The sequence below is a fragment of the Danio rerio genome, chromosome 18 (genome assembly GCF_049306965.1).
Source record: "Danio rerio strain Tuebingen ecotype United States chromosome 18, GRCz12tu, whole genome shotgun sequence".
Taxonomy (NCBI): Eukaryota; Metazoa; Chordata; class Actinopteri; order Cypriniformes; family Danionidae; genus Danio; species Danio rerio.
The window spans coordinates 30,388,743-30,532,921 of NC_133193.1; the positions used below are offsets into that span (position 1 = coordinate 30,388,743).

The 144,179-nt window shown below is 38.5% G+C and overlaps 1 protein-coding gene across 1 annotated transcript; it reads left to right on the forward strand.

The window, feature by feature from the left end:
• Positions 1 to 48,004: 48,004 nt before the first annotated feature.
• Positions 48,005 to 118,472, forward strand: syt9a (synaptotagmin IXa). The gene is made up of 7 exons (XM_001336022.10): positions 48,005 to 48,422; positions 65,252 to 65,702; positions 68,210 to 68,762; positions 99,240 to 99,360; positions 104,513 to 104,684; positions 107,986 to 108,115; positions 117,779 to 118,472. The coding sequence occupies exons 1-7, from the start codon at positions 48,275 to 48,277 to the stop codon at positions 117,845 to 117,847; spliced, it is 1,644 nt and encodes a 547-aa protein (XP_001336058.4). The 5' UTR covers positions 48,005 to 48,274; the 3' UTR covers positions 117,848 to 118,472.
• Positions 118,473 to 144,179: the final 25,707 nt, after the last annotated feature.

A 144,179-nucleotide genomic window follows, 5' to 3' on the forward strand; every position in this document is an offset into this window, starting at 1 on the left:
CTTTGAGAGGTTAGCAGAGGCGTGTGGCTGGCCGCGGGCCGAGTGGCCGGTACGAGTCATCCCGCTGCTGTAGGGAGAAGCACAGATCGCCCCACAGCAGCTACCGGCTCAGAATCTCCTGGTGTTCGCTCACCTAAAGCGAGCCATTATCCAGCGGGCCGGCCGCAACCCGGAAGAGCAACGTCAGCGCTTTCGCTCCATGGAGCTGGAGGAAAACGGCCGGCCCTTTGTGTTCACTCAGTAGCTCCGTAACACCTGCCGCAGATGGCTGGTGCAGGATGGCCGAACTACAGCCCAGCTGATGGATGCCGTGGTGCTGGAGCAGTTCATCGGCCGCCTCCCCTCCCGAACATCGAAGTGGGTCCAGTGCCACCGGCCGAACGATCTTGAAACGGCCATCCAGCTGGCGAAGGATCACCTGGTGGCGAGGTCCAGGGTCGGCGAGATAACCTCTCTCTCTTCTCCCCCTCTTTCTCTGTCTCTCTCTCTCTCCCATCCTGTTCCCAGGCCCAGAGTGCGGAGACCGCCCACACCAGCACCCAGACAGCAGTGCACAAAGGCGGATCCGCAGCCGGTCTCGCTGAAGGGGTGCGCCTATCAGGACGGAGGGGTGGAGTTTTGACCTCTGGCTGCTTCTAAAACAGCGTCAGGTCTCTCTCCGATTCAATCGGTTGGTCCTGCTGGCCCCGGGGGTATAGTAGGAGAGTCTGGGCCGATGCATTGGCGCCGCGGGCGCGAGGATAGCGCACTAAAAAGTTGCTCCGCAAAGGAGGTGAGTGCGTTGATCCGCGTACCCGCCGTGCCAGTCATCGCCCCCGGTCGCGACGGGCTATACCGGATACCTGTGGGTATGAAAGGGGGTACATATCAAGCTTTGGTGGATTCGGGGTGTGACCAGACCTCCATCCACCAAAGCCTGCTTCAAGACCTGGCATTGGATACTAGCCGCACGGTAAGGGTAAGGTGTGTGCACGGGGATGTAATTCACTTCCCGCTAACGGCAATAGACATTCAATTCCGGGGGAAAAGGCATAGAGTAGAGGTAGCAGTTAACCCGCACCTCAAACACCCGCTAATTCTGGAAACTAATTGGCCTGGATTTAATAGATTATTGGGAGTTTTATGTGCGGGTGCTTCTTGGAAGAAGAACTCGCTGGATAGGGGGCGTGTCGCTCAGCTGGGGGAATCTCAAGCAGTGACGTCACGCGCTGACTCAGGGGAAGGGCTGGGAATTTCCCGGTGTAAAGACTTTCCCCTGGAGCAGTCGCGTGATGATACACTAAAACATGCACTCAAAAGAGTGCAGGTTATTGATGGGAAAATCCTCCAGCCTGATCGACCCCTCTCCTATCCGTATTTTGCGGTTATTAATGATAGGGTGTATCGAGTGACCCAAGACACTCAGATAAAAGAAAATACAACCCAGTTATTAGTACCAAAGAGCCGCCGGGAAATGCTTTTTCAGGCGGCTCATTCTAATCCTATGGCCGGACATTTAGGTCAAGCGGCCACACTAAATCGCCTTATGACCCAATTCTTTTGGCCGGGCATTCACGGTGACGTCAGCAGATGGTGCGCGGCGTGCAGTGAATGTCAGCTGGTAAATCCACCGGCCACCCCAAAAGCGCCGTTGCGCCCTTTACCAATTATGGAGATCCCCTTCGAGAGAATTGGTATGGATCTCATCGGGCCATTAGAGCGATCCGCACGCGGGCATCGGTTTGCATTAGTTCTGGTGGATTATGCAACCCGCTACCCGGAAGCAGTCGTGCTCCGTAACATCTCAGCAAAGAGCGTTGCGGAGGCGCTGTTTCGCATCATCTCCCGTGTTGGAATCCCCAAGGAGATTCTCACTGATCAAGGCACCGCGTTCATGTCACGCACGATGCGCGAGCTTTACGGATTATTGGGCATTAAATCTATTCGCACCAGCGTCAGCACAGTAAAACACATTTAACATAACACATTTAAAGATACTATGAACAATTTTGAAACCTTGTAAACAGCATTAACTGAACTGTCAGGTGTGGATTATATATGAATCAAAACCGGAACACCTATAGAAGAAACCCACGCCAACATGGGGAGAGCATGCAAAAATATTGCTCATATATGTATATATATATATATATATATATATATATATATATATATATATATATATATATATATATATAAGTCTGTATTACAATGATGATGGATTTACATGCATTTGTGATGATTATCTTATCAATAGTGCAACATGATTATTTAAAAAAAAACAATGTTTTGCTAATGTGAGTATAAAGACATCAGAAATGTACACAAATAAAATAGACTGTAATTTCAAATTATGCCTCTCTTACTTGTACAATCAATGGATGATTTAATAAAAAAATTAAAAAAATAAAAACTTGCAAATTATGGAGAAACTTTGCTTATTACCTAATTCGCGAACTGAATCGCCAAAACCACAGAACAACACTGCCTAGTGCCTAAACATTCATTAATTTTCTTGTCGGCTTAGTCCCTTTATTAATCCGGGGTCGCCACAGCGGAATGAACTGCCAACTTATCCAGCAAGTTTTTACGCAGCGGATGCCCTTCCAGCCGCAACCCATCTCTGGGAAACATCCACACACACATTCACACACACACTCATACCCTACGGACAATTTAGCCTACCCAATTCACCTGTACCGCATGTCTTTGGACTTTGGAGGAAACCGGACCACCCGGAGGAAACCCACGCGAAGTCAGGGAGAACATGCAAACTCCACACAGAAACGCCAACTGAGCCGAGGTTCGGACCAGCGACCCAGCGACCTTCTTGCTGTGAGGCAACAGCACTACCTACTGCGCCACTGCCTCGCCGTGCCTAAATATATTATTAATAAATTAAATATCACACAAATTAAGTTATATGTCTTCTTACCATAATGTGTTTTTTCAGATTATAGACTGAAGTCTTGTAACAGGGTTTCTGCAGATATCATAATAATGTCAAATTTAAGACTTTTTAAGACCTCTTTAAGACCATTAAGATTAAATTTAAGATCTATATTACAATATCAAAAACATACAAGAGAAAATGCAAAATCACAAAATTTTGGGTAAAATAAAATTGTTTCAATTGAACAGTACTAAAAAGAAAGGGAAAAAAAAACAAACAAACAAACAATTAAACATCTTGAAGCTGATTTATACTTTCGCCTGGCTCCTCATTGCACACCTCCTCTGACTGTGCATACCTTACGAAACAGACGAGGCTTTAACACTTGACGCATTCGCCGTTGTGATGTTCTTTAAAACTTCAGGGGTCTGTCAAAAGAAACCCACCGTAAAGTCAGATGGATAAACAGAGATGTAGAAAGTTTCCGGAGCAAATTCATATAATTTATTTTGTTCAAGATTTTAAGACTAATTATTTTGTATTATTTTTATAATATATTATGATTACAAAGTTGGGCGACGGGGTAGCACAGTGGTTAGCGATCTCGACTCAAAGCAAAAAAGTGCTGGTTCGAGCCTCGGCTGGGTCAGTTGTTGTATCTGTGTGGAGTTTGCATGTTCTCCTCGCGTTTGCATGGGTTTGCTCTGGGTGCCCCGGTTTCCCCACAGTCCAAACACATGCGCTTTAGGTGAATTGGGTTGGATAAATTGTCCGTTGTTGTGAATAAGAATTTATGGGTGATTTCCAGTGATGGGCTGCAGCTGGAAATATTTAAATCAAACATTGATTTAACTCTAACACAGCTAAACAAGATCATTGATGGTTCATGTTTGATGTCCTTGCAAAGCTAGTTTGGTGTACTAAACAACTGTTTACATTTAATGTTAATACATGAGCAACATAATAACATTTTAAGAAACTTAAACATTTCTGCATCAGCTTAAACCCAGAATGCATATGCTAATCAATCTGTTTTGTTTCTCGGGGGACACGGCTCGCCCAGGCTCTGGTAAGCGAGGGAGATGGCATCCACTATCCAGTGGGCTAACCTCTGTTTCAATACGGCATAGCATACGAAGCAGACAAAGAGCTGCTCAGATGATCTAAAGCTCTGAGTGCGGTCCAGATAAATACGCAAAGTGCAAACTGGAAAAAAGGGCTTTGTCTGCCTCCTCTGGGGGCAGCGCTTGCAGGCTCACTACCTGGTCTTTAAATGGTGTGGTAGGAACCTTGGGCACATATCCTGGGTGGGGTCTCAGGAACGTAAGAGTAAGCCAGCCCAAATTACAGGCACGAGTCACTGACCGAAAAATGCCTCCAGGTCCCCGACCCTTTAAATCGATATCAAAGCGACCAGCAGAGCTGTCTTCAGGGACAAAAATTTTAAAGATACTGAGTTGAGAATCGAAGGGATCTGACGCAGGCTCGTGAGAACAAGGGCGAGATCCTAAGAGGGCATGAGAGGGGGGCGGGTGGATTAATTCGCCTAGAACCGGATGATGAGGTTATGCCTTCCCACAGTGCTGCCAGCCACCGCCTCATGCGAGCGGAGATGACAGCCACGTAACCTTGAGTGTGGAGGGCGACAACCTGCTCTCCAGCTTCTCTTGGAGTAAAGAAAGCACAACGCTGATCTGGCAATTTTTGGGGGTCTTCTCTGCGAGAGACGCATCATTCAGTGAAAAGACTCCACTTCAGGGCATAGGCGCGCTCGAGGAGGGGGTTCTAGCCCAAGTGACGGTATTAACCACCGCAATTAGTAGGTTACCTAAGTCTTCCTCGCGTCTAAGGACCACACGTGGAGGTTCCAAAGATCGGGGCTAGGGTGCCAGATGATGCCCTGTCCCTGAGAGAGTAGGTGCTCTCTCAAAGGGATCTGCCAGGGAGGGCCATGGCAAGGAGGAAGAGCTCTGACATCCATGTCCGGTTGGGCCAAAGGGGCGCAACCAGCAACCTGTTCCTCATCCTCCCTGACCTTGCACAGTAGCTGCGCGAGCAGGCTCACTGGGGGAAACGCATATTTGCGCATGCCCCGAGGCCAGCTGTGGGCCAGTGCATCCGTGCCAAGAGAGCCCTCGGTCAGGAAAAAAAACAACTGGCAATGAGCGATCTTGGGGGAAGCAAATAGATCGATCTGGGCTTTCACGAATCGCGCCTATATCAGCTGAACAGACTTGGGGTGGAGTCTCCATTCTCCAGGACGTAACGGCTGCCATGAGAGCGCATTGGCTGCACGGTTGAGCTTGTCTGAAATGTGAATGGCGCGCAGCGATTTCAGCCGTGGATGACTCCAGAGGAGCAGATGGCGGGTGAGCTGAGACATGCGGTGAGAGTGAGAGTCACGCCAGCAGCTGCATGCCCGCAGCACACAGCCCCCCCAGCCCGTGCTGGAAGCATCTGTTGAAACAACAACATGACTAGACGCCTGTCCTAGAGGCACTCCAGCCTGTAGGAACGAGGGGTCGTTCCAAGGGCTGAGGGCGCCGTAACACAGCGCAGTAACAGTGACTCGGTGTGTGCTCACGTGCCATGCGAGTCTGGGGACTCGATCTTGAAGCCAGTGCTGGAGTGGTCTCATATGGAGAAATTTGAGCGGCGTGACAGCGGCAGTGGATGCCATATGCCCCAGGAGCCTCTGAAACAATTTCAGTGGGACCACTATTTTGCTGTTGAGCTCTTTCAGACAGTTCAGCATCAGCTGAGGGCGCTCTCCAGAGAGGCGCGCTGCCATGGTGATCGAGTCCAGCTCCATCCCGAGAAAAGAGATCCTCTGCACGGGGGCGAATTGGCTCTTTTCTCGGTTGACCAGAAACCCCAACAGGGGGAGGTGCCGGAGCACCTTGTCTCTGTGCTCAGCTCAGTTGCTACCGAGAGTGGGCTAAAATCAGCCAGTTGTCGAGATAATTGAGTATGCGCATGTTCACGAGCCGAAGGGGCGCTATGGCACCCCCCGCGAGCTTGGTGAAGACACGCAGAGACAGAGAGAGTCCGAAGGGGAGGACTTTGTATTGCCAAGCACAACCTACAAACGCAAACCGCAGAAACTGACGGTGGCGAGGAAGAATGGAGACATAGAAATACGCGTCCTTCAGGTCTATTACTGCAAACCAATCCAGAGGACGAACACAACGGAGGATGCGCTTCTGCATGGTCATTCTGAATGGCAGCTTGTGCAGATAGCTGTTCAAAACGTGCAGATCTAGGATTGGCCGTTACTCACCGCTCCTTTTTTGCACGATGAAGTGCGGGCTGGAAAGAGCAAGTTCCCTTTTCTCCAGATGACCTGTCCCAGGGATGCTTCGTGGTCCGTTTACCGGACTTAGCGGTGCTCTAGGCAGGGGAGGGGGCTGCCTGCTTTCCAGGTGCTCGACGCGCTCGCTTCGGCGGGGGGGGGGGCAGCTCTCGTAGGCGAGGAGCAGCAGATATGGATGGTTCAGCGGGCGAAGGTGACATTACCCATCGTATCAGACTGCTCTCTCACCGCCTTGAATTCCTGGGTGCATTCAAAGACGGTGTCGCCGAACAGGCCAGCTTGGGATTTGGGGGAGTCAAGAAATCGGACTTTGTCGACTTCGCGCATATCAGCCAAGTTTAGCCAGAGGTGGCGGTCCTGGAAATTGTCCTCCCCAAAGCACACGCAGCGGACTTGGTCCGAAGAGCAAAGTCGGATGCGGAGCGAAGCTTACAAGCTGGGGTTGGACCCACCCATGTGCAGCTCGCCCAGCACCTGTGCTTGGTAGTGCTGGTAGGTGGCCATCGTGTTCAAGGCAGAAGCAGCCTGTCCCGCAGCCTTGTAAGCTCTAGCTCCGAGGGAGGCAGATAACTTACAGGCTTTGGACGGGAGACGAGGCGGACCCTGCCAAGAAGAGGCGCCAGGCGGACAAAGATTGACCACAATCGCGCGCTCGACCTGAGGAATCGCCACATACCCCCTGTCCGCTCCACCATCGAGAGTGGTGAGGGCGGAGGGACACGCAGCACGGGCAGAAAAAAGTGCCCTCCAAGAATATGTGAGCCTACTGTGCACCTCCAGGAAGAAGGGGACGAGAGGCTTCGAAGGCTTAGCCCTCTGGTCCTCTACGTAGCACCAATCTAGTCAGCAGCCCGGGAAAGCATGGCTAACATGTCCGTTTCAGGATCCGTTTTGACAGCGCTCACCTGCCTGAGGGGGGCGAGCAGGCCTGGATTCCCGTAGAACAATGAAAGCCCACCCAGCGATGCAGCAGTGGATGTCTGGTCCCCAGTGTCATCGTACATAAGGGCTACCATCTCTTTAGACGGATCGCTTCCTCCGCTCGAAGTTTGGATGGAGTGCTTGGAGGTGCGGGAGGTCCGCGACGGATTATCTCCCACTGGAACCCTCAGATCTACCCGAGTGCCCGCTGCAGTGCAGGGGACAGCTGGGGTGGTTCGCCCTTTTGCAAAGGCTAGCCACAATCTTAACTGCGCAACAGTCATGGCATCGCAATGACGACATAAACTGCCCGCGAGCACCGCATTAACATGCTGGACTCCCAGACATGCAACACAGTGCTCGTGTCCATCATCCGGGGACAGGAAACCACCGCATCCAGAAATGCAGAATCGTGTACACACTCTGGACTGGCAGACTGCTCTCATTCATCGCTGGATTAAAGCAGGAGGAACCCTCATCGACTCTCTCAGAAGGCTGTAATAGTCTCTGAAGCGAAAAGGATGGCGTTTCCTTGCTTTTCCGGTGCTTATGTGCTTATATTGCTAATTGGCAATACGCTTCAGGTGCACAAGCTCATGCTGCCAACTCATTTGGCATTTCATTGGCCCGTTATAAACTCTTTCAGACAATTGGCTTTTTGAAACAAAATCCCCATTCGTAGATTAAAATCCACTTATAGCATTGAAGTTCCCCATCTGAAGGGAAACCATCTTATAAAGCTGGTAGCATAAGTCCACTGCCCACCCTAGAACCTGGACCAGTGTGAACCTCAGAGGACTCCAGGAAGCAGGCTGGCATAGCTCAGACATTCCCATCTCCGATACCTTTCTTTCTTTCTTTTTCATCGAAAGTTTAGTTCAGTTTAGTGTGCTGCAAAACCAGTAGTCAACACGACTAGCTCTTTTGCCACTTCAAAACTTGAAACGAGCGACTCCACCCCACTCCAAGCCTTGAGAGGACAAAGAACTGACCACCAGCTAACCACGTGCTTAACAGGGGGAATTATTCATATCACAAAAAGAATGCAGGTAACACATAAACTGATCTTGTTACCTTGCTTAAACAAATACTTTATTGGTGGAGCTGGTCGATTCATGGTTGTTTTTTTTTTTTTTTTTTTGATAGCAATAGCCATAATTGAAGTCAACTGCCCTTTCGAATGATCACTGGATGTGGCAACATGATACTTATGTTCATTTCTCTGCCACTGTTTTTTTTTTAAGACCAACATTATTTTTTATTTTTATTTTTTTGGTTGTTGTTGTTGTTGTTGTTGGAAAGTAAAAAAACCGTAGTGTAGCCAATGATGTGCTTAAGTTAAATCACATGACCTGCAGTGTTTTTCTGTAGCACAATTTCTGACAGACTGGCGTTTATTGTAATTGCTGAATGCAAATGTAAACGTTAATAAAAACAACGGATCAAATTATGTAACATCCACAAAAAAATCTGAAACATCACCTCCAGTAAGTTATGATGATACATTCACAACTCAATAAAAAAAAAATTAAAAATCAAATTCATTTTTTGCGAATTTTGCCAAATGACAACACTGTGCAATAGTAAAACGTGCATTATTGCAATAGGTTAGCTAGCTAGCAAGGTCAGTTGTGAACTTTTTAAGTTGTAACAATAACAACATGCAAGCTAGGAATATAATGTTGATTAGTCATGTGTTAATGGCATTTGCATTATGATCTAGTTTTATTGGCAATACTACTTTTGAATAGACTTGAATACAGGGAGCAGTGTTTTAGCGAGCACCACCATGTTCATGGTAAGTGAAAGGAGGAAAGGACAGGACTGACTCTTCCAGCAGATGAAAGTGAGGGTGAGACGGATTTTAGTGACCATGAGAATGATGCAGACTGGACATTTGATAGAGACAGTCCAGGTAAGTTAGCTCAGATGCAGATAAGACAGGTGTAGTATAGTAAACATTATAATATATAAATATTTTTGCTAGTAGCTACATTATTCTGATGCATCTGGATATACTAGACATGTTATTTATTTGTTATAATATTTACTGGAGAAAATATTTATATTTATTGTATGTTGTATACATGATAACACAATGTTTGTTTTCAATAATGTTCTGCAAAATGAAAGCTGTTGGAAATGAGTTGTTGGAAAGTATGTATAAGGAGTCATTTGTCATTTTGTCGCTGGTTCGAACCTCGGCTCAGTTGGCGTTTTGTGTGTGGATGTTTCCCAAAGATGGGTTGCGGCTGGAAGGGCATCCGCTGCGTAAAAACTCGCTGGATAAGTTGGCAGTTCATTCCGCTGTGGCGACCCTGGATTAATAAAGGGACTAAGCCGACAAGAAAATGAATGCATAAATGTTTTAAAGCTTATAATAATGCAACACCAGTTAAATAATTTCAAACAACAAAATTATTCATTATAAGGAATATTTTAAATTTGAAATGTCTAAGTTAGATCCACTGTTGGACATTGTTGCCATATGACAACATATCATAAAGTACCTTAAAAAATGACATTTTTCCAATTATTATTTTTTACAGCACTTTAAGTTAAGCTATTTTAAGAAAAAAAAATAAATAAATAACAGTTTTTTCTGACAAATTCAAGAATTTGGCCCCATTTTTGACAGTATGCCATTATAAATTGTGAAAATAACCAATAGAAGGCTTTAATACAAATTTAATTACTATTTATTATTCAAATGGACTAATTCTGACTGAGGAAATGAGCTAGCCATATTGCCTATAGGCCACAGTTTGTAATTTAAAACACGTTTTCATATATTCCTAATTGTTTTTTGTTTTGTTTGTTTTGTGGCATAACCAAGGGATTTAATAATGTGGGACAGCTAACGACTTAAACATTAAAACACCTGAATTTTTGATGCAGAACCTGAGGCGTGACACTAGGGACTAAGGGCGCAACAAGGCCTCCACAGCAGAGACCACCAAGACCTGTGACACACGCACACTCACACAGCGCACACACAGCACACGTGCAGGAAAAACCTCCACTAGATATCCACCCTGCCTTAGGTGCTCGGCTCCTGCAACATAAAATCTAGTTAATAAAAAGGTTTTAATAAAAAGGTCAATTACACCACAAACATAAAAACATCACTTCAGGCACACAATACAATGCTAATTGAAATGCTAACAAATAATAATAAAACACCTTTCAATCAGCACTCCACTGAAGAGAGCAAACACATGAACAATACAAAAAGATCACAAATGAACCAGGTTAGACCATCTCAAGAAAAATATCAACAAAGAAACAGATACAAAATATAAGGGGAGATTACAATTTCAATAAAGCATACAAAAACTCATATAAACAAATATAAAAGAAAAAAAGCTAAACAAAATAGCAGAAAAAAACATTTCAATGATACCTACAAAAGTAAAACGTATCAGAAAAATCTAGCCAAAATTACCAACGAAAGGCTAAAGAAAATATATTTAAAAAAAAAACAAAGGCATTTAAATGCAGCCATCATATGCAGTATTCAAACCAGTCTTCAAAAGTGGCATTAGAAATCTCCCACATAACTATGGGTTTTCAAATGGCACCCACCCGTATCACAATCGTTCTGTAACAAGAGTTTATTCCTATTAACTATTGGTTAACTCTATCAGACCGGTTTCATGAACAAGTTATTTGAAAGGGCTTTAAAAACCTACCACAAGCAGACGCTCAATTTCGCCCATATAAAGGAGCAAAGAAAGGAACTCTAAACACACAGGGGGAAACAGACTCACTCAAATGATAATAATAAACCGTATACAAATCCTTTGGATTAAACAGCCATTTCGTACTGCCAAGTAAATCTTGTACACACTGTTGGCTACAGCGGGAAAAATAAAAGGATCAACACTTTATTACAGTCAACTTTTAACCAAAAAGCGAACCAGCGAGTAACCTGCACTGGGGCAGAAAACACAGGAGTTTCCATAAGAAATAACTAAGCAAAACTTACCAACATGAGCTTAACAAAAGATGAGCCGTAAACAAGCCAGCAGCCATCTACATAACTATGATGTAGCAGGAAGTGACCAGTCAAAAGGGGCCTACTCATGACACACACCAATCTTGATACAGTTTTATAACATCCCACACTGATTGCTAACAGGGTAGAAAATATGCCACCAGCCAATACAACAAAAGGGGCAATGCTAGTCTTGTGATGAATGATAACAAATTAGCATTTAAAAAAACAATAAGTATTTTTTTTCAGATTTCTAAAATTCTAATCATTGCATTATTTATAAAACTGTAATAACTTACACTTTAAATGCACATTTGCAAATAAACACAGTTTTGTAAACATAAAATAGTATGGTAAACACTTCAACTAGTCATCAATAAGTTTGGTAATGACAACCATTTGACAAGCTAATTCAGCAAATATTTGTGCTAAAAATGTCACTAAAATTCAGTAATACAGTAATCTCATTGATAAAAACAATATACCTGTCTTGAAATTGAATAGTGCATGAAATATATATTTACATCAAAGTTAAATGTGGAAAATACTTTGCAGATAGATGATCTTTAAACTGTAACAATCATCTCGCTGAATAATGTATATGTTTTTTTTTGTGTTTTTATCCCACACATTCAGTTTCCAGCTGGTCATTCAGGGATTAAATATTCATGAGATGAAATGAAGGGGAGTTTTACTGTCCTTTATCCGCAATTTCATTCAGTTTTTCTATACAGGCAGTGCACTTAAGCTCCCTCGGGAGCCGACAAGAAGAGGCAGTCAAACAGAGAAACACTCAGTGTGGAAATGATCCATTTACCCAAGTTAATCGCTGCCTTCTGCTGTTCAAGGCCACCTAATGGGTTTACTAGTGCTCACTTGTCAAAACGAACAACGCTTCTCAAGCTCATTCACTCAAATATGGAAGTACATTACATCATATAAGGTCATCTACTGTCACGGTGTATGTAAAATTTTTAATTGCTATAGGAAAGTTTGTACTGATTTCTGCTATTTTAATACATTGTTGTTGTGTTTTTAGCTGCCATTAAGACGCACTATTCTTCATTCATTAATTATTAGGCGAAAATGGATGGCCACTAATATTGGAGTGCAGGAAGACCCCGAGAGTGTTGTCCAAAGAATGAATTATAACCTCTTCCTCAGGGCTTCTGGGGTTTGTACATCCTGAGAGATATCTTATGTATTTACCTTCTTTTGCAGTGAGGAAGTAAGCTATTTTCTGTCAATGTGTTACATTGCCACTATGAGGGAATGACTGAGAACAACTAATAACCGTAAACAGTCAAACAACTTGCACTACAAACCAGTGTGCTTGTAAGAGTGCATTCAAATTAAAATTAAATTACAAGAAAACACCAGTGTGCACTATTGAGCAGCTATTTTATACAGAGAGGATGTCAGTTTCTGGAGCCCTGCAGAGTTTAGTTCCAACCCTGCTTCAACACACTTACAGTTTCTGAAGTGCGCAAATGAAGCTATGAGTTTAACACCTATGTTGTTCAGCTAATAATTAACAGAAGTAAATGATACTGCATGTGTTGGAACATTTAGGTTTCAATGGCAATCCATGCTCTTGAATGAAAAAAAGGGTGGATTGTTCACTTAAGCCCAGTTTACAGTCTGGGATTTTTATTAATCCTATAGGATTGTAGCTTGTCAGACTGCTTGAACATGATTCCCAAGCCACACTGTAAGACCTCAGTTTCATAATGTCCAATTGAATGACAATGAAAATGTGCCAAACAGACACGTGCAAGAGATCTCATTCTGAGTTTGACGTCATCCATCCATGACACACTCAGAAATGTGTTCAGAAGTGATACCTGACAGCAATCTGTACTGTATTTTTTACACCATATTTCTTAAGAGTGCTGTACGTGAGTTTTGAACTGTACTAAAGCATATATCATGTTTGCAGATATTTAAGATACATGCTATGTGAACATACTGTCTTGTAAATTAATGCTAAAGTCAGTTATTCTTCTTTAAAAATGTGTGTTCTATGTCAGAAAATGTTATTTTCAACATCTGAGGTAAAACATCTGTTCCTATTTGAGTATGGCTATAAGTATCATGGTATTTAAAAAAAAAAAGGTATTTAAAAAAGGTATTTAAAGTCAAATTACTAGCATTAAACATTGAATAAAGCACATTATCAGTACCTGAGGAGATCATTGTCTTAGAGTTTATGCTGTTGTTTAGCCACAACATATCCATTTCTAAAATATAAATTTCAGGTGATGGTTAGAACAAAAACTCATTTTAACATGGAAAATATTGATTCTTTATAAACATAAATTCTTTCTTAAATTAAGCAGCCTTTATAAAAATACATTACTGGTTTGTATCCTCTATTCTTTATGTCACTTGAAAAGACATCTCATACATAAAAACAGGGGAAGGCGTTCAGCGCTTTACTTTTTCCACATTTTTTCATGCCACATTATGTCTTATTACAAAATGGATTCATTTATTTCCTTTCTACACAAAATACTCCATAATGACAATGTTTTTTTTTTTTTTATCGTTGCAAATGTATTAAAAATAACATACCAGAAAAAAATAGTATTCACAGCTTTTGCCGTGAAGCTCTAAATTGAGCTCAGGTACATTATGTTTCCACTGATCATTCTTAAAATGTTTCAGCAGCTTAATTGGAGTTCACCCTTGAGTAGATTCAGTTGATTGGACATGATTTGAAAAGGCATACACCTGTCTATATATGGTCCCTGGGTTAACAGTGCATGTCAAAGCTCAAATCAAACATGAAGACAAAGGAATTGTCTGTAGACCTCTCAGACAGGATTGTCTCGAGGCACAAGGCTGGGGAGGGTTACAGAAAAATTTCTCTAGCTCTGAAAGATCCAGTGAGCACAGTGGCCTCCATCGTCCGAAAGTGAAAGATGTTTGGTACCACCAGGACTCTTCCTAAAGCTGGCCTGCCATCTAAGCTGAGTGATCAGGGGAGAAGGACCTTAGTCAGGGAGGTGATCAATAACCTGATGGTCACTCAGTCTGAGCTCCAGCGTTCTTATGTGGAGAGAGGAGAACATTACAGAAGGACAACCATGTGTGCAGCAATCTACCAATCAGGCCTGTACGGTAGAGTAACCAGACGGAAGCCACCCCCCACCTGGAATTTGCCAAAAGGCATCTAAAGGACTCTCAGACCATAAGAAACAAAATTCTCTGGTCTGATGAGGCTAAAATTGAACTCTTTGGAGTGAATGCCAGGCGTTACGTTTGGAGAAAACCAGGCCCCGCTTATCACCAGGCTAATACCATCCTATTAGAGAAGCATATTGGTGGCAACATCTGTGGGGATGTTTTTTTAGCAGCAGGAACTGGAAAACTAGTCAGGATAGAGGGAAAGATGAATGCAGAAATGTACAGTGACATCCTGAATGACAATCTGCTTCAGAGTGCTCTTGACGGTTCATCTTTCAGCAGGACAATGAGTAAAAGTCCCAAAATATCAACGGAGTGGCTTCACAACAACACTGTGGATGTCCTGAGTGGCCCAGCCAGAGCCCAGAACTAAATCCTATTGAACATCTCTGGAGAGCTCTGAAAATGGCTCTACACCGTTGCTTCCCATCCAACCTGATAGAGCTTGAAAAGCACTGCATAAAGGAATGGGCAAAAATTCCCAAAGACAGGCATGTCAACTTATGTACATGTCATTTTTCAGGTTTTTTATTTATTAATAAATTTGCAACAATTTCAAAAAATTTTTTTTTCACATTGTCATTATGGGATATTGAGTGTAGAATTTTGAGGAATTGAATTTAATCCATTTTGGATTAGGCTGTAATATATATATATATATATATATATATATATATATATATATATATATATATATATATATATATATATATATATATATAAATACTATGAATACTTTTCATATACACTGTATCTATGATATACAGTATGAAACATAATAAAAAAAATACAAATACAGTATGAATGGTATTTTAATTAGCAATGCAAAAGGCAAAAGTGTGCACTCAGAAGGCTACTGTGGCTAAATAATCCTTGAAAAGGGGATTAAAGATCAGCCTTATTTAATTTACTGAAGACCACAATATGGTGGCAAAAAATACTGTAAACACTGCTAGAGTTCCTTTCTTGAAACTAAATAAACAAATTAAAAAATAAGTCCAGTTTTGTTTAAGGCTCTTATCTATTGTAATTAATTGCACAGTGTCCTCAAAGTAAACAGTGGTGTCTTCAGAAGTTCCGAATAATTTATAAATAAGTGAGGGATGATTTTTTTTGCAGACATTAAAGACATGTGGAGAGCAGATATGACTGTTATGGTACATTGCTCTGGGGAAAACACAAACTGCTTGACAATAGCTTTAATAATTCAGAATGCTTGCCTGAGAGAACGGTACAAAAACATCACAACCCTGTACCAGACACAGATGATGCACACAGAACAATAGTGGCTTTTTTGTTTAAATTTGGGAATTTGGGGGCATTTCCAGACAATATTTCACTAGGGAACAACAAAAGGTTAAAGCTTTTTTCTTACACTATTTTAGAGATTAAAAATGTATTCTGAGTAAATAATTAAAATGTCTGTTCATACTGATTTAATCATCTGTATGAATTAACTACTGACAGTGTTATGAACAATGGCTATACAGTTGAAGTCTTTAATTATTAGCCCCCCTGAATTTTTAGCCCCCCTGTTTATTTTTTCCCCAATTTCTGTTTAACAGAGAAAATATTTACTCTAACTCTAACGATTTATATATATATATATATATATATATATATATATATATATATATATATATATATATATATATATATATATATATATATATTATTATTATTATTATTATTATTGTTGCCATGATGACAGTAAATAATATTTTACTAGATATTTTTCAAGACACTTCTATACAGCTTATAGTGATATTTAAAGGCTTAATTAGGTTAGCTAGGCATGTTTGGGTAATTAGGGTAATTATTGTATAACAATGGTTTGTTCTGTAGATTATCAAAAAAAATATATATAGCTTAAAAACTGCCTTTATTCTAGCTGAAATTAAACAAATAAGACGTTCTCTAGAAGAAGAAAAAAATATTATCAGACATTCTGTAACAATTTCCTTGCTCTGTTAAACATCATTTGAAAAATATTTTTAAAAGAAAAAAAATTAAAGGGGGGATAATAATTCTGACTTCAACTGTGTGTGTGTGTGTGTGTGTGTGTGGATAGATAGATAGATAGATAGATAGATAGATAGATAGATAGATAGATAGATAGATAGATAGATAGATAGATAGATAGATAGATAGATAGATAGATAGATAGATAGATAGATAGATACTGCCAGCTCTTACACTCTTGCATTCACACAAAAAAAAAAAAAAAAAAACTGAGCACCTGGAAGAAACCCACACCAACATGAGAACATGCTAACTCGACATAGAAATGCCAACCGGTCAAGTCGGGACTCGAACCAGCAGTATTCTTGCAGTGAGGCAACAGTGCTGACCACTGAGCCACCACACCTATAACACAATTAAGTAGTTCCAAGCAGGTATTGACAACATTTCTTTCCTTATCACTAAGCCAGATTATTTCAAATGAATTCACAGCCTTCAAGAACCAAAAATCTAATCAAAATGCAACAAGGATTTGGGAGACAAACCTGAACATATCTTGAAATACAAAATGATGCAAAACCACTTTATTTACTAATGTGTAAATGACTCATTGCCAATTATCTTTCATTCATTCATTTTCCTTTGTCTTAATCACTAATTCAAAGACCACCAAAGTGAAATGAACCACCAACTATTCCAGCATATTCCAGCAGATGCCCTTCCAACTGCAACTCAGTACTGGGAAATACCATTACACACATTGAGCACATGAGTACGGGGAGATTGTGTAAACTCAAGAAGTGATGGCTGGCTTGATAAGGACTAGAACCAGTAACATTATTGCTGTAAGGCAACAGTGCTAACCACTGGGCCACCGTGCCACCCATCTAGGAAAAGAGGAGACGTAGGGGTGGAAAGGGGGGTTCTTCAAATTGAAGATGACTGTTATATGGAACTTATGATATTTATAGTGGCTTAGGAATTGTTTGATTGGTGAATCATAAATTGAATACACAGTGGAATGAACTGCCAACTTATCTAGCTCGCTTTTACACAGTGGATGCCCTTCAAGCCGCAACCCATCTCTGGGAAACATCCATACACACTCATTCACACACTACGGACAATTTAGCCTACACTCTTAAAAGAAATGTTTATATATAGAACCAAAAATGGTTCCATCAAGCGCTTCATATCTGGAACCCCAAAAAGGTTCTAAATAGAATCATTATAAGGGTTCATTAAATAGAACCCCAAATGGTTCTTTGAATTCAAGTTGCATGGTTCTATTTAGAACCATTTGAGGGTTCTTTATTTATTATTAAATTATTGTTATTTATTATTAAATCAAAAATAAAACCAATGCAGAAAATTCTATTGTTTAAATGTATTCAATTTACTTCACAAAATATTTTTTAAATAATACTTAAAATTGCACCTCTGCATACTTTGTATAAGATCTACCTCTAAACATTTTACATTTTTATTATTTAATTAGTAAACATAATTAACAGCTTAATGGCATCCAACAATCTAATTCTAATGATTTCACTTTTTAATAAACATTTGTAAGCTTGTTTACTGATTGAACAAATACAAAACCTAACTTTCAAACATCTCTAAAATGAAGAAAAATGTATTACAATGCAGACAGAAACAATACACAAACATCTATTAAATAACACTACAATTTCAACAAGTTGACGGTACATGTATGTATTGGTATACATAATTTTCAATTAAAGTTATTGAAGAAAGTGCTTAATGGCATACAAAACATCGCAAAATGATTAGACAAAACACTGAGAACAGCCATTCCAAAACCTGTAGCATGTCCATGATTGCCGGCCTCTCATAACGTAAATAGTTCTGTCCATAGGTGGCACAGTGGCTCACTGGTTAGAACTGTCACTTCACAGCAAGAAGGTCACTGGTTCGAGTCCCAACCGGGTCAGTTGGTGTTTCTATGTGAAGTTTGCAAGTTCTCCCAGTATTTGTGTGGGTTTCCTCTGGGTGCTCTGGTTGCCCCCACAGTCCAAAGGCATGCATACAGTATTGGTGAATTGGCCATAGTGAGTGAATGTGTGCAGGTGTATGAGAGAGTATATGGGTGTTTCCCAGTGCTGGGTTGTGGCTGGAAAGTGAAGAGTAATTGCTTATTCATTCTACTGTGGTGCCTCTGAAAAATGAGGGAGCCGAAGGAGTGTTGGCCATCGTAATGCTGACACTTCAAGCCTTGACGGAATCAGGAGAGCTGTCAGGACCTTTGGATTTCTGTAAAACAATATTTTAATGTTACAATGAATTCTATGTAGTGTAGTTACCTTCTGTGGTTTCCTCTGCTGGTCCAATGAGACTGGCATAGAGCACTTTCTTCTTTCCTTCCCTTCTTTTGGGCCATTTCTATTAAAGATGTTTCCGTGTCCACAGGGACTTAGATTGTGTTTAATCTATACATTTATTAATATGTGAGACCTGGAACACATTTGGCATTGCTTTACCAAATGAGCTTTAAAATGTCATATACACAGATTTTTCATATCTATTTGGCACACAATGTAACAGTGTTTGGTTACTCACAAGCTGTGGCTCTCCAAGAAGAAGAAACTGCTCCATTAGTTTTGCAGACCCCTCCATAATCTGAACTCTGGAAAATAGTGTTTCATTTGGTTCTTGACTTATTCGTAAACGGTGTTGCATTCTAGATCCATCACAATCTCAAGTATAGGAAGACAGCATTTGTAAATTGTGTAAATATGAATTTAAATCACAGAATTAATCTTGACATAAAATGTATTGAAATGAACTTGCCTTGTGTTAAGTCCCTCAGAGTCCAGTTCACTTCCTTTTGATCCCATCATTATGAGCTCACCACTGAAATCCAAAAAGGAATCCTGTAGGCAAATTTACACCTTTCAATACATATTTCTTCTCTGCAGTACTTTTTATTAAGCAAACGACCTTAATATTCTCACTGTATTAAAACAGCAGCAATAAGTAATAGAATATTTTTGTGATAAATATATTATTTCAGTACACAACAACCAACGAGTCTCAATGATGCATGTTATAAAATACAATACTTTACCAGGTGTGCTTGAAGATGATGTCAAACAATTATGAATGTAACACGTGTTTTTCTTTAAGCTGGGATCCTTCTTCTTCAAAGCTACTTGTGTCCTGCAGACCAAAGTTGGGAACTTAATATGGGTCCCATGACACTTTTCTGTAATGATAAATACAATCTTAAAGTCTTTTATAATATTCATTTCATTTTACTGACCACAATACCGTTTGTTTGGATTTTAAAACAATGGTACATACCAGGCACAAGTTTTATGATGCAGTTCAGTTTCCAGGCTGTTTGAAGAAAAATAAAATATACATTAAAATATTTATTTTAAACTTATTTAGAACAATATCTATCTATCTATCTATCTATCTATCTATCTATCTATCTATCTATATATATATATATATATATATATATATATATATATATATATATATATATATATATATATTTACCTAAAGGTTTAATATTTCACAATACATTTAGCCTGCATTTTTGTGTCCTTTATAAATAAGACCTGATCTTTCATCTATGGATTGTTAAAATATGTTTGGCTTTTTAAAGGTTTCAATAATATTCAGGGGCAGACTGGCCATAGGGAGAACCTGCCACAGTGACTGGCCTGCCGCGCGTGCACAGACTCGGGTACGAGTCTGCCCGTGCGGGCACGAGCATTGCACTGCTACCTTGCGATTTTATGCAGACTAGCCGGAACATCTCAACACCGGGGGTCATTAATGTCCACTACTTTGCAGAGTTAAGCTCAATCACTGATAAAACACACACAAACCAAGCTAAAAGTGAGCGTTTGTTCAAGGTTGGAGCTAAAAACAACAAGAAAAACACGATGAAATCGGCTCATATCAAGTTACTTTTAAAATAGCGTGCACATGCTTCATTCACGCTCTCTCTTGAAGCTCGCCTTCAAATAACACAGCTGTGTATTGTTATCGGTAATTTAATTAGTACTGACAAACAAGTGTAGCGATATTGTAACTTATTTCGAATAAAAAGCAGAGCAAATTCAACTTACCACAGATTTCTGAACCGAAGGGTGACGAAGAGGTCATCACAAGCACAGTGTTTATACATATTAACGCCCCCCATTCAGTTACCCTCATTCAGTCTGTATCACCATATAACACTGGTGATTTTCTATCTAATAGAAACATTACTTCATAATACAAAATATTTCACTATATATATATATATATATATATATATATATATATATATATATATATATATATATATATATATATATATATATACCTGAATGATGAAGCTGAAATAGTGGCCTTCTCCTTTCAAAAAAATTAACTGTCACTCTCGAGGCTCTTCACCACCAGTCCATGACGATGTCCTTGTCAATGACGTCACCAGAGGGCTTTTTTTTATGATTATTGGTTTAAAATAAATTATTAAACCATAACAACATGTTACTGCACAGTCTAAATGAATTGGTTATTTTATTTATTTCACAAAATAATTTGTCAAAAATGTTAAACATTGAGTATATATAAACTGGGCCTATAAGTTATATACTAATGTACAAACCTGCATGAAGAAAATCCCACCATACTGTACACTAATTAACCTGTTAGCCAGCACTCAATTTTGGGGTTTTACACCTACCTAACTTTAAATAGTAACAGTTCCTGACTCCAGTAAGCTACAAACACTAATTATGTATCACTGGAAAGAAGACACTTTGAGCTTTACTGTGGTAAAAGGAGAAGTTGTATGTTAAAAAATATAAAAAGGTATACATTATGAAGTCATGAGGAATCTTTTTTTTTGTTGTGTTTAATTTTAGTTTTCCATATAGAAACACAGGAAAACATTTATGTAATGTCCTAGAAAATAAATTACTTGACAGCCAACTATTTCATATGTTTACAATTTAAATTTGATGAAGATAGCATGCAAAATGAGATTACTGTAAAAAGTTTTCTGAGGCTATGTCGATGTCCTTCTCTCCCTCACCGTCAGAGGCACTTTCTCAAAAATCATCTTCCCAAGTTAAACATTTACAGTTGCTGAATGATTTGGTCTACATTCAAAGTTTATGTATCTTTGGAAAGAAGACACTCTGGGCTTTGTTATCCATCATCTACAGTTTATAGTGCTCAAAAATGAAAAAAAAGTTATAGATGCTTAAGTAATGTAAAAAAAAAAAATTACCGCACTAAACATTTTATTATTTCATAAATAAATATGTGAAATTTGTTCTGGAGCAACACAGAAAAGCAATAGATCAAAGAGTGGGTCTTCGCGGTGGCAGACGGTCGAGCTGGGTTTCTCCCTTGCCTGCGGTTCTTTGGGTCCGGTCCTCCAGAGCGGTGCGTATTGTTGCAAACTTTCCTAAAAGAGCAACACAGTCGTGCAGCACGTCCTTTTCAGGATGGCGCTCCGACTGTGCGTTTCTGGATGCGGGGGTTTCCTGGCTCCGGATGATGGACACGATCACTGCATTGCATGTTTGGGGGTCCAGCATGTTAATGCGGTGCTTGCGGGCGGTTCATGTTGTCATTGCGATGCCATGACCGTTGCACAGCTAAGATCGCGGCTAACTTTCGCAAGAGAGCGAGCCACCCCAGTTGCCTCCTGTTCTAAAAAAGCAGCGGGCGCTCGGGCAGATCTGACGGTTTCAGCGGAAGATAATCCGCCGCCCACGGGCTCGCGGACCTCTCGCTCCTCACGGCGCTCCATCCAAGCTTCGGGTAGTGGGAGTGATCCGTCTAACCAGATGGTAGCTCTCACACTCGCTGACACCGGAGATCAGATGTCCTCCGCGGCATCGGAGCGTGGGCTTTCACTGTCCGACGAAGATCCGGACCCGCTCGCCCCCTCCTGGCAGGTGAGCGCTGTCAAATCGGATCCTGAAGCGGACATGTTAGCCGTGCTTTCCCGGGCTGCTTTGGCCGTGGGGTTGTAGATGGTTTATCCCCCAGCTCCGCGGCCGGACCGACTAGATGGGTGCTACGTAGAGGACCAGAAGGCGAAGCCTTCGAAGCCTCTCGTCCCCTTCTTCCCGGAAGTGCACAGTAGGCTCACGCAGTCTTGGAGGGCACCTTTCTCTGCCCGTGCTGCGTTTACCTCTGCCCTCACCGCCCTTGACGGCGGAGCTGCCAGGGGGTATGAGGCGATCCCGTCAGTGGAGCGCGCTATCGCGGTCAATCTTTGTCCGCGCGGCGCCTCTACGTGGCGGGGTTTGCCCCGCCTCCCGTCCAAAGCCTGTAGGTTGTCTGCCTCCCTCGGAGCCAGAGCTTATAAGGCTGCGGGCCAGGCTGCTTCTGCTTTGCACGCGATGGCCACCTACCAGCGCTACCAAGCGTAGGCGCTGGCCGAGCTGCACGAGGGCGGGTCCAACCCAAGCTTATTACATGAGCTGCGCACCGCGACCGACTATGCTCTTCGGACTACTAAGTCCGCCGCGTGTGCGCTGGGGAGGAAGATGTCCACACTTGTGGTTCAGGAACGCCACCTCTGGCTAAACCTGGCCGATATGCGCGACGTTGACAAAGTTCGCTTTCTTGACTCACCCATATCCCAGGCTGGCCTGTTCGGCGACACCGTCGGTGAATTCACCCAGGAATTCAAGGCGGTGAAAGAGCAGTCGGATGCGATGGGCAATGTCATCTATCGGCGTGGCCGTAAGCCCGCTCCGCCCGCCGAGCCATCCACTTCCGCTGTTCTCACGAGTCTGCGATCTGATCCCTTTGAGCCACTCGAATCAGTATCTCTAAGATTTCTGTCCCTGAAGACAGCTCTGCTGGTTGCGTTGGCCTCCATCAAGAGGGTCGGGGACCTGGAGGCATTTTCGGTCAGTGACTCGTGCCTGGAATTCGGGCCGGATTACTCTCACGTCATCCTGAGACCCCGCCCCGGTTATGTGCCCAAGGTTCCTACCACCCCCTTTAGAGATCAGGTAGTGAACCTGCAAGCGCTGCCCCCGGAGGAGGCAGACCCAGCCCTTTCTTTACTTTGTCCAGTTCGCGCTCTGCGCATTTATGTGGACCGTACTCAGAATTTTAGATTATCTGAGCAGCTCTTTGTCTGTTATGGCGGTCGGCAGCAGGGAAGTGCCGTATCGAAACAAAGATTATCCCACTGGATTGTGGATGCCATTTCACTCTCTTATTCGAGTCGAGGTCAGCCGTGTCCCCTGGAAGTTCGTGCACACTCCACTCGGAGCGTTGCATCCTTTTGGGCGCGTGCACGCGGCGCCTCTCTAACAGACATCTGTAGAGCTGCGGGCTGGGTGACACCCAACACATTTGCAAGGTTTTACAATCTGCGAGTGAAGCCGGTTTCCTCAAGGGTATTAGGTAACCCTTTGGTGATTGAGGAGACAACTCGGTAGGGTGTTGAAACACGCTTGCTGCGCCATTCTCCCTAACACGGAGGTACGTGCGCCTTTTTTATCTGTCAGTAAAGTTCCCCGTCAGGTGAGCCCTGCAGATTCCTCCGTGGCCCCCAGCACTGACTCAGCGGAGGAGTCACTTGCTGGCCCACTACGTTGTAGGTCTGCCCGCTGGTCAGCCCGCGTTTTGGGTATATGTGCCTGCTATGCGTGATCCCCACTAGGCGATCCCATATGCTTAATCCGCCACGGTTAAGTCCCCCCCTGGGCGGACCCGTGTCTTCCCTCTCCGCTAACCACTCTTTTGCTATGCGTACTCCCCCTTTTTAGGGCTAGTCCATATGTAAATTCTGCCATCTATCCCCCCCTTGGGTAACGGATGGCCTCCGCAGCGTCCTCCCTATCGGGATTGCACGCTTCCCAACGTACTGTCGTATTTCCTAGAATTATCTAGATGCTCACGACTTCCCAAAAAATATATCTAAATCCGTAAAACTTCTGTTGAAGTAGGATAAATTAGGGCCAGGGACACGTTGGAGGACCGCGCCCCCCATGATGTGGGTGCGTCACGCTTGCTTGACTATCTCCTCATCGGGGGTGTTGGTAAGGTGCAGTCATTATGGCGCTTTCAATGGGCTCCCAATGCGTGGATTTTACAAATCAAATCCACTTATAGTGCTGAAGTTCCCCCCGAAGGGGAACGTTCGAGGTTACTAAAGTAACCCTTCGTTCCCCGAGGAGGGGAACGGAAGCACTATACTCCGTCGCCATAATGACTGTCCCTTAGCTGTTTGAAAGTCTCTTCAGCTTAAAAGGATGGCGTCTGCTGGCTTCAGGTGTGCTTATATGCTGAGATAATTGCAGATGTCGCACACCTGCGCAAGCTTACGCTGCCAATTAATTTCATTCATTGGCCCGTTCAATACTCTCCAGACAAGCGGCTTCTGATCCGAATCCTCCCAATGCGTGGATTTTACAAATCAAATCCACTTATAGTGCTTCCGTTCCCCTCCTCGGGGAACGAAGGGTTACTTTAGTAACCTCGAACGTTCTCACTGTTAGAAAAAACAAAACTATCAGCTCTTCTCCTCAGTTTTTGACCACAACATTCATTTTATTAGGTTTTGACTCAAAAAGCTTTGTATCTGTGTTATAGCTTATAATTATTTTATAATCTTTACTACATAATTATGTTATGATTCAAAAATTATAGAACTATTTTAATCAAAAAGGTTCTTTGCACCCAAAGGGTTCAAATAGAACCAATTTTTTGGGGGGTAAAAGGTTCTAATAGCCAAGTATAGAACCCCAAGGTTCTATATAGAACCTCAAGAAACCTTTTTTTTTACAGTGTATCCAATTCACCTGTATTGCATGTCTTTAGACTGTGGGGTAAACCCCCACATGCCACCGACATCTTCATAACATACCTAATCAGAATTATTAGCCCTCCTGTTATATTGCAATTCTTTAAAACTACTTCCTGCTAGTTAACGAAGAAAGTTATTATTATTATTATTTCAAAAACATTTTAAACATATAGTTTTAATAACTATTTTCTAAAAACTAATTTATTTTTGTCTTTGCCCTGATGACAGCAAATAACATTTTACTACTTAATTTGCAATATACTAGTATTCAAACTAAAGTGCAGTTTAAAGGTTTAACTAGATTAATTAGATAACAAGTTAGGATAATTATGCAAGTCATTGGAAAACAGTGGTTTGTTCAGTAGAAAATTGTAAACATTTCATGAGGAGGCTAAAAATGTTGACCTTCAAATTGTAAGAAAATCTGCTTTTATTCCAGCCAGAAGAAGAAAAAAGAAGAATAAACCATGAAAACTTTCTTCCTCTGGCAAAGATCACTTAGGAAATATTTAAAAATAATAACAATTTGACAGGAGGGATAATAATCTTGCCTTAAATCAATAAAAAAAAATAACAATTTTATTTGTTTGTTTGTTTATATACACTTACTGGGCATCTAAATAACTTCGTAAATAAAGCAATTAGCATTTTACTTATTTACATTTTATATATTTATTTAATTACATACATTTTTATAAACTTGCTTACTAGACATCTATATACTTTCAGAATGCTGTGTGCACGAATGCAGTAGAATAGTTTTAAATCTGATATAGCTCTTAGTGAAAAATCTAAAGTCTATTACCATATTTTAATAAACATTTTAATCTTGTGTACACTTTCATTTTCTTCCAATATGCATTTATCTTAGTCTTCTTGTCTTAACGACTCCCTTATGATTCCTCCAGCAGTTCATTTTTACAAACCCCTTCTTTGTGTAACAATAAATGGCGACTGTTTGTTTAATGACCCAATCTTTTGTAGTGAATGGTCTACTTTTGAAAACAGATCACTCCTCATAGCTTATAAGTGTTGAAGAAAGCAGCCAAGGTACAGTGTATATGTGTAAGCCAAAAAGCAAGAATATATTGATAAAGCACTGCAGTTTGTACACCAGCGTATTGCTCTGTTCTTCATCATAACTCAAAGTAATAACAATGACAAATAGTCGTTGTAGGTTGCTTTAGCCGTCATCAGTAAAATAACAGAGACTCAGCACAAGGTTAGGGCTATACTGTGGTATTGTTGTGAAAACTAACCACTGGTTTCTCACAGCCTTAGATTTAGGCAGTAAACAACAACAAAAAAAAAAAAAAAATAGACAGTTGTTTTTTTTCTCACACTGCAAAGGACACCATATGCAGGGTTCTGTTCTTCGTACCTCGCTTAAATGATCTAAGATGAGTTGGCAGATCCTGGATCTTTTAATTTTGATAACTGATCTCTGGCTAATTTGGCTCTTTAAACAAGACAACTATTCAGATAAAAATTTCTGCATGACATTTAGTCATTTAGACGTTCATGACTACAGGACAGATCTATCGATTCTTGAAATAACGATCAGCAAAGCAACAATTGACTGACGGCACAGCAGCGTAATGACATCATCTGATCTGATTCGTAGTAGTAAACAGTTTGTTAAATATGGTACGCAATAACTTTCCAGATTTACTGTGGGCTGCATGCTTTACACTTTCATGTTTCAAGAGTATTTAGCAATTTATTTAGTTTTACATTTACAACGGATTTTCTTTATTATAGTAGCTACAGTTAAGCCTGTTTAATTTTCTTAATCATGTAAGGAACTGTTTAAATTAATTTTGCACCAAAAAGCATTTTGATATCGGTAAAGGTGTTTGCAACTTTTGTGAAGCATCAAATCACTGTCATTTTAGCTGCCAAAACCATAGACTGTAAAAGATATGGACGTAATATCTATGATGTCACACATTTCTAAAGAGTGCAAATTATGTTAAAAGTGGGCATAGCCAGTCTGCGCCATTTTGTTCACACTTCATCGCTTCAACCAAATAAGGGCAAAAAGGCAGAGCGTGAGCGGAGTTACAGACACCTGCTAGCATGTTGCTTAGATGGGCTGTACTTTGGGAGAAATGCCTAATACTTCATTACCTCTGACTCATTTGTGTTCTGACCACATGTGCTTGGTTGTATACTATATCAATAAAGTGTTTAGTCTTTCATAGACACTAAATATTTTTTCTTATGACATTTTTCTAAAGGAGGAAAATGCTAATTACTTCCAAATACTTCAGATGGTGTCTGTGTCAGTAAATGTAAGGCTATTTAAGAAAGCCAGGCATAACACTGTATGACAATGTTGCAGATGACTGTTCTATAGCCTACAGCTAATCAATTTGTCAGATTCTGGAGTGCTTTACAGGTGTAAAGAAAATTTTAAATGCTAAATGATCTTAAACAAAACAAATACATTAAAGGGCACCTATGGTGAAAAATCAACTTTTCAAGCTGTTCGGACAGAGATATGTGTAGGTATGGTGTATAGGCCATCATATTGGGGTGATATTAACACACCCAGTGATTTTTTTTTTTTTTCAATTTAACAACATAAAAATGGTGGACCAATAGGAGCGGTTTTCAGACCGACGGCAACTTGACATAGGAGTGCGGTCCACCTGCCTACCGAACTGATTGACAACTGCGTAACATGTCCCGGTAGTCATGTGTATAATCAGATCAACAAGAGAAGACGAGCACAAAGCAACCGGGAATTAAAGGTCTATTCAGTTCTGTTGGATCATTAATCATCATCAAATGTTATCATGAGTGAGTTTCACAAGTTTAAAATGTTTTAAAGCAGTGTACGTGTGTAATGAATTACAGCGATTTACTTCATCACCACAGCCGAGTGTCAGAACAATTATGAAAGAAGATGCTTTTCAATCCCGTTTTGTGCACGATAAATCAGGTTTATTTTTTATATTAACATAACTGATATTTATACAGCAGTGGAGATTAGCCTGTATCAGGGCCGGAGTGGGACTCCTTTTCTGCCCTGGAGTTTCAAGCATTAGACCGGCCCACCTCAGTTCACGACTGACTATATTAAAATAAGGTAATTTCCAATTCAGTTTCTAATTACACTATCACATCTTTTTTAAGAAAACAGCTGCTTTAGAACTTCAAATATTCATCAACTTTACAGTTTTATGTCTTAACAAAAAAAAGAAGAAGAAAAAAAATAATTACTGAGGTGAGGATCGAACACGAATCAACGACATCGTAACGCAACGTGCTGACCACTGAACCACAATGGCGCTGTTACAATTGTGTGGCCGGAATAATAGTTCATCAACATCATCATTATCCTGCAGGCTGCATTTTGCTCATGGGGCTGTGAGACAATAAATAAGAAGAGCGGAACTGCGGCAAAATAATGAATTAAAAGAGTGAGGCTATGGTCAAATAAATAAATAAATGGAAAAAAAGTGCGATTGCTGAGAGTGCAAGCAGCTAGAAACACCGGCCCTCGCGGCCAAAAAGTGGACCGGCCCACTGGGAACTCTCCCGGTCCTCCCGATTGGCCAATCCGGGCATGGCCTGTATCGTGTCACATTTATGTGCAAACAGAGTGCAAAGCTAAACGCACTTTCTTAATGTATGTTCGTATCGTGTCCGTGCTGGGAACGTGTGTCTGTGTGTGTGCGCGTGAACTTTGTAACGACATTGTGTGTTACTTATCATTGTAACTTAACACAGCAAATGCATCAAATTCTAATTGGTAAAGTTCTTACTGTAGTATTTCTCACAAACGCTACATGAGATCTATTTCTTTATGTCTTTTTGTTGTCTGACGCAGGTGAGGGAGGAGATTGAGGCACGTAGTAAGACACATAGAAACGATGCGCAGGACGACTATCCTTAAAGGCGCATTACAGCAAAACCATCACCCTGTGCAAAAATGTATAAAGCAGAATCTAATAACAGGTATAAAAAAAAAAAAATCTGATGGGTATTTTAAGCTAAAACTTTACAGACACTTTCTGGAGACACACAAATGGTTCATAATAAATCTGAAAATAGGGTAAAATAGGTGCCCTTTAATAGATATGATAGGTAATTATATTATTTTACTCACCCGGCAAATGGAGGCCACTTGAATTGTTTGTGAGCACAATAAAGTGCACACATCATGCCATATTACCCAGTTAGCAAAATTCATGCGGCTCAAATCCGGCCCACATCAGACACTTACATCCAGCCCACATACCGCATGGAATAAAGGCACTTGGGCGGTCCGCTCCTGTTTGCCAGATCTGGGCCAAAATTTAAGCCATAGCAATATCACATATCAGCCTGAATTCAACCAAATAAACCAGAATTGACCCTATTCTGGGCCAAAGTTGGCTTTTATTTTTGCCCAGGTCTACCCCACACCAGACACTTACATCTAGACCACATACTGAATGGAATGATGGCTCTGGGGCAGTCTACTCCTGTTTGTCAGATCTGGGCCACAAATAAGCCAAAGCAATTCCTAGTATTAGCCAGAATTTAACCAAATGAACCAGAACTGACCCTATTCTGGGCCACAATTTGCTTTTATTTTGGACCAGAGCTGGCCTATAACTTCTAATAATGAATTAAACATTGGTAAACATCAATGAATTGTATTATTTCATTACAGATTGTGCCTCACTTCATTTTGTTTGCTGTAATGAACAAACTTTTCAAGCAAAGTTCTTAAAAGTTACAGCAGCCCTAAAGAACATTTATATTAAGAGGTTCAGGGCTACGAGCCCAACTAAAGCAAACACTCTATTCCATGATAGAGACTTTAGTCTATGTGGCCCACATATGTTTAAGATAACTGGGCCACATTTGCAATATGTCCTCTGAGCGGCTTTCGGCTCACAGCCACATTAGCCAGAGCTAACTGTGCCAAATATTTGTCAAAAGTGCCCCAGATTTGTTTTACGATAACTGGGTCACATTTGCCTTATCTTCTCTGGCCCACTATAGGTTCAAATCCTCATAAGCCATAGCTTACTGTGCCGAAAATTTGCCAAAAGTGGCCCACATATGTTTTAAGATAACTGGGCCACATTTTCCATATCTTCTCTGGGCCACTATAGGCTAACGGCTGCATTATCCAGAGTTTACTGTGCCAAATATTTGCCAAAAGTGGCCCACATATGTTCTAAGACAACTGGGCCACATTTGCACTTACATGTGTGAGCCACTTTAGGTGGCTCTTAAATGACTATGCCATTATTTTGCCAACTGTGGCCCACATTTGTCATTTGTCATATGGGCCAAATTTATAATTTTCCACATGGGCCACATTGGGCTCACATTTAGGTTACATTTTGCAAAAAGTGCCAAATCTTGCCTTAAATAGCCCATTTATAAATTTGGATCTTTGGCCACCCTTTGCAATTGTACAGGTGGGTCACTTCAGGCTCAAATTCATGTTGTCTGGGCCGAAGGAATACCACCAGTGCCGCATACCTGCCTAAAGTGGCCCACATTTGTATGCTATCTGGGTATCTGATCCTTTTAAGAAATAATTCTAAAAGGCAATTGACAGTGTAAAGCCACATAAAACAAAATAAAAACATGATTTATCTGCAGAGTTCAGCGGCTAATCATCCAGAATCAGCTGAGATGACATGACGGATTAATTATGCAGACTTAATATAACCTAATATAAACAAAACAAATGAGTCTAACGTCTAACGCCCAAGAGGATGCGACACTCCGAGTGGAGTGCACCCTCACCCCTGGGGGACATGGCTCACCCTGGCTCTGGTAAGCAAGGGAGATGGCATCCACAATCCAGTGGGCCAACTTCTGTTTAGATACAGCACTTCCCTTCTGCTGACCACCATAACAGACAAAGAGCTGGTCAGAAGATCTAAAGCTCTAATTACGGTCCACATAATTCCGCAAAGAACGAACTGGACACAGCAATGAAAGAGCTGGGTCTGCCTCCAACGCAGGCAGCGCTTGCTGGCTCACTACCTGTAACTTAAACAGTGTGGTAGGAACCTTGGGCACATACCCAGGCAGGGGTCTTAGGACAACTTGAGAGTAGGCCAGCCCAAATTCCAGGCACGAGTCACTGACCAAAAATGCCTCCAGGTCCCCAAACCTGTTAATCGATGCCAATGCAACCAGCAGAGCTGTCTTCAGTGACAGAAATCTCAAGGATACAGAATCGAGTGGTTCACTCATAAGCACTACTGCAAAAAAATTTGCCTCGCACCTCTGAGGAACCGGATGAGGAGGTTATGCCTTCCTACGATGCTGCCACCCACCTCATCATGATGAGTGGAAATGGCAGCCACGTAAACCTTCAGTGTGAATGGCGACAGCACTCCATAGCACTCACACTCCCACCTATCCTGAAGGTAAAAAAAGGATAACACTGATCTGGCAGGATCGTCGTGAGGAGGGAGAGTTCTGATATCCAGGTCCAGTTGGGCTAGAGAGGTGCAATTAGCAAGACCTGCTCCTCATCCTCCCTGACCATGCACAGTAACTGCGAAAGAAGGCTCACAGGGCGAAATGCATTTTTGCCCAAGGCCTGAGGCCAGCTGTGGGTCAGTGCATCTGTGCCAAGGGAACCCTCTGTCAGGGGAAAAAAACACTGGCAATGGGCATTCTCGGAGGAAGCAAACAGGTCGACCTGGGCTTCCCCGAAGCCTGCCCATATCAGCTGGACAGACTCAGGGTGGAGTCTCCATTCTCCCACAGCTAGATGCTGCCATGAAAGTCAATCAGCCGCACAATTGAGCTCACCTGGAATATGAACAAGGAGCAGACGGCGAGTGAGCTGAGACATGCGGCATGAGACATAAGCGTATACCCCCCATGTAGTTGATATACACTACCGTTGCCATGCTGTCCGTCCTGATACATGTTGCCTGCTTAGCACCGGTAAAAAGTGGCGCAGAGCGAGAAACACTGCCAACAGCTCTAGGCAATTAATATGCCAATGCAGCTTGGTTCCCTTCCACAGGTCTGCAGCAGCATTCCTGCAACATATGGTGCCCCAGCCCCTACTGGAAGCATCCATCGAGACAACAACATGCCTGGACGCCTGTCCTAGGGGCACTCTGGCCCAAAGGAATGAGGGGTCCTTCAAGGGGGTGAGGGCACGGCAACACAGTGCAGTGACAGTCACTCGGTGTGTGCCCACGTGCCATGCACATCTGGGGACTCGATCATAAATCCAACGCTGCAGTGGTCTCATAAGGAGCAATCCAAGTGGCATGGCTGCGGATGCCATATGCCCCAGGAGCCTCTGAAATGATTTCAGGGGGACAACTTATTTCCTGTCAAACTACGTCAGACAGTTTAGCATCAGCCCGGCGCGCTCTCATAAAAGTCGAACCTTTATAGTAATCAAGTCTAGCTCCAACCCTTGAAAAAAGATGCTCTGCAAGGGGTGAGCTTGCTCTTTTCTTGGTTGACCTGAAACAGGTCGAGATGCCAGAGCACATTGTCTCTGTGCATAGTCAACTGCTCACGCGAGTGGACTAAAATCAGCCAGTCGTCAAGATAATTGAGTATGCGGATCCCCACAAGAAAATGTGGCGCTAGTCACTCTCACCTTGCAGGGTTGGTGAAAACCTGCAGAGACCAAAAGAGCCTGAAGGGGAGGACTTTGTACTGCCATGCTCGACCTTCAAATGCAAACCACAGAAAATTTCGGTAACATGGAAGTTTGGAGACATGGAAGTAAGCGCCTTTCAGGACTATCGCTGCAAATCAATCCCGAGGACGAACACATTGGATGATGTGCTTCTGCGCAAGCATTCTGAACCGCAGCTTGTGAAAGCAGCGGTTCGAAACGTGCAGATCTAGGATTGGCTGTAGCCCACCGCTCTTTTTGGGTACGATAAAGTACAGGCTGTAAGAGACGCTCTACATCTCGGCTGGAGGGAGCGGCTCGATTGCATCCTTCGCCATGAGGACAGCAATCTCCTCTCGCAAGACAGGGGCGGAAGCAGGGCTGACTCTGGCGAAATACACGCCCGTGAACTTGGGAGACCGTTTTGCGAATTGAATCACATCCAACTCTGATCGTGCGGATAAGCCATTGCCCCGGGCTGGTCCATGCTAACCAGGCAGACAGAGCCCCTGCAAGTGGCCTCATATGCACGGTCGCTGACGTACCAGCGGTGGGGCAGCGCGGAGTGAGTGGGCTCAACGGGGAGCTTCACTTTCACCTAGCATCCATACTCCAGTGGAGGGGCTGAGAGTGGGAGAGAAAGGAGACCGTTCTCTCGTGCTCTATGAGCCATTGGCGAAGTGCACCGATCCTGCAAGCTGGAAGGCATAGCATCCCAGACAGGCAGTGTTTGTGCTGTCATATCCAAGGAAGGGGAAAATGCTCTTTCTTTGAAATTTGAGTGGCATTGAATTGATGTTATTTGTAGAACCCCGCCCTCCGCCCGGGAAAGAGCAAGTTCCTTCTTCTCCGGATGGCCAGTCTCATGGACGCTTAGCGGTCCGTTTACCAGATTTAACGGTGACCAGGGGCGGGGGAGCTGGGCACCTGCGGTATGCTTGACTCTGCTGCTTGGACGGAGGCGCAGACGGGAGCGGCGGAGCAGGTCTTGAACCCGAAGGCTGGTGCCCTCAGTGAGCAGCAGTGGTGGTGGATGGCTCAGCGGAGGAAGCGGTCTTACAGTCCCGCCGATAGATGACTTTGCCCATCGCATCTGACTGCTCCTTCACCACCCGTGAACACCTGAGTGAATTTACCAACAGTTTCGCCGACAAGGGCAGACTGGGATATGGGCGAGTTAAGAAAGCGAGCGTTGTCAACATCAAACATATCTACCATGTTTAGCCAGAGTTGGCATTCCTGGACTACTAATGTGGCCATTGTTTTTCCCAGGACACAAGCAGCTGACTTGGTGGCATGCAGAGCATAGTCTGTTGCAGTGCGGAACTCATGGAGCAGGCCCTCGCTCAGCTGGGCCAGCACCTGTGCTTAGCAGCACTGGCAGGTGGCCATAGAGTCCAAGGCAGAAGCAGCCTTGCCCGCGGCTTCGTAGTCTCTGGCCCCGAGAGAGGCAGATAACCTGCATGCCTTGGACGGGAGACGAGGCTGACCCTGGCAGGAAGAGGCGCCATGTGGACAAAAAGTGACTGCAATGGCGTGCTCAATCTGGGGAATCACCTCATACCCCCTAGCTGCTCTACTCTCGAGAGAAGAAGGGGATGGAAGGTTTAAAAGGCTTGGCCTTCTTAGTATCCTCCACATAGCACCCATCTAGTTGGTCTGGCCACAGGATTGGGGGATAAACCATCTCCAGACCCACGGTCAAAGCAGCCTGGGAAAGCAAGGCCAGCATATCCGATTCTGGATTTGGCGCCACGCTCACCACCCCAGAGGGAGGGAGCGGATCTGGATCCTCGTTGTATAATGACAGCCCACCCTCCGATGCAATGATGGACATCTGATGCTCTGTGTCATCCAGCGAAAGGGCGACCATCAGGGAGGACGAATCACTTCTCTCGCTCGAAGCTTGGATGGAGCACACTGAGAAGTGGGTGGTCCGTGACTCCCACTGAAGCCCTCAGATCTGCCAGAGTACTAGCCGCAGAGCGGGGGACTACTGGGGTGGGTCGGCCTTTTGCAAGAGTGGTCTTAGCTGCGCAACAGACATGGCATCACAGTGACGGCATGCACTGCCCGCAAGCACTGCATTAAAATGCCTCACCCCCAGACATGCAACGCAGTGCTCGTGCCCATCATCCGGGGACTAGAAACCACAAACTCCAGAAAATGCACAGTCGAAATGACACCTTGAAAAAGACATGCTGCATGACCGTGTTGCTCTTTTAAGAAACTTGCTTCCTTATACAAACCGCTCTTGGAGGACCAGACCCAAATGACGCCAGGCAAGGGAAAAGAACCCAGCTCGACCATCTGCCACTGTGTATATGGGCTCTGGACCGGGATAAGCTACTTCTCAATCTCTCTCTGTGTAGACAGGTAGGATAAACTCTCAGTGACTCTCTCAGAAGCTTATAAAAAGCTCTTAAATTGAAAAAAGATGTCAAGCATTGCACCAGCTGCGTCTTTACAGCACGTCTGATTGTCATTGACGCCAGCTGTGCACACTGACGCCACCAACTCAATGGCATTTTATTGGCCAGTTTTTATACTCTTTTAGATGATTGGTTTCTGAAAAAATCCCCATAGTGGAAGTTTTCCACATAGCACTGAAGTTTCCCTCTCGAAGAGGAAGAACAAGTTTTCTCAGGTGTGTGCATGCAACCAGTGAGCGCGCAATGTTTTATTTTAGACATTGTGATGAAACGGCTCCACTTTTTTCTTTTTGAGAGTCAATAAATATGTTTAGAACTAGCAAAACATTTTCATTCACTTTCATTCATGCTGTTACACACAGCATGAAAAGTAATTTTCAAAAATCCATAATATGGGCACTTAAAAACAAACAAGCAAATTTGATAATCAGTCAGAAATATCTTTACAAAACATACCGTATTGGAATGTAATTAACGTAATGTATTGCTTTGCACTCAAAAGCAGCTCTTGCCATGTCTCTTTGACTCTCAAAGAGTCAATGATATTTAAATGTTGGATTCATTCATTTACAGCTTTCTGCACCCTTGCATTATAACATAATAAGCAAGGACTGTATTCATCACTGAAAGGTTTTCTGTGCACATACAGTATTTCACACATATTTCTTTGCCCATTTTTCACTTTTCTTTTTCTTTTTTTAGGTGGCTTGCTTTAAAGTTGACTTCCATTCTGCCAAATCTTGGTACAACAATGAGTACAACAAGAGTTTTAAATAAGTGATGAGTTATTTATGAATAATTAATTAATTTGTAAACATGGATTTGGCTTTCATCGTTGAATGCATTTACAGCTAGTTTGAAGCAGGATATCATACAGTTTCTGAATGAATAAATGAATGAATGAATGAATGAATGAATGAATCTGGAATGTTGTTTGTTCTATCACAGTATAGTCCATGTTTACTGTTTCTTTTGCTTGGTTATTTTATTCCATCTGACTAAATCCGCTCCATCTGTCTTTTTGTGTGCTTGTTTAGCAAGTCTTGTTAGTGCTTGATAGAAGTATTATACACACACACACACACACACACACATATATATAAATATATATATATATATATATATATATATATATATATATATATATATATATATATTTTTTTTTTTTTTTTTTTTTCTAGTCTCACTCGTTTTTTTTTCATTTTTTGATTTAGTTTCTTTTTTTGTCTTTCAGCAATTGCTATTATTTTTTTATTTTTATTTTTTTGTAATTCAAGTCTTATTTCAAAATTTCGTTTTGCTCCTCAGTTTCAGTGTAGTAGTCTTTTGTTCGTCCTTTATTTTTGAGTTCATTTTGCTGTTTTGCTTTATTTCTAGCTACAGCTTATTTCTTTTGGCTTTTTGTTTTAAGTTCAAGTAGATTTAGTCCCTTATTTGTTTCATTTTATTTTTCGAGCCCTATTTTTTCCCCTCTCCTAATATTTCCTGTTTTTACTTTGTTCTAGTTTGTTTTTGCTTATATTTTCTTGTCTGCTCAGCTGACTAGTCCTATTGTGTTGCTCGTGTCACTTGCCTCCTAAGTCTCAGCTAGTTGTGGATCCATCTGTTTGCCACTTCTGTCCCAAACCTGAGTTCTGCTAGTTGTTCACTAACTGTTTGGCCTGAAGTTTGGAATTTCCCCTTTTCTAACCAACCTGTTCCACCCTCACAAGACACTTTGACTTTTAGCTAAAATAATAATAATTAAATAAAAATGACTCAAAAACGGAACATTAAAATTTGTGTTCTGCAGTAATCAATATGATCTTTAAGACTTGTCATATGTTCTCATTGACATCACACATTATATTTTTCTCCTGCTAAACACCTTGAACAGAAGCACTTATCATGCATGATCCACCCCTGCAGTCTTCAGCTGAGGTGTCGCTGAGCCTGCGTTAAATCCAGGATGAGCGTTTGGCAACCCAGGCTCATTCTGAAAATGTACCACAATATACATTTTTGGAGAGTACCAAATCCATCACAAGAGGTATGTTTTTGTTTTGTGAATCCACCAGAGGCCACTGAGTATGCTTTTTGAAATCGTAATTTCCGTTGCGAATGCCATTCGGGCCTGCTGTTCTAGAGGAAATCCCCCACAGGCAGTTGTTGACTGACTGACTGACTGAACAACCTGACTAACCCAACCTCCTCCTTCCCTAAATCCAACCAATAGTGTTTTCAAAAACACAGATTGACCCGCTCACCCACTTCCCTATACCCGACTGACAGTTTTAAAAAGCAATAAAAAATCAATTTCTTAAGCAATTTTTACCACATTCTCAACCTGTTATGTACCTGTTTATTTTATTTGTTAGCTTCTGTTTTTTGTCCTACCCACTTTCTGAAACCGTTCTTAGCCATACCCAAACCTTGTTGTCATTGTCAACTCCTCTCTACATCTTAAATCCATCAATGTACTTGATGAGCTACTAGACAAACAGTGGGGAAAGCCATCCACATGGAGGTAAGCAGTCAGCTAGTGAAAAGCGGGAAAAGCAATGGCATCATACTGGCATGTAGCATTGATTTTAAAGAGTAAAGACAAAATGCAGCCATACATATTTCTGGCTGTATTAATCAAAATCTCCAGAAATGTACGTAGGGCTACGTTTTCAGAAGGAGCCAATGTTGACATTTAAACCTGTACTAGATGATCATACACTTACCTCTAAGTTCTAAATTAGGATAAATTAAAATATTTCTTATCAGATGCCATTGCAAAAACTGTATGTCCAATATTTAGAGTTTAGAACTGTCATGTTGTGTTTAAACGATTTGATAGATAAGAGAAATCTTTGATTTTAGTATGGAATAATGTTGTGTGAAAAGAAAATTAAAGCATTTTAAAAACTTTAATTGAAATATACCTGAGATATTATGTGAAAACAAAATATATTGTGTTAATAGTATGGCCACAAGGGCAACACAGTGGCTGAATTAAAGTAACTAATTGGCCGTAGTGTATGTGTGTAAATAAGTGTGTATGGATGTTTCCGAGTACAGGGCTTTAGCTGGAAGGGCAACCGTTGTGTAAAACATATGCTGTTTTACCTTACTTTATATGCTGTTAATTTAAGATTCTAATCCACGATGGAAGTAGTTCTTCAAACTGTTTCTCTTTAATTGCTCATTTGTGCTTTTCAACTGTTGCGGCAAAATTAAATGTGTATCAATGAAAAAGTTGAATTGCAGTCATGTGTATGGCCCAATCCCAATTCTACCCTTTAGCCCTTCCCCTTACCCCTACCCCTCATTTTGCACGTTCACGTGAAGGAGTAGGGGTGTCAGACATCCCACAAATGCATAGAGACTCCTAGACGCAAACAAATGATGATAATCTCCCGGAAATCCCGTCTCCCTCCCGGTCCTCAAATACATTGTGCACCCCTCTCCACCGCATCCCTCCTCGCTCTTCAGAAACGTTGCGCACAATAATCTTTTAACAACATACTTTCACAACTGTCACTCGATGACACTCGAATAACCTGTCAGAAAAGTTTAGCAGCTGAGTATGAGCTTTTTACAATGTTTGACATAATGTTAATGTTGTTTTTTGTGTGTTCACATAGATCCATATGGCCATGGTGTAAATGCACAGTACAGTTACAATCTTAATACCATATTGTATAGTTATGATACCATGATATTGTTGCCTTCAGTGATTTCCTAATGATAAATACAAAAAAAAATAACAATAATAACGCAACTGGAATAACTACAGCAGACATTATCATTGGTCTAATATGAAGTAAGAGCTTGCGATGACATATGATGATGTGTGCAGGTGTTGTAGTGCTGTCCCATTTTCTAGGGGCTAAATGTGAAGCTCTTCCCCTTCACACTCTGTTGCAAGGGCAAAGAGAAAGAGGTAGGAGTAAATAAATAGAATTGGGATTGGACCTATATAGAGCCATATTGCATGACTACTCGTTTGACATTGTTCCCATAATGTCAAATTTCACATGATTTGTTTTGTGACCACTATGATGTCACCAGAAATGCCACAAGATGGGTTTGTCTTTTTGTTCTAACATCCCACAAATCCTGGCACATTCCTTTCCTGCCTAGCTTTACCAGGTCAGTCACTTGACATTTTGTCAATATAACACTGAATAAATAAGACAACAACATGGAAATGGTCAATAAGTTGAGTCAATGACCAATTGAGAACTCAAGCAGTCAACTGAAATCCATTGCAGTTGCTCAGAAGTGGCTGAGAAGAACTCCCTCTGTTTTTCAAGGATCCTGCCAAGACTCTATTTGTTTTGCTGAAAAGCCCCAGACAGATCTTGTTACATTTGAGCATAAGTGCCTTTGTGCAAAAGACAAACTGCAGTTTTGTATATGTTATAATGTGTCATTTTGTGACTCTTAAAAGCTGGCGTCATAAAAGGCAACACTGCACAAACAGTTTGTGTTGTCAGATATGTCTGAAGACTAGGATAGCTGTATAGCATAAAGCCTTCGAAAGCATTCATCAAGGTTGCACTGATTGTTGCTATGAAACAAGATGTCAGAGCCACTGGCATTGTCACATCAAACACACAGGCAGATGTGTGAACACTCTCCCCAAAGAACGAGCAGCAATGTTAACAGGTGCAGTAACCTACAACACTCTGGAGGAACCACCCCACTGACAGGGTTGGCAGCTCTGCTTCCGTCAGCCCTCAGCTGGGAGTCTGCTGTTGACAGGCCTTGGGGAGGCTTACACTGCACCCCGCTGAAAAAAAAGTAGGCATTTTTAAAGGCATAATATGTAAGATTTTTATTTTTTCATTGAAATATCTCAAAACCACTCAAACGTTACTACCTGTAGTTTTTTACAGACTTGTGTAAATACATTATCCCAAATCTTGAAATCCAGTGAGATAATCTATTTTAACTAATCACATGTACTGTGTCTTGTGTCATCATGCCTCTATTTCTAGTTTGGTTTTAAAGAAAACATGAAAAAACCAAAGATGCTTTAATAAGTTGTGTGTTGTTAAAGACTGTAAAGATCAGCTTCATAACTGAACCTTAAAACGATTAAATAGCAGTGCTTCTCTAGCTCATTGTTGAGCTCATTGTTTTATTGACCTTGATTTCCAGAAAAGCCACGTAGAATAGAATGAAGATGACAACTCACATGATTTCACATTGTGTCACCAAACTTTGACGTTGTTTATTGTGAATCCTCTAGTGGTTAAAAATTACATACTGTGCATCAGTGGCGTAAAGTAACAAATTACAAATACTCAAACTCCTGTAATTGAGTAGTTTTTCCTCAGAAATTGTTTAAGTAGTTTTAAAAGTGTTTACTTTTACTGTCAGTACATTTTTAGTGCAGTATCTGTACTTTTACTCTACAACTTTCCATCAACCTGCAGTCACTTCTTTATTTTGTCTTGTCTATGGTGATTAGAAAAATCTGTCCTGTGATTCCTGTCCAATCAAATCACACATAGAAGGCAAACCGTAATCATAATGAACTACACTAATACATGGGTGATTTATAATTACAGCAAACTCTGTGGAAGCATTAAGTGCCTAAGATGTCTAAAAACTTCACACACATTGACCAAAAACTATTTAGATCAGTGGTTCTCAAACGTTTTTCATCAAGTACCACCTCAGAAAAAAAATTGTCTCTCCAAGTACCACCAAAATGAGCAGTATTGAGATACAATAGCGTAGTAGACCCAATAAAGCAGCTCTGCACAGTTAAAAAAACGTGGCAGATTACCTCAGAAATATAGGCTATATGTCATATGACATTATATATATAATATTTGATCAATTTTGAAATGTGTGTAGCATGTACATGACATATTTCATTCCTCCGCGTACCACTAGAAGGAAGCCTGCGTACCACTAGTGGTACACATACCACAGTTTGAGAACCACTGATTTAGATGCATATCCCTGATGAGAAGATGGCGGATGTGTTCTGTATGATGACCAAAAGGGCCTTAAACACCCAGCAGGCACAGGGCATCAACATTACGTCAGATTGCCATTGTACCTCAATGTCATAGGGATGTTGCATTTTGTTTGGAAATGAAAATCGTGTTGACATCAGAACCCAATGTCAGGCCAAAGTCAATGTCCAACGTCCAACCAAAAATCAACCAAATTTCAATGTCTAAGTGCAAGTGATTTACATGTTTAGTCACTGTAGAGACGCGAATAGACATCCTGAGGCATGATATGCGCGAATGAGGCGCCACGAATGTCACGAGTTAAGCTTTTTGCTTGATTGTGGCGCTTAACGCGTTTCGCGAGAATCGCTCAAGTTTAAAAATCTGAACTTCAGCAGACACTCGCTCTATATTAACCCATCAGGAGCTTGCTCGTGTAGGGGCTTGCTTATGATGTAGCGCCGGTTGTTGGTGTACCAAGGGGAAATCCTCCAGCCAACACTGGACAACAGTTGATCAAACTGAGCTCAGCTCAGTCAGAAGCACCGCTGTAATGCCGAGTTCAGACTGCATGATTTTAGCCCCGATTTTGACTTGCCGACAGGTTCTGAGAAATTGCTGACAAATGAAAGTAAAAGCTACTGTCCATCCATCTTATGGTGTAAACAAAGCAGCTACAAAATGCTAGCCCTGATAGTCATGCAGTGTGAAAACATTTGTGACACGACTACTTTGAAAATCATGCAGTCTGAGCTCGGCATAAGCTTTCATCATTCAGGTGAAGTTTCTGGAGGAGTTTAACTCACAAAGCTGGGTGCACCTCTGAAAGGATTGATGATATTTCAGTACTCTTTTCCACTGCTGTGCGTTTAAGGAAGAGTGTCTTTAAAATAATATTGAAATAGTAAAAAATAAATGTGTTTCGTTGTCCAATTTAACAAGGTGTAGTTCACTGTGGAGGGAAAAATCCATAAAGTCATTTAGAAAAATCCATAAATGTATCACAGTAAATGCTTTGGTACAGAATGTTTAGGAGGAGTACATTGTTGTTGTTGTGTGTATTTATTTATTTATTTATTCATTTTTTAATTTTTTTTTTGCAGAAAACAACCTAGTCTGTTATGTTTAATGTTTTGTAAGGTTAAAATGTAAATGGATTTCTGCTGTGGTTTTATTGTGTAAGGTCAAGAAGAGCCCAAAATACTACATGAACTTCATATTAAAAGCTATATTGTCAGTGGAATCAAATCCAACAATATATTATTTTATTTTAAAGCTAAGTATACTACATAGTATACTATACATAGTATACTATATAGTTTGTATACATCACTTTAGACAAACTATACGTTTTGAGAATGAACCGCATCTGCGGCTGGAAAACAATCAATCCGTCTATTGATATATTGATATATATATATATATTTATTTATTTATTTATTTATTTATTTATTTATTTATTTATTTTTTTTTTTTTAATAACTGCCATTTATGAATCTCTCTGACTTTAAACATCACATTTTATGAATGAGACTCGGATCCTACCCTAGGGAAATGCGGACTTTGCTATCTTACATTCATTCTGCGTATGAGTCTCCGTTTTTATTAAACTAAAAATTACAAGCTTCATAGTGAAACTGGAAGAGATAATATTACCATGCCAATTAAGAATAAATTAAACTGTATACATATTCATAAGCTGCTGAGTAACCTGGGATTTATCTGGGAGTGAAATTCCGTAACGCTATATTAAACTGTTATCATACCATCAGAGATTTCTTTATAGCTCCCAGGCATTAACTGACTGCCAAGAATTTATCCATTTGTGAAGTGTATAGTGCAGTGCATAGATACTTTAGATTTAGCATCTAAGAATATATTAGTGTGATTAAGATAATGTTCCTCAGAAGCGCTTTTATTGTACTTTCAAAAAGCTCTTATTATAATTTTCAAAAGTTACCCCTCAATATGTATTAGCACTAGTCAAAGCTCAACAACACAGACGTGTTAGCATCTTCAAAGTAGGGACAATTACTTAACTAATAATTAAAAACTGTTTTTTTTTTTTTTTTTTTTTTTTAACTTTAAATTTTATGTAAGTTTTACATTTTATGTAAGTTTCTGTTACATTTAATAAATACATTTAAAATAAATGAAAATAATATATGTTGAATTACTAGTATGTGTGTATGGTTAAATGTAAATGTTTATAATGAGCCTAATTTGCAAGAATGCAATGAGTTAAATAATTAATAAGCCATTTTATTGATTGATTGATTGATTAATTGATTGATTGATTGTTTGATTGATCATAGAGAAAATGTTTTAAATAATGTGCTGCTGGGATGACATCATAACCCAGAAAACCAGTTTGCCATACTTTCACTCAATATAAGAATTACTTGTTTTTTTTAAATACTTGTCTTTGTGTGTAAAATATAGACAAATGTACGTTACAAGATCCATCATAAATGTCCATATTTTAGCCAAATTTGAGTTCAAATAAGCCAATATATTTTAGGTTTACTTTTTAATGAGCACAATCTTTAAACATTAATATTGTAAACAATATTTAATATTTTGCTTTTTCAACATATTTTAGCTTATACAACCCAAACTGCACACACTTTTGTCTAGTAACAAAACTATGATATACCTTTGCTTAGGTTTTTTTTTTTTTTTTTACTATACTATAGAATGCTTTTGTCTAGTTTCTTAGTAATGGATTAAAAATAATAATAAATAATAATAAATAAACACACCCACATTTTCAACATTCAATTGTAAAAAACAACATTATAAAACCCAACCGCAAAATCTTGACAAAACAAAGGCACATCATCCCATCAAGTCTTCTCTATTTTTGTGAGAGAAAAGGTGATAATTCATATGATTCATTATGATTAGTTCCTCACAAGTTACCTGTAATGAAAGTTTTACAAATTATCCAATAAAGTGAACAATTTTGTAATGTAACAATTAGTTGAACAAACACAAAGGCATGCCTCACATTTACTATAGACATAATAATAATAATAATAATAATAATAATAATAATAATAATAATAATGAATTACTTAATCAATTATTACAATTTTGCTTCAAGACTAATCCCCAGCTTAGAAACAAATTCCCGAGATGTGGTGTGTTTCCTTTTGGTGGCATTCATGTGTTTTCCGACATGAAAAAAAAAATCATATTGCATCATAATGATGCACAAAAAAAAACAGCAGCTAGCTCTCTGAAACTCTCAAATGGTCACACACTGAAACTAAGCAGGGCCGGGTTAGTACCTGGATGGGAGACCAAATGAGAAACCTAGTTTGCTGCCGGAAGTAGTTAGTAAGTGGGTGCTTAACCTGAGGTCTGAGTGGGTCCTAACGCCCCAATATATAGACCAATTACCAACCTACGTCACACATGACGTCATATGGGTCCCCGGTTGCAGAAAACAGACAGGCTACAATGGGAAAGATGTCGTGTTTTGCGGTAGGATGCCAAATTCGAGTCCAAAAATAGAAAACTTAACTTTTACCATACACCACACACTGCTTTAATACCGACTGCAGACGTCTTTGGCTAAAAGGGAGCTGAATGAAGTAAGGAGCTAATTAGAAATGCTGGACTCTGCAGTTCTCATGTCATATCAGGTCAGTTCACGCTATGCTGAATCAGACACATCACTCGTTTTTGATTGCAGAAATGATTTCAGCAAAAACAGTTACATATGGTTAATTAAACTGCGGACACTGAATGCTAAGAATGAAACGTGAAAGTTTATTAAGGTAAACTTAGTTTTATATTATTCACACATTCATTCAGTGACAACTTGTGACAAACTCCCTATATTGTTTACCACGGCACTTTGAATATTCGGTCTGAAATAACCTGCAAGTGTGACTTGAAAACAACATTAACACTTTATGTTGGAATTAATGTTTTTTTGACTGTGAACAATGTTGTACTTTGATAGTCATTGGCTGTTGCTAATATGATTTCGCTATTTACAGTTTGCAAATAATATTTTTATGAAATTATATTATTAAGGAGAAAGTCTGAATGTGCGAATATAAAACCAACTTTACCTTTATGTGTAGGTTCGCATACCCTGCCGTACAGGTGAAGTTCACTGTCAGAATTCAGTCGTTTTGCGTGTTGGTGATTAATTACCCAGGGCTTGTATATCGTTAGCTCCATCTTGTTTCCTTGTGTTTGGCTAGGCGGAATCTCGGTGTTTAGCTCTTGAATCTGGTCATCATGGAGCAATATTTATTGCACATGACCTCAAAGAACAACATTGTTGGCATCCAAAGACTTGTAAACCTTTAACTTCTCTCTTGTAAAATCACTTAGAGCTTTATTGAGATTGTATATTTCGGGCTGAATGCTTGGTCATTTCGTCTAATCCAATATTCATTGGGACGGAGCTATCGCAAATGGAGCTGTCAGATGAACGCCGCTTACTTTAAAGTTAATTTTGCTGAATCACTGTGCTTGTCACAGGGTGACGAGCTGTTATAATATGCTGTAAGCATTATGTAAATAATATATATAATATGTAAGTAATATATCTTATTTCTAAGACAACCACAAACTCTGCAGCGCATCTGATGTCATCCCCTCGCTGTAAATGCTAGGGCTCCCGGTTGCTTTCTGCCACCTCCCTGTGCGCGCATCCTGAATGTTTACAAACATGGTAATTGGTCTATTGATGGGGACTTTATACTGCTCAGTGCCATCTTTCGGATGAGACGTTAAACTGAGGTTGTCAAAAATACCAGGATGTCCTTCGAAAAAAAAGTAGGGGTTTTACCCAGCCCACTGGCCTCTGTCCATCATGGCCTCCTAACCATCCCCATATCATATTTGGCTTCTCCACCAATCAGCTGGTGCTGTCAACTGTCAGACACAATATGCCATTGTGTCGTGCTGCACACTGGTAGTAGATGATGAGTGGATTCCCCCCAAAAAATGTGTAAAGTGCTTTGAGTGTCCAGAAAAATACTATATGAATGTAAAGTATTATTATTATTATTATTATTATTAAACTAGGAAATGAAACAAAGTGAACACAGAAACTATGAACACTACTACTAAAAAGTAACAGACATGCATACATCTTTCTACTTGAGCAGAAACTTAAAGGATTAACAGAGAAGGGTAGATAGGGGCTTAAGATGACCTCAAGGACCTCAGAGGAGAGCAGGAAAGGACGACTAAGACTAAGAATACAGCCTGAAGGGAGCCAGGGAATGAAAAGTCTTGGTGTGGGCATTTCCAGCAAGATCTCCCGAGAAAGCATAAATATTTTACATTTTGACATTTTAGTGGCTAATTACGAATTGCATCATATGGAAATGTATGATTTCAAAAAGGAGGCATGGCACCCAACCCCACCAATCATTGGGTGATGAGCAAATCGTACTAACAGTATGAATTGGATCGTACAAATTCATACAAATTAGCCACTTAACCAAAAAGTTACGAACTGCCATGAGATTGCGTTGGAATTTTTTACTAACAATGAAACAAATTAATTTTAACAATTATTTTTTCAATTATATCACATCAACATTTAAGTCTAAATGTGAGGTAAGAGATATGTTGAAAAAAAAGAACTAGCTGTTTATTTAAAACAGAAGAGTGAAGTTTTAATTTTACAGAATAAAGAGAGACTGATTTAGAGGAAAACAGCTAAAGTTCAGAGTAAAGTTGTTTGAAATTGCTATTTTTGAACATAGTTTGATGGTAATGACAAACAGTTTTGGTCAATTGTGGATGGCCTTCTGCTTAGGGTAATTATGTGGGGAAATGCAAGCACTAAGGTCCATGATAAACTTTTAAATTTGTACTTATCTTTTTTGTTTCCACATTTTGCACTTCTGTCACCTTACCCTATAAGAAAAACCTCATGTTTAAAGATGATTTGTGTGCTGAAAGTTCAGGAAGTGCTCGCCGACGAGGTATTCATTACTTCATTACTGGTGCTTGACTAGGTCTGTGATGTTTTTTACACTAAGCATTTAGCTCTGTTGTCATTGTTAGACAGTCTCACAGACATTACTGACTTTTGATTTGGTTGACTATATGGATGGCTACTCACAAACATCAGATGTCTGGTATTAAGTAAATTGCATTCAGCAACATTATGCTCTTGTACTTCTTGCACATGTACTGTAGCATACAAGAAACTGAACAGGATTTAGTGCTGCATTTAATCAAGCAAAGCTATTTTTCATTCTTTGATCAGAAGTAAAAAAGAGCCGGAAGTGCCTTTGGAGCGCTATAATGATAACAGAATTTAGATGTTGTCTACACTGCTAGTTGAAAGAAAAAGATTCTTGAAAAAAAAAAAAAAAAAAAAAAAAAAAAACATTGTGAGTTCTAGCAAACAATGATAAACTGACCACACTGCAAATGTGTTTTCTGCAATATTTATATTTTAAATAAATCAGTTTTTTCATTGATCTTATATTGTTTCACATCTGTGAGGACCACTCAAATTTCTTATTGAACAAATCTCCTGACCATCCATCAGGTCAGTTTTAGTGTAGCCTAATGCAAAACACATGACACAATCCCACCAAATAAAGACAACAACATGCAGAGAGTGCATAAGCCACACTCACACAAGCACACGCACACCAACACACAAAGTAAAATCACTATGCATGGTCACCCTGGTTTTGCTGCAAGATAACTATATGGGCTACTTACTGGTTTTGTGTATGAAATCTTACCTGCTGCATTATTTGTTGATTTATTTCTTCTTTTCAAAGATATATTGCGTAAAATATGTAAATGCATGTACTATGATATTTTAAAATCATGTGGACAGAGAAACACTTAAAGTCTGCGCTCTGATGAGTAATTATGTGAGGATCAGAATGTGAGCATGCGCACTGTTTTCAGCACCACGGCGAGCGTGTACTGTGAGTGCGAGCTCCTCACTTCAGTTAGCGCGCGCGTGTGTGTGAAGATTCAACCGGTGGCTTTTGATTTCTGACTCCACTCGCGTTGCGACGGGACTTCACATCGCAGACGAACTTCACTGTGTCGAGTAAACCTTAAGGAGGAATTAAAACAGGACTGAGAGAAATTTCCACGTGAAAGAGAGCCGGGTAATCTGTGGGAGTGGGATGCCGTCTGTGAGATGATGTTTCTCTGTGAGGGGATTGCGCTTTAGAAGCTCCACACTCCAGAAGGATGCTGTTGGGAAATGCCTGTCGACAGAGAGGACGAGATTTGTCAAAAAGCGCTAGAACTCTTATCGGATCTTTGTTCTAAGGGAGAGGTTCAGAACGAAAACTGTTTGGATTTCATTTATTATTTCCGAGACCTTGCCAGGCCGAGGTATTCGGACTCAGGTAGGCTCTTGCACGCTACGGTTTCCATGCGGTTATGCACCTAAGAAACATGAACAAGCTAATAGACCGAATACAATCTTTAAGTATATATTCTTAATAATGTGGCATTTTTGTCATTTGAGTTACTCATGACTTGTTTAAATGACACTCAAATGTTTGTCTTAAATGCTGAAGGAATTATATTAAGAATTCAATAAGATTAATGTTAAATAATAATCATGATTAGGATATATATATCCTAATCATGATTATTATTTAACATTAATCTTATTATATTCTTAATATAATTCCTTCAGCATTTAAGACAAACATTTGATATATATATATATATATATATATATATATATATATATATATATATATATATATATATATATATATATATGTATATATATATATGTTTGTCTAAACAAAGAGAGAGAGAGAGTTATGTTTAGTAGCTAGTATACTTTTAATCAAATTATTACATTTCATTATGTATATTGTGCTTTGCAACACAGTCTCGATTTTTTTGTCTTTCATTTTCCATTTATTTATTTTTTTTATTTTTTCATTACATTACAACCAATGTCATTACGATCAGTATATGTCATCATTATTCTGGAAAATGCTGCTCTTCATGACATGGATGAATCACTGGTGTCTGAAGATTGGATACATCAGAAATATGCCCCTAATCAAGACTTACTGTACCCCAGGAGGTTTCTGCATAATCCTCCAGAGTTGTTCCTGAAATACCATATGCAATAATAACACAAAATAAAAATAAAAAACAAACAAATAAATACATAAATAAACATAAATGTCAATATATAAATTAACAATAAAATTGTACACACCTGACTTGTAGTGAGAGATAATTGTAAAGAGGTGGAAGCACGATGAACCATTCACAGCCTCACACCAAACCTCCCCTTATTAAAATCCACACTCTTAATGTCTTGTAAGATAGCCTGACCTACATTTTATACACAGTGGGTTTCATCATCATGAACTCATTAATTCTTAATATACCATAGTAAAGCTGCAGCTACATTGTCCAGTGTGATTTTATTTCATTGTTTGCTATTTAAACTGAAAATAGCATATGTTACTTAACACAAAAAGCATGCATAAGTTGTATTTAGACACAATACACAACAATTTCCAGCAGCACAGGGTAACTAAAAAGGTGCTGTATTGGAATCTAACAGCACCTGCTGTAAAAGAGGACAGAAGTCGTTTGTGCTACACTGAGGTGTGCCTTTAGGGGATTTGGTAACCACTGTTAAATCTACCACCCACTGGTGATATTTTTTTCCTTTTGACTTTCTTTCTTTTTTATATATATATTTTTTGTTTGTTTTACAATGATTTCTCTCAATGTCAGATACAAGCATAGTTTCCACATGTATTATTTATACCATCAAAACTGTTTTTATTTTTTATTTTCTTATTTTTTATTTTTTTTTGCCAGGCAGACATATATAGTCCTTATTATAGGTTAAGATTTATATATATATATATATATATATATATATATATATATATATATATATATATATATATATATATATATATATATATATATATACTGTATATATATATATATATATATATATATATATATATATATATATATATATGATGTAAAGAGATGCAACTTGAATACACATGTAATAGGGTAATAGGGTGATTAAAATCAGATTGAACAATCACCAAACTAATATGGAAGACGAAGTGCAATCCCCTCCCCCAGCACATAGTAGCCTAAGACTCGTAAAAGCTATACAGAATCTGCATCCCTCCTGCACTCTCTGACACGCCGTGCTTCTGTAGCTGCACAGACAGATTTTCATGGTTGGTTTTGTCAGTTCATTGAGAGCCAATAGCCTGCACCTACCCCAAATCCCACAGTAGTGCTATAATAAAAGGCTACAGCTGAGGCATGTCATTTCATATTGGGTGAGTGGCATCACAAAAAAGAAAGAAAGAAAAAAAAAACTCACTGCAGCACAAAAGAGGGTGACAATGTCGGTGTCTCTGAACTATTTTATTTTTGAATGATTTTCCTCCAAAGGAAATATGTGGAAGAGGTTTTAGTTCTCAAGGTGAAATAAAAAAAAAAAGTCGGAAAAAACAGCTCATTAATGGAACAGGTCTCTATCTACAGTGAAATTAGCTTTAGAAATTCACCTATACACACTATTCAATTAAATTTCATCAAAAATGAACAATGTTGGCATTTACAGTATCCAGAAAACTTTAATTAGTTTTTAAACAAATTGTTACTTTTTTACTTTCTGGATTTTCTTTTTTCTAGGTCTTTACACAAACCATGACTGTAAAACTATTCCATCAAAGTATAAATTGAATAATACAGATTAAGATTTGCATCACATAATCAATTTTATTAACATTGCCTATGTTTCCATCCACCTATTTTATGCACATTTTGGATATGCGCATAAAAAATTGGATGATGAAAATGCCAAGGTATGCATACATTTTGAACATGCACAAAAAGTCAGGCTAAAGGATAAACTTTGATACGAAAAGATGCGCATAAACTACCATGGAAACACTTTTACTGAACAAGTGCACAATGCGCATTAAGAAAAGATCAAGTGATATTGTTATAATGAATCATGTGATGATAAAAATGTGTGTGAATGGATAAACAAGCAGTCTGACGCATTGTTAAATATCTAAAATGTTGTTTTGGTTATTCTAAAATGCTGTAACCATTACAGTATTAGTGTTATTATATTATTAATTACCTCCAGAACTGTCAAGACCATTTGCGCTGTATGTGTCATGACTTCAAACATCACCAAAATAATACATATTGGAATTTGCGTTACATAATCCATTTTATTAACATTGTTGTAAAGTACATCGTTGCACTTTACACACACGCAAGAGCAGGTTGCCAGATTGATAACACCAATATCCTGATTTAAATCGTGTTTTAAATAAAAGCAACAGCAGACGATATAATGGATATTTTCCTTATGAATATGAGTTTTTGTCTTAACCAACACCTGAGATTTATAAACAGCTTCTATTTCTTGCAGCTAAAGAACAGAAAACTGACAATGATCACCTCAGGTACACCTTATGTGCTTAATTCAGTGTTAAATGCATGCAAACAAGTTTGAATGCTATTTTACAGGACATTTATTGCCCTACTAATGAAAGCTGCAGCAGATAGTTTACCTCAGATCTTGAAAATAAAATAAACCATTTGGATTTGAAATGTAAAACTGCAGAGGTTTGGTATGTATTAATTAGATTATAAACCATATAAATTATCATGGCAAATCTTGTCACGTAGTGTTTGGACACGTGGGTTACAATGTAACATGCTCACCTAATGTTTATGTTTGTAATGTTTATGCTATTGGCTAATTAACTCTGAATCTGCGTCTCATTTCGGAGGCTGCTACTTTCCACTGGAGGTCGCATTTTCAGTTGCAGACTCATACTTTGAAAGCCTTCCTGACTGAATGAATCACACCAAGGCAACCTGTGTTGCTGAAATATAATTGGTTAAACTGACATTGGGCAGGTTAAAAGACCAAAACAAAGACAGACATTTTGGTACATTACGCACATTTTCCAATTGGAATGACTTTAGCATTGTTTTTGAGAATAACAAGAATGTTTATTTAGCATGTTTCTTAAAAAATGTATGCAAATATATTATGGTATGTGTATGCTTTAGAATAGTCAAAAACTTGCAAACAGCACCTTTAAGTAAAAGGGTAGGAGTGTCCCAGTTCTCTTTTGCATGAAGGTATAGAATTAAGGTTTAAATACCCATTGAAACAAATAAATTAAAATCACCCTATAAACAAAGTGGCATGAGAAATTTAACATTACACAAATAAAAAAAGAAAGAAATTTATTTAGTCACAAATATATATTTGTGTAATTGTCATGATCTTCATAGAAACATAAAAAAATGGCTAATGATATAATAACTGCTGCAAAAAATTGTACAACCTATTTCACGTTCTGATAGTATTACCTGATGACTTGACAGAATAGGCTAGGCAATCAGAAGTTTTTTTCTTTTTTTACAGCACATCTGGTATAATGTTAATTTTGTTTCTTGTGGCTACATCCATGAATATGAGCATCGTGTGAATACAGTACACACTATGTTTTGTGCTTCTATTTCACTTGTAACAGGAACACCTAAAAAAACTCTAAGGCTGAAAATGAACAACTTTTGTGCAAATAAAGCACAAACCAACTCGACAAACCAGGCCGATTACACAGAATGCATGGTTTACTTCTGAAAACACACGATTTTCAGTTCATTCATACAGAAGATTAGCATCAGTGCGTTACGCCCAACTTTCATATGAATGAACTGAAAATTCTCGCTCTGTGCCACTAACTGTAGCACAACATTACTTGCATTTGTTATGATCCCACACACAGTTGAAGTCATAATTATAAGCCCCCCTGTTTATTATTTTTTTTCCGCAATTTCTGTTTAATGGAGAGCATAATAGAGAGCTTAACTTAATAGTATTAATAACTCATTTTTAATAACAGATTTATTTTATTTTTGCCATGATGACAGTAAATAATAATTGACTAGACATTTTTTCAAGACACTTCTATACAGCTTAAAGTGACATTTAAAGGCTTAACTAGGTTAATTAGGTTAACTAGGCAGGTTAGGGTAATTAGGCAAGGATTTGTATAACAATGGTTTGTTCTGTAGACCATCGAAAAAATATATAGCTTGAAGCGGCTAATAATTTTGTCCTTAAAATGTTATTTATTTTTTTATTAAAAACTGCTTTTATTCTAGCCAAAATAAAACAAATAATACTTCATCCAGGAAAAAAAAAAAAAAAATAAATATATATAAATAAATAAATATATATATATATATATATATATATATATATATATTATCAGACATACTGTGAAACTTTCCTTGCTCTGTTAAACATCATTTTGGAAATATATTTATTCATTCATTTTTTTGTCGGCTTAGTCCCTTTATACTGTAAATCCGGGGTCGCCACAGCGGAATGAACTGGCAACTTATCCAGCGCGTTTTTATGCAGCGGATGCCCTTCCAGCCGCAATCCATCTCTGGGAAACATCCACACACACATTTACACACACACTCATACACTACGGACAATTTAGCCTACCCAATTCACCTGTACTGCATGTCTTTGGACTGTGGGGGAAACCGGAACACATATATATATATAAATCAAAGTGGGGCTAATAATTCTGACTTCAACTGTATGTACTGTACCTTTAAAAACAGTCACATTTCAATAATGTACATTACAAGATACCCTGTTCTGCTATTGTTAGTATACCTACACTGTTTTTGTGAAGACATAAAGAACTCTAAAACAGCATGCTTGTTTCAGTAAAATCATTTTAAATTTTTTTGTCACATTTTCTATGGCTGCTTTTCACATTTCCGAGTGTCTCAGTAGCGGAAGGCTTCATGGTTGGGTATACTTAGAGCACAGTGAATGGGAGAGTACAACAAATATTTTTTTTTACAATACTATTTGCTAGAATAATAAAAGACAAATGCCACAATGGGGTTTAGAAAAAGGGGAAAAAATTGTGTGAGACTGATGATGGCTGCCAAGGAAAGAATAATGTTTACTAACAGCCCCTTAGACGCAGCATTAGAAAAACTTTTGCAAATATTTGAAAATATTTAAAAAAAGAAGAATAAAATTGAAGGGGGCTATTAATTCTGACTTCAACTATATATATATATATATATATATATATATATATATATATATATATATATATATATATATATATATATATATATATATATACAGTTGAAGTCAGAATTAATAGCCCCCTTCAATTTTTTTCTTCTTTTTTTAAATATTTTCCAAATTATGTTTAACAAAGAAAGAGAATTTTCACAGTATGATAATATTTTTTCTTCTGGAAAAAGTCTTATTTGTTTTATTTCGGCTAGAATAAAAGCAGTTTTAATTTTTTTAAACACCATTTTAGGGACAAAATTGTTAGCCCTTATAAGCTATTTTTTTTCTCCAAAGTCTACAAAACAAACCATTATTATACAATAACTTGCCTAATTACCCTATTATGCCTAGTTAACTTAATTAACCTAGTTAAGTCTTTAAATGTCACTTTAAGCTGTATAGAAGTGTCTTGAAAAATATCTAGTAAAATATTATTTACTGTCATAATGGCAAAGATAAAATAAATCAGTTATTAGAGATGAGTTATTAAAACTATTATGATTAGAAATATGTTGAAGAAATCTGCTCTCCATTAAATAGAAATTGATATATATATATATATATATATATATATATATATATATATATATATATATATATATATATATATATATATATATATATATATATATATATTTTTTTTTTTTTTTTTTTGATGCAAAATTGATTTAATAATTTAATAAATGAATATAAATATTTATATAAATCAAAATATTAAAAACTTAAGATTATGACCATTAAATGTGTCATAACAATCTTTGTGAAAAGGGTCCATTGTTAACACTGCCAGTTCAGATCAGGGTATGTTTTAGTGTTGGTGTTATTAGTGTCATTTTGCCACATAGCAGTAAAACAAATATAATTTATGGAATGTATAATAGTTCTGGTGATGTACAGAAATCAGTATAAATAATATATTCATAGGTTTTACTGTAGGGAAAACTGGAAAAAACAAACAAACAAAAAATAACAATATATATAGACATAATTTACTGTAACTTCTAAATTGTTGATACACTTATTCCTAAGCATAAATATAAAGCTTTATGGTTTACCTCTTTTCTTTGCATCTTTTATAGTGCTGGGTATTGCAACCAGTTTGGCAATTCAATTGTATTTGATGTTTTGTAATCATTTTGATTTGATTCATTTAACTTTTGATCTGATTTAATACATTTCGTTATCAATATTTAATTCACACTTTTATTTAATTTTGCAAAACACAATCATGCTTAATCACATTTAATCACTTTTGCTGTGGATAACAAACACTGTAGCAGCAATTCATAAATCTCTCCAAGCTATTCACACAAAGTAAGCATAAACTTGAACTTGAAAACAACAGTGGTTTTATCGACCTCATCTTTACCACCACCATTAACTTTGAACTTTAAATGCTTTCACAGCAGGCTTTCCTTTTAAATGTGCTGACTTCAATTGTCTATTGTAACCCTCTTCCAGTTCATTCATTCATTCATTCATTCATTCATTCATTCATTCATCCATTCATCCAGTAAGTGGATCAAATAAACATCAAGGGTGAGAAGCAAAGTACAGCTAATTTTCAAATCCACTTAAAGCACACACATTAACAATCAATTTAAGTTTTACAAATTGATGTTGTTTCTTTCAAATTAATATATATATATATATATATATATATATATATATATATATATATATATATATATATATATATATATATATATATATATATATATATATATTTATTTATTTTTTTAATTTTTTTTTTTAACTCAATTTTAATGTTAATAACAATGCATGTGCTAGTACATTTTGCAAACAGGCTTACAATTTCGCTGGGTGGACAATCTTATACCTGATCTAGAAAGCAACAATTTAAAGACACTCAAGCAATCACCTATAAATTCCCTAGTATCCACCGGACAATTAACTGATAACCACCAACAAAACACCAAGAAACCAGCAGCTTCGAAAGGGTGGGTAATCTTAGTTAGGGATATCTTATCTCAAGTTTGTTACAAGTGAGGTCACAGTTTATAATGAGATTTTTTAGAAGAACCTCAGTATAATTTGATTGGAAAATTGCCTTTCTTATTTTATTGATTTTATTTTGTTTACACATATTATATATTTTCTGGCCACCATGACATTGGACAAAACAAACATACACGTGTGCTTTAACTAACCAGCCAAATTATGGTTCCATAATATTAGTACAATTTTTATTTATTAATTTTGGTGTCTCTTTTTATCTTAGAATAGTGCAGAGAGGGAAAGTAGAAGTGAGAGAAGAGGACTGAGATCATGACCCTGCCAGACAGCCGCTTTCATATGCCTTGAGCCATACGAGCCATGCACAGTTCACTGCACAGTTTTCACAAGATTTTACTCAGGAGGTCATTTTACAAACATTGTTTTGCTGTTTAAGATGGTACCTTTTAAAATTTCAGCTGAAATCAAACATTAATGAATGTTGTTCCCCAATAGCTTGGCTACGATTGAATAAGCAAATGAATCAAAGCTCATTTGGCCAGTCGTACGCTAATAGTGTTTTTTGCTCCATGTGAGATCAGGACATTCAGACCAAGTGGCTGTGTAAACTATAATTAAATAATCAGCAGCATGAAGCTGGAGTAAAAAGAAAAGAGGCAAAACAATCATTATGCTGGATCTCACTGTGCCAGAATGGTTGTGTTTTTTTGTGAATGCCAGGGTAACAATTTCATTTCTATTGGAGGACAGATGATCAAACAGTTTTTTTTTCTTTTTTTTTAAGAATAGACTTGATTACTGTGTACCAAGTGCACAGTATAATTTTGCAGTTCTGTTTTTTTAAGAAGGTATTTTATACTATAACCAACATTTGGATTTTTTCATTGAACAGAAAGAGCCAAATGTTTATTTATTTATTATTCGCAGTTCCACTTTGTAAAATGAGTAATGGAATCAAAACCACTCACTGATAAAACTTTGACATGCTGCAAGGGCTGGGCGATAAAATTGGTATCGATATTTGTAGATTGAGCACCATTGTCAATAATGATAAAAAAGATTTGGTATGAAGTTTCAGTGTGAAGGCTATAGTTTTATTATAATATGGTTGCTGAGAGTGCGCCTTAGAAGCAATACCAATACGCTTAGGATTTAAGTTTGTCATTTCCAATGGAGACGCGTGACTTGCACGTCATACACAATGCATTTTCTAGATACACCTAGTTAAAGAAATTAAAAAATTTAAGTAAAAAAAAAAGTTTTTTGAATTTCACAAGCGCACCTGACCTCATGCAAGTAGAACTAACCAACGTGCTTCACACTTTATATTGAATATACACATTTCAGTATAAAGGCAGACTAATTACCTCAGACAAACACAGTACATACAAACACTGCATTGCTTTTTACTTTTCTCCATAAACCTGCATCAGATCTGCAGCAACGATTTGTTCGTTTGACATCCTTTAAAAAAAGGGTTGATGGACGCCTAGTTTTGAAAGAAGCCCAAGCACAACAGGTCAGAGTAATAACACATGTGAAAATGACTGGCTTTTTGGTTTCTTTTCTTTCTTTTCTTTTCTTCTCCCCATCTGATTTTTTTTTTTTTAGCATTAGTGGTAATATAGTTTTAAACTTTACAATTTGTAATCTTGCAGTATGTATTTGAATAATGATGGTTAGTTCCTTTACTTGAAAGCTCAGATTTGATTATCATAATGTGTTTTCTTTACAGAGTTTGAGGTTTACTGTATCATTATTATTGAAACCTTACAGATGTTAATCTACCTTTACCATTGCACACACAACATTGTAACATTTAATTTATCAAGCTTAGGAGTCTCTTTAACACTTATGTTTAGTCATTCATTCTTTTTTTTTTTTTTTTGGCTTAGTCCCTTTATGATTCTTTGGTCACCTCAGCGGAATGAACCACCAACTTATCCAGCATATGTTTTACCTAGCAGATGCCCTTCCCGCTCAAACCCATCACTAGATAGATATTTTGTTTAAGTATTTTTGTTCTTGACTTTTAAAACTATTTGCCTTAGTATTGTAAATTAAAAATAAAGTAGTTAAATAACCAAAAATCCTAATATTCCTAATATATTGTTAAAAATATTCAATAATTATTAATATTGAATAATATGAAAGAAGATATTGTGATTTTTTTTGCAATATTGCCCAGCCCTAGCTATAACACACAAAGGATGAATAGCCATTTGGCCATTTGGTACTGTCAAATGTTGTAGTACAGTAAAATGTTCGATATTCAAAACAAAAGAAAGAGCCATCATGTTATCATAGTTTTCATTCCTTTCTTAAACTCTAATTAATCTTTTTTTTTTCTTTGTTGTTCCACTTTGTAAAATGAGTAATGAAGTCAAAGTGTACAAGAAAACCACTCACTGATTAAACTTTCACATGTTATAACACACAAAGAGTGAATAGTCATTTGGTACTTTCAAATGTTGCAGTCCAATAGAATGTTCAATATTCAAAAAACATTTTTCATGTTTCCTGGATCTCATTGAAATGCCTCTTTAGCAAATCTCTCAAGAGGAAAATGCAATTTGAGTGCTACCAAAGAGATAATGACGCTTATTAGAGCTTTTCAAGCAACCTGGAGACAAACTGAACCATATTAGGTAAAGAAAAAGCTCTCCTCTCTCCCTCTCTCTCTCTTGAACATCGAAAATGATAACAGAAACAATATAAAAACAGCTTTAATTTTCACTCTTATTGCCACAAAACTACATGCCAAACCCTTTAAACTTGTTTTAGAAAATAATATTTTATTTGTATCACCTTCAAATATATGTATATAGGAGGCAGTGTTTGAATATCTTCTGGTCGCTTTTCTTCAATTACACAAACACTACCTGACACAAATCTTGTCGCCAAGTTTTAGGGACAACAAATAATGACTTGCCTTCTAGTTGATTGTTTGGTAGAAATGGCTTATATAAAAGGCAAAGGCCTCTAATTACGTTTATTTTACCAAAATAAAATTTGATCATGCTCGATTTTTAATGATTTAATTAGGACAGTTAGGTCTGGCTGTGTAATATACGGTATAATGTACAGTATAAAATATAAAGTCATGATGCAGTGGAAAAACAATTAATATAGTGTATGACTCCCATGAGAAGGCAACGCGGTGGCACAGTGGGTAGCATGTTTGCTTCACAGCAAGAAGGTCACTAGTTTGAGCCTCGGCTGGGTCAGTTGGCATTTTTCTGTGGAGTTTGCATCTTCTCCCCGTGTTCACGTGGGTTTCGTCTGGGTGCTCTGGTTTCTCCCACAAGTCCAAAGACATGTGGTATAGGTGAATTGGGTAAGCTAAAATTGACCGTAGTGTATGTGTGTAAATGAGCGTGTATGGATTTTCCCAGTGATAGGTTGCAGCTGGAAGGGCATACGCTGCACAAATATCTTGATACTTCAGGCTGTTGATGTTGCCATCCACCATGCAGATGTTTTGTAGGCCCTCATACTGAATGTAACCCCAAGCCATGATTTTTCCTTTACAATACTTGACTGATTTCTGTGAGAATCTTGGGTCCATGCGAGTTCCAATAGGACAGTATTTGTCATGTTTGGGATGCAGTTCAACAGATGATTAATTGGAAAATCTACCTTCTGACACTTTTTTCCAAACTACAAGTCTAGTTATTATTTGTTTCTCTTACAACTGGGAACAATGACAAGACTTTTTACAGGTAGTGTACTGTAATGTTTAAGCGTGAGGTCAGTAAGTGGTGTTTTCTGTCCGTTTAAGTGCATTTGACCACAAATGCTTTTGACCACAAATGTTTTTGACTACCCCTGGAAGTGATAGAAAATGGACAATCTCAAATATACCCATATTTAACATTGCCCACTAAAAATCCATACCAGGTTTAAACAGGACCTTACATGTATAATGCATCAGAATATCTCAGCATTTCACAGTATCACTGGTTAGTCAAATACTAAACTAAATTGGTTAAATCGTCAGCATTTCCTGTGTGTTCAACAGTGTTAACACAAACGCATTCACACAGGCAGCTGCAGCACAGTGGGATTCTCAGCTCCAAGGCTCTTTGAAGCTCTTTGTGTGCTGGAATGTTTCTGTGGGTTACTAGATATGAGCCATTGTGGTGCTTTCACTTTGAAGTGTAACTGACACACTCACTGGACTGAAATGAGTCGGGCTGCTTTAGAGGACTCTGCACAGAGGCAGCCCAAATCAAATAGCGTTTGGCAGATATTGAATGCTTGAGAGATGAGCTGTACAAAGAAGTGGAAAGGGAACAAAAGCTGATCCATTAAACAGTCCAGGTGTAGTTCTTTCTAGGTGCCATAAAAATCTGTTGATGTAGTTATTACGTATCTGAGGGACTGTGGCTGTTGAACATATACAGGTCTGATTACAAATGGTGAGAATTTGAGTGTACTTGTATAACAGTTGTTATTATTAAAAGATTATGATTATCATGCCATCGAATAGGTTAATTTCGATATCACAGTGCGTTGACAATGCTTTCCATACATAATTAGATTTTTTTTCTTAACAAAACAATATTTTTTATTAAAATTTATAATATATTTATATATTATTTGTAATACAATTTTGTCCTTTTATACAAGCAGTCTGATATATGAACTGTATCTTTAATTTGACCTGCTCAAAGCAAACACTCTTTTTGAATGTATCAAACAAAACTCCAATACATGCACAGAAGACAGCATGAGCATTTATAGAAAATAAAATAATCTAAATATTATCCTGCTTGTTTTTTGAGCACTGTCAAGTGAGGTCTTACACCCCTATGATTGGTCATTGTTTTCATACACTCAACAGAAAAGGCTGTGATTGGCTTCAAAAATGAAAGCGCTGTTCCCCAATGAGTGACGTGAGAAGAACAGCCATGATTACAGTCTATATGCGCATAATACGAGGTTATCAAAGGTAATCTATAATAGACACAGTGGAGAAAACTTGCACCCCAAGCATGGTCGTGTCTGGATCCACAAGTATCGCTTTAACAGCCAAGAAGAGAGGAAAAGTTACCTCACGAACATGCCAGTGGGTCAGTTGCCCAAATTGAGAGAGAGAGAGAGAGAGACGCAGAGATAGATTTTGTACAGCTTTTCTACCTAGTAGTGAAATAGTGGCTTGTGTGCTGTGTCTTCTTCAGTATAAATGAAAGACTGTCCAGCAAACTCACAAGGAGTTGAACTGTGCATAATTATCTGCCTTTTAAGTAGAAGAAGCATCTTATTTACTCACCCTCACCTCCCCTGAAATAGTATTCTACTGCGACATCGCGCATAGGAGATAAATGCTGTTAGTATGTAAAAATCGGTCATGATCTATTACTGAACCGATATCGAATTGTCCCCATCTGCATGTCAACGCACGCCTCCCACCAGTGCTGATATACAGCCATATCGCACTGCTACTCATGTGATATTGCTCATATATATATGTCTTTAATCTAAACTGAGAAAGTATGATTGAACCTCAAACTTTATCCACAAGGCTATCCCAAAGTTTAGTAGCCAGATATGAAAACAATCCACCACTTTAAGTGAACTTTGCTACTACCATAAGCCCTGAAATTTGAGATATTAAAGAGTGGGTTGCATTGTAGTGAGACCAAATGCTTGATAGAGCCACTGGAGTAAAACCATTTATAGCCTTGTAGGTGAGTGGCAACATTTTATAATCAATACAGAACTAAACAGGTAGCTAGTGTACAGTAAGTTAGAATGATTTTGGGTGACATGATCATATTTTCTTGAGCTGGTAAGAACTCTCAGCTGTGTTTTGCACTAGTTTATCTTATTTATAGGATGCTAGAGCAATTCAGTTAAGTAATCTAGTCTAAAGGTCATGACTCATGAAAGTAACTTTTCGGCATCTGCGATGTAAATAGTCTGTTTTTGTGATATGGGAGACATGATTTTCAAGTGCTGAGTTGCTGTCTATTATAATAATCAGGTTTTGAATGTAGAACTAATGCTAACTGCATCCTTCTAATTGCAGATTGAGGTCTGTTGGGTAAAGGGTATGAGTAGTTTGTTTGTCTCGATTTAATAGAAGAAAATTGTTGGTCATCTAGTCATTTGTATCTTTAACCCACTTAGTTATCTTTTTCTGGCATTTTATTAGGTTTTGTTGAATTATATAACTGCATTTCAAGGGCAGCATCCACTGAATATTGGAAATAGAAATGAGCCTATGACTAATCCTTGAGGCACTCCACACTTCACTTGCATTGCATTTACCAGTTTACATCTACAAAAGAATAACAGACATATAGTTATGGTTTAAACCATAAACTACCCTGAACATCTGCAAATTAAATAATAGATAATATTATAGTCTATATATAGTGTCAAATGCATTTTTTTTTACACAGGGATTTTTTCTTCCCCTGTAATACAGCATACATGTGATAAAGTATTACTATAGAAGCATGAAAATACTCTTAGTTAACAAGATCTTATAGATATAGATCTTATCTTATAGTTTGCTAATGCTTATTACATCAACATATAATAAACTGTAATAGTAATGTTTGTTATATGTTAATGCTTATTACAAAAATGGTTATTGCTACCAGTAACTTATTAACCAAAGTTAAAAATATCTACATTAAATCTATTTTTATAACATGTACAAAATCTTAAATATCAAATTACCAATTCACTAAATATCATTAACAAGTTTATTTTTTTTATTTTTATTTTTTTCATGTATTTGTTCCACAAAACTACATAAATGTTTCCATGCTGTATTGTAATGTACATTTATGTTAGTCCCAGACAACTGGGGGACATTTAAGAATTGCATGGTTCAAATTTTACTGTTGAAAATGGATAAGAATCATGTTGATGTAACTGCTACAAGTAACTATGACTAAAGTGCTTACTGCTTTTATTTTGGATTAGTTTGACAACTAACTGTAAATATTCCAGGAACTAATCTGGAACCTTCACCAATTAATGACATTGTGAAATAACCAATAGCAAAGGTGATGATAAAGTGTTTGCAGTCATTACTGTCATTACATAATGCAGTTTACGCTGCGGTGCGTGGTCTAACAGGGTTGTGCTTATTCTATTAATGAGGTATGGGTGTGTTTTGAGCATGATGTACATTTAGCCAATCAGAGCCTCATCTCCTATTCCCTTTACAAGTCAGTTGTGTTGTGCCATGGCACATTTGCTATTTACATGGCAGACTTTGTAAGTAGAAAAACTGAATGCTACACTAGCAAGAAAACAGTTAAACAGATTATCTGAACGTGAACGAGCCTCCTCCATTTGGCCTCTTTACTTTCTTTTTACTTTACTTTTACTCTTTACTTTACTCCTTTACTTTTGTGGATAGCAAAAGGGTGGAAACTCACTCCACTGAAGACATCCATAAATCCTATTTTATGCCCCATATGGTGATGCACACGTCTCCAAAACCCGACATGTGGACAAATCTAAACTTGTTTTTATTAAAACAAATATAAATATGTATATAATAATACTGCTAGTAATAATAAAACAATATGCAAATTCACATTAATAAACTAAAAGCCCCTTAACATAAAGGCATGGAGGCAGTGTGTGTTTTTTTTTATTTTTATTTATTTTTATCAATGTAGTAAATACATTTTTTTGTAACATTTTAATCCTTTTTTTCATATGTAATGATATTTGTGTTTTGCTGTACTTCCTGTGTGTATTAAGCAATGTGTTAGTGTTTTGGGCTACAAAGGCCTGCCAACTGAATTGGCTCTTTTATTGTCTCTCCAATCCACCTATAGCTGGTGGTTGATAAGCGCACTGGAGTTGTTGTTCTGTGGCTGTCGTTGCATCATCCAAGTGGATGCTGCACATTGGTGGTGATGCGGCGAGACTGTGAAGCAAATAGTTTAGTTAATGGTTTGTTAACAGCATGATATGTGACTTAAAATAAAGCGTTACCATCAATTTTAACATTTATATATTTGACAGAAAGCTTTGCTAGTAAATACACTTGGTACAATATAGGTGTACAGTGTTTCAGGAAAGTGTCAAAACTGTCATGAGGACACTGTCATGTGAAGTATCTGTAGGTATAAGTACAGCCTGAGATGATGATAAAATGATAAAAAGGAGGCTAAAATGTAAGATGAAAGTCCCTGCTTTTAGTGTTCTGTGTGAGGGTTTCCTTTTTTACAGTTCAACCCTAATTAACTAAAGTTCCTAATTTTAATTAAAGTTCAGGGATTTCATTAGAGTCACTAGTGGTTAATGCCTATCATCACAGTGACAATACACAATGTTTCACACCGCAGTGGCTTAAAATAGGCATTCATTTAGAAGTCTAGGGAATACAGCTCAATAAGGCTTTATATTAATGAAGGAAGCTAGGGACGCAATTTATGGAAATCGGAACTAGGGAACTGCACAAACTGAAAATTATTTAATATCAAAGTAAAGCAGGTGCTGCATGCATAAAAGCAAACACTACTCTCTGTATAAGAGAGTAAAATGTAGTAAATGGCAACTTACAAGAGCTCTGAAGGCTTGATTTTTTTTAAAGCACTTTGATTTTTTGAGTGCATGTTCAAACATCTTTAGACTGAATTGCTGTGAGCGAATTTACAGTTCTTGTGATGAAATGTTCCATATGATATCTGCAGTTTCTCTCTTTGTTGTACATTTTTTCTGTTATAAGGCTGTCACAGCTGTACTAACAACAGAGGGTGAAGATTGTTTTTTATTCTTCTTGGTGAATCCAGTGTTACTCCTACCATCTGTCTAAGTGTTCAGTGCTACTTTAACAACAAACAGCTCTACTAAATCTTGCTTTCTTTACTCTTCTGAAGGTAAAACATAAGTAATGTGTTGTTCAAATAGATATATCCATGTCTAGGCATATATTTTAATCATTTTCAACTTTAAATGACAACTTTTTTATTCCAGATTTAGAAGATATGTTACAATAAAACAAATATGGCTTTTTAATTAAACATTTACTTAAGAAAAATCCAAGTGCTCTTTTAAATTTTTCCACATGTGGCCTATATTTCTGTCTCACCCACTTTTTTTCCCTCCTAGATATATCCATTAGTCTGCTGTCATTGGTGGTGACCGCTTGTGGCTTGGCCCTGTTTGGCGTTTCCCTGTTTGTATCATGGAAATTGTGCTGGATTCCATGGCGCGAACGAGGCCTCTCTCCAGGCACCAAGGAGGGACATCCAGACCCCCCTCATCCTCCTCCTCCACCCCTTCAACCCCAGCCCATCTATACCGAGGTGGACGCCACCCTCGACCGCCGGAGTAATGCCCGCTCTTCAGTGGTAAAGGAGACCACAGTGCCGCCCACACCAGTCTCTCCAGCGGTTCCAGGATCTCCTCCTGCCGTGCCAGTGCCTGAGGCAGCCCTTAAAATAAGCCACACTTCACCTGATATTCCGCTGGAGGTGGAATCAAAGACTCAAGAGAATGGTGTCCATGGAAACACACGTATGCAGAGGCAAATCACGGATCCCTCCTCGACCTGTGTCAGGTAAGTCAACCTTCTATAATTACTTTAATGGATTCTGGTAAAACGTCATTCTCTCTGCAATTGGACTGGCTGAGAGGTCAGTCTGGTCTCTAATCAGAGTTTATCTCTAAGTGCCTCTGCGGTAGAGGACACTGACCTCATAAAAATACAGTTTTCACTCTAGAACTCCACAGATTTAAGGCAAATCCATTGGTTTGCTATTTTCTTGCCACCTTATAATAACACCTTAAAATATCAAGAACATTATGGGATGGAATTAATTAATGGTAAGTATCTATTTTTGAGAAATCTATAGTACAATTTAATTGTTTTATTTACAAAATGTAAAGTTTTAATTACAAAATAGCATTAGTTTGTGTAATCTTTTATATATTAGGCCGACTATTGCACTTTATACTTAACTTTATATACTATTTCTTGTGGCATCATTTTAAATTATACCATAAGATTTATTTTTTATGTGTCCTTTTTTTTTGCCAGAGATGGCAAATATTCTCATTTTTACTACAGAAGATGTGCTGAAAAAACTGTTGCATCTTGCTAATAACAGACTGCTTTGCTTTTATTAGTACATAACTGTTATTTAGAGTTAAATTGTTGTAGTTATTCATAATTTAAGTGAATTGTTGACTGTAACAAGGACAAAAAAAAAAAAAGGGTTCAATATTATTGTGTTGGTGTAATCTTTTAATATTGGATCATTGGAGCATTGGTGCATTTTTTATAATTTTTCACCAATATTTTATAAATAAATAAATAACTACATCTCTAATAACTCATTTATTTTTTCTTTGCCATGATGACAGTAAATAATATTTTACTACATATTTTTAAGACACTTCTATACAGCTTACAGTCACATTTATAGGCCTAAGTAGGTTAAATAAGTTCACTATGCAGATTCGGGTAATTAAGCCAGTCATTCTATAACAATGTTTTGATCTGTAAACTGTTTTTAAAAATAATCAGCTTAAAGGGGCTAAAAATTTTGACCTTAAAATGTTTTTTAAAAAATTAAAAACTACTACTATTCTAGCCGAAATGAAACAAATAAGACTTTCTCCAGAAGAAAAAATATTATCAGACATACTGTAAAAATTTCCTTGCTTTCATTCATTAATTTATTCATTTTAATTTCGGCTTAGTCCCTTCATTAATCCAGGGTCGCCACAGTGCAATGAACCGCCAACTTATCCAGCACATTTTTTACGCAGCAGACGCCCTTTCAGCTGCAACCCATCTCTGGGAAACATCCATACACTCTCATACTCTATGGACAATTTAGTTTACCCAATTTACCTGTACTGCATGTCTTTGGACTGTGGGGGAAATAGGAGCACCTGGAGGAAACCCACACAAACGCAGGGAGAACATGCAAACTCCTCAGAGAAACGCCAACTGACCCAGCCGAAGCTTGAACCAGCTACCTTCTTGCTGTGCGGTGACAGCACTACCTTCTGCGCCAATGCGTCACCATTTCCTTGCTCTGTTAAACATAATTTAGGAAATATTAAAAAAAGGAAAAAAAATCAAAAGGGGGGGGCTAACAATTTTGACTTCAACTGCACATACATACAAACATACATATGAGCAATATCACACGAGTAGCAGTGCAATGTGGCTGTGTACCAGTGTGCGTGCCTCAAAACCACAGGCCGTGTGCCTTAGTGTCCCAACAATGATGATATACAGCCATATCGCACTGCTACAAGTGTGATATTGCATTTATACAACAGTTTGACAACATAATTGTGTATATAAAAAAGAAAATCAAACATGGAGACGCTCAAAAACCGTTTTGTCAAAAGGAACAACTTTCTTCATAGACATCTGCAGCTGACTGACAGAACAGCAGAAACCATTGCTAATTTAACATTGTCACGTTAGAGCTATTTGAATGATTCTCTAGCGTAATATCGAAAGTGATGACATAACAGGTGATTTTGTTTACATTTTAAAATTTAAATGTCATGAAGACTTCCCAGTATTTCTTTGTTGCAATTGGGAGATCACAATAATTAACCATAATAAATAAATAAACAATAATAAATAAATAAACAAAAACAATAAATAAACACTAGATCACTATGGCATAAATGCAGCACTACTAAATACAAAAAAGAGAGATCGACTTAGAACATCACTTGACTTGTTTTATAATTATTTGTTCAGCTTTGTTTAAAACATTAGCTGAAAAAAAATGGTGTATTTTTCCCCGAAGAACTTACTTATGCATTATGCGGTCTCTGTCACCATCTTGTGGCAGAACGTCAACCGTTCTCTGCTCAGTATGACAGGCTAGCTGCCCACGCACTGAATCTGCGAAATTATGATTATTTAAAATAGGCACTATCCTATACATTTATATTTACATAAATCAAGCAAGCAAACAAACTATGCCTAACCATACTTGACCTGTCAGAAAATATGTACTTGTAGGAAACATTTATTTGATTGATTTTATCCCGTCTCTTACATTGTTTTCAAGACCTTGTCTTTGTCAACAGGCAAAGTTCAATTCGGCGTCAGATGAACCAGTCTAACCCTGACTTCACAGTAACCCAGTTCCAGAGGCAGGACTCGCTGACAGGCATGAGTCTGGGCCAGCTGAAACCAGAACTCTACAAACAACGATCCCTTGATGGCGAAGACAGTCGAAGCAGTCGTGTGGGCAGCTGTGGACGCCTACACTTTATTCTTAAATACGACTGTGACCTGGAGCAGCTCATCGTCAAGATTCATCGAGCCCAAGACCTCCCTGCCAAGGACTTTTCTGGAACCTCTGACCCATATGTTAAAATCTACCTTCTCCCAGACCGCAAAACTAAGCACCAGACCAAGGTGCATCGTAAGACTCTGAACCCTGTCTTTGATGAGGTCTTCCTCTTCCCTGTGGCGTATGCAGATCTGCCCACAAGGAAGTTGCACTTCAGCGTCTACGATTTTGATCGATTTTCACGCCACGATATTATTGGGCAGGTGGTGGTTGACAACTTTCTGGATCTAGTGGACTTTCCCAGGGAGACCAAACTCTGCAGGGACATCCAGTATGTGTCTTCGGTGAGTAGTGATTTATTTATTTATTTTTTTTTTCAATTCTCTTTTGCTCGACATCCACCAAGTGGGATTTGCAGTGTTTCAGAGAATGGCAATTGTAAAAGGTACTTGTCAATTTGAACCTGACACATTTTAACATCATTAAATACAAAACATTTGTGGGTCAACTGTGAGATTTAGAGACATATATATTATTTTCAATTTCTAAAAGATGACTTTCTTTCTTTCTTTCTTTCTTTCTTTCTTTCTTTCTTTCTTTCTTTCTTTCTTTCTTTCTTTCTTTCTTTCTTTCTTTCTTTCTTTCTTAGATTTAGATTCCCCTCTAAATACTCATTTTAAATAATCTATATATTTTAGTATACATTGACATACTTATAAGCTACAACACAAATCAATAAGATTAGATGCTGTTTCGTGCTGCATTACAAGCTTCAATACAAATCCAAACACACCAAATATATCATAAAAATAGGCAAAAAATGTCACAGTTGTTTTAATATGCAATGCATTTGTTTAATTAATGGACCAAACTTTAGGTGCCTACTTCATTGATAATACTCCCTATGGAGATTGAAAAACAAATTTGTCAGAGAAAAAATGGTCAGAGAAGCGATCACCACAAGACAAATGCTGGGTCAAAATTGACAGCCAAACCAACTGCAAACAGTTGCAAGCAATGATGTTACAGTTTAATATGGTTTAACAACCACAGGTAGCTGATAGGGATGCAACGATTATAGATATTGGTTGCACGATTATAGTCTGAGGAATAATCAGGGTTTCACGGTTATCACGATTATTATCAATTCATCAATTTCAAAACACTACTAGTTTAGAAAATCAAATGAAAACTCCTAATATTTGAAAGTGTTATTTATTGCTGCTCAGGAACAAAAGCAGAAAATAATAATAAAAAAAGTTTTTGATTTAAAACATAAGTAATTGTTATTATCTTTGTTTACACATACATACATAATCATTTTAATGATTTGTAATCCTTCGTAGGGCTGTGCAATTAATCGAATTGTGTAATAAAAGTTGAAAATAAAAAGACATGTGAAAAAGAAACCATATCAGAGTAGCACTATTCTTAAGTGACAGCGCGCAATATTCCTGCTGCCGCCTGTTTTTTTTATTAATCAAAACCTAAAAGGAGAAAATCCCTCACGGCTCTTGGGACTTTTTTTTTTTCTTCTTACAGTGAAGATGCTTAAAGCACATGTTAAACATAACAGATTAAATAACTAATTTATTTTATCTTTGCTATGTTGACAGTACATTATATTTTACTAGATATTTTTTTAAGATACCAGTGTTCAGCTTAAAGTGCTATTCAAAGGCTTAACTAGTAACAGACAGACTAGTTAATTAGACAACAGTAGTTTCTTCTGCAGACAATCAAATATATATATATATATATATATATATATATATATATATATATATATATATATATATATATATATATATATATATATATATATATATATATATATATATATACATATATATATATATATATATATATATATATATATATATATATATATATATATATATATATATATATATATTTCTTAAAGGGGCTAATAATATTGAGCTATTAAAATAGGTTTCAAAATATTCAAACCTGCTTTTATTCTAGCTGAAATAAAACAAGCTTTTCTTCTTCTTCAGAAAAAAAACAAAAAAACATTATAGGAAATACTGTGAAAAATTCCTCAGTTAAACATCATTTGAGAAATATTTATATATAAAAAAATCACAGAAAGCAAATAATTTTGACTTCAACTGATAATCGTGTTGAATAATCGTGATTGCAATTATGAATAAAATAATCGTGATTATGATTTTTCCTATAATCGAGCAGCCCTAATCATTCATCTAACACATGTTTGGTTACATTGCACTGAAAGCTGCTACAGTGTAAGATGTTTTCAACTGAGTGCACCTGGAAGGCCTATATGCACGAACAAGCTGAACATCTCCACTGAAAAAAAAAATTTACTTGCATGAGGAAAATCTCAGTAGCAATGCAATAAGCATGCAAAACAATGCTTTTGGGAAAAAGATCTGTATAGTTTGTGAATCATTTACACTGGTTTTGTTAAACAAAACAAATGGTTCATTTACTGTTGATTCAAAAGAATTATGTTCACAATAAATTAAATCATGAACAAATTGAATTCAATAAATTGAATCATGCACTTGCATTACCACATTTAAATGTATAAAGGCTTCAAATTCATCTGTAAAGCTATTGTTTGACTTTACATTTTTTATTTTTAGTATGATTTGTATAGATATTTTACTGAATGCAAAGTCAATTCTAGGAGAATCGTATATATTTTTTATTATGTATGAATATATATATATATATATATATATATATATATATATATATATATATATATATATATATATATATATATATAATTCTGAGAAATCATATGAAATGATAATAGTCAAGATTCAAAATATGGGAAATCTAAAAAAACAGTTATTGTATTAAAAATATTTCAGGATCTTTTTTTAATATTTCAAGATTTATTTATTTATTTTTTTTTCAGATTGGACACTGAATCCATTGATGCTGATACACATTTTGTTGCAAGTAGGCATATATTGCTCTGGATTGAGGTGTTACACCCTTTTTCAGATATATACATCAAATAAAAAAGTTATAAATAATAAAAAGTAAAGTAAAAAGTGTGATAAAGCCTACTACGAGTTGCTAAATTACTTATTTTTAAAATATATATATATATATATATATATAATTATGTTTAATTTCATATTAAATTTAGAAATTACATTAAAATTCAAATTAATCATTTTGGTAATCTATACCTTTTGGGTGTAACTGTAATTTGTTTACCACCTATTTAAAATTTAATTGTAATCAAATACAATAACTTTTATTTTGTATTTTAAACATGCAAAGCTGTTACATGCATTACTTCCCAGCTATGTTTATTTACTTTAAAAACGATGCAAGCAGTGTCTCTAAAACATATTTCTGTTTTTGTTCATCAGAACATTGCTTTTGCTTAGGAAATTGGTGATGCTTAAAAAAGAAATGACATATAGTGTTTGTTTTGATTGCTGAAAAGCAAAGCAATCACCAGTCTACAGAATTTCCTGTTTCACTGATGCACAAAATAAAATGCTTAGTTTGGTTTGCATTATTTGCATTTTCCTTTTATTTATTTTATTTTTTTCTTCATCTTTAAATTTACTGAGATGTACTACAGACAAGAGCAGCAGGATATTGGAAAAATCTGACATTGCGCCATTTTATTTTGCTGTAATTTATATTGCGGTATGCATACAATTTCCGTAGATGACTTGAATAGCTCTATTTGTGATAAAACAATTAACTTTGATTGAAATAATCTTGTAGAGGAGTGAATCAAAGAAATTGCAAGAATAAATAAGATGGGGCAAAGATAAAAGTGAAATAAGTAGTCGGATTTACAGGTACAGTAATACGAAATTATCATGATAGTTTGATCCTGCTAATGATAGATCACAGTATCATATCACAAGAAAACCATCCACGTGATATTTGTAAATGAAGAGAGAAAAATGCATCAAAAAGCTATTTAATGCATTTTTTGTTATTAGCAGCACATCTATTTTCTAGAATTGCAGCATTGATATACAGGTATGTTCAGTCCACCATTATGAGAAGTGCCCCCTATTGCATATCACTGTTACACCCTTATTATTAAATAATTAATTGTAATTTAAAATTTAAATAGTGTACATTCTTCATTGCTGATCATCAATGATAATGCCACATTCCAGATTATGCGATGTGACTATTGCAAATGCATACATTGTGAAATCAATGCTGAAACTATGTATTGTGCAGCCCTACTGCAGACACATCCCATCCATTTCATGAGCACAATTTGGACTTCTGTTGCAACTAAACTGAAGTAGACCAGCTGGTGAACATCAAGTCCACTGATGCACAATAAATATCAGAATGTTGGAATAAGTCAGGAATAATATGCAGTCAGCCAGTCATTAACACAAAAACAAACCCTGGTTATTTGTCAGGACCGAGAGTCCTCTGAAGCATAGCAATTTTGTGTAACCCTAAAGGGGTTTATTTTGCAATTGACAACATGTGATTGTATTAATAAACTACTTCTGGACATGGTTTATTAATAAACATATGTACATTTAATATTGATGAGCTGGTATGATCCCATAATTGTAAGGGGGGAAAGAGTGCATGAAGAGACACAAAAGGCATGGCTGGATAGGAAATTATTTTCAGAGGGATACAGAATAATAAGGCATTGGTTTTCTATCCTGAGCTGAGCACGTACATGTCTTATCTGACACATTCAATCCTGTCAGAAACAATTTATACCTGCAACAGCCCACTGGTACAGTGAATGAAAGAAAATGGATTGTTCAGTATGGTGGCTTTTGTATGGCAAGTCCCACATACCAAATAAGAGAATTTGAGTCTGTAAAGTCATTGTCTGGGTTGTATGGCAGTTCTTGCTTTTTGATGGCAACGTAGCGAAAATGATATGTGCAACTGCAGAAGATGTTGGAGGATAGAAATAGCAAACTATTTCTACAAATGCTTTTGTTATATATTTGCTGCATCTTCTCAGCCCTGCGTATGCACCTTTGCAAAAATACAAATAGTATTTTGTGTGTGTATCTTGTAATCTTATGTTGTGGGTATAAATTGTCCTCACTAGTATTGTCAGGGTTCTGCCACTCTGGTCTTGTAAATTCTTGTTTTGGTGGCAGAGCCCGGGCACTAGCTGTCTTGTCCTGTTTCTGTCTTTGTGTGTCTCCATGGGTGCGCGCGCCTTCCTTGGGGTGCGCAGAGTGTGCGCGCTCCCGCTTTATGCTTTATGCGGCTGTGCGGGCTCTGCGTGCCTCCGACGCGCGCTCTTGTACTAGTGTTTGTGTTTGTTCTGTCAGCATTGCACTGCTTTATTCTCGGCGCCTCCGTCTAGTTGGTTTCAGTTTTGGTTGGCGCTGAGATGAAGCATGCGCGTTGCTTATGTGTGAGCGCACGGTAAGGTGTTTATCTATCGTGTGCTCGTGTCTTGCGTCTCTTGTCAAAGCACGTGGCTCAGTGTTTACATTGTGGTCACGTGCTTTTGTTGTGTGCTTCAGTGTTGCTTGTTATGAACACGCGTTTAATGAGTTTTCTCATTGGCTGCGTGTTCTAGTCTCGTTTTATGTGAGCGCATGGCTTGTGTTGTCTCTCTTTGTCATGCACTCTCCTGTCTATTGTCTTGTCCCACCCACCTTGTTATCCTGTTTGTAATTATTATTTTCACCTGTCCGCCTGTCTGTTAATTGGTTTGTCTTTCCTATTTATTCTCCTAGTGTGCTCTGTTCTGTGCTGGTCCGTTGTTGATTGTTTCCATCCCTGTTGTACGTGATTTGCTGATTCTGTTCTACAACAGTGGTTTAAAGTTGTGTGTCTGCCAAGTTCCAGATCTTGTCTAGTTAAGTGTATAATATAATGTTGTGTTTTTCCCCACATGGGGAGATTTGAGTTTTGATTTTGTTTTATTTTTCAATAAATTCATTTCCCGCATTTGGGTCCTCGCCTCCTCTTCATCACCCCCATACCGTGACAAGTATAACAACTAGCGGCTTGGTTCACACTGTGGTTTTTGAGTCGTGTATCAGCCCATTTTTTTTCAGATGAGCAAAAAAAGGAGGAGATAAATGTCATTTTTTGTCCATTTATACAAAACTATCAGTGCAAAAACCATTGGTTTTAAAGAACAGAACTTATAACCTGTCATTTTAATAAAAATAAAAATCAAGAAAGAACCAGCTGAAAAAAAAGGAAAATATTCAATACGAAAAATGATCTTTGCTACTGTTGCTGATAATGCTAAATAAAATGTGCATCTTGTGCAATATGCCATATTTATTTTCAATGAATGATTTAACAATTCACACATAAAACTTCATGTTTCACTATAGGTGGATCATTTTTAAAAACCTATTCAGTGACATAATTTTAATAGTTGTTTGTCGCCACTCATTGGTTACACATTGTAATTGCTTAAACACTCACCAGTGTCAAGTTCCATTAAACAGGGATTTTAATTATTACCATAAACATCAGTGTTTATATCTCAACTATAAACTATCTCAACTATCCCAGTACTTCTGTGTTATTTAATTGTTTGTAACTAACTGAAAACGTGTAAGAACTGAATCTCTCTCTATTAACCGCAGATTTGGTTTTGAAGGATTAATAAACATATGCAAACCATTATCAGTTATAATTCATGTTTCAAGGGTTTGAATTGAGATCACAATCTTTTAATGTTTAACTGTGCAGCTTTACACTAAATGCATTAATGCAGGCTAAACAAACAGTGTCAGAAAACACCTTTAATTATAACCTAAGAAATCATTAAGGTCCCACCTCAACTTTTTCCGTCATCATTATATTTTACAGGGAAGTCAAATTGCTTTCATTCACATGATTTAAATTACGTGGGAGGTGATTTCTCTCTGCAGTTGATATACATATTGTATTAAACTACAAGTTTAAAAAAAAAGGTTAGTAATCCATGGGTCACATGCATTCCAAACTGTGGGTTGTGATTAATATGGATTACTGATTACCCATGAACCATTAAACCCCTAATAACAATAATATTAAAATATTTACCTTATTTCTTGACACATGTAAAAATGCAGATAGTTTCCTGAAAGAGTTGTGTTTAGGGGTAAAGTTGGTGTAGAGGCATCATTTTAAAGGTAGCTGTGTGTGTGTGTGTGTGTGTGTGTGTGTGTGTGTGTGTGTGTGTGTGTGTGTGTGTGTGTGTGTGTGTGTGTGTGTGTGTGCGTGTGTGTGTGTTTGTGTGTGTGTGTGCTAAAATTGAAAACACACTATTGCTTAATTCACTTAATCACCACCATCCTCAGCTAAACAAAGTCCTGTGAAGCCATGGTTACACTACACTTTTCGCCTCATGACTCATGTCAAGTTCAAGCTTGGTGAACTCAGACCTGCGAAATCGCATCATGTGATCGTGTGAGACCAATGGAAGGTCAAAACATGACCTCTCTGTACAGAAATTAAAAATATGGAGCAATTACTCACTTTTTTAAAGCATAATCAACTTGCTTAATCCCTTCCCTTTTTACAGCACCATATGACATAATTTTGGGTTACACCGTACAATAACAGTACAATAATAATGATGTGCTAATATGTAAACTAAACATTAATTAATCATGAACTAATGATTGCATATGCAAATCATTAACCAACTTTAACAACAATATGACTCCGAAGAGTTCCTGTGAAAAACGGCTACCTTAATTACTTGTTATTTTTTTTGTTATTTAATTTACTTGTTATCGTTTGTTAATTAATGTATTAATTACCACATTAGTTGATGCTTAATTTAACCATCATGATATCATGATATGTTAATATATATTTATGGCATGACTTGGAGGGGCACATCATTATTAATCCACTCTTAACTACTCATAAACACTGATTAACAATAGAAAAGTGTTCAGTCAACATCAACATGAGCAGTTTAAACACAGGAGTTGATAAGTAGTTAAGGATGAGTTATTGGTGATGTGCCCCTCTAAGTAAGACTCAAGATCATAATGGTTGCATTTAGCTTAAACTTTAATTAAACTTTTGAATTAATACATTACTCATTACATTGACTCATGTTGTAGTTAAAGTTAGTTCATGATTAGCACATGTATTAACTCATCAACTCATCATTAATTCAAAATAAAGTAATGTTTACATATTATTACATCATTATTCATGTACTGTTTTTGTAAAGTGTTATCGAAATGTGCAAGCTCAATCTCTAGTGTGACCGTGGCTTAAGAAATATAGCAACTGGTAAAATAATGTAATTAATATTATAGGTGCCATAGAATGCTTAATTTGTTCTTTGATATCAGTTGCAGTGGTTCTCAATTCTGGTTCCTTTTTACCTTATTTGGAAGGCTCATGAATATTATTGAGCTCTGCTCTTATACTGCTGTTGGCTTATGGCTTTCTCATGACACTCACACATGTACAGTAAAATACATGTGCAAATAATACATCAGTTGTCAAAATATTTGATCAGAGTGAGTAGATGTCTTGTCAAATGACAATACCTAGTAATGTTGAGTTCAGACTGCTTGTATTTAAAGTAGTCATGTCATATTGCATGACTATCTGGGGTAGTGTTTTGTTGCTGCTTTGTTTACACTGCAAGATGGATCGGCGACAGGGGTTTCACACTGCATGTCTTTACAATAGGAGATTGCTGTGGTATTGCTCAGATGACAAATCATACAGACACAAATGTTCCTGCCAAATTTCCACTAGTTTTTCCTCCATTTCTTGGGTCCAAATAGACAAAGAAACACTTTTAACTTCTCCCCCAGCTTATCGCTGGGCTGCAGATACACATACTAGTGGATGCTACTCACTCATTAGCTGTAGGTGATCGTCAATGCTATTTTCAATCAGAACACATTTCACATGGCATGACTTGAATCATTGACAGCTCCAGCTACTTAACAGGCCAAATATCTGATGGGTGTCCGTGACTCATCAGCGATTCTCTCAGATGGCATCTATGACAGTTCACACTTTGTGATTGTTACTCGCGTGAACGAGCACCAATTTGCCTGTGATTTCCAATATTGTCTGAATGCAGCCATTATGATGCAAGCTGAGATTGCATCACTCAGCGATGCAATGTCAGACACAATGCACTCAAATGGAGCGAGTGATGTCACTGTGAGGGGTAGGGTTACGGGTGAGGTGAGGTGAGCCTATTAGAAAGCATTGGATGCAGCTCAGATTGCACTGCACCAGGTCTGCATCCAGACCCCTCTCGTGATTTCGGACATTCATTTCTCAAAACCTGTCAGCGTCAATATCGGGGCTAAAATCATGCAGTCTGAACTCGGCATAAGAGCCTCACGATGAGCTATGTTTAGGCAACTAACTCTGCTCCTCCATTACTGCTCCTGAGTTATTTATTGTGAATATCAACCTTAGCATAAACAGGTGAGATTTTGAAGTTATTTGCGGTTGTTTTTAACTCTAGAAAAAACACAGAAAGAGATGCGTGATATGACTATACTTATATTTTCATTCAACTCAAACAGCCATCTGTTGCCTCATTACAAATTTATGCTGGAGATTTCAAAATATACAATGTGGATTCTGACAAGCTATACATATATCAGGTAATGTTACTCCATGGCCATGCATGGCTCTCTGCTTTCTTCTCTTGTTAAAAGCCTGTCTATTTTTTTTTTTTCAAATTATGCCACATACAGAGAAAATATAAATGAGCTATTAAAAACTTTAAGGGAAACACCAGGCGCAATAAAGCACAAGGTCTGCTATTTTCAGACCAGCACAACCCTATTATTTATGTTTTTCAACATGTTGTTTTAATAAAAAATCTATTTGCACCCCTTTGTAGACTCATGGCTAGGACAGTCTAGAAAGGAGGTGTGTTAACGAGCATTGTTGGCGCGTTGCTATTTTGAGTAAATAAAAAAGACTTCGTCATTAACCAAATAAAAGCTTGCCCTTTTTGTATGCGGTATAAGAATAAGACATGTGTTTGGATATAACTCAGTTGTTTGACCACACTTTGTTATTATTGTTCATTTATTTGTTTGAAAGGGAGTGGGAGATTAGACCATGCTATACTCAAAACACACCCATAACTCATTGAGAGAATAAGCACAACCCAGTTAGACAGTTTTTCGTCTCTAAAATAGCAAAAGTGGATGTAGACATGCCCTTAATGCTTTTGAGCCGTGTGCTGCGTTCACACCAGACATGGAAGAAGTGTCAAGCGCGAGTGATTTACATGTTGTCAATGCAAAGACACAAAAAGACATCCTGCAACGCGATACGCTTGAATTAGGCGTTTGAATTAAATCTGAACTTTAGCGGACATTCGCACTGCGTAACCAGTCTGGAGCTTTCTTATGTAAGGGTGTGATTATGACGTAGGCGACTGTTGTTGGTGTCCCAGGGGGAAATCTTCTTGCCGACACAGGACAACAGTTCATCAAACTGGGCTCGGCTTAGTCTGAAGCACGGCTAAAATATTTAATCATCCAGGTAGTTTGAGCTCACAGTGCTGGGTGCACTTCAGACTGGGTCTAGTGGAGCTAGTGGAAACTGCGCCAAACAAATTAAAACTGTTTTTCAGACTTCCTAAAGCACTTAAACACAGCTATTATCTCAATAAAATCCATGTTAGCCATTTAGCAACGAAGCTAGTGTCACTGGGAAGGCACAAGCCCTGCCCATCACGCGAATCCACGTCTAATTTGACGCTCGAATGAAGCAGATTTGACGCATCACTTATCTGCACGTACCGCATCTGGTGTGAACACAGCATTAGACTTTGCGCCCAGATCGTTAAAATGGAGCCCTAAACTTTTATGATTTTACAGTCACACGATTTACATGAGAACAAGAAATTAATGGTGTCTGATCCTTACTGTATATATTCTCATCATGTACTGAACAATTATTATTCAGCTATTACACCTTTAACTAACACGTCTTATTGCAGTTGAATTCATTAAGAATGATCTGAACTGAACTAAAGTAAAGTCTCTTTCAATTCAAGTCAGATCACTCGGCAGGCATCTTTGGAGACTCACTGGGGCAGGCAGCTATTTTCGGTTACATAAGTACAGTTCGCTTTAGAATGGGCCTATTCTCTATTTAAACTGACTTTTGCCCTTTTTTCCCATTAATTTCCACGCTTCTTCATTATCTCTACATATCCCCCTGAGATCGTTTCTGTAAGTATGTGCTACCTCTCCCTGAGGGAAATAGCACTGGGGGTGTTGGGAAAATGGCTTTTGAATTGGCAAAGATGATTGCTTCTGTCTGCTTCTCTGACCTCTTTGTGCGATCAGTGGCTTGCATTCTCTGTTTAGAAAGGAATGTCTGTACAGGATCAGACATCACGGTTGTTTCATCCCGTGGGGTTGCTATTTTAAACACATTGTCACACATCAAGAATCTGTGAATACTGTTTACATTTACTTGCTCTCTTGTTGTTCCGAAATGCCGTTCTTGCTCTCATGCATGCAAGATACAATTAAAAGCAAATTCTAAAGCATGCCTACACTGATCATCCTCCATACAAATTGTGTGTTACATACTAAATATGCTGAAACTGTATTATACAATGTTTGTGATATAATAACAGGAAAAGTTTGGAATGGCTTTAGGGTCATTCATTTAGTTATTTTGAATTGTATTGACTCTTTTGTTCATATTTAGGTGAACTATTCCTTTGAATCTGTTTTGTTGCTATGTATTTGCGATATATGCAGTCTTTATTGGAAGTTTTTTGAAACTGCTCTGGGGTGCGTTTCCATCGTTAGCCAACCAAGGTCGCAAGTTCCATCATTACAAACATTTGTTAATTTGCCATTTCCCAAATCCATCGTTCCAACAAACATTCGTAAACTGAGTTGCAAACTTGTATGCTTGCAACCACACCCCTAGAGCTGTAGTTAGAAGCATAGTTCCTCGGGTGAATTTCTGAAAACCATCGTTAGGGGCCGATCACACCGAACGCGCCATTATGTTGAAAAACGCGAGGCGGACCTCACTGCCTTTTTGTTGACAAGAAAAAAAGCAGTGCGCTGCACGTTTTTATGTCGCTAGGCAACGACTGGATCAGCTGGGTATTTTGCGATAGTGTTGCTGTTGAAATTAATATAACTTTAAAGGGCACAAAGTCTCCCCCTTTTTAATGATTTACTATTAATATTATGGTTCTTCTGAGTGTGCCAGTTTAGGTTCAGTTCAACACCCAGCTCAGATGTTTTTATTATAATGTGTTAAAAAGTGTCATGTTGGGGGCGTTTAAACAGTTTGCTGTTTCAGGGGAGTGTTGCTTTACAGTTTGGCTTCCCGCCCAACGTTACAAGGGGGCGGAGCCAAGAGCTCCCATGCTCTGTGTTTGCAACAGACAGGCTGACAGACAGAGAGAGAAGCTAAGCTAAGTTAGGATAAGCATTCAGTCGTACATGTACAACTCGGACACAGACCAAGCAGAGTACAAAAATCATCGTGTCTTTGTATAGTCTTTGTGTACAACAGCCAAGCTTTTACTCCGAGACTAATAAGCGCACACACTGAGGCCCCGTTTACACTAGTGCGTTTTAGTTTTAAAACGGCGCTTTAGAATGAAAACGATCCGCGTCCACACTCGCGTTTTACCCAGCGTTTCTGAACTGCTCTCCGTCCACACCAAAACGCTGAAAACGCACATCACGTGACCACACACACACACTTTGGCAATCGCTGGAGCCCATCTACCCAGATGAGAGCTCTGCTAGTCGGACTTCTCATCAAGCATCTCCCGCTGGATCTAATCTCACTATATTTATTAAACGGGCTATTTCATTCATCTTGTTGTCTTTATCTAACGACATATTCCCTGACTTTGGTCATTGGAATCTATTACTTGTTCTCAGGTAACGTGTTTTGGCTGAGCGCAGAGATAAGTTAATGATTAATGTAACCACGTAGCCTACATTCTGTATATTGACTGATCGCTTGCCTTTATTTCCTATAATGTATAAACTTATTGTATGTTATACTTTTATAATGGCCATTATCGATTATTAAAACTGATATTCAGCAAAAGAGAGGGGATGTTTCGTATTTTCACTGAAATTGAAAGGAGGCAGTTGTTATCGGCTCCGTTTTGTTATAAATATCCACACAGTGAAGATGACGCTCATGCAGCACGACGCCTCAACATTTCTGCTGTCTGTTTAGTTGTTAATATTAAAATAAAAATAGGCAGTTCCTTATATCAAGTTTACATTTTATTGTTGAGAAAGTGAAACAACGTAGCCAAGGTGATGTGAATGAAGTTATAAAATACACGGTTCCCTGTGAAGATTGACGCGTGTCCTCGGTATGTTTTCCATATCAAACTGAGAAGAAGAGATGCAGCCTTGATCAAACTTGCGAAGTCTGAACTTACACGGAGAAGATTCAGGACTGAACTGTGTGTTAGGCTACTTAATATTGAGGAAAAGCCCCAATCAGAGAGGCGAATGTCTGCAGCCCCGCCTCCGTTTTCAGATGTCTCCGTCTTTCCCCATCCACACTGAGACGGAGCAGCAGCGTTTCAGAATGAAAACGGCCTCTCCAGCGTTTTCGAAACGCTTCGTTTTCGGCGCTCGAGAACTCCGGCGTAGTGTGGACGGATGGCGTAACCGTAGCAAAACTTATGCGTTTTCAAACTAAAACGCATCAGTGTACACGGGGCCTGAATTAACTTTGACTGAGGCACCGAATGTGCCTTGACACGGCACACCAGACACTCAGTGACGTGGCAGAAACATGAAGTGTCCCGAAACATCACGCCACGCATTCCAGAACTCCAAACACAAGCCTCCACCAGGGCTAACACAACAGCGTGCACCCCGACAGAAACCCACGCCCAGATCTCCGAAATGCACGGCGCCGTGCCACGTAAAAGGTACAAGCAATAATTCCGATTAGAGCGATAATGTGGAGGATATTGATCTTGTGTTGAGCCCAATGAGCCTTTCATAAAAAAAATAGAGAATTGTTGTTCCATTTGTAATATCGCTTTGACTTACATGCTGAAAATGGCAGATGTGCAACAAGAAACTGAGGATATGATCGTGATGCGAGGCTGTCAATCAATATTGGTGGGTGGGGGGACCGCTCTTCTACGTAAAGTTGCAGTCGGTTTAAAAACCGCTCCAATTGGTCCACCGTTTTTATGTTATTAAATTGAAAAAAAGGACTGTGTGTGTGTTTATATCACCACAATATGACGGTCTATACACTAAACTTACACACGTTTGTCCAAACACCTTGAAAAGTAGATTTTTCACCATAGGTGCCCTTTAATAGCTAATAATATTGTTTGTGAAGACATACAGCACTGGATGACTCAGAACAGCAATCACAAGTCTTGTCAATCTTCATATTGACTATAGCGCTTTAAAAACATTAATGACATTTTTAACGCAGCCATGAATCATGACAAAAGCTATATGTGACCTATTATTTAAAAGTGAAATTTACGTTACGTCTCCAAAACCTGGGAAAAAAAACAAAAAAACAAAAAAAACATAGCATAACTTAATGGTTGTAATTTATATACAGTAGGTTATTTATTAAGAAATACATGGCATGGGCCTGTTGGTTAGTTAGAACATTTCTGCAGTGGTTTGAATGTGTCAAATTGAAAAAATAGACTCTCGAAAATAATAATAATAACAATAATAATAATAATAATAATAATATTAATAATAATAATTATTATTATTATTAATACAATTATTAAGTATGACTTTTTTTCCTAATAAATAACCTGTTGTGCATTACAACCATTAGCAATTTATATAGTTCACATATGATATTAGAAAACATGTTAGCTATATGATTTTATGTTTTAGAATAGAATATGCAGTATTCTCAATAATATTTGTAAAGGAAACATAGACCATTACCGTTTACATGTGTTTCAAGTATTATGGAAAACAAATGCATCTTTTTACTAAAACTAATATTGGATTTTTTTAAATGCTTGTTTGTGCAGAACAATATAATTAGCACAAAAAATCATGCTTTTTTTCTAAAGAAGTTGCTCCACCACGTTTAGAGTGGAATTAAGGATGTTTTACAATATAACTAATGTGGTTCAAATGATTGATCTACAACAAATCAATTACAGTTTTGAGAAACACTTGTTACTACATAATTTTTTTCACAAATGATGCATCATACTATAATAGTTCAGCTGCGCATTTTTTCGTTGTTTTGGGAAATGCAGTCCTGGTCTATCTGTTTTTAACTTCAGTGGTTGTGTGGAACTAATTCATCAGATTGCTCTGTTCCAAAGGTTTATTTATTTTATGCACATGCAGCCATTTCTGCACACCATTACACTCAGAACACACTCAGAACACAAATCACACACCTGCATCAGTTCACATGGTCTCACATTTAAAAAGCTTCAAATACACCATGCGGAATGGCTACTCTGTGATATGTAAAAAGTTTTAGTATGATTTGCATAGATCTTTTACTGAATGCAAATTCAATTCTAGGAGAATCTTATATATATATATATATATATATATATATATATATATATATATATATATATATATACACACACACAGTTGAAGTCAGAATTATTAGCCCCCCTGAATTATTTGCCACCCTGTTTAATTTTTAAAGAAGATTTTGTCAACACATTTCTGAACATAATAGTTTTAAGAACTCATTTCTAATAACTGATTTATTTTACCTTTGCCATGATGTTAGTAAATAATATTTTACTAGATCTTTTTCAAGACACTTCTATACAGCTTAAAGTGACAATTAAAGGCTAAACTAGGTTAAAAAGTTAACTAGGCAGGTTAGGGTAATTAGGCAAGTTATTGTATAATGATGATTTGTTCTGTAGACAGTCGAAAGAAAAAAATAGCTTAAAGGGGCTAATAATTTTGTCCCTAAAATGGTTTTTATAAATTTAAAAACTGCTTTTATTCTAGCCAAAACAAAACAAATAAAGCTTTCTCCAGAATAAAGAAAATATTAGACATACTAAGAAGATTTCCTTGCTCTGTTTAACATCGTTTAGAAAATATTCAAAAAAGAAAAAAAAAATTCAAAGGGGGGATAATAATTCTGACTTCAACTGTATTTATATATTTTGATGCTAAAAGTACACTCAAAAACCTTTGAGGAAACTCCAGCATTATGGATGTGACATTTGCAGTAAAACTCAAAACATAAATACATATAGAAAGTATGTTAAAGAGCCCATATTATGGGTTTTTGAAAATTCCCCTCCATGTAGTGTGTAACACAGCTCTAAGTGAAGTGAAGTATCCAGCTAAGGCTTAAATCTGTAAGAATACAGTGTTTAAAACTGTTGATTCATCTATAAAAGAGTCGAATCATAGTGCTTCAAACGAGTCGCCTTGATACCGACTCATTAGGTGTTTCGCCATGACGTACGAACGAAACAAAGTTTTTCACGTGCACGCGCAAACCCGGGAGATTTCAAACCTGAGGCCCCGCCCTCTGACGCAGTAACCCAGACACACACACACACACCCACAAACACACGCACACCCACAAACACACGCACACAAACATGCCGGTCGATTGAAGTCACACTGCAGATGGATATATTGAGTCTCTACCCAAAGATGAAACATCAGCATTATAGCCAAGCAGTTGGAAACTTCTGGAAGCTACATGCTACAAAGAATACTTCATCTGAGTTTGTTAAAGGAAGGATCAGTAAAGAGTAACTGATGGACGTCAGGATGGGTTTCTTCCTACATTTCTCAAGTGTAAGTACGTGCGGTTAAAGTTGTTGCCTCGTTTACTCTAGCTTGCAAATGTATTTAGTTGTGATTTGTTACTTGTAACCGCGTGTACTGTATCAGGTTAACTGGATATATTATCTTATCGCGTGCAAAGTCACGTTAAAAACGCGACGCGTGCTGTTTGTTTATGGAGCTCCGTGCTAGAGTTCTGCTCCCGCGATTTATTCGGAAATGTATTCCCGCGCCGCAGAAATCTGGCGCGGGGAGAGAGAGAGAGAGAGAGAGAGAGCGAGCGAGAGAGAGAGCGAACGAACGAACGAGCTTTGTGTACTTTGTGCTGTGTGTATGTGTCTATACAGACAGCTTGGCTGTCTGGACTGTATACTGGGTGATATTTGGTTGTGTTCTCCGCTCTAGCGGGACCGGGCGCGGCGGGCAGAAAACGGAGCGGGTTCTCAGGCTAAAACCTGGCGGGTGCGGGCTGAAGCGGGAGCGTTGTCATCCGGAGGTGTGTGTGTGTTTTTGTGTGTGTGTGGTTTGGCGAGTACACGACTGTCTCCTTCGTTCGGTTATCCGTGGCACTATCCACTCGCCATAGTGTGGCAGCTAAAGTCCACGCCTACACTATCGAGCGTGTATGAACTGTGATTACTTTTTAAATTGCTGATTAGCTATTGGCCATTTCCCTCTCTGACTGAAGGCAGTCGACCAATCGCGACAGACTGTCATCGGCCCAATCAGCGCAGATTAGCTTCGCGCTAAGGAGGGGTTTGGGAACAAATGAATCACTGGACGATTCATACAGGAGTCGCTGGGATAATTAGATAAAAATAAATGCAGATTATAAGACCATGAAAGTGTTTTTTGACCTTGCATGCATATTAGACTGTTGTTGGAGACCCTTACAACCAAGATATGACCTTATTTCATGTATAATATGGGCTCTTTAACATCATAACATCTGTTTATATTTTCCAAAACAACTAACCAAAGACTTATGAGATCAGAAAAATATCAATCTGTTAAAATGTCATATATTTCAAATATAGTTGAAGGAAAATAAGCATGCGTTATGGATGTGGATGTGAGTTTACAGTATTCAACATACTTTGTAGAAATTCTGTGATTAAATTAATCTCATTTATTCATTCATTTTCTCTTTGGCTCAGTCCCTTTATTAATCTGGGGATGCCACAGTGGAATGAACCACCAACTTATCCAGCACGTTTTACGCAGCGGATGCCCTTCCAACCACAACCTAACACTGGGAAACACCCACACATTCTTGCATATGCTCACATACACTACAGCCAATTTAGCTTATTCAGTTATGTAGTAACTGTAAATGTATTAATGTACATTAATGTATTAATTGTACAGTTATGTAGTAATTAATATTTGTGTATTTCTATATACCCTGTTTGTATTAAGCAATGTAAAAGCGAGGCGCAAAACTAACATGCTCTGCCCTAGACAATAGACCAGTTTTGATCTGATCTATTGAACCGTCTATTTAAGTTCCTCAAAAAAGCAACGTGCCAGCAATGCACCTCAATACTCCTCTTTTTTTAGACCAGAACGCCTATGGGTACACATATAAGCGCAAATGCATTTACTATTTAAACAGCGTGGTGCAAAATGTCAAAACGACTCTTGCGCCAAGCTGAAACTAGCAAACAACAATTGGGTCATGCCTTGCGCTGCATTGCGCCGGGTGTATGATAGGGCCCAATTTCTAAAGTTCTAAAGTTCAATTTCAAATGGTTTATTTTATTTTATTATGTCTCCTGCTGCTTTCAGTAGTATGGCAATGCATGTCATGTAAAATGACAATTAATCTCACATTGTTAGCATTTAACAATGATCAAAGCACATGGAGGCTCAGCTGCAAGATGTAGAAGCTGTTTTAAAAAAATAAATAACAGATGTTGGTTAGAACAAAAACTCCCTTGAAACTCCCTAAAAACTTAAAATATTCCTCCTATCATATGCCGTTGCTTTTATTTAGATCACGATTTCAATCAGCCTTAAATCAGCATTTAGGCACGATAATCAGGCACACTCCTGTTGGTCTTTAATCTGGCAACCTGCTTTTGCTTGTGTTTTGATCCAAGTGTGCAATTCCTACCTAACCATTCTGCACCTTCAATGACCAAATCAATAATCATCTATACTATTATGTTGCCCATATATATATATATATATATATATATATACAGTTATATACAGCCCATATGTATATACAGTTGAAGTCAGAATTATTAGCCCCCTTTTGATTTAATTTAATTTTTTTCAATATTTCACAAATGATGTTTTACAGAACAAGGTAAAAAAAACATTTTTGTGACAAAATTATTAGCCCCTTTAAGCCTTTTTTTCAATAATCTACAGAACAAACCATCATTATACAATAACTTGCCTTAATTGGTGAAAAAAATAAACAGGGGCGCTAATAATTCTCACTTCAAATGTATATATATACACACACACACACACACACACACATACATATATATATATATATATATATATATATATATATATATATATATATATAGACACATACAATATATATATATATATATATATATATATATATATATATATATATATATATATATATATATATATATATATATATATATGTATATATATATATAAATAAAATAAATGTATTGTGAAAATGTATTTGAATACCTAAGTTGAACAAATGTAAAATCAATTCAGCTTCAGAAAGAATCCAGCATCACAGGCCAAACCCTGATTCATCTAAACCCACTCTATTCTGCCAGACGTCTCAGCGATACCAATCTGGAGTCTAGTAAACAGAGCCTTTTTTTCCCAGTGCATAAGCAATGAACTGATTCTGATGGGGCATTTCTAAATAAATCACTGGCGACTGTCTGAAATTAACAGCATGAAGGATGCATGTTGACATTCAAAGCTCTCTGCCTTCTTCTAATTGAAAAAGAATAAGTAGAGCTCATTTAAGACACAACTCAAGCTAATGAGACAGATTTACCCTGATCTGTCATAACAATCCACAAATACAAAATTCATATTGCCAGAGAAAATGAGAAGCTTGTCCCAAATGGCCCCATTCAAACATGCAGAGGCTCAGGGCACAATTAACAGCAGAATATAGTGTATTAGTGCAGTTTCTCTTTCAGCTGAAATATAGACTATGACTTTAAGCTCATACAATTTTAAAGAAAAAGTTTATTTGCTTGTAAATTGTGATGATGTAAGTAATCAACTATTATGCAATCGCTAATCTATAGTTTAGTTGGACAGTAACAAGACATCAGTAACAGTGGTCTTTAATTTGAAATAATGACTGTCTAACTATACATCATATTAATCAACCACTTAGGCTAATTCTGAAAACATAGCCCTAAATAGATTTCTGGAGATTGTGAATTACATAGCCAAAATAACGCATGACTGCATTTAGTTTTTTTTTTTTTAAACTAACACTATGGGGCAGTATGACAACGTTTATTTTCATGATTACCAGCTGACTGCTTACCTCCATGTGGACGGCTTTCCTGCTGTTACCAGCTTGTCCATTTACCTTGCCATGTACGTCGGCAGACTTGACATTCAGAGAGGAGTTGACCACAAAAACAAGGTTTGAGTATGTTGAAAAAAATGGTTCAGGTAAAACAAAAACCAAAAAAAATGTAAATAATAGGGTGAGAAAGTGGTCAAATCTGAAAACATGGTAAAAATCAGGTGAGGGCTTTTCTTTTTCTGGATTGCTTTTTGAAACTGTCTGTTGGGTTTAGGGAAGTGGGTGGGTGGGTCACTTGGTGCTTTTAAAAACTATCGGTTGGGTTTAGGGAAGGAGGAGAGTAGGTCAGTCAGTAAATCATTCAGTAAGTTAGCAGCCTTTAATAAATTTGCAAATGGCAATCACAAAATACATTTTAAATCTGAAAAAGCAGGCTCTGGTGTATTAGCAAAAACAAAAACTACAACAACAAAAAAGAAGCTCCTGTGATGTCTTTGGTGCTCTCCAGAAATGTATATGGCAGTACTTTTTCATAATGAACCTGGGTTGAAATTATCATAGTGTTTACCAAAACAATTCCCTCATGTATTGATTTACCCTGAAACTTTTAAATTACTTTTTAAATTACTTTTTAAAATTTAAATTACTTTTAAATTACATGAGGAGTAAGTGCAGAAGGGAGAAGCTGTGAATAATAATAATAATAATAATAATAATAATATTAATAATAATAATACAACATTGTTATATTATTTTATTAGGTACAAGGTATATGAAGGGTGGAAGTTACTGTACATTTGGACAGTCATGAAACATTGGAGACAATATCAAAGTATGTATAGCTTTTACATAAATATTTTCTTTAAGATTATATTTACTGGTGTAAAAATTGCTGTCTTCTCATAGAGCATATCTGCAGACACTCTCGTTTTTCCCAGGAGACTCCATTTATTCAGACTCATCTACCGTTTTGTCATTTCTCCTGGAATTTAAACCCCTTCCAGCAGTCCTTAGCTTTTTGTGACAATATAGAACACCCCCAGATCGTCGACTATTCTGATGGCAGCGGTTGTTACCCTGCATAGGACAGACCCGGCTCAGCACTGCTACATTCCGTGTACTATATATGTAAGCTTGTAAATGCATGTCAAAGTCAATTCTTATTTAACCCAGGCTCATTCTGATTATGTACCCCTTTATACATTTAAGAGCAAATTACATCCCAGGAGCAGGGTTTATTTTATTTTTTTGGCAAATCAGCCGAGGCAGCTGTGTACGCTTTTTCAGATCTCAGATTTCTCTTGCAAGTGCCCTTCACGCCTGCTGTTTTCATGTAAATCCTCCAGAGGCCGCTGTCAACTGACTGAGTGATTGACTGATCAACCGACCGATACCCCCTCTCTCCCCCTTCCCTAAACCCAACGAATAGTGTTTTAAAAAGCACTGATTGACCTGCCCATCCCTTTCCCTAAACCCAACTGAAAGTGTCTTCAAAAGCAATCCAGAAAAAGAAAAGCCCTTATGGCAGCCTGGTGTTTACCACATTTTCAGATTTTACAACATTCTCACCCTGTTATTTACTTGTTTTTTAACCTGCTTTCTGGAACCGTCCATACGGAGGTAAGCGGTCAGCTTGTAATCAAGAAAAGGAACAGCATCATACCGCCCTGTACTGTTAATTTAAAAGATAAAATGCTGCCATATGTAGCTCTGGCAACTTAATTTGCGATACCCAGAAATGTATATTGGGCTACATTTTTAGAATGAGCCTATGTTGCCTTAGAATATTAGAATATTAGTAACATTTTTGTTTAGATTTAGGTTTAGGTTTAACAAAATAAGGCCCAATCCCCAATTCTGTTTTTTATACCCCTACCCCTCCCCTTTGCCCTCAACCCTTGAAACAGAGTGTGAAGAGGAAGGGCTTCAAATTTTACTCCTAAGAAATGGGACCCCACTACAACACCTGTACAAGTCATCATCTGTCTTGCTTCATATGAGATCAGACGAGCGTGACTGCTGTGGTGCTGTAGGAAATCACTGAAGGCAATGATGTCATGTTATCATAGCGATCTAATGTGGCAATAAGTTTGTAACTGTACTGTGCATTTATACCATGGCAATATTAATCTATGTAAACACACGAAGACAGCATTACCATTATACCAGACACTGTAAAAAGGTCATTCCCAACCACTAGACTTTTCTAACAGGGTATTTGAGTGATAGAATGTTGTGTGACTGCTATACAGGAGTTATTATGATAAATTATATTTATTTATTTATTTATTTATTTTTTATTAAGCCATGACGGTGAAAAACAAATGTGGTTATGAATGTAATAAAACATATGCTTGTTTGTTGTAAAAATTCATAATAATGACAAAAAATACAAATTTGTGCATCACCTTACTTCCGTGTGCAGCCATGCTGCCGTTGTAGATGGTGCATTCTGAAAAATGTTCTTACCCCTTGGTTTCGATTGTTGCCCTGAAAAATCTCAGTTTGAAGGGGTATCTAACCCTTCCCTTTAGCCCTACACCTTCAAGCAAAAAAAAATTGGTACACCACTACCCTTTCATGTGAACACTTAAAACGAGGGGTAGGCTAGAGAAAGGGCTAAGAGTGCAAAATTGGGATTGTGCCTCAGTTGATGTGTACCTGCAATAGTTTGCTATTCAATTTTGGCAGAGAGTGAATCAATACATTAATGACTAGTAATTGCTCATAGTTTTAATATTTAGTGTATTTATTTATAGATTAAATATAACTTACTTTCAGTCAACAGAATGTAAGTAAATAAAGTGTTACCTTCTCATTTACTTGTAAAAATGTGATGTTTTTCTTTAAAAAATAGCTAATTTACCAGGATGAAATATGTAATCACATTTTTAGATGGTTCACACACCAATTTGCACATGTTTGGGTCACACTTTTTTCAAAATTCATATTGCACGTACCTAAACTAGTGAAAACAGTAGTTTATGATCAATTATGGGAAAAAGCTGAAGAAACCAACCTTAGCCCCACATAATAGTACTTAGTAAATATTGGTTTAATTGCACAGTAACAGCTTCACCTTGGAATAAAGTGCAGACGTTTTCTTCTGTAGCTTTAATTTTATTAGTTTTTCCATGTTGATCTCATTTGCATTGTTTTTTCAGCTGATTTTTATCATTTTGACACCACAGTTCCACATGTACATACTGCACAGTAATATGCATTTACTAAAGTAATGATATTTAAATATTATATATGATTACTGGGTAATTACACACAGGCCTATGTATTGTGTACTTATTAAGAACTCATTTCATTGACTATAAGTATTAATTTAGTATAAACCCTGAACCAAATAGTTAATCTAACCAACCCTTGGATAAGTCCAGATTTTGCATATAAACCTACCTCCACAAATATAGCTGTGGTAAATCAGGCAAACTGTGTACGAGAAATCAGTCTAAAAGAGCATCAGTTGCCCTTGAACATTTGTTTACCCTCTCTAAATGGCAGGACCACCAGCTTCTCAGATCCTCTACAAAACTCATCAAACCTCTAGAATGACCTTTTCCTGTCAGAAGCAGCATGGCCTCTGGTTATCTTCAGCGTGAGCCTCGGGCATATAATGCAGTGTCAGATAGGAGCTCATAATGTCTCACTGTCACCCCATCACCTACATTTTTTGCAGCCTGTACATGGACTGTTTAGATATCATAGTTAAATGTCATGATTAAAACAAGTATATTATATATGAATATTAGAGTCTGACAGAAAGTAGTTTGACCCTTGGATACACCTGATGTGGACAGATGTGGACAGTTATTTTGCAGTTTAGTTAAGAGGATTAAGGTATTACATAATTTTCTAAGGTTTATGATGGTCAGTATAGAGATATTTAGACCATTATTTAATTCCCTGAATTAATAAATGCCCTAAAGCGGTATTCAATACTGTAGGAGGAGGTACTGTTGGGAATTATCTCCCACTCCAATCTTTAAAGAGGTCATACAAGGCATTTTTCTAATTTCTAATTGTTTATGTACATTTATATTGTTTTCTGTGGTTCACTGAGATTTATTTAGAATTTTACCAAGATCTTTACATCAATACATACACACACAAAATAGTAGAGATGTTGCCTCACAGTAAGAAGGTCACTGGTTTGAGCCTCGGCTGGGTCAGTTGGTATTTCAGTGTGGATTATGCATGTTCCCCACATTTTCCCCCACAGTCCAAAGACATGCACTATAGATCAATTAGGTAAGTTAAATTGTTCATAATGTATGTGTGTGATTACGTGTGTATGGATGTTTCCCAGTGATGGGTTGCAGCAGGAATGCTTAAATGTAAACATAGTTGTGTATTGCTGTACATCCTGTGTGTATTAAGCAAAGTGTACACATTTTGGACCTGCGTAGCCGCATAACTAATGCACTCTGTGCTGGACTTTAGAACAGCTTTTAGTTGGTCAACACGCAGTCTATTTCAGTTACTTGAATTAGCAACGCGCCAACAATGCACCTTAACACACCTCTTTTTTAGACCGAAACACCCACGAGTCCACAAAGTGGTACACACGGATTTGCTATTTAAACAACTAGGTGGAAATCGTGAAAATTACAGTTGCACTTATCTGAAAATAGCAACAAATCTCACCATACATGCACTGCGCCTTATTGTGCTGGATGTATGATTGTGTGTTTAGTTATAAAGGCTGATTTATACTTCTGCATCAAGCGCAAGTGTATGGTCTGGCACAGCCTTCGCTCGGTCGCATTGCACTACACATTGTTGAGACCAATCACAGAGCGCTATGCATTGTTGCGACACGTAGTTACATTTTTTGAGAGGTACACGCACAGCAATGTGTAGCGCTAGCTCTGTGATTGGTTGGCTAGTAGCACTGAGGAGCGTAGGCGGTGCTGAGAGATGAGAGCATGGTGGAACGATTGTTTACAATTGTCGAGTGCCATGAAGGAGCTCCAGATGAAAAAATTTCTTTTCTTTTCACCTTGATTAAAGTTGTTGCATGTCCACCCGTTCCTGCCTCTAAATGAGTTAGTTTTAGCTACCTGTAGCGTTCAGGAAAAACAAAACGCCCACAAAGAAACTTGACAAAGAGGAACACAAAAACCTTCTGCCAGCTAGCATTTCGGAAGTGTTATTGCAGAACAACACAAACAGCACATAAATAAATGGGTCAGGGCGATAAATCGACGCAGAAACTTAAATCAGCCTTCAGAACATTAATGTGATTGTCTATTGCTATGAATGGGAAGCATTTGGCATATTAAAATTGATAAATGGATTCTGCTGTGACAGTTTATAGTTTTGGTCAGTTGGTTTCAATAAAAAAAATGTTTGGTACTTATTAAAGGTGCAGTAGGTGATCTGCCAGTAGCATTAGTGAAATAGATTAGAAATTTTATGACCCTTCCCTGGCATCCAAAGCCACGACTCTTTAAGTCATGAACACATGAACGTGCACTCATTAGATATAACACTAGATCATGTCATTCACCAGTTAGAAAACTCTATAGACACACACTTTATCAAGCATAGTTGTTAACAGGCCAGCAGGTGCAGGAATTATATTCACAGACTGTCACTGTTCAAACTTCACCTCAGTAAAGCTGGTTAAGCAGAAGAGCACATTTACTTATGTTTTGTTATTAAACTAAATAAAAATCAGATCAAATCAGAGTGATAAAAACAGAAATATACTGTCATATTTTTATATTACACTTAAGTTTAAATTACGCAGAAAACGAGTGACTTTTCATTTTCAATTGTGCTCGCTGGTGGTCGTACATTGCTTGTTTTCATCAGCTTTTTCACTTGAACAACTAAGCGAATGCTTAGGTTTTATTTAACCGACTATATTATTGATGCTGTAAAAGAGACTCCATGAACTTAAAAGTGGACAATTTTCGCTGGACACAATAGTAACTCATATAACATTGATTCTAGGTTTAGAAAAGTTTTGATGCTGCATTTTTGGCAGAAGCCCTTTCAGAAACAATCTTTCTTTTCATGGATACAAGGCAACGCTGGTCTTTCAGAAAGAAGTTCAGATTGATGCAGAGTTTGCCGGATGACGTTTTTCTGTCAGCGGTAGATGTGTGCTTCATGTGTGCGCCTGAGTGACATATCTGTTTGCTTAAGAAGGCTGCGCAGAAATTCAAATTTAAATTTGTTGACAGACAGTTTAAGATACCTTTTGTAATTGAGTTCTTTGTCGGTCCGACAATATTTAATTGGATGAGTTTTTTTGTTTTTTGTTTTATGCCTTATCCAGAATTTAAGCAAAAAAGCTAAGGGAAAGTTTACTTTGCTATTCACAATACATTGCATTTGAACATTGTCATTGTCAGTTGAATACTGGATGACAAATGCGCAGTATGTGCATTAAAAATCTCCACTTTTTAATGAGCAGAGTTTTTTTTTTTTTTTGTGGTTGTAGAGGCAGTTTTCTTTAAGCAGGCTCTCAGTGGTAAAGAAGACAAAGTCTTACCCAAAGTGTCTTTTAAAGTTTTATTCTTTGCAAAAAAGGTCACACAATCTGTGTGAGACGTAGAAACAGAGTGTGTTCTCTTTTTATCTAGGTTGTAATACCCACAGTGTCATCAGTGACATACAGGATGAATCACAGTTACATCAGCGCTCAAACTTCATTTTGTGACCATCTATATTTCAGTCTCACCCCACACTCAAACATATAGTTTGTTAAATCACCATGTAATTATCCAGATCTTGTCTTGTAATAAATAGATGTTAAAGTGCTCACGCTTGGTCTAACCTTAACAGTACATCTATGGAAGAATAAAAGAACTGACCTTTATAATGTATATAAATGAATTTCCACCACAGTTGTCTATTAATGCTCAGAAAAAGACACATCAAATTAACCAGAATGGTAACTTTTAGGCTATGTTCACACTCCAAGGCTTAGTGCTGAAATCTGATTTATTTGTATAGCTGTTCACATTGTTATTTTAAATGTGGCCAATATCAGATATGCAGTGTGAACAGATCCTGTTCCTAAACTGACCCACATGCACAAAAGTACAATTACGGACAGCACAAAATGTCTTAATTATGCACACATATTGTATGAAGCACCTTGTCAGATTATGCTTAATATAATTATTGCTCTTTATACAGACAACCATGGTGTATCTCATAAACTGTAAAGGGTTGTCCTGCTGCTACTAATGTGTATTTCGCCATTTGAAACTGAAAATAAGTCTCTTGCCATTTAAAACATTGATAATTTGTGATGTATGACAATTACACTGTGTGTCTTTCTGACCACGGGGGTAGTGAACTCGTCAAGGGTTATGAGCAGCTGCAAACTGAACTGTGAAGTTGGAGTTGGTTGGCTATCTCTGTTTGTGGGAGTTATTTTATTTTACTTTGTTATAAATAACACACTGTAAAATAAAATAAAATAAAATAAAATAAAACTGTAAAAAAAATTTAACTTTCTGGTAGCAGGGGCGCCAGAAAATTACGGGAAAAAATGGAAATAAAAACTGTCCGAATAAAAAATTTAGATAATCTGTAATAAAAAAAAAATAAATAAAAAAAAGTAATTTCTTGTTTTATAATTACAAGTTATTACTGTCATTTTACAGATTTTAACTGTAATTGTACAGTATATTACTGCAATTTTACTAGTATTACTGTAAATACATAATTCATTAATGTAATTATACAGATAATTGATGTGATTCAAATGATTATTACTGCAAGTATACAGGTTATTACTGTAATTATACAGATTGATCAATGTAATTATGTAGGTCATTAATGTAATTATACAGATTAAATTATTTGTTCATGCATGAATCTCTAAATATTTCATACAATTTTCCACTTTTTAACATCCCTTTAAAATCAAAAAAATTAAATAAAATAATAAAAAACTTTTAAAGATTGATTGAAAAAAAGCTTAGGAATTACGAATAATTGCTGTTGTCATAAAACACTGCAAATATAACTAAAAACTATAGTAGTTTAACAAAAAAAAATTAGGATATGTAGTTTAAACTCCAAAACAATTTTCTTGAAAAAATACAAAACTGTTATCTATCTATTTTTTTTTTCTTTTTCTTTTTTACAAATAATATATTAGGTCATGGCGAGGCAGTGGCGCAGTAGGTAGTGATGTTGCCACACAGCAAGAAGGTCGCTGAGTTGCTGGTTCGAACATAAACTCAGTTGTCGTTTCTGTGTGGAGTTTGCATGTTCTCCCTGCCTTTGCGTGGGTTTCCTCCGGGTGCTCCGGTTTCCCCCACAGTCCAAAGACATGCAGAACAGGTGAATTGGGTAGGCTAAATTGTCCGTAGTGTATGAGTGTGTGTGTGGATGTTTCCCAGAGATGGGTTGCGGCTGGAAGGGCATCCACTGCGTAAAAACTTGCTGGATAAGTTGGTGGTTCATTCCGCTGTGGCGACTCCAGATTAATAAAGGGACTAAGCCAACAGAAAATGGATAAATGAATATTAGGTCATCATTTAAAAACAAAAACAAGGTTAGTAAGGACACCTGGAAAACAAAGTTGAGGATCAAATAGCAGTTTATTAACAGTATCGTCCTGCAATTAAAAGTTGAAACAAGAACAAACAGATGCATGCAGATAATCCCAATAGTAAAGGCGGCAAACAAAATAACAAAGTAAAGAAGTCAAACACGGAAAGTTAAGGAAAACCGCATCGTTATGCTCACTGAACAGTTTGAGACTAAGAAACGATGTGTCTGTGTGTGCTGAGTTTATAGTCCTTGAAATCCGTCCATAACGATCTTCTGACTGTGTGTGTCAACAGTTAGAATTGGGAACCCGGGTGTGTGAGGTGCATGCTGGGTGCATGCTAGTTTGTTAAAGTAACGTGTGTAGTTTTCCAGCCTCTAGATCACTTGTGAACTTTCAATGGTAAGGTAATTGCCATGTGTGCCATTCCACTATGCTGCTGAGGAGTAGATGATGTTTGTAGCACAGAATGATGACACATGTTGACGACACAAATATTGTGTAAAAGTCACATGACATAACCGTTCACACAGCAGTCGCATTATAAAACATCAGATTTGTGTCTGATTTAATACTACATATAAAAGTGGCACAAATCTCAACTGTAAAGATCAGATTTCATGTGGTTTGGGTTGTTAGAGCTGCACGTTTCTGGTTAAAAAGAGAATCTCAATTTTTTTGCTTAAAATAAAGATTATGATTTTTTCACGATTCTGTAGATGTAAAATAAAGGTAAATATGAGTGGGCTATTATTATGTTTATTTCTCAAACATACGGTAAAAAGTATAATTATATTATGTGTAGGTCTACTGTTGGTTACAATGCTAAATTTTGTATAGACTTGGAATGGTGGACTTAAACAGTCATTAAATTGGTCCTGGTCATTAATGCACAGTAAATTGATGACAACGCAACACTGGAGTTACCTTTGCATCAACATCAAATTCACTCTTGCATTATATTCAACATTATATAGGCTAGAGTAATTATGCTGACACTGTTAACCATTTATTCTCATGATGTGTTCACTGTGAAAAATAAAAACATATCAAATGCTTGTCGTAATCATAACTCTATAAAGCGATGATTATTTAAATGATGTGCTCGCTTTCGGTTTCATTTTCACTGCTAAGTGTGATTCATACTTCCCGCACGGCTCCCAAATGATAGCTCGGTGCAACAAACTGAATACTATTTTTAACTCTGTTACCTTTTATTTACAGACTATGCAGGTTTTGTTCACTAAAGTAGACTTCATTCACAGGTGTGCGCCTGCCCTCTCTGTAGTGACAGGTCAGGGTCAGCTCAAGTCACGTGTGATTTCGTGGCCGCTAATACATCATTACATTAAGACAGAAATGTCCTTTTTGGGTGAATTATTACTTTTAAATACAGTATGTGACTCTTCCAACACGTATTTTTCAGCAAGTATTTTACAATTTGTCAGTTTAGTGGCTAATTTGTAAAAATTTGTATGAGTTCAGTCGTACAAAAATTTACGATTTTAAAAAGTAGACGTGACACCCAACCCCACCCCTAACCCAAACCATCATTGGGTGATGAGCAAATCATACTAAATTCTACGAATTAGAGCATACGAATTCATACGTATTAGCCACTAAATCAAAAGGTTATGAATTGCAGTGAGATTGCATTGGTTGAAACACATTATTGTGGCTGTGAGTTTGTCATTTAATCCTTCTTTTTCAGCAGATTGGAGGCAAGCCATCATTGTGAAGTTCAGATGAATAGGTGTTAAAAAAGCTCATCTCACATTCTCAGCTGAGTTATTTCTAGAGCAAGTGATAACATTGCTGTTACTTTTTAATGCTGCTGACGTTAGTGTTATTCTAATAAAGTTCAAGAGACGGTGAACATCTTCTATAGTGAACTCTATGCCCTCTACATGCCATGTTCTGCATATTTTTCAATGAAAGTGCAAATACACAAACAAATCCATGAATAAATAAAGGAATTGGTCAGTCAGGGAGATTGAAAAGGTAGAATGTCAGATGTGGGTAAAACAAGTCTTGTTTCTCTTGCCAGGACAATGTGGATCTGGGGGATTTGATGTTCTCTCTATGTTACCTGCCCACTGCTGGGCGACTGACCATCACCATGATCAAAGCACGGAATCTGAAAGCCATGGACATCACTGGAGCTTCAGGTATGATTTACTGTGTGAAATAACAGATTTCCATTTTTTTCTTAATGAGAATTTGCCAATTATTGTATCTACGATTGGTTGTAAAAAGATATTTTCAAAATCACTGTATTCCTAAATGACATTAATAGATATTAGCAGGGCTCAAGGAACAGAAACGAAAAATGGAAACAAATTAAATTTTTCAGGAACAGAAACGAAAACCAAAAAAAAAAAAAAAAGATAAACTTTAATGGCATAATGATCACAGTGAAATGAGATAAGCACTTGTTTTCATATAAAGTATAAATGTCTGGCCGTGATGCATATTTAGACCTATGCCAGTCTATAAAAAAGATAATATAGCTTAAAACACTTTAATATTTTAGAGAAAGTAATAATGTTTGCCCAACCAATGTTTGGTCTTATTAACCTGCCCATAATTAAACGTTATAGCCAACTTTTTGATTACTTGACCCGCGGATTAATGGCAGCACATTACATAACAGACATAAATGAGATCTGTGCATAACAGGGTTTTATGTTCCCCAATATGCAAAGTCAAGAGAGTGCACAACTCCATAGGGTAACATAAACTGCACACACTTCATTATGTAATGTGTGAAATCGGGACGCGTCTCACAGCACAAAGCATAATTAGCGATAAGGTCTATCGGTTTTAAAGGGTTACCGACAGTAAATCAATCTAATCTGAAAGCCATGGACATCACTGGAGCTTCAGGTATGATTTACAGTGTGAAATAATAGATTTCCATTTTTCTTAAAGAAAATTTGCTAATTATTGTATCTACGATTGATTGTAAAAAGATCTTTTCAAAACCACCTTATTCCTAAATTACATTAATAGATAGGAGCAGGGCTCTGAACTGGTTCAAGGAACAGAAATGAAAAATGGAAACGAATGAAACTTTTAGAAACAAAAACGAAAACCAAAAAAAAGTTTCAACTTTAATGGTTCTGAACTGAAACGGTTACAGTTAAACGGTTAATAATGTTATTTTATCGTTCTCTTTATTATATGAATTTGGGAGACAAAAATCATTCATTTAAATCATTTGTAGAAATGTGACGGTGACGCATACAACATGAAATGCCCGCGAAGCAGACGTTATAAGCGAGAGTCGTTTCTGATGTGACGGCCTTGTCTTAAAGGTTACCGAGAACCTGCTCTTTCAAGTACAAAGGTTTGTTTCGGTTTAAGTTATTGGTACTAAAACTTGTTTTTATACTAAATGAATTATTGATTGTCAATTTTTTTTGTTGGGTCTCCATAAAGAAAATCCTTTTGTTAACATTTTTCTTATGACAAATCATCTGATAACTTGATCTGTAATATTAAAGGATGAGGGGCAAATTATAAACATGATGGATAAAGATTGAATGACGATATATTATCAAACCACTCAAGCATTTTCCATTCGGAGAGTTACAGTATTTAATAACTTAGTCCTTATAAACAATCCATTAATAAAATACATTAATTACATGGCTACTGAAGAATTAACCAAATATACAATATGATCCGCATGATGATCACAGTCAAATGAGGTAAGCACTCGTTTTTATATAAACTATAGATGTTTTGGCCGTGATGCGTAATTAGGACTATGCCAGTCTATAAAAAAGATAATATAGCTTGAAACACTTTAATATTTTACAGAAAGTAATAAAGTTTGCACAACCAATGTTTGGTCTTATTAACCTGCCCATAATTAAACGTCATTGCCAACTATTTTGTTACTTGACCCGTGGATTAACGGCAGCACCAGCGGACATAAACGAGATCTGTGCATAACAGGGTTTTATGTTCCCCAATATGCAAAGTCCAGAGAGTGCATGACTTCATAGGGTAACGTAAACTGCACACACTTGATTATGAATTTGTGAAATCGGGGACATGTCTCACAGCACAAAGCATAACTTATTAAATGCCCATGTTTAATCAGTCATCGATAAGGTCTATCGATTTTAAAGGGTTACCGACAGTAAATCAGTCGAGTAATCTTTAGCATCCCTAGTTTAATCAGTTGTAAAAGTAGTGTCAATGTTATTAAAATGCACACAAAATCTAGTACTTAATCTATCCAATACTCTAGACTTACTCTTTGCCTTGGTGCATCTTTTTTCAGTTTACGCATTGCAATGAATGTATACAATTTTATATTTATATTAAAGATAAATAAGGTAAGAATATGAGAATGATGACACCTGCAGTGTGTAAACTGTATACAGGGGGTGTTGGTCAATAGCCTACAGCACATAATTCAACTAATATCTCGGAGGGAGATAAACCGATTAGATTATTTCTTTCGTTTTTAAGCCCTAATGCTAACTGTATTTTAGCTCTTAATATAGGCCTACAAAATATTTTCTGGTTTTTAGTTTTGCATGAGCAAATAGCAGTATAGCCTAAATTACATATTTTTAAAAGATTATTATTCAGCCGCAGCGCATGTGAGAGGTGGATCCGTGGCAAATCCACTTACTCACGCACTATACCTATTTCATTTATAACAATGCAAACTTGACTTCGCAGGCCGTTCATCTTTAAACGCAAAAGGCATTTTTAATTCTCCTAACTTGACTGCTGCTGCATAATAAGATGTTTGAAGCAAACATTCAAAAGGGTTCTGCGTTTTGTCAATTTTACTAATATTAAAAATAATAGATATATTAAATTTATATAATAATTGCACTGTGCAGTGTACTAAACATATTTATTAGACTACATAACTGAAGAAGTAATGTGAAGATTACTGGCAGTTGCGTTTTTGCTCAAATTAATTTTACTGGCAAATTTCTCCTGCATTTTTTTTTCTTTAGGGCTCAAGAGATTTGTATTTAAAGAATTAGTTAACCAAAACATGTAATGAATTAGGCTTCTCACCTCATGTCATCTACTAGTCCGCCGTGTGCACATTTTAAAGGCTATTTACAGGCGCACCTGACTTGATGCGGGGACCAGATCTCTGGACTATAGGCCTAGCTTTAATCATCACAATTTTCATAATTTAGTTGCTATTTCATATTATACAATAGCTAAATGTAGCGCCGGGCCTGCGCTCGATTCCAAGGAGTGGGGCTGTGTGTGTGTGTAGCGCCTTTAAGCAGCGTGTCAATCAACTACTGCTGGTGAGAGAAAGCGCGCATGAAGTGCAAGTGCATGAAGCCGGTATAGATATAATTGAATTGAATATAACCAAAAGCAAGTACATATTATAAATATTTCTTTAACTATACTTATTGAAAATCCATTTAATCTTACCCCTCAAACAGAATGTTTAGTTGCACCATTAAGAAATCAGGGCACTCTAGAGCCCTGCAATTCTTTGTAATAAAATAACATTCTTAACCGTTCATTTTTTTTTTCTAGAAAACCGTTTTCAGAATATTTTATTTATTAAGGAACACAAGAACAGAAACAAAAAATATAAATTCTGCTCGGAGTGAACCGATTGGATTTATTTATTTTTAGTTTTTTTTAGTTTTTAAGCCCTGGATAGGAGGAGCAGTTGTCATGTAAAGTTATGAACAGCTTCAGTCTTAAGAATTCTTAGCTCACAGTATCAATGTTACAAAACAAATGATTAATTATTATTATTATTATTTTATAAATTAGTCAAAATAAAACAAAAATACTTTCTCTAGAAGAAAAACTATTATCAGACATACTGTGCAAATTTCTTTGCTTTGAACATCATTATATCATATTTAAGAAAGAAAAAAAAAAATCCTAAGGGGATTTAATAATTCTGATTGCAATTGTAGTCTGTCATATTTTAGGATGATGATCCCCCAACAGACATTCTAACATTTATTGATTTAATATTGTATATATTTTTTTTACATTTTTTATTTTATTTATTTATTTTTTACAGTAAGTAACTTCTCAACTTAGGCTGTACTTGCACTACAACAATCAGACAAAAGTGTTGTCAAAACTCTACATGCACATGGACGCTCAGTAATTACTGTAAATGGTGTATAATGCATGTCATTAAGGCAACTCATATGGTCCTTTATTCCACCATTGTTATGTTAATGGTAGACAATAACCATATAGCTGCAGTTAAATCCCATTTTTAAATGTTTGCATTTTTAACCCCCAGGTTAATTAAGTGTCAAAATTATAAAACCTTTTCATATTTTAGTCGTAAATTATGTTAAGTAACTGCCCCATTCCAACAGAGGCTCAGTGGAAATATGTGCTTCAAAATGGAAATATGTGTTTTTGGTGAAACAGCAAAAATGTAGTTAAACAAATGCCTGACTGCAGTTAATAGGTGAAAGTAATACTAGGGGGCAGCGTAAAGGCATATCATTGATGAATAAGGAATAATTTTAGGGGTCGGCTCTAAATGCAGATTTATTTGAGAGTAATTAGGCAGGCAAGGTTAGTACAAGAGACAATTAAAGAATAAGGTTAATACAAAAAAGTAATTACAGTCACAGGCAAAGAGGTCGAGGCAGGAAGCAAAGTAAACAAAAACAATGAAACAAGCAAAGGTCAAAAACACGACTAGACTAGACAGGAGCGTATGTGATATATATGTAGTCCAAGAAATCAGACATAATGAGCTTCAGTTGTGAGTGTTTAATCAAGAGATGACCTGGAGTTAGTGTGTGACTGCTGTGCATGATGGGATATGTAGTTTGTTAGAATGACCAGGAGTGTTTTCCAGTGAGGCCACAAAGGACATATCGCTGGTGACCATAACAGTTCTCATGCAGTTCTTTGCACAACACCAAATAAGTAACACAACACAATTTAATGGTGAATATGAGTTATAATCAAATAAGTTTGGCTCACCTATCTTTCACCAAATAGACAAAAGTTCCAAAATAATGTATTTCGGATTTGCGAAAATGTAGACAGCACCCACATTTGCATCTGTTATCTGAAATCTGCACACAAAGTACCAGAAGCAACATTTTTCATAGGGTGGGGCACAAATTCCCAATGAGTCTGGACTGCATTATTGTACTTATCTAAACCTCTCTACCAATACTGTAAGAAGAGTTAGTTGACATACAGTTAAATTCATTAATTAGGGTCAAGATAATGAGAGACAGTCAAAGTAATAGGAAAACCATGTTATTTTCATTTTTTTTTAAAAGATAACATTAAATGTTTTTAACTTTCCTCTTTGTCTAGATCCTTATGTGAAAGTTTCTCTCATGTGTGATGGACGGAGACTGAAGAAAAGAAAAACCTCCACTAAGAGGAACACATTAAACCCTGTGTACAATGAGGCCATAGTGTTTGATGTCCCTCCAGAGAACATTGACCAAATCAGCCTTCTCGTAGCTGTTATGGATTATGACCGGTAAGAGGCTTAGAAATGTCTGTTGAATTATGGTTGTGTATTCTTTATGACCAAAAGAGTAACAAGGTGTGGGAATATCAATTGGAGTTAAAGATTACTTAGTTTAGTTTTTAAGCAACATCCGTTTTTTGAAAACAAATGAAGCTCTATGATTACAGCAAAAATTAGGATTGATTCTCCCCTCAAGTAAGTCTTGAGGATAAGCTGTCAGATGAATAGAGATCACAAATATGTAGAAATTTCAGCACCTGTATTCAAATTTTATTTCTAATAATGTGTTGCTAATATATTACAGACATTCACTATCCATGGAGGTTGAGTCTCAAGCTCAAGCTCTCTCGCTTTAACAAGTCAAAGTTTATTTACTTCCAGTCGAAGCCATCCTAATTCACAAGAACACAAGAAAAATAAAGGATGGGGGATACATGTAGTAGTAGTAGTAGTAGTAGTAGTAGTAGTAGTAGTGGTAGTAGTTGTAGTAGTAATAATAATAATAATAATAATAATCTAATTTACTTCCAATTATCTGGGGTTAAGTGGCAGGGGCAGCAGTCTTGTAAATCTCAGATGCTCATCATGGCCTAGGTCTTCCCTAGGGTTTCCTCACAGCGGTACAAACCTTGAACACATCCCTAGCTAGGCGTCCAAGAAGTATGCAAATCAGATGGCCAAACCACCTCAGCTGGCTTCTCTTGATGTGGAGGACTTCCTCATCCTATCCCTAAGAGTGCCCCCTGCCACCCAGAAAAGGAAACTCATTTTGGCTGCTTGAATCTGAGATCTTGTAGTTTCAGTCATGACCCAAAGCTTATGACTATAGGTGAGAGTAGAAACAAAGATTGACTTGTAAATCGCGAGTTGCCTTTCAGCTCAGCTCCTTTTTTACCACAAGTACATTGACCACAAAACGGTAACACTTTACAGTAAGGTTCATTAGTTAATGCATTTACTAACATGAACTAATCATGAACAACACATGTACTGCATTTATTAATCATAATTGAACATTTACTAATGTATTATTAACATCCAGGTCCATGCTTGTTACCGTTAATGCACCATGAGTTAACATAAACTAACAATGAACTACTGTATTTTCATTAACTAACGTTAACTAACATGAACAAATACAGTACTAAATTTATTATTCATTGTTTGTTCATGTTAGTAAATGCATTAATTAACATTAACTACTGAACCTTATTGTAAAGTGTGACCCACAAAACTGTTGCACCAATCCACCTATCAATCTCACGTTCAATCCGTCCCTTACTTGCGAACAAAACTGCAAGATTCTTGAACTCCTCCACCTAGGATGAAGTCTCTCCTCCAACCTGGAGATGACAGGACACCTTTTATTTTCCATTCAAGCGAACGTGAAGAGAACGGATGAGAAAGGGCGGTCCTGCTTAAATCCAACATGCACTGACTGTCTGCCTTATTGCTTCAAATAAGAATTCAATTTCTGCTCTGTTCATACAGCCCTTAATAGAGCACCTCCAACCCAATACTGCCAGAGCACCTCCCACAGAATGTTGCAAGAGACTCAGTTGAATGCCTTCTCAGAGTCCAGAAAAAACAAAACAAAAAAACCTATTGGCCTGGTTGGGCATACTCCCATTAACCCTCTAGCACCCTAGTGAGGGTATAGAACTGGTCCAGCAATCCTGGCCCAGGAAAAAATCTGCATTATTCCTTTTGCATCTGAGGTTCAGCCATCAGCCAGATCCTCCTCTCCAGTATCCATGCATAGACTTTTCCAAGGAGGTTGAGAGTGTGTTTGCCCTATAGTAAGAACACAAATTCTGATCCCCTTCTCAAAAATGAGAACCACCACCCCAGTTGAATTGTCTAAATGTACATTCTCTGACCTCCATGCGATATTGTAGAGGCAAGTCAATCAAGACAATCCCACAATGTCCAGAGACTTGAGGAACACAGGGTGCATCTCATCAACCCCCAATGCTTTGCCACTGCGAAGATTGCAAACAAGATCAGTGACTTCAGGTTGGGTGATGGGTGAGTCCACCCCTCCATCCCCAGTCTCTACTTCCTACATGGAAGGTGGGACATGTCAGATTGAAGAGATTTTCAAAGTATTCCTTCCACTATCTGACAACACCCCAAGTCGAGGTCAACTGTAAACATTTCCACTGTAACAGTGTCAGTGTGGAACTGATAATATTAATAATAATAATAATAATAATAATAATAATAATAATAATAATAATAATAATAATAATAATAATAATAATAATAATAATAATAATAAATAAATAAATAAATAAATACAATAAACTTTATTTTATAAAGTGCATTTAAAAGCAGCTTCTCAAAGCACTGAACACTATGCAGGCAGTACAATCCAATACAATAAAACAATACAAAATAAACTTGCAAAAGCAAGTAAAAAAATATAAATAAAACGTCTTAAATTGAACATTCCAGAGGCAGAGAAGCCAGAGAACAGGAATATAGGAAGAAAAAGCCCTATCACCCATAAATCACAGACGTGTTTGAGGCACAACCAAAAAGTTTCAGTTGGAGGAAGACAATCTACAATTAGATGTTGATACATTATATATAAGGTATTGGTAATATAATTAATTTTGGTAGTAAGGAATTTACCAATTTCTCTGCACAATATTGCAATATTTCTGAGGGAGAAAAATGTTTGGACAAAAGAATCTTAAGACGTCAACCACAATCCAAGATTACTCACTCATATCTGGATTTCCAAAACAGGGTCATTAAGAGTCAAGGACAGAGGACCAGCTTTAAAAACTTGATCACGAGAACCAATGAGCATAACTTAAAAGTTAGAACACAAGAAATTATTACTCATACATGTTTTACATACAAAATATTATCTAAATTCTTACTTAGTAAGGATTATACTGTATATTACAAAAATGTATTAAATAAAATCACACATAACTAGGTTGCTTGTCCAGACTCGAAACAGTGTTTTCCCAACAAAGTATTGATCATGTTAATCATGTTATAACCTGATAACCAAACCATAACCTTTGAAATAATGATTTTAATAAATATGCGGGCTTAGAGTAGTAAATAGTTTTAAAGGGACCTGTTTTGCGTCTTGCTTCTTGCTTAATTGCTAAATATGATTTGCAATAATAATGTTATTGACATTGCTATTCGTATAAGTTAAAATAGTCTAATACTGATGCTGTATTTCATTGAAGACTTATTGTTTCACATTATCATATTATATTTATTATGTGCAGAAAATATAAACTATAATGTAAAATATAAAGTGTTTTGCTGTTTCTTTTCACAGTGTAGGTCATAATGAAGTTATTGGCGTGTGCCGAGTAGGTAATGATGCAGAGGGTTTGGGCAGAGAACACTGGAATGAAATGCTGACTTACCCACGCAAACCCATCGCACACTGGCACCCTCTCGTCGAGGTAAGAACACACAGGCTTCCTCTTTTAAAAGCTCAAGCAGCTCAAATTTAGCACTTGGTCATGAAGCGTGCCTTATACATCAGGCTTGTTCCAAATATAGTATTTCAACCATTAGTCTTATTTTCTGGCTTTTATTATATGAAGAGTTTAAAGTACAGTACACTCTTCAAATGATAAAAGCCTGAGAGTCCAATTGGGACAGAATTGTCCTGAATGTAAATATCTCTAGTTGCACATTAAAAAAAGAATTGTAAATACTGTATTTTAAAATTTTATATATTATAACATTACAAATGTATCTGTCTGTATGTCTGTCTTTATGTAGTGTATTTCTGTTCTAATTAAATGTAATGAAAATGTGTTACAATTTATGGGCTTATTATTTAGTAATTTCGTGACTTAAGGCCAGTTTATACTTCTGCATCAAGTGATCGGCTTGCGCGTAGTTGTGCATTTATGCATTCTGCGTGCTGTTTGTGTTGCTTTGCAATAACACTTTTTAAAACTCGCTCATTCAGAGGCGGGAATCAGAGGACATGCAACAACTTTAGTCATAAGGTAAACACAAAACTCCTTCACAAGACTTGATACTTGTAAACATTCACTCCATCTGGCTTGCGGCTCTCAGTAACACCCACACACCACTCCCCTAGCTGACCAATCACAGCGCTTGCACTATGCGTAGTTGCAAGGGCTATGCGACTGCGTGGAGGCTACAGCGGGGAATACGTATACGCTTGGTGCAGAAGTAAAATACAGCCACTAAAAGCTGAAGACTACTTGATTTATTCAGATTTAATCCATAGTGCTTCAGTTATGATTGTATTTTTATGTGAAATGAGTAACTAAATATGTATTCATATGAAGGTGTAAAGATTTAAGACCTTGCCAACTATAGTTGGCACCAGACTAAATCAATTTGAGTTAAACCCTTTGAGTCCTTTTCATTATCCACAACAGTATTCATAATCTCAGGTAATTGAAGTCTGAAAATTCATTTGTTGGTCAAACTCATGTTGATTTTATAAATGGTCAGAGAACAGATTGTTTTGGGGATTGAAATGTTCACACACAGAGAGCTGGGAGCCATTATTTCAACAAAGAAGGAAATTATTCAGAAAACAGAAAAATACTGATGACCTTTAGGTGGGCAAAACTTCTAATTACTGCAGGGAATCTGCCTCTCATGAAAAATGAAGTGTAACAACTTATTAACTTGCAAAAAATAATATAAATTAAACAAAGCAAAAAGACAATGCGTGGTGGCACAGTGGGTTGTGCTGTCACCTCACAGCAAAAAGGTCGCTGGTTTGAACCCTGGCTGGGTCAGTTAGCATTTCTGTGTGGAGTTTGCATGTTCTCGCTGTGTTCGCGTGACGTTCCTCTGGGTTCAAAGTCCAAACACATGCACTCTAGGTGAATTGGGTAATCTAAATTGTCAATAGTGTATGTGTGTGAATGAGAGTGTATGGGTGTTTCCCAGTGAGAGTTTTCAGCCGGAAGGGCATTCGCTGCATAAAACATATACTCAATTAGTTGACGGTTCATTCCAATGTGGCGACCCCTGATTAATAAAGGCACTAAGCCAAAAAGAAAACGAATGAATGAATGAACTACAGGAGAAAAGCCAATGTGGCCAATGGCATCATATTGTTTTTTTTTGTTTTTTTACATAAAATGTAGACACAGAAACATATTTTGTTTGCAAAATTGTAGCCATGAGTACATATCCCAAATGAGTCTCCATTAGTTTAATATGAAGGTTGTTTACCATTTGTTACACCTTCAACATCTTGCTCACAATCTGCAGTAATTAATCCCAAATGTCGTCTGTTGGATTAAGGTCAGGACTCTGTGAAGGCCAGTCAATTCTATTCACAAATCAAACTCACTTATCTATGTCTTTATGGATCTTTCTTTGTGCACTGATGACTATTTATCAGTAAGGGGTCATCCTTAAATTATTCCTACAATTTTTGGAGCATGAAATTGTTCAGAATATCTTTGGACTTCTTGCATTCTGTGACGCTTCAAGGCTGAGCTGATGTTGTTCCCATTTGTTTTTTACTTCTTTAAAATACTAATAACAATTTACTATCAAATGTTTTACTTGTAAGGAAAGTTCACAAATGGTTTTATTGCACCCGATAGTGGCAACTGTACCTATAATTTAATAAGCTCCATAAGAATGACCCATTCTTTCACAAATATTTGTAGAAGCATTCAGCAAGGCTAGATGATTTTAAATCCTGGGGAGAACATACTCCACACAGAAATGCCAACCCAGCCAGGGCTGGAACCAGCGACCCTCTTGCTTTGAGGCAATTGTGCTACCCACTGCACCACCGTGCTGCCTACAGACACACTATAATGGCTGTACAAGTATTAATTAAGTATATTCCAAGATTTCAACTTAAGGCAACTGTAATCATCTTAAGGGTGATGCAGAATGACTCAGGCAAAGCTGTTCTTAGGTTTTTTTCTTAGTCATTCCCACATGGGTAAGTGAGAGACTGAATGTATTTTATTGCAGCCGATTTCCTAAGGCCTTATATAATAGTCTTATTGTATTGTATTCTTTGTAAATGTGTATTATTAATAAACCAATTAAACAGAGGTAGTCTAATCTGTCAATTTTAAAATATGTCTAAATCAAAGCTGATGTATGGTTATACAACAAACTCCCCAGACAATTGAGTTGAGGTTAAATTCGTCCTCTAGGAAAAAAGTCATGCTAAAAAATCTTAGATGTTGTGTGATAAGTTGCTATTCTTTTTTTCTTTTCAAAATAGATTTAGTCACATAAAAGATCAAGCACAAGAAACATAAATGACCTTATAGAAGGGCAGCATTTTTCGGAAAGTCTTTGAAAACTCAGTCTAGAGACTTTATTCGAAACAAACTACATATATATATATATATATATATATATATATATATATATATATATATATATATACCTCATATATCCAAGTCATTTGTAGCACTGCAGGGAGCAAGAGCAAATAGTTTTCTCTCACAGCAGATGGTTTTGAAGGCTGAGGTGAGGAGTATTGTGAGATCTTGTTTTTGTTTATTTTCTGCCTTTTAAAGGCCAATGTATTTTTAACTCTACCCTCACAAATTTATTATTCCCACTTCAGATTTTAAACATTGTAGCATGCAATGATAGTAAGAATAAATAATAATAAAAATAATAATAAGAATAACAAATTTAATTATTTAATAATACAAGTAAATGTTTTCAAAATGTATTTATCGAACATATCTCTAATAGGAAAAGAATGAATGAATGAATGAATGAATGAATGAATGAGCAAATAAATGTTGTCTAAAGCTAAAAAAAAAAAATAATAATAATCTTTAATCTAGTAGTTTAAATGTGAACTTGAAAATCAAGTTGCCAATTAAGGGGTTAAATGAGATGTCAGTAAATGCTTTTACTTACAGTTCACTTCTGATATGAATATAATATATTTTTTATTTAACTTTATGTCTATAAATGGTTTATAAATAAGTCAAAAACATGCCGAAATGCAACATATTATTTTAACATTGTCAAACATCTTAAATTGGTTAAAAAAACAATACATTATAATATATGGAATAGTATATACAAAGTTTGAATTATAATAAGATTCTGAGTTAGTTTTGGTAATCTCATATCAGAGCAATGTTATTTTAAAGAATGATAATTAATTCATATTAACAAAAATAACTGTGAGCAGAAGAAAGCAGGTGAAAAACACACCATGTGCGATAATGAAATCTTTTAAACAGTCGCGTGCATCACAGCAGCTTTTGGCGCAAGTGATCATCCTCTCACTCGGTATTCACAGTAATTATTTAAAGAATAAACTTACAAAGGACACTTAGAAATCTAACCTTGGCCTTCTTCTTGACATCAGCGGAGACTCACAGACGCAAGATTACTTGGTCCACTTTTGTAGTGTTTTTAAACATTTTGTGAAGTTGAAGGCTACATCTTCATCTAATAGTTTGTCGGAATGACAGACCAACATTACTCTCATTACTGAGCAAATTACCTCCGTTGTTTTCACATCTGGATTTACATATGAAGCGCGCTTACTGAGAGGACTGAGAGACCACGCTGCTGTAATGAGGCGATATAGGAGAATCCGTACAGTCCTTACTTTTATACCGATTACATAAAAATAGATAATTTGTTTTCGACTTGAATTGGTTAATGCAAAAGTAGACATATCAAGCTTTATATAGATATCATAAATCATCATCTTTGTTGACTATTTGCTGAGTTTCCGTTCATTTTAGTGATGTGTTTTTCTGACCACAGTCTGCTCGCGCCTCAGACGCTTGTAATAACAATGCCCCGTGGGCGTGGTCGCATTAAATCTAATGAGATCAGACTGAGAAACTAGACATAGCGTTGGTTTCATACCGATTACTTTATCAAGCAATGTTTGTTTTCAACATGCATAGCTGTGTTTAAAAGTAGACACTTTAAGCTTTCTAGAAATACATGTCTCATCTGTGTGCGTTTTGTATTCGCGGAGTTTTAGCGCATTTTACTGACGCGTTTCTAAAAGCAGTTCACGGAGAGAGAAAAGAATGCCTACACTGTTTGTTTTTCTTATTTTGCAAAAGCACACACGTTTGTTGTTGTTGTGAAAAAGTAGACACATAACAGATTCGATCGATGTATTGATCTTATCTTTACGATCAAAACTGAAAGTGTAATTTAAGTTCATTTCAGCAGTTTGACGCCACCACAGGTCAAAACGCATATACGCGGCCTTCGACCCCAGAGGGTTAACCTGAGATTCCCTTCTTGTGACTGCTAAAGGGTAAAACTTTAAGGTATTTTTACTAGGGTTGGGTTTCGAAACCCAGTGCCATTATAGCATCGGTATGTACTGGATCAAATCAGCATATAAATTTCAGTGCCTAATTTCGGTGCCACTGGTGTTGCGACAAGGACGTAAGAAGCATCAAGGGGTGCATCAAAGACAACCATAGGTACGCGTTGTCACACCATCTCTAAACATTTATTTCTAAACAACTTTGAGGAATATGGACAGGTGATGTCAGGTGTTTCTTCTTGTTGCTTAGGGAACAATCGCACCCAATGCATGCAGTACAGCACACTTGGTGAGCAAGAGCTACTCTCTTCAGATCAACATGCATGATCGCGTTGATCAAGTTTGCTTAAACTAAGCATTTTAACGTGTATTTTACAAGCAATGATTCTGAAACAGCAACATGAAGCAGAAGCTTTACAAAAGTTTAGTGTAAGAGGGAAACACGTCAAACTTAATGACACATTTTAGGGTTTAAAGGCAGAGGAATGCACTGTCTCTGACGTCATCTGGCTCTTTCAATGAGTTTATACATAAACACCAATGCTACAATTTTAATATAATTTAGACAATACTCTGATTTAGAGTCTGGACTACAATGTAAACAGTGATTTTTAATAACCTTAAAAGGACCACAGACACGTGCATCGCAAAATGCGGAGCTTTTTCTTTCCATTTAACGTGCGGTATCAAATTCCATTAAAAGAGCACTCTTCCACCAGTCCCCGTGTCAACAAGCTTGGACCCCCTAAGCTTGGACACGTATTTTTGTGTCGCCACGGAGAAGCGAGATCAGCCATCAGTGGCAGACTTTGGAGATATGACTGAGGCCTCTCTATGCATGCTCTAGGTGTTACGTGCACTCGCTCTCTTGGACACTCACTCCCTTGGGCACTAGCTCCCTCTGCTTTTGTGTGCACTTGCTCTCTCTGTCAGTGACGGTGCCGCGCGCTTTAGCGTAGTATAAAAAATTATAATGTAGATTAAATTGCCAGCATAACTACCCCAAAAAACATGTAACAAAATATAATGTAGATTAAAGTGCACGCATATGTACACCAATAATCTGTAACAAATTAGCTCAAGGTTATTCTTCCCGTGCATTTTTCACCGTTATAATGTAGCGAGTTATGATCTTGATTACAGTGCTCGCGTATCTTCTGCACCATTATAGGTAACGGATCAGCTTAACGGGAGGAAGATTCATTTGAACGGGCCTTCAAACGAATCGACCCTTTAGATCCGAACAAACAAATCATCCAGCGATCGTTCGAGTGGACATCAATTTTATTTATGGCTATTTCTATCAAAATAAAAAACCCATTTATGTTTGAGCAGGTTAACAAGATCGAAGTTTAAGACATTAGATTCATAAATATACACAGGCACCTTTCTTTATATAAAATTAAACTTTATTGACTAATCTAACAGAAACTAACACCTAACACAAACACACATTCATACAAGTGTGGATAAGAGTAAAGAAAGTAAAGTAAGGGGTTAAGAGAATGTAATGATTGGAAAACCTCAGATTTTGTAAGAGCAAACCAAGCGAACCAAACATAATCAATTTAACCCTTTGAGAGTCTCTTTAGGGTTGCATTTAGTTTACACCAGTTCAGATGTAAGTGTACTTGCATTTGTCCATGATGTGAAGAAGCTCCCTTTGTCGAGCACATGTCTGGTTGGCTGTTCTTGGTCCTCGCGAGGTTTGAAGTGGGGTGGAGTCGTTGTTTCAAGTTAAAGCAGCAAAAGGGCCAGTCGTGCTGACTACTGGTTTGCGACGCACTAACTTAACTAGACTCTCGATGGAAAATAAAGAAAAGATCTATCGGAGATATGAATGTCTGAGCTGTGCTATTAACCCTTTCGGTCTGTGTCTCCGCCTGCTTTCTTGTAGGTTTCTCTGCTTAGGTCTCGTCTTCCCTAGGGTTTCTCTTTTTGTCTTGCTTTGCTCAGCTTTTTTTGACTTGAAAACTTGAAGAGAGAGTAACTTTTCAGGAGATGAGTTGAAGAGCAAGATGAGTTGCAGAGGGAGAAGAGAAGGGAGTTTACTTCTGAAAGAAGAGGTTGAAGCGGTTTTAAGAGAGTGGGTGTTGCTTTGAACACAAGCTTTATAGGGAGGGTTTGTATCCACCCTCCATGGAAAGTTGACCAGTCAGAAACTAACTACTCTGAAACGTGGTTTATGGCTCTTTGTTCGAAGAAGAGGAATTTGCATAGGCTAAGGCAGAAAGGTTCAAGACTCTTAAAATGTTAATATGTTGCACTTGTATTAACATAAAATGTCAACAATCAATTAGTACAGCAAGTTAGCTTCAAGACAATTCCAAACATGAATGGCTTATGAGCTAGTTTAGCTTCGGTAGAGTTAAACATTGTATGCAGAAATATTAAAACCATAATATTAATACAGGATAAAGGGACGTTATATAAAGAGAGAGTTCCTCTGGTCTAGAACCACCACTGACTAAAACATGTAAGATGGGATCATGAAAAGAACATTCAAAAAGCAACTCATGTAAAGACCTTGATCATATAACTGTCTTATTCAGATTAAGGGAAATCATTTGATTACTGATAACCATGTAAACATAGTCACAAGCCCTAACCCTAGAAAAAAGGAGTTCAGTATTTTGATAACAGCCTTTCCACAAGTTAGTAGTAAACTAATGTAATTTCATAATGCAAATCTTAAATTCATGCTAACCAACAAATGATCAAAAAAAATATAATAATGGTATTCAAATGTATAAAATATGAATTGATGTTTACTTTAAACTTAAATTATGTTGTTCTATTATAACAATTTTTTTTTAAAGATTTTGTCAAATAAAAGATTTTTCTAGAGTCATGCATGCACCATAATTTTGTGGCTCAAAAGTATCGGTTCAGGCACCGTTTTGGCTCCGGTATCGTTTTAAAAGTATCTATTTAGCACCGGTATCGAAATAACCCTAAACGTTTCCCAACTCTAATTATCCCATCAAGCAAAGAGTAATGTTTTCCATTTTTATCTATGATGCATGGAAAAGACTTGCCTGATGTGGGTTTCCTAACACTAAACTGAGCGTTTTCTAATGTAAGCTGATAGACAGTGCATGCAAAGACGAAATAAAACACGTGCAGAAAGCACTGGTCATGCGTTCAGCATGTGTAACAGTTGTGAGCACTGGCTGTACCGGTGCGTAATAAGAATGGGGAAATCACAGACATGCTGTTATAAAATAACGTTGGGAAATGGGAATGCTATATTGTTAGAATGCCCACCACATTACACCAGAGTTACCAGCCGCTACCATGCTTTATTTGGAAATGTATTCTCGCCCCACAAAAAATGTAGTCGGGTCCTGCTGAATGCAGACCTCTGGTAGAGTCAGGGGTGCCATTGGCTGGTTTGGGCACAATGAAAACATTTTGTGGGTGTCACAAACAAAAGTGGAGAGAGGGTGAGGGGGTCTCAAAAATGAAATATAAGAAAAAGGTGAGGGCGTTGGTGGTGTGGATAAAAGTGAAGAACGGGGGGAGATCATGAACGAAAGTGAAGAGCAGGGGGAGATCGTGAACGAAAGTGAAAGTGAAGAGCAGAGGAGGTTTCATGGACGAAAGTGAAAGATGGGGGAAATGAAGAGCGGTAGGAATGGAGGGGTGGTAAGCCCCCTTTTTTGACACACACAAGGGTGGCCCGGTGGTGCAATGGGTAGCGTTCTCGCCTCACAGCAAGAAGGTCGCTGGTTCGAGCCCCTGCTGTTCCTGTTGGCATTTCTGTGAGGAGTTTGCATGTTTTTCCTGTGGGTTTCCTCCAGGTGCTCTGGTTTCCCCCACAGTCCAAAGACATGCGGTAGAGGTGAATTTAATAAACTAAATTGGTCATAGTGTATGTGTGTGTAGATGAGTGTGTATGGGGGTTTCACAGTACTGGGTTGTGGAAGGGAATCTGCTGTGTAAAACATATGCTGGAGAGCATCAAGTTGGTGGTTAATTAAGCAAATTATTGAATGGAGGAAAATAATTATTGAATAATGAATTTATTTGCCTTGAGTTGCTTCAGACCTTTAAGTGTTTTCTTTTTTCTTGTTAAACACAAAATAAGATATTTTGAGCAATGTTACAAATTTGTAATCACTGACTTCCATAGTAGGGAAAACAAATACTGTGGAAGGTTTTACAGACTTCCAGCATTATTCATAATGTTTGTTAAAAAAAAAAAAGAAAAGAAAATACATATTCACTTGTCACAAACATGTGACAAGCGAATGTTGAGTAAATGATGACATAAATTAAAGCTTTGGGTGAACTGTCCCTTTAATAAAAGAAATTTAATTAACCATTTGAGCCCCTTTGTAATTTTTTACCAATTTTCCTCTAGTTGTTGCCTGTTGAATGCCAATTTAATTGTAACGACACTCTCATCTAAAACATCTTGTGCTCCTTTTCAGATTGCACCTATTTTAGAATGCCAGCTGTTGACTTATTTTTATGAATAACCACAGTTTCAGGTTTATTCTTCTCCCGAAGAAAACAATCATATCCTTAGGGTGGGTAAATTAATAGCAAACATTTAATTTTATGAGTAAACAATCACTTTAATTATCATACTAATTATGTTTCAATGTGCATAATTACATAAATCTAAGTTAATAATAAATAATGCATTGCGATAGTGTCACTTAGCATTTGTATTTGTTTGGGTTTCTGATTTCATTTATTTTTTTATTTTTGTTTAAGTTAATGATCTCTCAACCATAAAATGAAAGCAATGCAAGCATGAATGATGCAGTTTTGAGTGAACTAACATCACACTTTTGCTCTGTGCTCTCTGCAGTATCACAGTACTGGAGGAGGAAGCCAAGGAGGTTCCTGTAATTCCCTGAAGGCACCTCCATCACCATAGCCTGAGGTCCAAGGTCTTATCTTCAGACCAACATAAGAAGAGAATTAATGCACAAGATGTTCTGTACTGGGATCCAGAGGCCCAAGATCCGAGGGCTCCAGTTGGCTGTTCCTGACCACAAAGGGAATGGTTTGCCATTTTCTTCAACCTGTGCAACTGGAAGCCCTTCCACTGCATGGGAATACTTGATTGTTTCAGCTGCATGTTGAGTGGTCACATACTGTATGGTTATTTTGTGCTACTCATGGTGAATTGGAAAAGAAAATTACATGGAAAAAAAAAACGTGGAAAAAAAGTATTTTTATGTTGTTCTCAAAGTTTCGATTCCAAGTAAATGTTTTCGAAATCAGTCTCGGTATGTGTTTTTAAATGGAGTGTCAATGTGTCACTCAATGCTCTTGAGGATAGAATGTTAATTTCCCTTTCCCTTTTCTTTTTTTCTTTCTTTTTCTCCCACTGCGCATGAGTGTGTTTTGGTGTGGTAAAGTACAAGATGTTCTCTGTTTCCTGTTTGAAATGCTCTGTGGATTTTGTCATAAAGCGTCATGGTGGTGAATTGTTTACAGACTTTGCAAGTAAAATGTTATTTCTCATGTTATTAAACATCTATTTCTTACAAAAATAAGCTTATTGAAATGCATTGTTTTTCAATTACTGTAATCACTGTGCAGTAGGGATGTGGCGATGTCTGGTGTTCCGCGTCTTCTTTCGATTGAGCCATCTCAAATCTGTCCTTTCATGTAATCCCTGGCACACACAATGAAAAAATGAAAAAAATCTAAAAAAAAAAACAGGTTACAGAATTCAATATTCTCTCAGCGAATTTCAAACCACAGAAGACATACTGTATATTGAACCACTATAGTAAACCCCACAGCCATTTTCCCTGCAATGACTCCCGAGACTAGTTAATTTTCCCCATACTGAGTGTGACAGAAATACTTTGGTCTCATATAGCTCTAAACAAGTGAGCTCATTATAAGCTAAGCAACAGACGTGTTGAAAGTGCTGTTAAAGTCGCAGGCATGGTGCAACTCATGTCAGATGGCTCTGATTCACGGAGATTGATTTAGGCATTCATTGATCTGTTTGCTTTGTTGCCAATCACACTCCATTTGTTCCTGTCAGCATCCCGAGGACTAGCTTTCATCAGATACAACTGTTTCCTCTAGATAGAGGACAGCCTTTGAGAATCTTTTGTCACATAAAGAGCAGGAATGAACAAAAAACCTATGCTTCAGCATCTTATCTCTTTATACAGTGTTATATTTAGGTTAGATGTGAATATTTCTTGATATCTCTAAATTACAATCATAACATGTGCTTGTGCAAGTTTAAGATTTTTGATGAAGAGCTTTTGATGTATTTCCCGAGTTCAAACTCACATATATTTTAATGAATAGAATATGCATTGGCGTGCTGTCTGGTGAGAGGGCTCCAATCTTGGAAAAACACCCTAAAGCTTTTCTCAAACTCTGAGATTTCAGCCAGGATTTTGTCATCTGAAACAAACTTGGGAAAGATTCCTAAAATTCTAGGCTAAAATCTGTGGTCTTTGATAGTTGGTTTGACATGTTCACAGACAGCTGCTTAATGCCCGTTGCAATCAGATTTTCCCTCCGATGAAGCTCTAGCAGTGTCCGAAGATTTCCAACACTTTCCTGATGAGCGTCAATCCAAGAATCAATAGGAGCACAATCTGATGACGCAATCCAATACGACAATTCAAATGACCACAGGGAAATGTCAAAACAGTTTGTTTTTTTCTCCTGGTTTTATTATTGAGGTGTGCTGTTTGCAAAATTGCCGCTACATATTGTTTATGTTTGCTGCGAGAAATTGTTTCAGACTGCAGGATAGTGATGGGTGGTGGTGTCATGGGTTGATGACATCAAACTCAGGAGTTTTCTTCCTTGTTTGGTGCATCTTCATTGTCGTTCAGTTTGACATTATGACAGCTGAGATCATACAGTGTGACATGGGAGCCATGTTTGTGCAGTCTGACTTGCTTTAATCATTTAGGATTATTAAAAATCCCACAGTGAGAGATGATTTTTTAGCCCAATCCCACTTCTTTTTTTATACCCCTACCCCTATACAGAGTTTGAAGGGGAAGGGTTTCAAAATTTTTGCCCTAAGAAATTGGATAGCATTACAACACCTGCACACATCATCATATGTCATCATGAGCTCTTGCTTCATATAAGATCGACGAAGACGATTGCTGTATATATTCCAGTTGTGTAATTATTTTGGTATTAATCTTTAATCTTCAGGGGGGTTGAGGGATGCTGAAAGTTTTCCAATGGTTTGGTCTTATGCTTGGTTTCAAGACCAAGGGTTTGGTCTTAAGCTGATTGAATAATAGAATGATTGTCAAAAATGTATCATCCTAGTCAAAACTGTTCATGCTTCTCATGAAATTTGTTTATAACAAGCATCACTTTGGTCTTTTTTCCAAATGGTATTTTCTATGGATGCTAGGATAAGCCTATATAGAATACCGATTCCTTGCTATGTTGATCGGCTGATACCAATACCAATATTGATCCTTCAAGCTTTACAATGCATTAAGCACATTTTCCCTTTAAACATGATTTTTAATTGGATATCTCCCCTTATAAGAGAATAAATTAAGGATGCTGCAAAAAATCCTTTAAATGTGTCACTTACATAATTTAGGTGTGGTCAATTCATGGTCAGAAGCAGCTTTAAAGAAAATAATAAAGATTTGCAGCTATTACTGCTCTATTCATTAAACCTAACAAATGTAATGCTTAGAACATCACTGTGCCTCTCACGATCTGTTACCTTTCCCATTTATTCTCGTTACTATGATTGCTGCATTTTTTTAACTAAATTGCAGATATCACGAAGCCCCTATGAATATTTGAGAGACTCGCTGAGCTTCCGGGAGAGATCATTCAGTTGGACACTAGATAGGGGTGATCGCTCTACTTGCTTCACAGCTGCTCAAAACACTGGATATACAAAGGTTGCACTTGCAACAAAGAGACCATCACTCGCATGACTCGCCAAAATTTACACACATACATAACGGACAATTTAGCTTACCCAATTCACCTTTACCACATGTCTTTGGACTTTTGGGGGAAACCAGATCACCCGGAGGAAACCCACGCAAACAAAACATTTGTTTCAACAATTCATATCATGAGTATACGGGGCTTTTGTCACCTCTGCTGATATAACTGATGCATTGTATTTGCTTAAAATGAAGTGTTTATGAGTGACATCACTCATACATACATACATACATTGCATTTTTTTGTTCATGTTATAAACTCGCACTGATAAAGAGAACTGAATTCCACATCATTCTCCTCTTATTCGATTATACTGCTCAATGCATATGTTTCAGTACAATGATTTAAATGCTGATTAATCAGAGAGCTGTTATAAAGGGATTAGTATATCTGAATGATAGTCACAGCATCAAATGCAGATTTTATGACAGAATGCTTTTTAACTGTAGGGCACTTTATGTACAACAATGACAAAAAAAGGACAGATAATATTTAGTGAGCACATGTATTTAGTATTTCATTTTGTTAACTTGTTCATTATCCAGTCCCTACAGCAAAATGAACTGCCATCTTATCCAGCATACTGCAGATTCCCTTCCAGCTGCAACGCAATGCTGGGAAACATCCGTACACACTCATCCACACACATACACTATGGCCAGTTTAGTTTATTCAATTCACCTCTTGTGTGGTCTTTGGACTGTGGTGGAAACCGAAGCACCCGAAGGAAACCCACACAAACATGGGGGGACGAACAAGCAATGTCCACACAGAAATGCCAACTGACCCAGCTAGGACTCGAAACAATGACCTTCTTGCTGTGAGGGGACAGTGCTAACAACTAAGACACTGTTGGCTATTTCATTTTATGTTCAAAGTTAATTTTGTTGCATTAAACCAATAACCTACAGTAGTTTTTTTTTTTTTTTTTTTTTTTTTTTTTTTCCAACTACTGAGTACAAGTAATTTTTTTCTTAATGTTTGCAAGACTGGTTGTGTCTGCATATTTATGCACCATTCTTTATTCAGATCCTTATGAGAATAAAAGAACAAAAATATAGTTACAGGCCAAATTATCATTTAATGAAGACATACTTTTGCACAGCTCTATGAACAATTACTGTCTTGAGTGAGACTTGTATGCATCTCTGGTCTCAAGATCCATGGAGAAGTTTCAAAGGAATAAATGGGGGCATCATGACAGTCAAGAGAGCAAGATCCAAGCATGAAACATTTTGAAGTATTTCATTTATGTTTGTTCAGCATTGATGAAGTTGCTAAATTTCACAATATTTGCTATTTTATGATTAAAACTTTATAAACCTAAAAAAAAAGTCAATATTTATCTTCATTCTCCACTAAAGTCTGAACCTTGTTACATTGGTATGGAAATGCAGGCGAATGGAGGAACACACTGCCAAAGAGCCTACACTGCAAAGGGGGATTGTGGTGCCTGGGGCAGAGGGCAAGCTTCCCGGGAATGCTGCCTGGTACTCCCTTGTTATGTTGATGATTAAGCTACTTGTCAGGAGGGACAGAGTCACTCTATGCCATTTTACGAATGCCAGGACCTCTCGCTGTCATCTGGTACAGTGAGCAGATGGGAGGGAATGGGAACAAAGGGGGTAAGGGGAGTCTGTAGCTTTCCACTGGCGGATGTCCAGTACTGTTGTCTGGCATTGCAAGTGTGGGGACCAAGTCTCAGCTAGTTAAGGACCAAGTGGCAGTTTATATATTTTTACCTCTTCTCCTCTCATTTCATCCCTTTTATATCTCTTGTTTTGTTCTTCATTACTTCTTGGTGCCAAGATGATCTCCATGGACAGAGTCGGCATGTTATGTGGTATGTATGTGGTAAGCGCACAGTGCCAAAAGCCATAGAAATAGAGTGATGCTGGTGGTGTAAGTAATAATGTGCTACAGTTTTGAGTTCTAGAGAGGAGAACCAGAAGGATGGAGGAGTGATAACAGAAGTCAAGAGAGCAAGAGTGGACCAGGGAGATAATTATGATACTGAATTATATTTATTGATGAGTATTATTTGACAAAAGTATCACAAAACATAGGATTTCTCTGGTGGAGGCCACATCCGTAGCTTGGCTTGGAAGCTTTTAGATCCAGCTATGTCTGCTGAGGACGAAGACAGGGACGGAGAGCCCCCCACCCCCTAGACAGGGCCAACATAGTGGTGGTGGGGATGATGGTGGGTCTGTATCGGTGCCTGAAATCAAATGAATGAAATGAAAGGACAGCTAATATACTCCTTGTGTCTCTTGGCTATTGATTGGAACTGTTTATGATGAGTGACGTGGCGATAGGGATTCCTTGTGTCTCGTGGCTATTGGTTGGAACTAATTTGATGAGTGACGTGACATTAGTTCTTTCTGGTAGAACTACTGTTAAAAGCTACATTTCTGGAAAATATCACATGAACAATCATGAAGTGGTTTAAACATACTTTCACTTTGCTGTTTGCTAATTTTATGACTAAACTTTCAAAATGTAATTTTCTGCTTGTATATTTCCTTCTTATCCAATATCTGAACTTTTTTTATTAATGCTGAACCTGGGATTAAAGAGGATATCAGTGTCAAAGAGCCAACTCTCCTGAAAGGGATTGTGATGATAGGCTAGCTGGAATCGTTGTCTGTGGCTACTTTAGTGGTAATGCTGGAGCAGCTTCACTCATATTCACTCAGTGTTGTTCACTGAGGCAATAGGGAGAGGCTGCCATCCCCAAAGGTAAAGAGGAACTGCTCTCAGGACCTGCTGTTTCATACTGGTACAAGAGAAGCATGCGAGACCATAGCCATCCACCATGGGTTGTCCAGAAGAATTATTTGTCATTGCAAGTATAACAGTCCCATGTATAATCAAGCCACAGTACCACTGATTTGGAAAAGGCAACTTTATTCATTCAGTCTCAATTTCAAAGTCTGTACAGCGGAATGAATGACCAACTATTCCGGCATATAACTATTCTGCAGCAAATGCCCTTTAAGCCACAACCCAGTATTGGGAAACACCCACACGCACAATCATTCACACACACACACACACACACACACACACACACACACACACACACACACACATATATTCATAGACTATGGCCAATTTAGTTTATTCAATTCACCTATAACGCAAGTCTTTGGACTGTGTGGAGAAACTGGAGCACCTGGAGAAAAGCCATGCAAACACAGGGAAGTCCACCAATAGTATCTGGATGCAGCCTTTATGATGCAAGCTGAGATTGCATCACTCAGAGATGCAATGTCAAACACAATGCACTCAATGGAGCTAGTGACCTTACTGTGATGGGTAGGGTTAGGGGTGGGGTTAGGTGAGCGCATTAAAAAGCATTGGATGCAGTTCTGCTTGCATCTGCACCGAGTCAGCAGCCAGACCCCTCTCAAGTCCACACAGAAATGCAACTTGCCCAGCCAGAACTCGAACCAGCGACCTTCTTGCTGTGAAGCAACAGTGCTAACTACTGAGCCACTTTGCCATAAAAGGCAACTTGTTACATTTAAATAATTTATCTTCTGTAATAAGGGATCAGTGTAATTTTTTCAAAAGTATTTAAAAATATAATTTTTATAAGACAAAACAAAGCACTCACTTTGGCTTAGTCAGTAATTTACAGTATCAAGGGTTGCCACAGCAGAATGAACCTCCACTCTTTATGTTTTATGCAGTGAATGTCCTTCCATGTGCAAGCTAGCAATGCAGACATCCCAAGCCTCTTGGAAGTTCTGGGAGTATCCCGCAAATGCATAGAGACTCCCAGATGCCTGCAAATGAATAATAATCACCCTGAAATCGTGTGTCTCCCCCCATGTCCTTAAATACGTTACACACCCCTCTCTACCGCATCCCTCCCAGCTCTTCAGGTAGGTACAGTACATGCCACACACATGCCCCCAAGGCTTTTCAGATAGGTCGCGAGCATACACCCCCACCGCACTCCTCAGATACATTGTGCACTATTTAGTTTATATAGTTCACCTATACCGCATGTCTTTGGACTGTGGGAAAAATTGGAAGAAACAACGCAAACACGTAGAGAGTATGCAAACTTCACACAGAAATGTCACCTGACCCAGCTGGGACTCAAACTAGTGAGCTTCTTGCTTTGAGGTGACCATGCTGAGCCACCATGCTGCACCCAAACTAACTCAGCAACAATAACACAAAAACACTTAAACTTAGAATCTAAATTAAAGTACTCCCCATTGACGACGAATGGAGAGTGAATACAATCTGAATTACATTCCCTGTGTCAAAATGCAAGACAGCTGCCAATCATAATCCGCATGTGCCTGTTATTATCAATACCAAAGTCCCTTTAAGGCAAGTCATTTCACTCAGCGGCATCTTTAAAACACCTCTCGGGCAGTACACTCAGCCATTCTGTCTGAATAGGGAAACATCAAAGCCTTGATTGCTTGCCAAGCTTAGGATTCAATTTCATATTAGGAATCACCTGAAAGGGCAGCACGGTGGCAGAGTAAGAGGTGAGTAGCCTCACAGCAAGAAGGTCACTGGCCTAGTCCTGGCTCGGTCAGTTCGCATTTCTGTGTGGAGTTTGCATGTTCTTCCAGTGTTCACGTGAGTTTTTTCTAGGTGCTCCGGTGTCCCCCACAAGTCCAAAGACATGCACTAAAGGTGAATTGGGTAAGCTTAATTGTTCGTAGTGTATGTGTGTATGTCCTGGTCCTCCGGGTTGGGGGTTTAGTGTTAGGCTAACAACCCACCTGGTAAAAGTGACATGTTATGAAACACCAACATGGTACAGCTTCAATATAAATGGCCCTGGGAGTTAGAATCACCAATAAAATTAAACAACAACTGTGTCTTTAGTTTCATTTCTAAAGCTCTAACCACAAAAAAAAATAAAAATAAAAAAAAAATCTGCAGAAACTCACAGTTGGTCTGAGCCCCTTCCCTGGTGATTTGTCATTCTATAGCAATCTCTGATTGGTTCCTGTATTAGAAGGCGAGGCTTAATTCATCATGTTGATCACGTCTTGTGTATTCTATACTCTTTGATCATACTCAGCGTCAAAATGACACTTCCTATGCAATACATATGTAAAAGGCATAGTATGCAATTAGATGCCAATCACATCAACTATGTGTGGAATCATGGGAGTCATTGCCTTCAATACATCCTGCAAAACTTGTACATAAATCATGTTCAGAAATGGGCTAAAGCATGAGGTCATTAGTATGGCAACAGTCCTTGTCAAGTTAAAATTGTTTATTTTTCTGGATTTTAGAATTCTTTAAAACATTAACATTACTTTACAAACACAGCGTCACTTACTGTACTTACAGCTTAACAGCTTTGAGCACATGGGCTGGGCCATGTTTCAGCTATTGCATCTTGTTCTATAACACCGCATAGGAAAAGAATACTGCACTCTAGTGCCCCTGTGATGATGAAAAGGATATCACAAAATTCTCAAATAACAGGCTGATATAAGTATGGCTTTCTTAGCTGGTGGTGGACCAAGAAGTGTTGTGTGCAGGATCTGGATTTTTCCGCTCCTAATCTCTCTCATTCTTCGTTATAATCTTCATTTTCCGGCTTTTTTTTACACCTTGTGTGTCCTTAACCCAGGTGCCAAAATGATCTCCATGGACGTAGAAATGGAGTTACCCACTTGGCTGTGGCGATGGCAGGATGTGACAAGCGGGTCAGTGCCAAGAGCCATGTAAATGAAGTGATTCTTGTGGTGTGAGTGGTAATGAGCAACACTTACACACCACACCAGTCTTGAATTTCACACAGGAACTACAGAAGGAGAGACAACAGGAGAAAGAGAGAAAGGACCAGGCCTGGGACTGTATATGTTGGTGTTTTGTTTGCTTCTCTGTTTACATCTACATCTAGGTTTGTTCTTTGCTTCTACCATTTGGAGTTTTGGTTCGTTTCCACAGTCATCTATAGCTTGCTTGGTAGGGGCTGATCGGCTTTAAGCAGTGACTTTAACAGCGACATTTATACTTACCTGAACTAAATCGGTATTAGTTTAAGTGGAACTACACCAGCATTTAACCATTACTTCTCTGCCTGCCAGATTTGCTGGAATATTCTAGTCTGAAATACTGCTCTGCAGTCCAGTTTCCTGAGAGAACTGCTTCAGTATGTCACAGTACATGTTAGAATTAATGTTTCCCTCAATGAAATGTAGCTCCCCAATGCCAGCAGCACTCATGCAGCCCCAGAACATGACACTCCCACCATCATGTTTAATGGTTGACAAGACACACTTGTCTTTGTACTCCTCACCTGGTTGCTGCCACACAGAATTGACACCATCTAAACCAAACGGGTTTATCTTGGTCTGAGACCACAGGACATGGTTCCGGTAATCCTGGTCCTTAGCTTGCATATCTACAGCAAATTGTTTGCAAGATTTCTTGCATCGTCTTTAGAACAGGTTTCCTTCTAGGACCACAATCATGCAGACTAATTTGATGCAGTGTGCGGCGTACAATCTGAGCACTGACAGGCTGACCTCCCATATTTTTAATCTCTGCAGCAATGCTGGAAGCACTCATCCGTCTGTTTTTCAAAGACAATCTTTGGATGTGATGCTGAGAACGTGCACTCTGCTTCTTTGGCTGACCATGGCGAGGACTGTTCTGGGAAGAACCTGTCCTCTTAAAGCACTGAATGGTCTGGGCCACTGTGCTGCAGCTATCGTTTTATAGCCTAGGCCATCTTTATGTAAGGCAACAATTTGTTTTTCAGGTCTTCTGAGAGTTGTTTGCCATGAGGTGCAATGTTGAACTTTCAGTGGCCTGGTTGAGAGAGTGGAAGAGCTTTTATACCAAATTTAACTCACCTGCTATCTGTGGATACCCGGCCGAGACAGTGTAAAACATATGAGTTACATGACACAGGGAAAGAAAAATTACTAATTGTGCTCAATTTTGACATTTTCACTTAGGGGTGTACTCACTTTTGTTGCCAGGGGTTCAGCTATTATTGGGTGTATTTGTAGTTATTTTGAGAGTACAATAAATTTACTCTGCTATTAACACTTTTCACTGACTACTATTCATTGTGCCAATGAGTTATTTATGCAGTGTTGTCCTATGAGAAGTTATAAATACATATTTGCAGAAATGGGAGGGGTGTACTCACTTTTGTGACATACTATATATATATATATATATATATATATATATATATATATATATATATATATATATATATAATTTCATAGTATTCCCTATTTTTTTCTGGAGAAAGTCTTACTTGTTTTATAAAAGCTTAGATAAAAACAGATTTTTAATGTTTTTAAAACAATTTTAGGGTCAAACTTATTAGTCCCCTTTAGCAATATTTATTTTGATTGTCAACAGAACAAACCATCATTAATTACTCTAACTTACCAAGTTAACCTGGTTAAGCCTTTAAATGTCACTTGAAAAACCGTCACCTTAAGGTTCTAACTGCATTTTAAATGACTTTGAGATTTTGAGCTTCCCATATAGCATCCTATCTGAATTCCATATATGTAACATTTATTTATTAATTTTTCTTTTTATATAAAAAGTCTTAAAATGAAAACAACTTATGTAAAACATCCCATAATGTAAATAGGTTGTCATTTAATAAGAATATGTCAATAAGTCAATTTTGACAAAAAATGTCAGATAGAACCTTATAATTCTAAGGTGACGAAATATCTAGTATCTTGAAAAATATATAGTCAAAAACTGTGTACTGTCATCATGGCAAAATTAAGAAATCAGTTATTAAAAATGAGATATTAAAACTTTAGAAACGTGTTTATAAAATATTTGTATTAAAGCGATTATATGTTAAAAATTATGTTTAAATGTTATTTTTTTAATGGTTAAATGACTAATGTGTGCAGGGATTATCAGTTATTCCATTAAACACCAGTCTCCTCAATTGTCCCATAGTTACCATTAATAAGGTCTAAAAATATGGATAATTTTGCCGCTTACCACAACATGATTTTATGTATTTTTATTTTTTTTATGTTGTACCTGGAATTCATGTATTTGTTGCAATGTCAGTTTGTTGTGTACATTACATTGTGAAACTGTTCTTGTTGACATCTTGTAGTAAAAACATAGACTGAACTTGAGGCTGGGTGAGCTGTGCGATACACTCTGCACAGACAGCATGACCGTCCTTTTCGGAACCTCAGATGGAGCCATGGTTGGACCACAGTATAAACTTGCACGTCTTCCTAGACTTCAGCCGTTATTCCAACTCCTGGATTATACTGTACAGTTTAGAGGTAAAACCTTAACATTCATTGGGTTTATGATAAATGTTTAGGTTGTTTATTCATGCAAAATAGATTTGTAGTGTCAGGCTCGGGGATCGAACCCGGGTCCCTGGCGTGTGTGAGACACTATCAGGTTCCTTGAGGAGTTTTATTAGCAACAAAAATCAATCTTCAAAATGGAAGACGAAAAACAGTTAACAAAAACAGGAAACTTCAGGTTTCAAAAAATTCAAGTAAACAAAAACAGGAAACTTCAGGTTTCAAAAGGTACATCAACTTAGACAGGCAAAAACTTCTGAACAGAAAAAATCCAAAAAGCTCCAAGGAATATTAGATACAAGAGACTAGCTTAAATAACAAGAAGGAAAAACTCACTGTAGGTGACAGGCATGGATCAACAATAACCGAGCAAAGAACAGAGGAAAAAAGGGTTACTTTTATACAAACAACTAAACAAGGAACATGTGAAACTGATCTCGGTGATTACAGGTAACCAAAAAAAGAAAAGTTGAAATGGCGACATCTAGTGGCGAATAAAAAACATTACATGAGAAATTAACCAAAAACCCTGACAGGACCCCCCCCTCTAGGAACGGCTCCTGACGTTCTTGCCGAGTGATTTCATCTTAAGAGCGTGAAAGTCTCGAATGAGTCTCGGATCTAAAATGTCCTTGGCAAGGACCCAGGAACGCTCCTCAGGGCCATAGCCTTCCCAGTCCACGAGATACTGTCGAGTTTTGCGTACTTTGCGGGTGTCCAGTATCCGGCGGACTGTATAGACTGCTTGGCCTCCAACAAAACGAGGAGGGGGAGGTTTACCTGTCACAAAGAAAGGAGAAGACAAAAGGTAGGTAGGGTTTATCTTTAAAGATTTTGGCAAGTATAATTTGTAGATGACTGGGTTTACTTTCCTGGCGATCTTGAATGGACCAATAAACTTCTGGGATAGTTTCCTGGAGTCAACCCGTAGGGGAATGTTCCTGGTGGAAAGCCAGACTCTTTGGCCCGGACACAGATTGGGAGCCGGTCTGCGCCTGCAGTTAGCCTGGTGTTGGTACTGTTGGGATACCTTGAGAAGTTTGAGACGTGCCTTCTTCCAAGTCCGGCGACAGCGTCTAACAAACTGGAGGGCCGAGGGGACTGCTACTTCCACCTCCTGTTCAGGAAATAGTGCACTCAAAAGGGGACATGCCTGTAGCTGATGAACACAGGGAGTTATGTGCATATTCAGCCCACATAATGAACTGAGACCAAGTGGTGGGATTGTTTGCTGTCATGCATCTAAGGGTGGTTTCGAGGTCTTGGTTGAGTCTTTCTGTTTGTCCATTTGATTCTGGGTGGAAACCGGAGGATAAGCTTGTAGTGGTCCCTAGGGATTGACAGAACGCTTGCCAGAATCGGGAGGAAAACTGAGGTCCCCGATCTGAGACGATGTCCTGGGGAATGCCAAAGACTCTGAACACATGGTTCATGACTAGTTCGGCCGTCTCTTTGGCCGTGGGAAGTTTAGACAGGGGAATAAAGCGGGCGGCCTTTGAGAATCGGTCCACTATGACTAAAATAGTGGTGTTTCCTTGGGATGGGGGAAGTCCAGTGATAAAATCCATAGATATATGAGACCATGGTCTGTGAGGTATGGAGAGTGGGTGGAGAAATCCTTGAGGTGGCTGATGGGAACTTTTGTTTTGGTTGCAAGTGGGGCAGGCCTTAACAAATGCCATCACATCTTCCTTGATGGTCACCAAAATCGTCTTTGCAAGAATTCAAGGGTACGGGCAGAGCCTGGATGGCAAGTAAGCTGTGACGAGTGTCCCCACATGAGGACTTTCGATCGAACAACTCTAGGGACATACAAACAGTTGGGAGGACAACCGCCTGGCTCTGGGTCCTTAGTTTGGGCCTTTCTTATAAAACCCTCCAGCTCCCACCTGATGGGGGCTACTATCTTAGAGCTGGGGACAATCGGTCTGATAAAGTCCTCTTGTGGGGACTTCACATAAACTCGGGACAGTGCATCAGGTTTCAGATTCTTAGATCCTGGACGATAGGTGAGTGTGAAGAGGAATCGGTTAAAGAATAGAGACCAACGTGCTTGGCGGGGATTAAGTCGTTTGGCCTGTTGGATATATTCTAAATTCTAGTGGTCAGTAAGAACTTGGAATGGGTGTTTTGCCCCCTCGAGCCAGTGTCTCCATTCCTCGAGAGCCAGTTTCACGGCTAACAGCTCCCTATCTCCCACATGGTAATTTCTCTCAGTAGGGGTGAGACGGTGAGAGAGAAAAACACAAGGATGAAGCCTTTTATCTTCACCCCTTTGCGATAGCACTGCTCCAACGCCCACCTCAGAGGCATCAACCTCTACAGTGAAGGGTTCATCAGCATTGGGGATAAGAAGGATAGGTGCTGAAGTGAACCGCTTCTTAAGAATCTTGAATGCCTCTTCAGCTTCAGGTCCCCACCGAAACCTGATCATGTTCCCCTTGGTGAGGGCAAATAAAGGGGCTGCCACAGTGCTGAAGTTCAAAATGAATTTTCGATAAAAATTTGCAAACCCCAAAAACCGCTGTACCTCCTTGACCGAGGAAGGCGAGGGCCAATCCACCACTGCCTGGATCTTTTGAGGGTCCATCTGGATTTGTCCTGGTTCAAAAACAAAACCCAGGAATTTCACCTGGGAGACATGAAACTGACACTTCTCTGGTTTGATGTATAGATGGTTATCTAGCAGATGACGAAGGACCTTGTGTACATGCTGCACATGCTCTTGGAAGGAGTTTGAGAAAATAAGAATGTCATCCAAGTAGACATACACAAACTTATTTAGCATGTCACGAAGCACATCATTAATCAGGGCTTGAAAAACTGCAGGAGCGTTGGTCAGTCCAAAGGGCATAACCAGGTATTCATAGTGCCCTGTGGGCGTGTTAAAGGCGGTCTTCCATTCATCGCCTTGTCTGATACGCACTAGGTGGTAAGCATTGCGTAAATCAAGTTTGGTGAAGATGGAAGCCCCTTGCAGCATTTCAAAAGCTGTGGACATCAGTGGTAAAGGGTAACGATTGCGGATCGTGATCTTATTGAGACCTCTGTAATCTATGCAGGGGCGTAACCCACCATCCTTCTTCCCCACAAAGAAAAATCCAGCGCCCGCAGGGGAGGTGGATGGTCGAATGATTCCAGCTGCGAGGGACTCCTCAATGTAGAGATCCATGGCAGTCCGCTCAGGAAGGGACAAGGAAAAGATTCCACCTCTAGGGGGACAGGAACCTGGCAGAAGATCAATGGCACAGTCGTAAGGACGGTGCGGGGGTAGGACAGTAGCTCTCCTCTTGCTGAAAACTGCTTTAAGATGGTGGTACTGGGCTGGGACTCGGGACAGATCTAGGGGTTCTTGAGACTCGAAAGAAGGTTGAAGGGATTTCTGACTCAGACAGGTGGTTTGGCATGTGGGACTCCAACCCAAAACTGTGCTAGTGGGCCAATCAATATATGGGTTATGCTGAAGGAGCCAGGGGTGACCAAGGATAACTGGAAAATCTGGTGAATGGATGAGGTGAAAACAGATCCTCTCTTGATGTTGATAGATGGAGAGACAGAGTTGGGACGTAAGGTGTGTCACCTCTTCCGGAGCAAGTGGTCGACCATCTAGTGCAGTAACTGTTAATGGGTCAGGAAGAGGTTCACTGGGGATATTGAGGGTTTTTGCTAATGTGAGATCTAAAAAATTTCCAGCAGCACCAGAGTCTACAAAGGCTTGAAATTGGGACTGTTGGTCTGCCCAGGAGAGCGTAATGGGGAGAAAAAGACCACTTGAGGAAGGAGAGTTATTGCATGTAACTCCCGTTACAGTCCTTCCTGGCCTGTACGGGACTGGGCGTTTCCCGAAAGCTGAGGGCAGGTGGAACAAAAATGGCCAGATAAACCGCAGTATAGACAAAGCTGCTCCCTCATGCGGCGGTCTCTCTCCGTGGGGGTAAGCCGAGTTCTGCCTAATTGCATAGGTTCTGCACTGAATTGAGATACCTGTGATGTGGGGGTAGGTGCTGGAGTGGGCACCCCGAAGGAGGGCTTGGGGTGGTTAAAATATCTCTCCCTCAGTCGATTGTCCAAACGGATGGCTTGCTCCATGAGGTTCTCGAGATCCAGAGATGGTTCCCGGGTAGCCAGTTCATCCTGGATTGTCTCAGATAACCCATTTTGAAAACAGACCATGAGGGCTTCATTATTCCAACCACTTCCAGCTGCCATTGTTCTAAATTTTATGGCATATTCTCCCACACTGCCAGTATCTTGTCGTAGCGTTAGGAGTCTTTTTGAGGCTTGCCGACCACTGATGGGGTGATCAAACACCCGTTTGAATTCTTGTTCAAATGCCTTGTAATTTGAACAGAAGGGTGCCTTCGCCTTCCAGACCGCAGTGGCCCAGGAGAGGGCCTTACCAGATAACAGGGTGATGACATATGCAATACGGGCACGGTCTGAGGGGAAAGATGAAGGCTGCAGTTCAAAAGTTAGAGAACACTGTGTTAGAAAGCCATCACAAGCACTGGGGTCACCTGAGAAACGTTGTGGTGGTGGTAGGCGAGGTTCCATCATAGGGGAGATTACTCGGGACTCTGGCAGAGGTATCGAAGCAGCAGCAGGAGCTGGGGTTGAATCAACATGGACCTTGTCAAAGAGTTGACGAACAGAAGCCATAAGATCTGCAAGTAACTGAGAGTGTTGAACCATTAAAGTTTCTTGTTGGGCAAAGGCATCCTCATGGGGTTGAATTGTGGACTCATGCTGAGCCACAGTGGCTAGAAGCTGCTGGGAACCTGGAGTCTCTGGGTTCATGTTGGCTCGGTTATTCTGTCAGGCTCAGGGATCGAACCCGGGTCCCTGGCGTGTGAGTGTGGACTCCTTACCACTGAGCCACTGGTAGTTGAAGAACCCAGCAATGAGACACTATCAGGTTCCTTGAGGAGTTTTATTAGCAACAAAAATCAATCTTCAAAATGGAAGACGAAAAACAGTTAACAAAAACAGGAAACTTCAGGTTTCAAAAAATTCAAGTAAACAAAAGCAGGAAACTTCAGGTTTCAAAAGGTACATCAACTTAGACAGGCAAAAACTTCTGAACAGAAAAAATCCAAAAAGCTCCAAGGAATATTAGATACAAGAGACTAGCTTAAATAACAAGAAGGAAAAACTCACTGTAGGTGACAGGCATGGATCAACAATAATCGAGCAAAGAACAGAGGAAAAAAGGGTTACTTTTATACAAACAACTAAACAAGGAACATGTGAAACTGATCTCGGTGATTACAGGTAACCAAAAAAAGAAAAGTTGAAATGGCGACATCTAGTGGCGAATAAAAAACATTACATGAGAAATTAACCAAAAACCCTGACATGTAGATTGTAATAAAACTTAGATGTTTTAATTTAGAGGTTTAGTAAAGGCGGGTCATTTTTGACTCAAATGATGAATGGTGTAGACAACAGGAGGGTTAAATGCCAGCTTGTTAGTTAAATGTGTTGATGGCATTTGGTTTTTTAAAGCACTTTTCCTGTTATTGAAGGCTTGTAATGGGATTCACAGGTTCATCAGTACTCATAGACTATGACCCTACAGCTTGCGTTATCTCTCTCTGGTTCTCTGTTCATGTTTGTGACATTAAAAGGTCATGGGTCAGGAATGTAAGTGTTGACCGGAGACTCGTTAAAACCTCATTACAGCATTGTTAAAGGTAGGTAGCATCATCAATGTGCTGTAGAAGTGTAGAGAAAACTATTACGTGTGTGTCTGTGTGTGTGTCCTCATGATTCAGATGTTAAACTTAATGAGGTTAAATTAATTCACTGTTGAACAACACTTGAGTGCTAAAAAAAGAAAGTTACAGACAACGGTGACTCACTATGTAATAATGCTTACATGGAATGTGGATTTATAAATGATCAATGTGTAATGATGTGCTAATATGACTTCACTTGTGTTGCATTTTAAGGCAAACATTAGCATTACTATTGCTCATGTAGGTGTGTTTGTCTCATTCATGGTATATTACATTAATTAAGCAGCTTAAAATACAATTAACTGTATTTCACCACCAAGACATAATCTTTGTCTATGGTATATTTTGACTCTTTAATATAAGTGTTGCTAAACTGTTTAGTGGGGCTTCAACAATGGGCAGCCTAAAAAGTATGTTTTTCTGACATCTTCTCAGGAAAAAGTAAAATAAAATATGATACACAAAACATAACAAATGGGGGCAAGTCAAACATAGTGAAGTCCAAGCAAGTGTCAAGTCATTTATCATCAAGTCTTAAGTCAATTCTCAGTCACAGTCACAGTTCAGACAACACAGTTAAGTCAAATCAAGTCACTTTACTAAAATAAAGTTCCCTTACATATTTATTTTTTTAACTGAAAAGATGAACTTATACATTGCAATATAATAATATAATAAGTGATAATATAATAATATATTGCAATATAATAAGTGATGGCACAAAAAATTGCGAATGATGGGGCTGTATAATAACCCCTCCATGGCTGAACACACATTTGACATGTGCGCTTGAAGTAGGCACACCTAATATCCTCATTGCTATTTGGAAAAGTGAGGGCATCTTCTCCTTGTTTATTTTCCAAAACAAAGGCAGTTCAGGTCATCTCAATTGTCCAGGCTATGGTTGAGCTGGGCAGCAGGACTGAAATGCGTAGATTTTGTGGTATTTGAACAAATCCGTTTCATCACCCTTGGTTAGTTCTTTTTCATTCCCATGATCAGTGTGTTCCATATTGGTATACAATGCCTCCTATTGAATCTAAATAAAAAAAAATAGACTAGAACTGAATAATTCTGGATATTCTTATTATACAACAATGTAGCAACAATTAACTACATGCATATAATTTACTTAATGCTAATTGCTGCAGTGTATTGACAAATATTGAATTCAAATGTATTTAAGCTGTTTATATGTATAAAATATAGACTTTCAATAAGTCTATCACTTACTTTTTACTTCCATGGTCAACTGCTCTTTCAGCTTGTCATCAACCAATACATCATGCTCTCTCCACATAACCCTAGAGGCTGGATCAATGGCAGGATTCATTAACTGGCCTCTAGCTGTGACATTTTATGCATTGACAAAAATGCCTTTGAATCTTCTTTGCAATTATCTTTGGAGACTAGGTTGACCAAGTATTGTGTTCCTTCTTTCTGGTTTTCCAAGTGATGGTTCAGGGAGAGAACAAATGGAATCACATAACTTTTGGTGACTGCTTTCTCCCCCTGTGGGAGATCAGTGGCATCAGCAAATACCTTCAAAACCAGTTCTTTAATTTAAGCTCACAATCTTAAAGTGAACATAGTCTCTCTGTGCCCTCTAACATCCAAAAACTTCTATCAATCTTGGTATTCATAACTAAGCAAGGACTTCAGCTATCAGGAACTTAAACTTTGCAGGAAGGTAGATCTGCAAGATCAGGGTTGAGCATCCCAGCTCTATGGCCTAATTTCAAAAGTAATGACAAAATAACTGATTTTGCTCACACTTTGAGATTATAAGGCTGAACGTGACATGAGATGTCATCCGTCTGCAGAGATATCTTCTTAAAGTGTTACAGTCTACAGTATTTCTCTGTTGCAATTGGTATATGACAATAATTAACCCTGAAAAAAGCAATGCAATCACTACCAGACTGCTGTTGTGTTTGCGATAAGGAAAAGAGCTAAAGACGTGCAATCTTTTCTCCTTTCTTTCTACCAACACAACACACATTCCTGATATGCAAGCAAATCGATATAGCGCACAACATACAAAAGTGAGAGATCATCTAACCTGCCAACAAGTCTCTGAAAATCCAAGAGACCGGGAGGAGGGGGTGTTTGGGGGTGAATAACACTGTTGAGAACCGGGATAGGATGCAGCGAGTTATGGGCACCCACTGCGATCGGGTACTGTACCAAAGTTGGCAACCTGGGGATGCTTGCAGACTGTACTGAAGAGGGCAGTGGGTGAAATTACGGCAGTTTTCTGGAAGAAATAAAAAACTAGATGGTTGCGGGAGATTGGTCTGAAATACGGAATACTTTCAGGAAAACGCTCTGGTTACTAAAGTAACCCTCGTTCCCCGAGGAGGGGAACGGAATTGCTATTAGTGAATTTACTTAATTCCCGAATGGGGATTTCGTTTCAGAAAGCCAATTGTCTGAAAGAGTATACAACGGGCCAATGAAATGCCAATGAATTGGCAGCGTAAGCTTGCGCACGTGTGCCTTATTGCCAATTATCTCCGCATATAAGCACAGGTAAAGCAAGGACACACCATCCTTTTAAGCTGAAGAGGCTGAACTTACAGCTAAGGAACAGTCATTATGGCGATGCTAAATAGCATTTCCGTTCCCCTCCTCGGGGAACGTGGGTTACTTTAGTAACCAGAGCGTTCCCCTTCGGATGGGGAACTTCAATGCTATGAGTGAATTTACTTAATTCACGAATGGGGAAATCTCTGTAAAACGCCATAATGACTGCACGTTACCTTTGCCGCCAATGAGAGGATAGCCAGGCATAGCGTGAGTTCTCCTGCATCAAAGAGAGGCTTGGTCTTCCAATGTGATCCCTGGCCCTTACTTATCCCACTTTAAAAGAAGTTTTATGGATTTAGATATATTTTTTGGGAAGTCGCAAGCGTCTAGATAATTCTAGGAATGACAGTACGTTGGGAAGCGTGCAGTCCCGGTAGTGAGGATGCTGCCGAGGCCATCTGCTACCCAATGGGGTAATATGATGGCAAAAAATACATATGGACTAGCCCTGAAAAGGGGGAGTATAATAAGATGGTTAGCAGAGAGGGAAGACATGGGTCCGCCTGTGAGGGGGGACTGCACCGTGGCTGAATAAGCATATGGGATCGCCTAGTGGGGATCACGCATAGCGGGCACCTATACCCAAAACGCGGGCTGACCAGCGTACAGACCTACAAAATAGTGGGCCAGCAAGTGACTCCTCCGCTGAGTCAGTGCTAGGGGCCTTCGAGGAATAAGTAGGGCTCACCTGATGGGGAACTTTACTGACAGATAAAAAGGTGCACGTATCTCCGTGTTAGGGAGAATGGCGCATCAAGCGTGTTTCAACACCATAACCGTATTGTTTCCTCAATCACCAAGGGTTACCTAATACCCTTGAGGAAACCGGCTCCACTCGCAGATTGTAAAACCTTGCAAATGTATTAGGTGTCGCCCAGCCCGCAGCTCTACAGATGTCTGTTAGAGAGGTGCCGCGTGCACGCGCCCAAGAGGATGCGAAGCTCCGAGTGGAGTGCGCACGCACTCTCGGGGGACACGGCTGGCATTGGCTTTGATAAAAAAAGAGAGATGGCATCCACTATCCAGTGGGCCAATGTTAGTTTCGATACGGCACTTCCCTGCTGCCGACCGCCATAACAGACGAAAAGCTGCTCAGATGATTTAAAGCTCTGAGTGCAGTCTAGATAAATACCCAAAGCGTGAACTGGACAAAGTAAGGAAAGGGCTGGGATCTGCCTCCTCCGGGGGCAGTGCTTGCAGGCTCACTACCTGGTATTAAAACGGAGTGGTAGGAACCTTGGGCACATATCCCGGGTGGGGTCTCAGGAACATGAGAATAATCCAGCCCGAATTACAGGCACGAGTCACTGACCGAAAAATGCCTCCAGGTTCCGACCCTCTAATTGATATCAACGCGACCAGCAGAGCTGTCTTCAGGGACAGAAATCTTAAGATACTGAGTCGAGGATCAAGGGGGTCTGACGCACGAGGGCGAAATCCTAAGAGGGCATGAGAGGGGGGCTCTGAGGAACCGGATGATGAGGTTATGGGTTCCCACGGTGCTGCCAGCCACCGCGTCATGAGAGCGGAGATGGCAGCCACGTAACCTTGAGTGTGGAGGGCGACAGCCTGCTCTCCAGCTTCTCAAGACGAAATAAAGCACAATGCTGATCTGGCAAATTTTGGGGGTCTTCTCTGCGAGAGACGCACCATTCAGTGAATAGACTCCACTTCAGAGCATAGGCGTAATCGAGGAGGTGGCTCTAGCCCGAGTGACGATATTAACCACCGCAATCGGTAGGTTACCTAAGTCTTCCTCGCGTCTAAGGACCACCCGTGGAGGTTCCAAAGACCGGGGCGAGGGTGCCAGATGGTGCCTGTCCCTGAGAGAGTAGGTGCTCTCTCAAAGGGATCTGCCAGGGGAGGGCCATTGCGAGGGGGGAGAGCTATGACATTCAGGTCCAGTTGGGCCAGAGGGGCGCGACCAGCAACCTGTTCCTTGTCCTCCCTGACCTTGCACAGTGACTGCGCGAGCAGGCTAACTGGGGGAAACGCGTATTTGCGCATGCCCTGAGGCCAGCTGTGAGCCAGTGCATCCGTGCCGAGAGAGCCCTTGGTCAGGGAAAAGAACAACTGGCAATGAGTGATCTTGGGGGAAGCAACAGAACGATCTGGGCTTCCCGGAATCATGCCCATATAAGCTAAACAGACTCGGGGTGGAGTCTCCATTCTCCAGGACGCAAAGGCTGCCGTGAGAGCGCATCGGCTGCACGGTTGACCTTGCCTGAAATGTAAATGGTGCGCAGCGATTTCAGCCGCGGATGACGCCAGAGGAGCAGACAGCGGGCAAGCTGAGTCATGCGGCGAGAGCGAATACCCACCATGCGGTTGATATACGCCACTGCCGCCATGCTGTCCATCTCGACCAGCACGTGTTGCTGCTCCAGCACCGGTAAAAAAGGTGGAGAGCGAGGAACACTGCCAACAGCTCCAGGTGAAATGCCAATACAACTGGGTTCCTTTCCACAGGCCCGCAGCTGCATGCCCGCAACGCACAGCCCCCCAGCCTGTGCTGGAAGCATCTGTTGAAACAACAACATGACTTGACACCTGTCCTAGAGGCACTCCGGCCTGTAGGAACGAGGGGTCATTCCAAGGGCTGAGGGCGCGGCGACACAGCGCAGTAGCAGTGACTCGGTGCGCGCGTGCCATGCGCGTCTGGGGACTCGATCGTGAAGCCAGTGCTGGAGTGGTCTCATATGGAGTAATCCGAGTGTGAAGTGGCCGTGGATGCCATATGCCCCAGGAGCCTCTGAAATATTTCAGTGGGACCACTATTTTGCTATTTTCGAGCTCTCTCAGACAGTTCAGCATCAGCTGAGCGCGCGCTCCGGAGAGGGACGCTGCCATGGTGACCGAGTCCAGCTCCAGCCCAAGAAAAGAGATTCTCTGCATGGGGGCGAGTTTGCTCTTTTCTCAGTTGACCTGAAACCCTAACAGGTGGAGGTGCCGGAGCACTTTGTCTCTGTGCATATTCATTTGCTCCGAGAGTGGGCTAAAAATCAGCCAGTCGTCGAGATAATTGAGTATGCGGATGCCTGCGAGCTGAAGGGGCGCTAAGGCACCCTCCGCGAGCTTGGTGAGGAAGGGGAGGACTTTGTATTACCAAGCCCGACCTTTAAGCGCAAACCGCAGAAACTGACGGTGGCGAGGAAGAATGGAGACATGGAAATACGTGTCCTTCAGGTCTATTGCTGCAAACCAATCCAGAGGACGAACGCACCGGAGGATGCACTTCTGCGTGAGCATTCTGAACGGCAGCTTGAGCAGACAGCGGTTCAAAACGTGCAGATCTAGCATTGACCGTGACCCACCGTTCTTTTTGGGCACGATGAAGTGCGGGCTGTAAAACCCGCTCTCCATCTCGGCTGTAGGGACCAGCTCGATTGCATCCTTCGCCAGGAGGACAGCAATCTCCTCTCGCAAGACAGGGGTGGACAGGGGGCTGACCCTGGTGAATACACACCCGTGAACTTGGGGGGCCATTTTGTGAACTGAATCACATAGTCGAGTCTGATTGTGCGTATGAGCCACCGCGAAGGGCTGGCCGCGCTAACCAGGCAGGCAAAGCTCTCGCTAATGGACTCTTCGCTACAATCGCTGACGTACCAGCAGTGGGGCAGCGTGGAGTGGGTGTGCTGATCAGGGAAGAGTGAGGGTCCCGCGGAATAGCTGGAGGCGAGAGATTTGCTCTCACTCCGTACCCAAACTCGAGAGGGGAGGCTCGAGGGGAGGGAGAAAGGAGACTGTCCTCCCAGCGCTCGTGAGCCACTGGCGAAACGCACCAAACCTGCGAGCTAGAATTTCGGGCTGTCACATCCAGGGAAGTGGAAAAGTGCTCTTTCATTGATCTTTTCATGGCAGTAAAAAGTGCCGTTGGAAATGGGGCCCCGCCCTCCAGCGAGGAAAGAGCAAGTTCCTTCTTCTCCAGATGACCTGTCCCAGGGACGCTTCGCGGTCCGTACCGGACTTAGCGGCGCTCTGGGCAGGGGGGGCTGCCTGCTTCCGAGGTGCTCGACGCGCTCGCTTCACCAGAGGCGTGTGCGGGGGCGGTGCAGCTCTCGTAGGCGGGCGCCTTTGGCGAGGAGCAGCAGATATGAATGGTTCGGCGGGCGTAGCGGGCTTACGGTCCCGCTGATAGTTGACTTTACCCATCGCCTCAGACTGCTCTCTCACCGCCTTGAATTCCTGGGTGAATGTCCACATGTCCATTTCAGGATCCTTCTTGACAGCGCTCACCTGCTCGGAGGGGGCGAGCGGGTCTGGATCATCATCGGACAATGAAAGCCCACCCTCCGATGCCGCGGTGGACGTCTGGTCTCCGGTGTCATCGAGCGTAAGGGCTACCATCTGGTTAGACGGATCGCTTCCCCCGCCCGAAGCTTGGATGGAGCGCTTGGAGGAGCGGGAGGTCCGCGGGCGGCGGATTATCTCCCGTTGAAACCCTCAGATCTGCCCGAGTGCCCGCTGCAGTGCAGGGGACAGCTGGGGTGGTTCGCCCCTTACAAGGGCTAGCCGCAATCTCAATTGCGCAAAAGTCATGGCATCGTAGTGACAACATGAACTGCCCGTGAGCACCGCATTAACGTGTTGGACCCCTAAGCATGCAACGCAGTGATCGTGCCCATCATCAGGAGACAGGAAACCATCGCATCCAGAAACGCACAGTCGGAGCGCCATCCTGAAAAGGACGTGCTGCGCGACTGTGTTGCTCTTTTAGGAAATAAGCAACTTATATGCACCGCTCTGGAGGACCAGACCAAGGGAGAATGCCGCGTGTACCCACTCTGGACCGGGAGAACTCTCGTTCGCTCAAATTACTGATAATAGCAGGAGGAACCCTCATCGACTCTCTCAGAAGGCTTGTGAAGTCTCTGAAGCGAAAAGGATGGCGTGTCCTTGCTTCACCTGTGCTTATATGCGGAGATAATTGGCAATAAGGCACACATGCACAAGCTTACGCTGCCAATTCATTGGCATTTCATTGGCCCGTTGTATACTCTTTCAGACAATTGGCTTTCTGAAACGAAATCCCCATTCTTGAATTAAGTAAATTCACTAATAGCATTGCCGTTCCCCATCCAAAGGGGAAACAGGAATGTTGGCAGGTAAGCTTACCAGTTTAATCATGATTTGATCTGCCATAGTTAGAAATCAGACTGTTATAGGCTTCTAAGCGTTATGGCTTATTCTGCAATTCTGGCGCCATCTTGTGGATAGAAAACGTCAACAGTCTTTGGTCTACACTATTGCGGGTAATGGCCGCCGACAAGATTCTCTCTCAAAAATTGTAAATATTTTAAAATAGGCACTATTCTTGCAAATAAACTGCTTAGTTGCAATTTAAACAACTACATAATTGACTAAAAAAGCCTCAAAGTACAATTTATTGTCTAACAGCAGTAATACTTGTCAAACTGTAGTGTCTCTACTTGTTGCTCGCTATATGTGGGCGGAGTATAACACAAAGGGTAAAGAGGCTGTACGGGTGCTGATATTGCTTTAATATCTCACGGCTATCAGCTATCAAATTCAAGAACAAGACAGAACTGTTATATATATATATATATATATATATATATATATATATATATATATATATATATATATATATATATATATACAAAGATGGGTAAGGGCCAAATGCAGGGAATTTGCCCAGTACAATAGGGTTACACCCCCCCTTTTTTCTTTACAATAAGTGCCAGGAGATTTTTAATGACCAGAGAGTCAGGAACTCTGTTTAAAGGTGCTGCAGGTGATCTTCTACAATGCTAACAGCATTAACAGCATAACACCCTGCCGTCTAGAACCACGCCTCCTTAAATACGAGCACAGCAAAAGAACCCTCTCTAATGTGTTAAAAGTGACTAGTGCTTGTCCGGCGGCAAACAAGCCAAACTGACATGCCATTTCAGAGCACATATATAGAGTTGCATGGTAAACAATATAGGGAGAGACTAGGCGGAATAGCAGTATTTACTTGCGTTTTGTTGTTAAACTAATTAAAATCTACAATATCGATGCTGTAAAAGGTCGCTTATGAAACTGAAAATAGTTTTATCAATCTTTCACCAGAAGATTGTAGTGGCTGAACAACACTTCTGTGAAGATAGAACCTATTTGTAACAACAACATCTCACGTTACATCAGCTTTGCATGAAGGTAAAACAGTTTTAAAACAGAACATTATCTGTCTAAGAGAAATCCTTCAGACATTGTGTCATCCTTTCTCCAGCCTGCAAAGGTAACTCCAATATTGATTTAGGTTTTTAAAAAGTTTTGATTCAGCAGGTTTTTACCAATCGTGCGCATACTTTCTCTTGTGAGCGCACGGCGGTCGGCGTAGCTGTGTACAAACGGCTGCGCAGTTGTTCAAATCTGCATTTGCTTACAGACAGTTTGGGCTACTTATTGGAATTATGTGAGATATCCGTGCGACTCTTTTTAATTGGATGAACATTTTTTTTTTGTTTCATGCCTTACCCAAAATATAAAAATATATATAAATACATTTAGATCATTTACATTAATCATTACTATTAGAATGTGAAGAGACTTTGAAACAGCACAAAAAATGCTTCTGAAGACAATCACCTACTGCACCTTTAACTACTGACAGTATAGTTCCCTTCTC

Bases quoted from the DNA above. Each gene is read 5' to 3' on its own strand.
- syt9a (XM_001336022.10), top strand. From the start codon at position 48,275: ATGCCTGTCGACAGAGAGGACGAGATTTGTCAAAAAGCGCTAGAACTC. The intron at 65,703-68,209 runs GTAAGTCAACCT...CTTTGTCAACAG, and splicing joins CCCTCCTCGACCTGTGTCAG to GCAAAGTTCAATTCGGCGTC. The intron at 104,685-107,985 runs GTAAGAGGCTTA...TTCTTTTCACAG, and splicing joins GCTGTTATGGATTATGACCG to TGTAGGTCATAATGAAGTTA.